Genomic DNA, 144179 nt, shown 5'->3' with positions numbered 1-144179 from the left:
AAAGGGGGTTACATATTAGTAATTCCTAGACCTGTAGCCATTCAGCCATAGAGAAGCACTGCTCACTACAGAAGTTGAGACTGGGGCTCAAGTTTTAGCAGTAAGTAAGCCACTAAAAAATAAAGGAGTCGGGCCAGGTGGTACATACCTATAATTCTGATACTTGGGTGGCTGAGACAAGAGAACCACATGTTCACGATTAGCCTCAGCAAGACCCTGTTTCACAAATAATACAATTTTTACAAGTACACATGGTGGTGCATATTTGTAATTCCAGTAAATGGGTGGCTGAGACAGGATGATTGCAGGTTTATGGCCAGCCTCAGAGACTTAGCAAGGCCCCTCACAAGTTAGTGAGACCCTTTTTTAAAATAAAAAATAAAATAGGGATGTAAGTATAGCTCAAAGGTAGACGGCCTGCAGTACATAAAAAAAATTCTTTTTTTTTTTAATTTAAAGGGTTAAGAGGTGGGAGATGTAGCTCGGAGGTGGAACACCCCTGGGTTGAATCCTTAGTACCTAAATAAATAAATAAATAAATAAATAAATAATAAAAGGAATAGGGGTTGGGAGGGTAACTCAGTGGTCAGAGTGCTTATCTAGGATATATAAGTCTCTGGATTCAATCCCTAGTATCCCAATAATAACAACAACAACAATAATAATAGTTGTATAAATCTGTAGACATACTTAAAAACCATTGATGATCTGGGCTTGGTGTCGCACACTTGTAATCCCAGTACTTGGGAGGCTGAGACAGAGGTTCGCAGATTCACGGGCAGCCTCAGCTACTTGGTGAGGCTGCTCACAACTTAGTGAGACCCTGTTTCAAAATAAAGGACAAAAATAGGGCTGGGGGTATAGATTAGAGGTAGAATACCCCTGGGTTCAGTCCCCAGTACTGTTAAAAAAAATGATGAATTTATTTTCTTTTTTTATTTTCGTGTTTAGTGATGTGATTGAACCCAATGCCGGTCTACTTCTGAGCTACATACCAGCCCTATTTTATTTTTTATTTTGAGACAGTGTTCACTGAGTTACTGCTCCCTAGCCTTGAGCCTGTGCTCCCCACTGTCTCAGCCTCTCAAGTTCTAGGATTACAAATATAGGTAGGTGTGTATTTTGGTAGTATGGATTGAACCCAGGGGCATTCTATCTCTGAGCTATCCCCAACCATATTTATTTTATTATTTTGAAACAGTGTCTCACTTAGTTGCTGAGGGCCTCCCTAAGTTTCTGAGGCTGGCTGTAACCCTGTGGATTCTCCTGTCTTAGCTTCTCATCTACAAGGGGTATAGGTATGCACCAAAATGCCTCTCTTTTAATTACTTTAAATGGGTGAAATGCCTGGTATATAAGTTATATATCAGTAGAGTTGCTTAAAATAATTAGTAACATACTGAATATAGAGACAGTCCCAGCAGCTTGAGGGACTGAGACGAGGAGTACATGCTTGAAGCCAGCCTAGGCAATTTAGTGAAACTGTGTCTTAAAAATAAGTATAGCTCAGTGCTACGTAGAGCACCCCTGGGTTCAGTCCCAGTGCTACAAGGGGGGAAAAAAATTAAGAATAAAGGAGAGGCAAAAATGTCTTAGGACAGAAAAATGAAGAGTCAAAATGGCCAAAAGGTGTTCAATGCCAATAATAATAAAAGAAGTGCAAACGAAAACAACAAGACTGACAGTAGCAAATGTTGAGAAGAATGTGGATCAGCTTTTTGTGGGAGTATAATATTTTTTTCCTTTGTTTTTTCTTCTTTTGTGGGTCTGGGGATGGAACCCAGGGGCATTTGACCTCCGAGCTACACTCCCTGCACTATTTTTTATTCTTTATTTTGAAACCAGGTCTCAATGAGTTGCAGAGGGCCTCACTAAGTAGCTAATGCAGTCCATGAACCACAATCCTCCAGTCTCAGCCTCCCAAGAGCTGAGATTACAAGCGTGTGCCCCCACACCCAGCTGGGAGCATAATATTTCATGTGAAGTGTAAACTTGTATAAGCATTTGGGAAAAACGTTTGACAGTTTTGAATAACAGTAAAAAAATAAACCAGCCACACTGCCCAGTAATTCTACTTCTAGGTTTTTATCCAGAAGAAATTAAAACATGTCCATAAAAAACTTGTTCATGAATGTTTATAATAATTTTATTTGTAATTGACCCAAACTGGAAATAACCCAAATGTAATCAAAGGTGAATGGATATACTGATTGTGTTATGTTTATACAATGGAATGCTACTCAGCAATAAAAAGAAAGTAATTTAAATACAGTAGCAGGAGTACATCTCTAAAACGTGAGCAGAGAAACTAGACACAAAAGATTAGCTATGATTCCAGTTATACTCTAAAATTAAAGATACTTTTCTAGTCCTAGGAAACAGATTACTGATTTCTTGGGGATGAGGGTGGTGAAACTTGGGAGAAATGAGGTATAAGGAAATTCTTTTTTTTTTTTTTTTTTTTTTTGCGGGTCTGGGGATGGAACCCCAGGGGCATTCCACCTCCGAGCCCTATTTTTTATTCTTTATTTTGAAACAAGGTCTTACAAAGTTGTGAAGGGCCTCACTAAGTAGCTGAGGCTGTCCACAAACCGTGATCCTCCAGTCTCAGCCTCCTGAATGCTGGGATTATAAGCGTGCACCACCATGCCTGGCTGAGGAAATTCTTAACAGGATGAAGATGTTGTGTGTGTACATATAATGGTAGTTATAGGGATGAGTAATTATATGAAATTTCACCAAAAAGTTTATTTCAAATAGGTATATCTTATAGTAAATGAAGCATACTTCAAAGTTGATTTGACAAAATATAGTCATTAATAAAAATAAAAAATAATAGTAACCAATGAATTATAATGTAGCAGTAAAAATTTTTTGATATGGTTTATGTATTTGTTTATTTAGTGGTACTGGGGATTGAGCCCAGGGGTCTTCTAACCTCTGAGCTACACCCCCAGCCCTATTTTATTTTTATTTTGAAACAGAGTCTTGCTAGGTTAATGAGAATCTTGCTACTTGCTAAAGGGATCCTCCTGTCTCAGCCTCCCAGGCACTGGGATTACAGGCGCACACCAGTATACCCAGCCTTGATATGACTTTAGATTCCACACTGCAATGAATCTTTAAGAAACTACTGTGCACACACACAAAAAACTATTTATTAAATTTTAGTATAGTGCTATAAAAGGATATTTACTGTATATGAAATGTCTAGAATATGCAAACCCATAGAGATAGAAAGTTTAATAGTGTTTGCCAGGGACTGGGAAGAAAGGGGAATGAAGAATGTGTGATGTAGATTTAGGGTTTCTTTTGGGGATAATGAAATATTCTAAGATTTAATAGTGGTGATAATTGCACAACTAAATATACTGAAAATTGTTGAATAGGTACATTTTATAAGGGTAAATCTTATGGCACATGAGTTATATCTTAATAAAAAAGTTACAGAAAAAGAATACCTACATTTATTTGAGTAGACTATTAAAATAATATTTTTCCCTTTCCCTATTACATCTAAATAAAGTTAGATTTTCCTCACGTACTTAAACCAAAATGATGTACTACAACAGACTAAAGGCAAAAAGTATAGGAAAATCCTGCTGTCTTATATTAAACTACATGCTAGAGATTTGCAAAAATATAAAGAAACGCCATTTTGCAATTAAATGTTTCTTTTTTGGTGTTTTAGAAAAATGTTACTTTTCATTAAGAAATATTATGTATTTAAGTAAACCCCACGTAGTGGGTTTATTGTTATTTTTGTGCTTTTGTTTGTGCATTAAAGTCTCACTTCATAATATAACATGAGCTGGGCATGGTGGTGCACACTTGTCATCCCAGCACTTGGGAGGCTGGGACAGGAGCATCGCACAGGCTCAAAGCCAGCCTCAGCTACTTAGGCTCGCAGCAACTTAGTGAGACCCTGTTCCCAAATAAAGTATAAAATAGGTCTGGGAGTATAGCCCAGAGGTAGAGAAGCCCCTGGGTTCCACCCCAGCCCCCCCCCACTATATATATATATATATATATATATATATATATATATATATATATATATATATATTGTTGACAGTGACATACATGCACAGTGCTCTTAGTGCCCCCCCTTCCCTTTTTCTTTCCTCCCAAAACAGAATACTCAGATTGACGTTGGTATATAGTCACATGTATACACATTGTCTATGGAAGTATTTCTATTAGTGAATCTAAGTCTTCCTCTACTCCTACCCTTATAGCTCCTCCCTTGTTCCCCTGAGGCTTCTGCTTATTATCTGGAGTCTCTCTTGTATCCCAGTTACTCCCTATCCTGAACACATTAAAGAAACATATGACCCTTCACTCTCTGTGATTGACTAGTCTCACTTAACATAATGTTCTCCAGGTCCTTCCATTTTCTTGCAAATGATGTAATTTTTTCTTTTTTGCCGAGTAGAATTTTATTGTGTATACTTGCTATTTTTATTTTTATTTTTATTTTTATTTTGTGGGTCTGGGGATGGAACCCAGGGACATTCAGCCTCTGCGCTATACCTCCTGCCCTATTTTTTGTTCTTTATTTTGAAACAGCATCTCACTGGGTTGCGGGGGGCCTCACTAAGTAGCTGAGGCTGTCAACGAACCGTGATCCTCCTGTCTCAGCCTCCCAATTGCTGGGATTACAAGCGTGCACCACCACATCCAGCTATTGTTATTTTTAAATAAAGTAAATGTTTAAAAATTCTTGCTTTTAACTTCTAATATGATGAATATTGATGGATATATGCAAAAGCTTTTTGGAATCTCAGTAATTTTTAAGAGCCCTAAGATAAAATGTTGAAAAATCATTGACCTAAAGAAATGTAAATGTAACTTGTACGTTATTGCAAAGAAAGTTATTATCTTTCATTTTAATGTCATTAATATTTGTTATTATGTAAGCCATGTTTAATTTTGTGACCCTAAAATAACTTAAAAGTTCAAATTTATCTGTTATTATTCAACCTAAATTAATGTATTTCTCTCCTCCCTTCCCAACAGGATATAGAAAATATATTTAGTCGTATAGTAGATATACATGAACTTAGTGTAAAGTTACTGGGCCATATAGAAGACACTGTAGAAATGACAGATGAAGGCAGTCCCCATCCCTTAGTAGGAAGCTGCTTTGAAGATTTAGCAGAGGTAAGTCCTTTAATCATATGCCAGAAGAAGTTTGTATATAAGCCACATTTACATAAAACTGACAGTTTTCATTCTTACGCCCAGCTACAGTCCTAGACACTAACTGCTGACCACTCTGTTATTGCCCCTCCCTCATAGGGTCATTGTCAGCATTTATTTCTGTTATCCCAATATGCATAGAAAAAGTGGTCTGTCTCTATAGAAAAGCAGATCCTACAGGGGAGAAGGGTGCTGTGGCTGACACCCACTGGCCCACTGTAAATTCTTTCAAAGTAAGACCAAGAAAAGTTAATGAATCAATGAACAACCTGAATCTGGGCTCAGACCACCTGTGTTCCACTCTAAACTCTGCTATTTATTAATGTGTGACCATTGGCAAGTTATTTTATTTCTCTAAACCTCTGCATACATGTAAAGTAAAGATGCTAATCATTGGACTCAAGATTCTTGTGAACATCGAGTAAGATAGCCTACCTAAAATACTTAGCTAATCGCCTTCACACAGTAAGCTACCCAGTATGTGGCAACTGCATTGTTGTTCTGAGGAGGAAGGACAAAGAGACTGGGGAAATCAGGTCCAGGACCTAGATGATTCAGAGATCATGAAGTAGAAAAGCTGGTATTCGTCTCCTTGAATATTTCATATGCTAAAATATATGAGTTATTTCTAATAACATAGCATTTTTAGTTATTCTGAGGCTTTTGGCTCTTGCTCTGTTCTCACTCTAAAATCTACTCTTTTACTACAGAGTAGATTTGTGAGTGTGTGAAAAGGTTTTAAAAGAGCTCTAATAACTTAATGGCTAGATTACAGAAGTCAAACTAGAAAGAATACAGTCACTGCTTCTAATTAGCATTTAATTAGAGGTGCTACCCAATGCAAAAAGAAAAGGAATATTGTAATCCCAGCATTCGGGAGGCTGAGACAGGAGGATCACGGTTCACAGACAGCCTCAGCTACTACTTAGGCCCTTTGCAACTCAGTGAGACCCTGTTTCAAAAGAAAGAATCAAAAATAGGGCTGGAGGTATAGCTCAGAGATAGAATGCCTCTGGGTCCCATCCCCAGTAATGCAAAAAAAAAAAAAAAAAAAGAAAAAAGAAAAGAAAGAAGGAAGGAAGGAAGGAAGGAAGGAAGGAAGGAAGGAAAAGGAATAGACACAAGACAAAGTTCTCCTATTTATAGTCAATATAATTGTCTGTATAGCAATCTAAGAGAATGTATATATCATTAGAACTAGTAAGCTAGTTCAATGTACTGGCTAGAAAAATCAGCATATAAAAATTGGTAGCATTACTGTGCTGAGTTACAACTCATTGGATACATAAAAGTAAATGGCTCCATTCACTAAATGACTATAGGATACCCAGTAATCAACTTAACTAAAACTAAAGATATGCCAGACTTTTGTTAAGAAAATTATAAGATACTTAGGATCTTAAGGAATATTTGAATAAGTAGAAATACCATACTTATGGGATAGATGGGAAGATTCAGTATTTTAATAATGCTAATTGTTCCCCAAATAATCTATAATTCTGGTATACAGCAAGCTGTTCGTGTGTGGGGGGGGTGCTGGGGGTAGAACCCAGGGGCTTTCTACCTCTGGGCTATACTCCCAGACCTATATTATACTTTATTTGGAAACAGGGTCTCACTAAGTTGCTGAGAGCCTCAGTAGCTGAGGCTGGCTTTGAACCTGTGCGATACTCCTGACTCAGCCTCCCAAGTGTGGGGATTACAAGCGTGCACCACCACGCTCGGCTTACAGCAAGCTGTTCTTAAAATTCACATGTAAAAGGCCCAGCATGTTATATGCCTATAATCCCAGTACTTGGGAGGCTGAGACAGAAGGATTGAGGTTGGAGGCCAGCCTCAGCAACTTAGACCCTGTTTCAAAAGAAAAAAGAAAAAGGGTTGGGAGTGTAGATTGGAGGTAGAATGCCCCTGGGTTCAATGGGATACTGAGGAGTACCACACACACACCCCAAAAAAAAATTCATATGCAAGAATGAAAAACAAAAATATTGGAAGAAGAGCAAGTCAAGGAAACTAGTTCGATCACATATTTAAGATTTAGTATGAAGCCACAGTAAATAAAAGTGTAGTCTTGGTACCAGTGTAGGGAATTAGACAATGGAACAGGATATAGAGCCCTAGGGGGAAATACATGCATACTCTTGATATGTAACAGAGATAACATCAGTTAGTAGAGAAAGAACAAGCTAATTAATTAATCACTGATGCTAGGTCAAAATTGGCTATTCATATTGGAGAAAAAAATTTTATATCTTACATCATTCTTTTTGTGTGTGTGTGGGTCTGGGGATGGAACCCATGGGCATTTGACCTCTGAGCTATACCCCCTGCCCAATTTTTTATTCTTTATTTTAAAACAGGGTCTCACTGAGTTGCGGAGGGCCTCACTAAGTAGCTAAGGCTGTCTGAGAACCGCGATCCTCCAGTCTCAGCCTCCCGAATGCTGGGATTACAAGTGTGCGCCACCACGCCCGGCTTGTCTTACATCATTGTTAAATGTTCTTTTTGTGTGTGTGGTACCAGCAATGAAGAAACCCCAAAAGCTTTCTACCTCTGGGGTACACACCCAGACCTATTTTATATTTTATTTGGAAACAGGGCCTCACTAAGTTGCTGAGAGCCTCACTAAATAGCTGAGGCCGGCTTCGAACTTGCGTGATCCTCCTGTCTCAGTTTCCCAAGTACTGGGATTACAAGTATGTGTCATCATGCCCAGCTCAAAGGTTCTTAATAGATTAAAAATTAAAAATCTCAAATTCATGGATTAGAAGAATTAGCCTTGTTAAAATGTCCACATTACCCAAAGCGCTATACAGTTTCAGTGTAATTCTTATCAAAATACTAATGACATTCTTGACAAAAGTAGAATAAACTATCCCCAAATTGTACAGAAGCACACACACAAAAAACAAATCAGAGCAATCCTGAGCAAAATGAACAAAGCAGGAGGAATTGTACTACCTGAATTCAAAAATATTCATTTCAGGAGGCTGGGGGAGATAGCTAAGAGGTAGAGCTCTTGCCTCGCATGCAGGAGGCCCTGGGTTCAAGCACCACCACCACCACCACACACACACACACACACACACACACACACACACACACACACACACACTCTCTCTCTCTCTCTCTCTCTCTCTCTCTCCCTCTCCCTCCCTCCCTCCTTCCCTACCTCCCTCCCTCCCTCCTGCAAAGGTATAGCAACCCAAACAGCATGTTGTTAGCATAAAAATAGACACATATACTAGTAGAGAAGAATAGAGAACCTAGAAGTAAACCCATATATTCACAGTCAACTTATCTTCAGCAGAGGGGAAAATTAGGTAGCCATATGCTGAAGAATGAAGCTAGACTCTTTTTTATATTTTACCATATATAAAAATCAACTAAAATGGATTAAAATTTAAATGTGTGATGTGAGACCATAGTGCACCAATAAAAGTATATAAAAAGTTGTTGACTTCAGTTAGGGCTTCTGTCTATGACAAAGGCAACTATTTGGTAACAGAATGAACTAGACATTTAAGAAGACATGGCAGAGATGCAAGCATCTGCTAGCTATAAAACAGTTGGCTTTTGTTATTGTATAAGACATTAAATGGAGCCCATTGTGGTGATACATGCTTGTAATCTCAGTGCTTGGGAGGCTGAGAGGAGAATTGAAGGTTCACAGCCAGCCTCAGCTACTTAGCGAGGCACTCTGCAATTTAGTGAGACCCTGTTTCAAAATAATGAATAAAAAAATAGGGCTAGGGGTATACTTCACATGTAGAATGTCCCCAGGTTCAATCCCCAGTTCCGCACACACACAAAAAAAGGATCTTAAATTGTTTATTCTGATGTTAGAATTTGTTTCTTAATGAATCTATTTGTATGAAATGATTTTCATCTTGCCAGAAATTGATTAAATGCCTAGATTTCTGGACCACATACTTTGAGTGCCTCTATAACACCAGACAAAGAAATCTAACACATTTTAATTGGTTGTATTCACAGCCACACCCTACTGGCCTACCAGTTACCACCCAGCTAAATCCGTTACATTGAATTTATCTACCTCTGGGATCAGGACACTCAGGATTCAATTATATCAGCTCCAAACATTAAGTGAGCTCCTTTTGAGCTAGAAGGTGGATACAGTTAGGTTAGGCTATTCTGTTAGTTATATGTGTTGATAATTAAATTTAATTTTTTCTGTGAATTCTTTTAAGTTTTAACCAATTAACAAATGAAATGATCTATTAACTCATACATGTATTCTTAGAAGTACACTCCTTTCCACAGATTTATCTTTAAGAATAAAACCATGTGCCAGCAGGCGTGGTAGTGCATGCCTGTAATCCCAGGACTTGGGAGCCTGAGAAAGGAGGATTACAGGTTGGAGGCCAGCTTCAGCAGTTAAGGTCTCAGTAACTTAGTAAGACCCTATTTCAAAGTAAAAAATAAAATAGGGCTGGGGTTATAGCTCAGAGGTAGATTCAATTACTAGGTACCACTGAAAGAAAATAAAATCAGATGATGAGAATTTGGATTCCCAATGGATTGTCCATTTTCTCTCTCTCAAGATTGGCTATTTTAGAATAGAACTAACTTCAATTCTGTTAAATGCCAGCTACTATAAGCATTTATATGTGATATCATTTAATTCTTAAGCCTGGGAAGTAGGCATCATCCACATTTTTTAGAGAAAGTATAATTAAGTAGTTTGTTGACGATCACACAGCTAATAAGTAGTGAAGTCAAAATTAGAACTAGGCCTCTAGGACTTCAAAGCCTATGCTTTTAAACCACTACACTATATAAAACCTACCTTTTGTTTATGATTATAATAATTCTATAATATTAGATTTATTTATTACAATGGGGCTTGGGAGAAAAGTAAACATGTCTATTATACAATAATTCCAGCAGTTGAAGGAGCCCCCAAATTCAAGCATCTAATAAAATTTTTATTCCTGTTTCTATCCATTTTTTACTCTTTTCTGTCACTATTATTGAAACTTTACTGCCCATTTCTGTTAGATATACAGTCAGCTGTCAGTTCTGGCATTATATTTTATAGAAGTTTTTAGTTGAGAAGACAGTTGGGAGTACAAACTAGGAAATGAACTAGGGCCCTGCTTTGAGAATCCAGGATGACTTGGATTTATATGCCATATTGCATTTCACAATGACAAGAACTCAAGTTTTCTGACTTCTGATCTGGTGTTAATGCTATTCAGGCTTTCCTTAAAAAGCAGCTGAAAAACAACACTAGGGGTAATGACCATTTGTCTTGTCATTCCCTCCTCCTGCCTACTGTACTCTTCCATGTGTCCTCTTCTTCTCTCTTGAATTGCCCTTTATGGAAATGGTCTCTTACTGGATTCTAGAGCACCATTTTCCTAATCGTTTTCTACCTGGAATAGGGTGTGGGATGGAAGAAAATAAAAAGCCCCTGTGGCTCCTGCTAATATCAGTATATTTACTCTCATTTGAATCATTGATACTTTTTAGACCTAGCTATTAGAACTTAGTTTATTGATCATTGGTGATATTAATAATGATGGTAAAAATTTTCGACAGTTTGAATTAAAATGTTTTGGTTTTGTGGCGATGGAGATTGAACCCAGAGGCATTCTAACTCTAACCTAAACCCCAGCCCGATTTTTTAAATTTCTTATTTGGAAACAGGGCCTCACTAGGTTATGGAGGGCCTCACTGAGTTGTGGAGGCTGGCTTCAAACCTGCAATCCTCCTGTCTCAGCCTCCCAAGTACTAAGATTACAAGCATGCGCCACCATGCCCAGCTGAATTAAATTTTTTTAAAACTGCAACAATGATTTTTAGATGGCAGAAATTGTTACCTCTGGTTTACAGAATACGAAAGTGAAAGTCTGCCACCAAGAAAAAACTATGAGAACATAAATATTTGGCATCAGTATTTGGCATCACAATTTTCCTCTCTCAGTCTCTGAAGTACTGGGATTATAGGCGTGTGTCACTACTCCTGGCTACTAGAAACCTTTCATGATAGGTGTCATAACATAGAAGATCCTATTTACTCATCAGAACAAAATTGATTTATTCTCTTACTTGAGAATGTTAGATTTGTTCTATTATGATTAATAGTCATAATATTTGTTTAGAGGCTTTAAAGAAATTATGTAATTGTGCTGGTATAGATATGCTCATAATTTTATCTTTTCTGCTTATAGTGGTAGGCTATTTATGCTTTACCTTGGAGAAAGATTATTTACGTTTTGCTTTCTTTATTTTCTAAGGAACTGGCATTTGATCCATATGAATCGTATGCTCGAGATATTTTACGACCTGGTTTTCATGATCGTTTCCTTAGTCAGTTATCAAAGCCTGGGGCAGCACTTTATTTGCAGGTACAGTAATTTTTAAGTCAAGATGTACATTGTCTGAAAAGTAAACTAAAAAAATTAAATCACTTTCTTTTCTAGTCAATAGGCGAAGGTTTCAAAGAAGCTGTTCAGTATGTTTTACCCAGGCTGCTTCTTGCTCCTGTTTACCACTGCCTACATTACTTTGAACTTTTGAAGGTAAGAAAACTCTTATTTGGGTATTATAAAATATTCAAATGTGATGAAAAGAAAATCTTTTTTGTGTGTAAGTGCTGGGAATATAACCCAGGGCCTACACATGCTCAGCAAATGTTCTGCCACTAAGCTGTATTTCTAGTCCTGTGACAAAAAATTTTTCCACTTCATTTGTAAATTATTATGTAAGAACCAATGAACATAGTATGTATTTATTTTCTTCTAGTTATAAAGCAAATATAAGTAAATCTGCAAAACAATAGCATATGTTCTCCAGTTTTAGTAGTGAATTTTAAAGCAATTACCAGCTTTTTTTTTTTTTTGGTGGGTCTAGGGATGGAACACAGGGGCATTTGACCTCTGAGCTATACCCCTGCCCTATTTTTTATTCTTTATTTTGAAACAGGGTCTCACTAAGTTACAGAGGTCCTCACTAAGTAGCTGAGGCTGACCACAAACCCAGATCCTCCTGTCTCAGTGAGCCAGGATGACAAATGTGCGCCTGGCTACTAGACATTTTTTTATCTTGTGTCCTTTTTGCTTACATAGCTGTTTTTTAAAAAACAATCTCCACAAACTTTTGCTTCCAAGTTTCCATTTGGGGACCTCAATAAATTCAGGGATTCAGATAAGGAACCTAGTGTAAGGATAAGGCTGAAGTAATGGGGAAGGTTAATATACCTAATTTTCATAGCTTAACTCTGTAACTTGTTTCTGTTAAACTCCTTATCATTACTTTAGAAGTGGTGAATTTGTGTAATTCCAGTTTAAAAAAAAATCCCTATTTGGTCACAGTTGAAACTATTAAGTAGCACTACCAAAAGGAAAACGGTTTATCTCTTTTCTATTATACACTGAAATTAAGGCAAAGGGAAACCTCACTGTATATAACTGTAATTCAGTAGTGTACCTCAAAGATATACTCTGTTTACCTTTAATGAGTTAGCCCCATAAAGACAAAATAAGACCTGCATTAATGATATTATTTCTTTAGATTGGGACATAGGCATATGCTTTCTATACACTGTCTCCTGTGGATAACCTTAACTCCCAGCTACTCAAGAGTCTGAGGCAGGAGGATCAAAAATTCATGTCTTATCCTGGGCAATTTAGCAAGACTCTGCCTCAAAATAAAAAATTTTTAAAAGGAGGATTAGTGGTAGAACACTTGACTAGCATGTGCAAGGCTCTAGGTTTAATTCCTAGTATTGCAAAAAATGAGAAAGACCAATAGAAACCAAGTCAGTCACTCATTAACCCTCTAGTATTAATTTCTGTCTCCGCCACTTGGTATGCTCTAAGAGAGCTTAGTTTTACATTCACAAAGTGATAAGTTTTTCAAAATTTAAGTTGAAACTTAATAGTTTCCATAATTTTCTTTGTTAACTATAAGTGTAGATGAGAAATCCGGGTTCATCCCCAGTACAACAACAAAGAAATGCTGTTTAATATCATGGTTCTGCTCTGCTTGTGTAATGCTTTCTACAATATTGGAAGCAATAGAATTACACTACACGGTATTTCTGGCTTACTATGACTATGTTGAAGGAAAGAATTTAATCCACAGTAAAACCTTTCATGAATCATTTATTTATTTATTTATTTATTTATTTATTTATTTATTTATTTAGTGGGTCTGGGGATGGCACCCAGGGGCATTCCACCTCCAAGCTATACCCCCTGCCCTGTTTTTTATTCTTTTCTATTTTTGAAACAGGGTCTCTAAGTTGTGGAGTGTCATAGCTGAGGCTATCCATGAACCGTGATCCTCTGGTCTCAGCCTCTTGAATGCTGGGATTACAAGCATGCGCCACCATGCCAGCTTTATGAATCATTTAAGAGTTGACTGTTAGCACTTGCCAGTTGGAACTGGTTATTGAGATATTTAAGAAATGCACTTTTAGTCAAAATAATAACTATAAAAAATAATAAAAACATCATTATTTGTCCTTTTTTTTTTTGGTACTGGGGATGGAACCCAGGTGCTTTTCTATCTCCGGGCTATACTCCCAGACCTATTTTATACTTTATTTGGAAACAGGGTCTCATTAAGTTGCTGAGAGCCTCACTAAGTAGCTGAGGCTGGCTTCAAACCTGTGCGATCCTCCTGTCTCACCCTCCCAAGCACGGGGATTACAAGCGTGCGCCACCATGTCTGGCACAGCATTATTTCTTTAACTTTTTTTGTGTGTGTGGTACTGAGGATTGAACCCAGGGTTGTTCTACCTCCAAGCTACACTACCAGACTGATTTTACTTTTTATTTAGAGACCCTGTTGCAGAGGGCCTCACTAAGTTGCTGAGAATGGCCATGAACTTGTGATCCTCCTGCCTCAGCCTCCCAAGTGCTAGGATCAGAGGCGTGGGCCACCATGCTTGGCTTTATTTAGATTTTAAATAAATGTTTAATAAAAAAAATTCTGGTTAAGCCAGGTATGGTGGCACATGTTTGTAATCCTAGTACTTAGGAGGCTGAGGCAGGAGGATTGCATGTTCATGGCCATCCTCAGCTACTTACTGAGGCCCTCTGCAACTTAATGAGACCCTGTTTCAAAGTAAAGAATAAAAAATAGGGCTGGTGGTATAGCTCAGAGGTAGAATGCTCCTGGGTTCCATCCCCAGTACCACACACACACAAAAAAATTCTGTTTCATACCATAATTTTGCTTTGAGGAGTATATTGTGAGTTCTCCAGAGCAGATGATGAAATGGGCTCTCTGTAATGAGTCACTGAATGAATAGAAGGCCTCCCAGTTTAGTAAACTAGATTAACTCTCATCTCTATATTTTCCTTCCATGTTTCCAGGTCTCTGCAGCATAGTAATTTGAACTTCAGGTAGATTTCTCAAGTAGGAATGTTTGAACTTAGAATGCTGAGGGAATTAAAGGGTAATATTTAATCACCAGGCAGAATTACAAGGCACTTAGCAGACACCCTGCTATTTAAAGTCTTTGATAATATAGGATGACATTTTAAGAGGTTAATCAAGAGGAAGCTTTTGGTATATAAGATAATTTTTACAAAGAATTTATAATGATAACTACAAACATAATGAGACATTTCCAGTTTATGTTATATAGAATCCATCTTTGTGATGGTTTCTAAAGCAAAGATATTTTTACCTGAACCTGTACAGAAGGAATGATTTTATCTCTCCATGGTATACCCAAACATTATAAAATATTATCCAAGATGACTTTGAACTTACCAATCACTTAGAAAATTACCCTGTTCTTTTTATGCTGGGTCCATGTAACCAAGGAAAATTAGGTTTCCTTTAGTTTAAAAATCAGGTTGAAATCTATATTGTTGTATAGACCTTAATGCCTTAGTTTTTCCAAGGCTGCCATAGTAAAATAACACATTCTGAGCAGCTTAAAAACAGCAAATATTTATTCTTTGTCAGTTCTGAAGACTCTAAGTCTGAAATCAGGATATGGGAGGGCCCACTTGTAAAGGGTTTAGGGGAGAATCCTATTCCCTCTTTCTAGCTTTTGGTGAATCCTGACAAATTATGACATTCCTTGGCTTATAGATGCTATAAGCCACAGTCTTTGGCTCCATCTTTGTATTTGCATCTAAGCCTCCCCTTTCTGTTGTAAAGATACAAGGTCAGTGGATTTAAGGCTTACCCTAATCCAGCATGGCCTCATTGTGTCCCTTGTGTCTGCAAAGACACTAGTTCTAAATAGTTTTTTCAAAGTCTTCAGTTGTTTGTTTACTATAGTGAAAGGTCTTTGAACTGAGAGTCAAGATTCTTGGGCTCAAGTTTTGTTTGTTTATGTTATCAAATAAATGTTAGTCATTTTATATAATGTCATGTTGAAAAATTAGTTTCTAGAAATAAAAACATATGGATTTGCCAGGCGTGTGGTACATGCTTTTAATCCCAGTACTTAGGAGACTAAGTACTTCATGAGACCATCTGCAATTTAGCAAGACCCTGTTTCAAAAGAATAAAATCAGGCTGGAGGTGTAGCTCAGAAGTAGAATGCCCCTGAGTTTGATCCTCAGTACCACATACACACACACAAAATATGAACTCATATGTTCTCGCTCGCTCTCTCTCTTTTTTTTTTTATGGTGGTACTGGGGTTGGAACCCAAACGCTTTCTACTTCCAGGCTATACTCCCAGACCTATTTTCCTATTTTATATCTATATCTATTTATCTATCTATATTTTTTTGGGGGGGGTGCTGGTACTGGGGTTCCTGGAAGCCCTTCTACCTCCAGGCTACACTCCCAGACCTAATTTATATTTTTATTTGGAAACAGCGCGGCTGGCTTCAAACCTGCGTGATCCTCCTGTCTCCGCCTCCCAAGCGCAGGGATTACAGGTGTGTGCCACCATGCCCGGTAACCTATTTTATATTTTATTTGGAAACAGGATCTTACTAAGTTGCTGAGGCTGGCTTCAAACCTGTGCAATTCTCCTGTCTCAGCCTCCCACGCGCCCGGATTACAAGTGTGTGTCACCACCCTGGCATATATGTTCTCCTTTTTAAACAAAGGGAAACCATACTGTGTTTATTCATGAACTCATAAAATGCATCAATACAACAATTTAGGTTTTTTAATTTTAATTGTAGTTTTTTGGGGTTTTTGGTTTTTGGTTTTGTGTTTTGTTTTGTTTTGTTTTGTTGGTGGGTCTGGGGATGGAACCCAGGGGCATTTTACCTCTGAGCTACACCCCTGCCCTATTTTTTATTCTTAATTTTTGAAACAAGGTCTCGCGAAGTTGGAGAGAGCCTTACTAAGTAGCTGAGGCTGGCTGTGAAACTGCAGTACTCCTGTCTCAGCCTCCCAAGTACTGGGATTACAAGCATGAGATACCATGCCTAGCTCAGCAATTTGTTTTATATCTAAGACAATCATGAGTTTTAGTCTTCTCCTTAAATACCATTAAGAATATCTCTCCTTTGGCAGCTCCTTAAGTTTGATACCATTTACCCTCCACAGCTTCCTGGAAAGCTGTGCATATGCCTATTGTCCGTGCATGCATGCAGTATACCATATTGACAGCTGCACCTCTACTCATTAATTAGGGACCAAAACAGTAGTCACTGGTAAACGTGGCTCCTTTCCTATAAAGAGATAAATTTTATCATTTTTTTTTAGAGCATGAGTTTTCATTGTACTTTAGAATATGCTTTCTTAGATGAGTTTAAATATAATCTTATATATGGCAGTATAATTGTAGAACTTGGTGACTTAAAAATGATTAAATAAGTTGTATTTGTAAAATTAAATTGTTGCGACTTTGCAGTGTTACTATAGGCACCCCTGGAAAGCATGGTACTTGACTTTGCTTTGGTTATAGGAGAAGGCTGCTTTGTTGAGTTTAATTTACATACCAATTGGTGCTGCTTTGTTTCTGTAGCAACAATCAAACACCCCTTTTGATGGCAGTCAGCTTGTTATTTTGCATTCCTGCCCAGTTTAACTGTTAGTAAGAGAAGCAAAGAATGCTCAGTAAGAAAGGTCATTTATTACACTGAAATTTAGGTGTTTACTTAATGCTATGAAGATAAAAATGCTATTTAAAATTTTTTTGATCAGTTAGGTTTAATGGATTTGAAATATACTTTGGGTTTGTGGTTTTTAAAATATTAACAAGATTTTTGAGATACCAGTATAATCTGTATGCAAAATGCACCAGTTAATGATAGATAAATGACTCAGATACTTGAAACATTTTTGTAATAGAAAATGAAATGCATGTAAAATGCATTTTTATAATTATTTTTTATTTGTATTAGAATTTCATATGGTATTAAGTATGTTTGCTTGAGTTACTAATGAAAAAAATACCAAGGACAAAATATTACAGGCCTAGTATTCTGTTATGTATTAATTAATGGCAAATCTTTAAAACTGAATAACTGCCCTGTGTCCTACTGAGTAGAATGTATCTGGACTTTACTTTTGAGTGAAAGTGAGTAAATTCTCAACTCCGTGCAGTGGTCCGGCCTCAGCAATGCTTTCATAGCTTGTCTTTTGTTAATGTATGTAGCTCTCAGTGCTGGGCCATCGGCTGCCTTCTTGTTTTAACTTGAGGATATCAGCTAATGTTACCATCTTGCCTCAAAAATTTGGCTGTGTGAGAGGCAAATAGTTAGAATGAACAGGATGGAAAGTACTTTGGGAGATTACCCAGAATCCAGCCTCTAGCCTACCAGTAATGTCTACTAAATAAAAATGTACTATCTTTCTTTACGTACATATAGCCACTGGCTTTCTTTAACTTAATTGACCATAGGGAAGAACAGTAGTGTAACCTAAAGGTATTTGAGTTTTTAAAAATGAAATTATGCTCTAGTAAAAAGCATGATAGCTGGGTGTGGTGGCGCACGCTTGTAATCCCAGCATTCAGTAGGCTGAGACTGGAGGATCGCAGTTAGCGAACAGCCTCAGCTACTTAGTAAGGCACTCATAACTTAGTGAGACCCTGTTTCAAAATAAAGAATGAAAAAAAAACAGGGCAGGGGGTGTAGCTCGGAGGTTGAATGCCCCTGGGTTTCATCCCTAGACCGGCAAAAAAAAAAAAAAAAGCATGATAAAATTTTAATAATGAATATGAGAAATCTAGATAACAAAAGTTGAGTGTTGCTGAACATGGTAGTACATGCTTGTAATCTCAGTACTTGGGAGGCTAAGACAAGAGGATCTGGGTTCACGGCCAGCCAGCCTTAACTACTTAGGGACTCAGCTACTTAGTGAGGCCCTCCACAACTTAGTGAAACCCTGTTTCAAAATAAAGAATAAAAAAGAAGCCGGGCATGGTGGCGCATGCTTATAATCCCAGTACTTGGAAGGCTGAGACCAGGAGAATCATGCAGGTTTGAAGCCAGCCTTAGCTACTTAGGCTCTCAGCAACTTAGTGAGACCCTGTTAACAAATAAAATATAAAATAGGTCTGGGGGTGTACCCAGAGGTCAAAGGCCCCTGGGTTCCATCACCAGGACCATAAAATTAAAAAAAAAAAAAGAATAAAAAAGAAAATCAGGCTGGGAGTATATAGCAGGAAGGTAGAATGCTCCTGGGTTCAATTCCCAGACCACACACACAAAAAGCTGAGTATTAAGTACATAATATAGTGAAGCAATTATTACTTCTGAAATATTTGAACATTAAAATGTTTTAAGTATGTTATTTTTATTTATCTATCTATTTTTTTATGTGTGATACTGGACATTGAACCCTGGGCAATCTACCGCCAAGCTACAATCCCAGCCCTGTGTTTTATTTTTATTTTGAAACATGATTTGACTAGGTCGATGAGACTCTTACTTTGTGAGATCCTGTTTCAAGCACTTGCCACCACAGCTGAGCTGAAGCTGCCCTTGAACCTGTGATCCTCCTGGCCCAGCCTCCCACATACTGGAATTTCAAGTTTGTGCCACCATAGCCAGCTCAACCTTTATAAAAAAAGTTTGGAACATTAGAAATAGGTTTATTTTTCACAGGTTTTGTGTGTGTGTGTGTGTGTGTGTGTGTGTGTGTCTAATTTTTATTAATTGAAGCAGAAAGGAATATGTTGACCTTTAAGGAATAACTCAAAAATCTTTCAGTGTTAATGAATAAAGTCATGGGTGTGCGTGTGTGTGTTTAATTTTTATCAATTGGAGCAGAAAGAATTGTGTTGACCTTTTAAGGAATAATTCACAATTCTTCAGTGCTAATGAATAATGAAGCTTATTGAAAAGTAAACCTCTTAAGCTGGACGTGGTGGCTCATGCTTGTAATCCCAGTATTTGGGAGGCTGAGACAGGAGAATCGAGGTTTGGTTCGCAAACAGCCTCAGGTCTACTTAGTGAAGCCCATTGCAACTCAGTGAGACCCTTTTTCAAAAATAATAAAACGAATAGTCAGGCGTGATGGCATACTTGGGAGGCTGAGAATGGAGGATCGCGCAGGTTCGAAGCCAGCCTCAGCTACTTAGTGAGGCTCTCAGCAACTTAGTGAGACCCTGTTTTCAAATAAAGTATAAAATAGGTCTGGGAGTATAGCCCGGAGGTAGAAAAGCCCCTGGGTTCCACCCCCAGTACCACACACACACACAAATAATAAGAATAAGAATAAGAATAATTTTTTAAAGGGCTGGGAGTGTAGCTCAGAGGTAGAATGCCCATGGTTCTTTCCCCAGCACTGCAAAAAAGAAAAGTGAACTTCTTTATAATTACTTGTAATTTCTTATTGTTTATTTCTCACATCTTTTCCTTTATGATGGAAAGTGGGTATTCTCAAATAATTACATGAAAGCTCCATTTATATTATTTCTTAACTTCTCCTGTTATGGTAGCAGGTTTAGAAGGCTCTTGAACTATTACTTATTGTCTCTTATACTTCCATTAATTGCTTGCTTTAATTAAAGCTACCTTATTTCATTGATAATTTATAGTATCGATGACTTTCTCTCTGGCATAGACAGATAGTTGCACCAATAAATAAAGTATTTGAGTTTAATAAATGTGTATATTCCCAGATTTACTCAATATTTAACTTGCAAGCTGTGTGTGGTGGCACACACTTGTAATCTCGGCATTTGGGAGACAGACAGGAGGATTGAGGTTTGCGGACAGCCTCAGCTACTTAGTGAGGCCCTTTACAACTCAGTGAGACCCTGTTTCAAAATAAAGAATAAATACTAGTGCTGAGGGTGTAGCTTGGAGGTAGAATGCCCCTGGGTTCAATGCCCAGTACTGGAAAATAATAAGTAAATAAATAAATAAATAATTTTAACATGTGGATACTGACAAAGTTCTTTACAGTGATAACGTTGAGTCTGTAATAGAACTACAAAGAAAATAACTTAAGACTTAAATTTTGTGTTATTATTTGCAAAGTGCTTTCAATTTGAATATTAACTTTCTAAAGTAGGCATGGCAGGCTTTTATAAGCCAAATTTGGGAGAAGATAACTGGATTAATGGTCCAGAAACCTTCCCTGAGGTCACATAGAACTCGAGTGGGCCGATCTGGTGGTGTACATCTGGCGTTACATTTCTGCTTAGACAGGAAGATCGCTTGAAGCCAGGAACCTGAGGCTAACCTAGGCAAGAGAGTGAGGACCCTGTCTCAAGAAAAACACAATTTTGATTCTAGGTTCTGTGTTTGAAGTTCTTCTCCATTATATTACCTTTCTCTATTTATCTTTCTTATCATCGCAGTACTCTATAATGGTAATTAATATAGCAATCAGGAACCTGAGACCAAATTTCACATATTTTAAAGAAGTCTAATCCATGTACCTAGTGCTGTGCTGAGTCCTGCGATATTTACAGAGACAGCCCATGCTCCTTGCTTCTTTTCAGTAATGTGCAGCCTGAGAAACTGCACAGTACTGCTTGTCACAGGATATCACCTATCGTTTAGCACTGATAATTGTTTTTAATAGGAGAAACTTGGCTGCATGTTAATTCAGATAGAAATATACAAAGAAGAAAAACCATGTCAAAAGAATACATTTTATGACACATTTAAAATTATTGTGGTACAAAGTGAATGAATGTCATTTTTATCCTTACATAAAGCGGGCTAATTACTTTGTGCAAAGCTGTTCTACTGGTTCAGATTTTTCTTTTGACTTTGCAGCAGTTGGAAGAAAAGAGTGAAGATCAAGAAGACAAGGAATGTTTGAAACAAGCAATAACAGCATTGCTTAATGTTCAAAGTGGTATGGAAAAAATATGTTCTAAAAGTCTTGCAAAACGAAGACTGAGGTGAATATTCTCACTTTTAAAATGTCCTCCTTTTCACTCTGAATATTGTGGTATAAATTTAGGGATCCCAGTTTCCTCTTCAAGTAAACAATGAAGAAAATAGTTTTAGTGACAAGCTTGGTCTTTCAGAGGAAGTGACATCAAAGCCAAGAGAATTTGTTATTGTTTGAAAAACCTTTCATATTTGTGCATTTTCCTTCATACTCCCAGACAAGACCTCCTGAGAATCAACTGGTAAGCTAAAGGAGAGATAGAGCAAAACGTGTGGGGTAGATTTATGTCAGCATCATCGTTCTGTCAAAGTAAAATTAGCAGCGTCCTTTATTTTAGGGTTATATAACTTGAAGCATTAATTTGGATAACATTGCTTCCACTTTCCTGATGATAATATGTGCTACATGTTTTTAACTTTGGGTCTTGTCCATTTAAACACTTCTCAATAATCTATTTTAATCTCTTAAATTACCTTTTTTTTTTTTTTTTTACTATCTTGGGCTACTTTTTAATATTTGTCATTCTAAAAATTTAGTGGCCAAGATAGAAATAATCATTCTGTAGCTGAATCTATGTGGTTGAATTTTGTCATTAGTCATTGTTCTTTTTAGAGCACTGAAAAAATTTTCTCTTCTGTGTTGCTTTAGTTTCCAAAATTGTGTAACTGTGTGGCACTAATATATTTGGGGAATTAGTAAACACTTTATCAGTGTGACTTTTTAGTGTACTTTTACCCTCTCCTGTATTACATGAACTATAAATTCTCTGTCATCTGTGTACTAATCATGTATTTTCCTTTATCCCAGTGAATCTGCATGTCGGTTTTATAGTCAGCAAATGAAGGGGAAACAACTAGCAATCAAGAAAATGAACGAGATTCAGAAGAATATTGACGGTTGGGAGGGAAAAGACATTGGACAGTGTTGCAATGAGTTTATAATGGAAGGAACTCTTACACGTGTAGGAGCCAAGCATGAGAGACACATATTTCTCTTTGATGGCTTAATGATTTGCTGTAAATCAAATCACGGGCAGCCAAGACTTCCTGGTGCTAGCAATGCAGAATATCGTCTTAAAGAAAAGTTTTTTATGAGAAAGGTACAAATTAATGATAAAGATGACACCAATGAATACAAGCATGCTTTTGAAATAATTCTAAAAGATGAAAATAGTGTTATATTTTCTGCCAAGTCAGCTGAAGAGAAAAACAATTGGATGGCAGCATTGATATCTTTACAGTACCGGAGTACACTGGAAAGAATGCTTGATGTAACAATGCTACAAGAAGAGAAGGAGGAGCAGATGAGGCTGCCCAGTGCTGATGTGTACAGATTTGCAGAGCCTGACTCTGAAGAGAACATTATATTTGAAGAGAACATGCAACCCAAGGCTGGAATTCCAATTATCAAAGCAGGAACAGTTATTAAACTAATAGAGAGGCTTACCTACCACATGTATGCAGGTGAGGAATGTGAAGCCCCTGCTGTTTTCCTTCTTCATACTGACTGTCTTTGCTGTGTGGGTTATTGTGCCTAAAATGTGAAAACTAACAACAAACAATGACCCTCGTATTATTAGAGTTCATTTTCTTCAACTAAAACAACCATTTTATTTCTTGAAGTTTAATTTTTTTCTCCTATTGAAGTTTTATATTTTTTCCACATTTATTTTTCTTCTTTCTATTTATTTTACAGAACTGGGGACTCAGGGGCATTCTACCTCCAAGCTCTACCCTCAGCCCTATTTTTATTTTTTATTTGTCTCGGGAGGTGCTGAGAGTCTTGCTACTTGCTGAGGCTGTTCTCAAACCTGTGATCCTTCTGTCTCAGCCTCCCAACTACTAGGATTACAGGCGTGTATCACCATTCTCAGCTTGTATACATGATTTTAAACCTCATAATCAGAGAAAATTATGATGGTCACTTGGTTAAATTTACCCAGTTAGACAGCAGAAGAAACAAGACTAAAATCAGTAAAAATCATCATTAGGTTCTGAAAGTTCTTATTCCTTTATCTCTTTTTTTTTTGTTCTTTTTTATTACTGAGATTAAAAAATAAATAAAAAATTTAATATGCATTTACCATCAAAATTGTAAGTTAAAAATATACCCAGTATTGCTTTTTCCTAATTTCCATTCCTAAATCTATTAAATTTAACAATCCTGGAAGCCATTTAAGTTTTCAGTATGTTTTCTTTTTTTATTATAACAAATGTTACTTAAGAAACAGTTTTTAAAAACGAACCTATCTAAACCTAGGAAGATTGCTATTGGCACAATCAAATATAATGGTTGAGTAGTAAGGAAATTATATGCTTGACTTTTTAAAGTAATTTTATTTCTTCTAATAAAGTAACATGACCATCTGTCCCTCAACTTTCAACCTCTCTACATAGTACAAAGTTTGGTAATTGCACAATTTTGTAGAGTTGTGGGCAATGGGAAGAGCACTGAGTTTAAACTTTGCAACCTCACTCATTCAGTCCATAGCTATATCTATTAATTTGTCTACTTCAGTAAGGATGACTAGCACTCAACAATGTTAATGTGTTGCATTTGTTAAATATACAATTAAAACTTCTTATATGGCTTAGACACCATCAGGGCACAGTGCAAGAAGTGAAGTTAAGTTGCAGTGGTATTTTAGCAGTGATCTAATTCTGTAAGTATAAAAATCTGTTTCATTATCTCCACATATCTCTGGGATAACTAAGCCAGTGTTTGGCTTCGTTTTGGTTTCAGTTTTTATTTGCCTTCCAACTAGTACTCCTTTTGCTAGCCTTTTCCATAATAAAAAGGTTTTTATAGCTAGCTTTACAAACAATTTGGGCACATCGTAGTAGTAATAAGCAGTAGCTGAGACATATGTTGAATGTAGTAAGAGAAGACTAGTCACAAGTCTGGATTCTAATTTTATTATACTTTTTCACTTAGAAATATCTATAGTCACCGTATTCATTTTACTGACTCAAAAATTTAAAAAGGAGCACAGGAAATTTAAATAAGCTGCCTAATATTTACATGAAAAACGAATAGGTTATTATCATCTTAAGTGTGTATGGGGGGGTGGATTGAACCCAGGGGCATTCCACTATTCTACTTCTGAGCTACACCCCCCAGCTCTGTTTTAGTTTTATTTCGAAACAGGATCTCAGTAGGTCTCACTACTTGCTAAGGCTTTCCTCAAACCTGCAATCCTCCTGCCTCAGCCTCCCAAGTACTGGGATTACAGGAGTGCACCACCATGCTCAGCTAAAGCTATTTCTTCTTCTTCTTTTTTTTTTTTTTTTTTTTTTTTTTTTTTGCAGGTCTGGGGATGGAACCCAGGGGCATGTGACCTCTGAGCTACGCTCCCTGCGCTGTTTTCTATTCTTTATTTTGAAACTGGGTCTCACTTAGTTGCAGAGGGCCTCACCAAGTAGCTGAGGCTATCCGCAAACCGTGATCCTCTGGCCTCAGCCTCTCGATGCTGGGATTACAAGAATTCTGGGATTAAAAGTGTGCACCACCACGCCCAGCTCTAAAGCTATTTTTAAGAGGAGTGATTTTACCTGGCTGGGCTTGGTGGCACATGCTTGTAATCTCAGCCTTTGAGAGGCTAAGACAGGAGGACCACTGTTCAAGGACAGCTTCAGCTAATTAGTGAGGACCTCTGCAACTCAGTGAGACCCTGTTTCAAAATAAAGAATAAAAAATAGCTCAGAGGTAGAATGCCCCTGGATTCCATCCCCAGTACCACAAAGGAAGAAAGGAAGAAAGAAAGAGAAAAAAAGGAAAAGAAGAGTGATTTTCAAAAATTCTTATGATGTACTGATGTACTTTTTTAGTTGATATTCATTCGCCTTCTGTATATTCTTTTTTTTCTCTTTTTGCTACTGCAGATTATACCCAGGGGCATTCAACCACCAAACTACATGTCCAGCTCTTTTTTTTATTTTGAAACGGGCATGTACCACCACACCCAGCCTTCTCTATATTCTTTATGATTCAGAATCTGACTATAAAAATGTTTTAAATTATTCAAAATTTATGGATATATAATACATTTCTTTGCTGCTACTTAAGGTATTTTTAAGGTTATAAAAGTTTGTTTGTTTGTTTGTTTGTTTGTTTGTTTCTTTATTGGTAGTACTAGGGGTGGAATCCAGGGAATTTTCTATTTCCCAGCTATACTCCCAGGCCTATTTTATACTTTATTTGGAAACAGGGTCTCACTAAGTTGCTGAGAGCCTTACTAAGTAGCTGAGGCTGGCTTTGAACCTGTGTGATCCTCCCATCTCAGCCTCCCAAGAGCTGGGATTACAAGCGTGGGCCACCATGCCCGGCTCAAGTTATAAAAATTTAAATTGCTCTTCCTGGTACATTATCCTGTTCTTGTTTTTATTTTTAGTCCTTTGAGTATAAAAATTTTATTTATGTACTTATTTATTTTGTGTGTGTGGTACTGGACCTCTGCGATCCTCCTATCTCAGCCTTCTAAGTGCTGGGATTACAAGCATGCATCACCACACCTGGCTATAAAATTTTATAACATAAGCATGCTAAACTATTCTAAATGCTTGGGGGGGGTTCTTAAAATATTTAGAGTAAAACTGATGTAGTTATTTTTCTACATTTGTAAGGGTAGAAGTTTAAAATTTGTTTCCCGGTAGAGAAATACAAGTAGCAACTGCTAAAACGTTCCTAGTATATACTATTACGAGTTAGTGATTTGGGGGATTGGAAAATATTTTTTAAGTTCCAAAATTTAACCTAATTTTTTATAAAACTTGATTGTTAATTTAAAATTTTTTAAACTGCTATATTTTAGCCAGGCATGGTGGTGCACACTTGTAGTCCCAGCATTTGGGAGGCTGAGACAGGAGGATTGTGGTTCATGGACAGCCTCAGTAAGGCCCTTTGCAACACAATGAGACACTTTCAAAATAAAGAATAAAAAAAATAGGGCTGAGGGTATAGCTCAGAGGTAGAATGCCCTGGCTTCCATCCCCAGTATTGCAAATAAATAAACTTGTATTTCACTTAATTAATTTCTAATTATTAATAAGCAGTTGCAGAACTGCAATTAAATATTTCTTTCTGGGGAACTATACTTTTCTTTTTGAGTAAGCATGCTGTAAACAAACGTGACACAAGGAACAAGCCGATAGCTTTTCTGGTGATCTTCATTCCCTGAAGTACACAATGCCAATCAAAGTCTGGGTAAAGCACTTTTTTTTATTGTATTAGCAGTTACTTCTGATAATTGTTGTCTTTATATCAGTTTTAGCTTTTGAATAGAATATTCTACTTAGTTTTACTTCTAATTATTATAACACTTAAATTTTTAAATTTATAGAACTCTGCCAGAGTAAAATATATTGAAATTTAAAATTTTACTTTTTAAAAAGTTAATTAAAATTTTTTCTAGTAATTTTTTGCATGTAGTGTGTGTAGGGGGTGGTACTGCGATTGAACCCAGCATATTCTACTTCCATGTTACACCCCCAGGCCTTTTTTTTTTTTTTTATAGTACTGAGAATGGAACCCTGGAGCATTCCGCCTCCAAGCTACACCCCTAGCCCTATTTTATATTCTTTATTTTTAAACAGAGTCTCACTAAATTGCAGAAGGCCTCACTAAGTAGCTGAGGCTGCCCACGAACCAAGATCCTCCTGTCTCAGCCTCTCATATACTAGGATCACACACTTGCAGCACCACGCCCAGGTCAGACCTTTTATTTTATTTTGGAACAGAGTCTGCTAGGTTGCTGAGAGTCTCCTAAGTGCTGAGGCTGTCCTCAGATCCTCCTCCCAGCCTCCCAATTACTGGCATTACTGGCGTGCACACCTGGCTCCCAGTAATTTCTCGAGAAACAAAACACCTGTGCTGGATTTAGAAGGGGTGTGTGTGTGTGTGTGTGTGTGTGTGTGTGTGTGTGTGTGTTTTACTGGGGATTGAACCCTGAGGCATTCTACCTCTGAGCTATACCCGCAGCCCTGTTTTTTATGAAACAGGGTCTCACTAATTTGCAGAGGGCCTCACTAAGTAGTTGGAGAGACCCATAAATCGCAGTCCTCCTGTCTTGGCCTCCCAAGTGCTGGGATTATAAGCATGTGCCACTATGGCCCAGCTTTGCCTAACTTTTTTACCATTTTTCTTTTCACTATTCTTTTGAAACTTAATTGAATATGTCATAAATTTGTTACTTGTATAACCAGAATACCACCTTGAGTTTTCTGTAAAGCCTGTTTATGGAACTTATCACTGGCGATACAGAATGTACTTTTAAGAGACCATCTATGAACCTATAAAAATGGAAGCATTTATTGTCAAGACCCCTTTCCAGCTGAAGTGGACTTTGAGTTTTTCCTACAGTGATAGCAGATCCCGTCACCATTTGTCTTAAAAAATGTTGTTGGTCTACTTTTCTCTCAACTTTCTGCAGCCTCCCAGAAGAAAAAAGGGATTTTGGGTTTGGTTAGTGGTTAATAGGTGTTTTATTGGAGAACAAACAGTACAAATTGAGGCTTACACTGAAACAAAGGCTAAAATTAATTTGCACATTTCTATTATATAGAGTTATAAATGACATTGTATAAAATACATGAGAAAATTTAATTACTAATGATATGACATCACAGACATCTTTTAAGTTATTATAAGTTGTCAGACATTGTCATAAAAAACAAGAGAAACTTGTGTAACCTTGCTTAATTCAGACTTAACTGTGGCATCAGCCAACTTGATTCCTTGAGTGTTTTAACAATAATTTACAAAACAAAGATAGATAGATCTCTAGTGTTAGGAGAGATGTCCACGCCCTCACTTTAAAGACAAAAACTCAAGGCCCATGAAGGTTATATAATTTGCTAGAAACTATATAATAAGTTAATTGCAAAAGGAGGTTTAGAAATTTGGTCCCTTGACACAACATTACTTTCCACCATGTAACAATAACTCATATAAAGTGTATTTTTAATTATCATACTGTGGTATAACTTTTTTACTTATAGGCAGTGAATAATAAAAATAAAGAGAATTGCTTGGTTTGAATTGCTAATAATGTAAATGCTTTCTGGGCAAATGCAGGTTTGTCGAGTAAATTTTTTTCCTGATTGAAATAGGTAATAGATAAGTTCCAACTATAGATAAACCGCTATTGTAATGTATGGGTTTTTATGTGTACTTGGATATTGCTTGTCATTTAATTTTTGGACAAAATCTAGTCATTAGTCAATTGGTGTAGCTTGTTCTATAAAAGGAAAGGTCTCTGGAAATTTTTTAATCTGGTGAATTGGAAAGTGGATAGTTTGCATAAAGGACTGCAACCGGATCTTATGCAGAATCTAGTTTGTAGCTTTTCTCTCAGTCCCAGTGTTACCAGACATACATCAGAACTTTGAGATTCACCCCAAATGCTGGGGGAAAGACTATCCAATTGGGTGGGTCATTCTAAGCCTGACTATAGTATGAGGAGTCCATTTCCTTACCGAGAGTAAGCAAACAAAGCAATGTGCATAAAGGAAAGGAGAAAGGAAGTTCACTTCAGAGCCGTTGTAGGGAGTAACATACAAATTAATTATTAAGACCTAAAACAATATGGGTAGAGAAAAGGTTGGTGGTAATATATCTAGTACATTCATCTATTTTATAAAAATTAGATGACTTTCAGGTAAATGAGGTTAATGATTCAGAGCTAACATTCTATGGAAAATAAAAGCTTTTTATATTGAAGTGTGGGAAAAGGGTGTTTCCCTTGTGTAATGAACTTCTTTTATAGAAAATAAAGTATTTACTGTTATTTTATGTATTCATATGTAAAATGCTCAAAAATCTTAAGTAGATTTTTTGTTTGTTTCTTATGTAAGCTCATTTTGAGTGTCTTAACATTTTTGTAATCTTTTTGAACATTTTTTGATCTATAGGGCAGTGGTGGTCTATTTTTAAACTCTCTGATTTTTTTTTGAGTGTTTGTGCGTCAGCATAGCGCCTGTTTCCTTTCTTAAGGAATTCAAGAGTGATTGTTTATAAATCTTGTAGAGGAGCTTATTGTTTCTTCTGGCTTTTAAATGGCTGTATTAAAGGGAGTATCATCACATGAACAGACATCCTGGTTAACAGTGTTTCACTGTGGTGGGTGGGGGAGGGGTGTTCTTCACAGACGTAGTTTTTAATGTAATAAATATTTCATAAATCACACTGACCTTGCCAAAATGTCAAGTGTCAATCAAAGTAGGAACAAAAGAGGAATTGAATTTATTACCTCAAATTGAACATGCTATGTTCTGTAGGAATATTCTAAATTCATAGGATTTTGAAGAATTGTACAGTAAAGTAACAAAAAGTGGTTTATAATGAGAAAGACAGGACAACTGTCTCCCTCAATATAAAACCAGCAGAAAATAATAACTGTAGCTTATGTTTGAAATAACCTGGACCTGTGCCAGGGAGTTCAGGGTTATGTTGGCAGGTATTTGTAATAGGGGCTTATCTTAAGAGGGGAAGCAGAAAAGTTCACGAACATGGTAGAAATCTCAGTGCAGGGTGTGAGAGTCAAGGAGAAGACTAAGGTAAGAGGCATAAAAAAACTGCATAATAAGCTCTTTTGTTGCTCATAGTGAAATCTGTTAGGGAGTCACATTTGAGAAAGAAGTTTGTGGAATTACCGCCATAAGCAAGCAATGTGCAGAAAAAGAAGGGAAATACCAAGATAGGCTATTTTTCAATTTTTCTCTATGGCTATCTGTTCACACTTATATTTAAAGCCAAATGCAGCCAAGCTTTTCCATTTTTGTGTGTTCACCTTCCATCTGTTTCTGAAACATCATTGTAAAATCAACGCAAATTACTGCTGCCCTAGAACCAACCAGCAGGACACCTTAGCTTTTACCAGTGCCTGATAAGTGGAAGTAGATATTTTGTTTACTTAGAGATTTAAATAACCTTGTCTGTATATTCAAATATCAAATTATTTTAGACTTTTACTCATCAATAAGGTCTCTACTGCTTAATGTTGCGGTCACTGAAATGGAGAAATCCATGACTAGAAATAAAAGTAGCTTCTGGAATACATGGGCTTTTCTGCATAAAATTTCAAATATAGATACGTCCTTTCAATATAAGTTTTTCATTCACTAGCAATTTTTCATTATTTTAGGGTAAAAATAGAGTTTATATTAATACAAGGCTAGGAATATAGGTACCTATCCTTGAAGATACTTTTTGAAAGTATTTAAATTTTTGCTAGTTTTCTTGGTTTATTTTTTTGTTTCCAGTGTTGTTTTTTGTTTCTTTCTGGCAAGACTATTCTTACTTCTGATCAAGTAAAAACAGTTTAAACTCGAATCACCTTAGAACCTGCTGCAGCAGTGATGGTTTGGGGAACATTTGTTTCACTGCCAGCTCCGAGAGCTCCTTTTCTGAATACAGTGTACAGCCTCTGCTTCAGAATCACAATTAGACTGCCCAGTTTTCAGGGACTTTTTGGTGTCTTGAACCAAGATTAGCTGTTAGAGCTACATTCTGAATTAATAATTTATGCACATTTTCATAGTGAATATATAATTAACTATCTTTATTTTTAATTTTTATTTTTTGCGGTACTGAGAATGGAACCCAGGGGCATTCTACCTTCGAGCGTTACCCCCAGCCCAATTTTTTTTCTTTATTGTGAGACAGGGTCTCACTGAGTTGCATAGGGCCTCACTAAATAGTAGCTGAGGCTGTCCTCGAACTGCGATCCTACTGTCTTAGCCTCTCAAATGCTGGGATTACAAGCGTGCGCCACGATGCTCAGCTTACTCTGTATCTTTAGATATCACGGCTGGGGAGCTTTGGGGGATCCTTTAGTCCAGTGAGGTTATAAGATATGATAGAAAAGAGCACCAAGTCAGGAGTCACGTAGTCTAGGTTCTGGTTCTATTCTGCCACTATCCTATAGCTAAGTCTGAGTTATTCTCTCACCTGCCCTCCTCAACTACAGAAGTCATATGGAATAAATTAGGTAAAGCTCTTTAGGAATGTTACAAAATAGCCATCAGGAATTACGGTGATCCCGTTTGACTGATGAGACACTGAGGTACATCATGACCTTCTCAGCATTATCAATTACTAAAGTACTTAAGTACTTTATAATGCCTTAAGATGAAGTCTTTTAAAATTGCTGGGCTTAAGAAGATGAAAAGTCTGTTTTATATATAATAGTTTACCTTTAAAAGTAGCTCTGGTTTGCTTACAACATAACTTTAGCTCATGTAAAGCTTGCTTTTATTCTGTTTTCAACTTAAAAGTGCCTTTGATACCCTACAACCTTTCAGGTGACATTTGAGAAGATACAGATCTGGGTGTTGCTTTTAGATCTTTAGACTAAAATAAACTTTTCTTTTTACGGTGTGGGAGCCCCTAAACTTGGAGCACAGCTCAGGGATACGTGGAGATGTGTACTGAGGAAATGGGCTCTCTCCACCAGTGACAGCTCAGGGTCCCTACTGCGGCAGCCTCACCTTACAAATAGAGTGCAGGACAGGAAGAAGTCTTGGAAGGACTGTGATGAAACCGATAAAAATCTCTGTTTTAAAATCTTGTACAGCCTTCTGTTTTAAAATCTTTTCTTCTGGATGAGACATTAGTCTTTAACTGAGGATCTCTGTAACTGAAGACACAATAAAATACCAACAGAAAGGAAATTATTAAAGGATTATATGTATTTAAACTACTTTTATCAGTAACTCACTCTAGCCCTAGAAGGCATAAAGCTAAAGGAAAATAGAGCATTTAAAACCAATGTATTGTTATTCTGTAAGTTTTTTTTTTCTTTTTTCTTTTTTTTTTTTCTTTTTGCAGTACTGGGGATGGAACCCAGGGGCAGTCTACCTTGAGCTACACCCCCAGCCCTATTTTTTATTCTTTATTTTGAAACAGGGTTTCACTAAATTGCAGAGGGCCTCACTAAGTAGCTGGTGCTGTCCATGCACCAAGATCCTCCTGTCTCAGCCTCCCAAGTACTGGGATTACAAGTGTGCGCCACCACACCCGGCCTGTAAATTTTTCCTTAACTTATTCAAGTATTATAATTTTAAGCTCAAGGCTATCTCAGTCTGTTATCAGTCCATTATCTTTTTACCACATAGATCAGTAGATTAGAAATCTGTTTCTGTTTTGTGATAAACCCATAAATTTGCAAAGATAAAAAGTTACGTTATAAACATTTTATTTTAAAGACTAAATTTAGGGTGGCTCTTAATTAAATAGAATCAGCTTAAATAGAAATTTTTCAAGTATATTCTAATTTTGCTAAATCCTATGCTAATAAAAGATAATATACCTTTACATTTTGATCCACAATGTGTAGCCTAACAAAATTAAAGGCATTTGCCTACTCTAGGTGAATTTACCAATAAATGAGAGTTTACTAGTACATGATATAAATAGGAGAATGCTCCCAAAAAGACTCAAGTTAATATACTTTCCCCTCCTTTTTAAAACCCTTATAGTAAGTGTGGACAGTGGTAAAATATAAATTATAGACATAGAACTATTTCCCCCAGTATGGGAAGGTATCTTCCCCCTCTTTATGCAGAAGATGATGACCCAGATCTCCTGTGCTAATGATGGTACCCTTTCTCCACAACTTGGGAGAATACTGTCAAGTAGGAATGATGTTGGCCAGGCCTGGGAATGTGGTCTCCATGGGCCTCCTGTTTTATTTCATGGAGATGTAAATGAAGAGTAGGTTCTTTCATGGAAAAGGTTGGAGAGTCCTGTTCTTAGGACTTAACTCTTATTGTGACTACCTGAAATAAAAGGAATTAAAAGTAGGGAACAAACTGGGCGTGGTAGCACACACTCATAATCCCAGTATTTGGAAGGCTAAGACAGGAGGATCCAGGTTCGCAGTCAGCCTCAGCTACTTAGTGAGGTCCTCCACAACTCATGAGACCCTGTTTCAAAATAAAGAATAAAAAAAAAGGGCTGGGGTTGTAGCTTGAGATAGAATGCCCCCGAATTTAATCCCCAGTACTACCAAAAAAAAAAAAAGAAAAGAAAGAATAAAAATAAGGCTATGGGGTATAGTTCAAAGGTAGAATGCCCCTGGGTTCAATCCCCAGTGCCATTAAAAAAAAAGGGGGGGGGAGGAACAGGACCAAAACAACAATTGACACAATGCTTGTACATATAAGTGTGTGTGTGTGTGTGTGTGTGTGTGTGTGTGTGTGTGTGTGTGTGTTTGTGGTTAGTTACTGGGGATGGAACCTAGGGGCTTTCTACCTCCAGGCTACACTTCCAGACCTATTTGATATTTTATTTGGAAACAGGGTCTCACTAAGTTCCTGAGAGCCTCACTAAGTAGCAGAGGCTGACTGAACTTGTGAGATCCTCCTATCTCAGCCTCCCAAGTACTGGGATTACAAGCTACCACGCCCAGCCATTTAATAATTTTAATAGCTTGGAAGTATTTGTAAGCATTTTCCAGCAGTTTTTTTTTCTTTTCTTTTCTTGCAGTAACGGGGATGGAACCCAGGGGCATTCTACATCTGAGCTACACTCCCAGCACTATTTTTTATTCTTTATTTTGAAACAGGATCTCACTAAGTAGCTGAGGCTAGCCAAGAACCGATGATCCTCCTTTCTCAGCCTCTCAATTACTGGGATTACAAGCATGTGCCACCACGTCAAGCTATTTTCCAACAGTTCTAAGTAAGGCCATTCTAAGTAAGGCTTCTTGGCAATTAAAATAATTTATAAAAATTTAGCATAATATACTACTTTATATGATCCAATTTCTAGTTATATCCTCTAACATGATTTAAAGGCGTCTGGACAACTTGTGGTTATAGCTTCAGACTGCCCCCCCCTCCCAGGGAAACAAGACAACTGGTGATGCTCTGAGATCCTGGCAGCAGGTGGGAGTCTGGTTCAGTGCTCTGCTTTTGCCTTTCTTCCTTATGAATTCCTGTGGTCAACGATGAGTTTAAAATTAGCTGGTCAGAGTATACAAAGGGCAAGATGTAAAATTTGATACCAGTATTTTTACCACTGATTTAAGAAGCACTAAAGCTAGGGGTACATTACAAAGCCCAAGCATTCTGTGTGTTAAAAACATTTGGAGACTTTTTAATTGACTTTGATCTCTTGAAAATGTAAATAGTTTTGATCATTCTGAATTAAAAATTTTAATAAGATATTTTTCTTTTTCTTCTTAGATCCCAATTTTGTTCGGACATTTCTTACAACATACAGATCCTTTTGCAAACCTCAAGAACTACTGAGTCTTATAATAGAAAGGTCTGTCATTTTTATATGTGTAAGCTTCTTATTTTTTTAGAGAGATTGAGCAAAGATCTAACACATTACTCAGAAATATGTTGGATGAGCTTTAAATTTCAGTTCATAAGTACTTTTAAAATAAATGAAGCCATTTACTTTACAGTAACATGTTAACTTTGATTATTAAATGCAGAACTAAACTAAGAGGGTTTTTTTTTTAACATGGCAACATAGTATTTGAAGCTTCAGATTTATAGAGTTACTCAAATTTAAACAAGTATATAGAAATGTATAATTTAAATTCTAGAAATTCAATAGTTGATAATATAGAAATTCTAAACAAAAGTTTTGAAATATACCACATATTGGGTAAAATAGCAGTGAGTAAGCAAATACTATAATCAAACAAAGTGGTTTGTTTTTGGTTTTGGTTTTTTTTTTTTTTTTTGGTGATACTGACACTGGGGATAGAACCCTTCTACCTCTGGGCTACACTCCCAGACCTATTTTTTTATATATTTGTTTGTTTGTTTTTTGTGGTACTGGGGTTCCTGGGAGCCCTTCTACCTCCGGGCTACACTCCCAGACCTATTTTTTGTAATTTTATTTGGAAACAGGGTCTCTTAAGCCAGCACGGCTGGCTTCGAACCCTCCTGTCTCCGCCTCCCACGCGTGGGAATTACAAGCGTTTGCCACCGTGTCCAGCAAGGAAAGTGTTTTTAACTCCAAAGAGCAGCCGACTTTTCAAAGATTGGTTGTGCTTAAAAAATATGTTTCCAATTAGCTTAACCTATATTGGCAAATATTAACTTGCTTTTAAAAATACTATTAACCTTTACATTATAGAAGCCTCACTGGTTTTCACAGATGTATATTTCTTTTGTAATTTTAATAGTATTTTCTTGATTATGCTGACTAGTGAGAAGTTCTGTGGATTTCTATTTGTGTAATTTGATCTGATTAATATTTTCATTAGTTCTTTGTGTTTTATGTTAGGTTTGAAATTCCAGAGCCTGAGCCAACAGAAGCTGATCGCATAGCTATAGAGAATGGAGATCAACCTTTAAGTGCAGAACTAAAAAGGTTTAGAAAAGAGTACATACAGCCTGTACAACTGCGGTAAGTATTAAATAAGTGACTGAAGTAAGCACGCCATTACCAAACTTTTGTTTCAATTTGAAAAATATAAGGGCCTATCACAAGCAAGGAGGAGGTAACAAGGAAAATGCATGAATTAAATAAGAGCAGTTATGCCGGGCGTGGTGGCGCACACTTGTAATCCCAGTGTTGGGGAGGTAAAGAGAAAAAAAAATAGGGCAGGGGGTGTTTAGCTCTGAGGTAGAATGTCCCTCCCAGAACCACAAAAGATAAACAAACCCAAAAGACCAGTTATCAGAAATTATTGTATAAGACTTAACATAGAATTTTGAAAGTTTTCAGCCATTGATAAGAGTATTTAATTTGGCACTCTGTTTTCATTTGTACATTTCTTGTGGTAAACATGTTGGAGTTCCCATGTAATTCAATTCTGTGTTAATGCCACAGAGTATTAAATGTTTGTCGGCACTGGGTAGAGCACCACTTTTATGATTTTGAAAGAGATGCCGATCTTCTGCAACGAATGGAGGAGTTTATTGGAACAGTAAGAGGTATGTGGTGTTTTTTTCTAGGTGCCTAATTTTATATGTAATAAAAGTACTAATATAGTACTGTCCATTGAAGTTTTGTTCAGTATTCTTAAGGGAGTGTGTGTGTGTGTGTGTGTGTGTGTGTGTGTGTGTGTGTGTGTTTCTGGTGATTGAACCCAGAGCTTCATGCATGCTAGGCAAGCTCTTTACCACTGAACTACATCCCTAAAACATGTTAATAATAATGCCAACACAACCATTTGAAAAAGTTAAAATTTTTTTTATCAAACGACCTTTAGACCTCCAAATTGCTCAGTATCACCCTCCTGACTCAAATGTATTTCACTTAGTGAATCAACTTACTGATTATTTAGGACTGGTTAGAGAAAATCTCAGTTAAGCTAGGTTACTTATCTAAAAGTGTGTGTACCTCAGGACATGTAGAAACTGATGAGCCTCTGTAGCACCACTGACGGAGATCCCAGGGGCCACAGTTAGGGGATAGCAGGAATCTGAGCGGCAGCAGAGGGCATTCTACTGAAAGCCCATTTTATCACCACCACAGACCTGATACTACTTTTGAGTTACATCCCCAGCCCTATATTTTATTATTTTATTTTGAAACAGGGTCTCACTGAGCTGCCAAGGGCCTAAGTAGCTGAGGCTGGTTGCAAACTGTGATCCTTCTATCTCATCCTCCGGAGTACCGGGATTACAAGCATGCACTACCATGCCTGGCTACACGGATTCTTTGGACTTCACTTTCTTTATCAGAAACATTAGGAGCTAGATTTGATGATCTCAAGGTTCCCCTTCTAGTTTTAAAACTACTCTGATTGAATGGCTTCAAGGACATCCTTAACTAACTTATTTTAATATGTGTTTGTTTGTTTATTATGGTACTAGGAATTGAATCCAGGAACCTTCTACCTCGAAGCTTTACTTCCACCTTTATGTTTTGTTTTGTTTTTTGCTTTTTTGTTTGTTTGTTTTTTGAAACAGGTTCTCACTAAATTGATGAGGCTGGACTTGGACCTACATTCCTCCTGTCTCGCCTCCCAAGTGCTGGAATTACAGGCGTGCACAATTGTGTCTGGCTTAATTTGTATTAACTTCTATTGTATACTCTAAATGAAAATGAGAAAGGGTTAAATATAGTGCTTTACTGACAGTACAAAACAGGCACATCAAAATCATACTAATATGAGGAACCAGTCTTCTGACATTGTGTGGCTTATAAAATACAATGCTTATTGGGGAGGCTGAAACGGGAAGATTACAGGTTCTCAGCTAGCCTCAGCTACTTAGGCCCTCTATAAGAGACTCTGTTTCAAAATAAAGAATTAAAAATAGGGCTGGGGTATAGCTTGGAGGTAAAATGCCCCTGGGTTTAATTCCCAGTAATACACACAAAAAAATAAAGTTTGATACTAATTAGATTAGTGGATGTATAATCTATCTTTATCAATCTTGTAATCAGTTTGGAATATACCTTTTTGGGGAGAGTATTATAAAGTATTACTTTGAACTAAGGTTCAGAACAATAGAGATAAAAAAAAGAAATCTCTACAACTAAATTACTTTTTTAGCCAGGCATGGTAGCACATTCTTGTAATCCCAACATTTGGGAGGCTGAGACAGGAGGATTGTGGTTCGTGGACAGCCTCAGCTACTTAATGAGGCTCTTTGCAACTCAGTGAGACCCTGTTTCATAATAAAGAATACAAAATAGGGCTGGGGGTGTAGCTCAAATGTAGAATGCTCCTGGGTTCCATCCCTAGTACTGAAAAAATTTTACTTTTTTATTTTACTTAGAAAGAATATATATCAAACTGTGAACCCTATTGCTCACATGGGGAACAATGAGATTAGGATGGGGTTGGGAATGGGGAGCTTATAATTTTTATTTTAGTAACTTGAACTTTTAATAGCAAAGATATATTTAGGTGTCACCTAGGATATTTTATAGTTTAAAATTTTAAATATTAAAAAAGAATTTTAAATATTATTTTAAAATACAATGTATTTCAGGGAAAGCAATGAAAAAATGGGTTGAATCCATCACTAAGATAATCCAAAGGAAAAAAATTGCAAGAGACAATGGACCCGGCCATAATATTACATTTCAGAGTTCACCTCCCACAGTCGAGTGGCATATAAGCAGACCTGGACACATAGAGACTTTCGACCTGCTCACCTTACACCCAATAGAAATTGCTCGACAACTCACTTTACTTGAATCAGATCTATACCGGTATGTAATTTGACATTCAAGCTGAAAATCCATTTCAAAAGATTTAATTTTTAAAGTGCAATACTGTTTCTGCCCTGTAGGGTTGCCACAGAGGTCAGTGAGATAGTACACAACGTTTTTAGTAGTGATAAGGCCTGGTGGGCTGTTCTGATTCTTCACCCTCTTGTCCCCTGATGTACTGTCTAAATGCATGCCATCTCTCTCTGCAGTCACTTCTTTGTGGTGAAGCTAGGTTCAGATCCCTACTTTGCCAGTTATTGGCATGGCATGGTGTTCTTTGGCAACTTTAAACCTTCTTGTATAACTTTTATCCTTCTGCTTCTTAGTTTCCTCAAGAATACAATGAGACTAATGATAGTACCTACTGTCAACTCACAACCAGAGCTGTTGTGAGGTTTGTGGTATATTGTGAATTTATATACGGTGTTTAGCACATTGTGGTAACCTTCAGTCGTGGCCGGTGATAGCCCTTTTCAGTTTATTATTCTACATTTCTATTATTATTCTACATCGATAAAATTACTGTCTCTGATATAACTACTTCCTCTGATATAACTACTCTTAAATTCCATTTAGAATCTCAAACTAAATAATTTTTAATAACTAAATGAGAACAGGCAGTTAAATTTATATAACTCCTTCCACCAAAGATCATCATAGTCCCCAAATTATGTTAGAATCTATTTCATTTATTTTCCAGGACTCTTTCATAGTAACTTATTCCCCCACCCTCTCTTTAGACAAGGAAAGAGTAAAGAAAAAGAAGGAAAGGGAGGGAGGAAGATTTATGAATTTTAGTGATTACTTACTCTCTTTGGATTTATTATTAGATATCATTATTAAAATAACTACTTGGTCACCCTGATTTCTTAAATAATATTTATAATTGCTAGGAAGGATGCTGTGCAAAATCTTAACCATGTCTAAAACAATAACAAAGGTATATTTATAAGATATATTTTAAAATATATTTTTAAAACCTATAGAGAAAAATGCATAATCATGATTTTTTGTTATACATTGTTTTCATAAGCCTTTTTTTAGTGAAAGAGAAAAAGTCATATGGCAGGGATATAGCTTTTATATATTTCATTTACTTAATAAAAGGTATTTATTAAGTAAGGCATTTTGTGTTGATGATTTTAGAGCTGTACAGCCATCAGAATTAGTTGGAAGTGTGTGGACAAAAGAAGACAAAGAAATTAATTCTCCTAATCTTCTGAAAATGATCCGACACACTACTAATCTCACTCTGTGGTTTGAGAAGTAAGTATTCTTGACATGCTTACGTTTTATTGCAGTTAGCTGTGTTATGGATGTCGGTGCAAGTTTAGTTCTTATGTTGCTTGCCTTTTTGTTCCCCTCTTCCTTTCTTTTGCTTTGGGTGACTATTTGAGTGCTTATCTCAGGGTTTACCATATAAAATATATACTCCATAACTTATAATCAGATTCAGATATATAGCAACAATTCCAGTGATAAAGAGAAATGTTGTTCCTATGTAGCTGTCTTCTCTCCTTTTTGTGGTACTGTAATACATGTAACATCTAATTAATGATGCAAATTCAACAATACCTTGTTTTGATTATTCACCGCTTGTCTTCATCCTCTTAACCTACTATAGCTGTGCTCTCACCGCCTCTGCTGTTACTGGCCGTATATTACATGTTATATTATTTCTGTATTACCTAGTACATTTATACACAGTATTTTATACAGTTGCTTTTTAAATCAGATAAGAGAAGAAATGAAGAAAATATGCGTTTATAGTGTCTTTCATAAGTACATATTACCTTTATTGATGCTCTTGGTGTCAATTTGCATTACCATCTGAGATCACTTGCTTTCAGCCTGAGAAGAATTTCCTCTAGTGTGTCTGGTGCAGTGGGTCAGCTAGCAACAAATGCTCTCAGTTTATGTTTGTCTGGGATTTTTTTTTTTTTTTCTGGTGGTACTGGGGATGGAACACTTCTACCACCAGTCTACACTCCCAGATGTATTTTATATTTTATTTGGAAACAGGGTCTCTTAAGCCAGTGCGGCTGGCTTCGAACCTGCACGATCCTCCTGTCTCTGCCTCCCCAACACAGGGATTACAAGCGTGCGTCACCACGCCCGGCTTTTTTTTTTTTTTTTTTTTTTTCTCCCCGTGGCACTGGAAATTGAACCCAGAGGGCATTCTACCTCCAAGCTAAACCTGTGCAGGAGTATTTTTATTTTGCCTTCATTTTAACTGATTTTTTTTTTCTTTTGAGCCCCTTCAGCTTCTTATTTCAGTTATTGTACTTTCCAATTCCAGAATTTCTGTTTGGTTCTTTGTATAATTTCTACCTCTCTAATGATATCCTTTCTGTCTTGGTGCATATTGCCATCACACCATCCTTTACTTTATCATGCTGTCCTTTAGCTCTGTGAACATACTCATAATGGCTGCTTTGAAATCTTTCTGTAAAATCTGACATCCAGTCAATCTCACAGACAGTTTCTGTCCCTGCTTTCATTCCAGTATATGAGTCATACTTTCCTATTTGCATGCTTTGTAATTTTCATTATAAACTTGAAATTTTAGTTAATATATATTAGCAACTCTAAGTACTACTCTCTCCCTTCCAGGACTTGTTATTTATTCAATGACTGGTGAGATTATTTAGTGAAACCTGACCTCCCTCCTTCTCTCTCTCTCTCTCTCTCTCTCTCTCTCTCTCTCTCTCTCACACACACACACACACACACACACACACACACACACACTTAATCTGGAATCTTCCTTCCTCAGGGAGGTTAAATCTGGTTGTGCCCATAGTCACCCTGGGAAGACCAAGACCAGTGGTACTGATCGCGCTTTCATCCACTCCTTCCCTCGCCATAACACCCAGTGGTTAATCCACTGGTCGCCAGGTAATTGCTGTGTTGTCAACAATCCCCTGGTGGCACAAGTTGCCACACATATTAATCCAGTCAAGATGTGGCTTCTCGAATGGCGAGTGGGCCCCAGCCCTTCATACTCAGCTTGAGTGTCCTGGTTCTCCCGCAACTAGCTGACCTACGGCTTAGGCTGTGTCTTCAGTATCTTCATTGTGTTGCCAAATCTTCTCCCGGTTGCTTTTCACCACAACCTACATTGTTCTTGAGAGCATCTTTAGGTTTCAACCTTCCACACACTATTTCAAATTACAAGAGATTAGGACAAATTTGTTTGAAACAGGGCTCGGAGCTAGGGAGAATATCATTTCTTCATGACAGTCCTGCTCTAGGAATTTAGTGCTGAGTTGAGGAGTACAGGTGTGGGGTGCCGAGGGGAAGGATGGTGTTGCCGCAGGTCCTCTTACTTGGCTCTTTTGACATGGAACCAGACCAAGGGTTTCCTCAGTGGCTCAACTCTCTGCACCCCAGGTAGAGGCTCCATTCCAGAAAAGAGAGCTGGGCAAAAGGAAGTCCCACTTCTCAGCTGCAACTCAGCCAGCACTTAGCCTCAGCAATAGGATCTGAAGGCAGGATAAGCAATGCTGAAGTTTGCTCTTCCAGGAAGGAGAGACCCCACTTGGCTTGGTGTTCTTGGCTGCAGCATCTGCAGTGGATGCTCCAGAAGGAAGGGGGCAGTCTTAGCTGAAATACCCTCTCTCACTGGAGTCTTTTATATTTTTCCAAGACATTTCTTCATTTCCTGTGTATCCATGGGGCCACTTCGAGAGACTGTGTTGTGATTGGGGGTTTCTTGGTGGGGGTCTTACATATTTAATAATTTTCACCAGTTTTACTGGAGTAGTTCAGCAGAGCTCCTTGTGCTGCTGTGTTAAAAGCTCAGAATTCAGTGTGATTCTATAACAAGTAGCCAGGGATTAGAGCTGCATGTATTGGTTATAATTTTTTTGAGTGAAGATAAAAGATTTTTTAAGTAGTCTTTTTTAATTTTATTTTATTTATTTATTTATTTTATTGTGGTACTGGGGATGGAACCTACGGGCAGTCTACCTCCGAGCTACACCCCCAGCCCTATTTTTTATTCTTTACTTTGAAATAGGGTCTCACTGAATTGCAAAGGGCCTCATTAAGTAGCTGAGGCTGTCCGCAAACCACAATCCTCCTGTCTCAGCCTCCCAAATGCTGGGATTACAAGCATGCGCCACCACGCCCGGCCCAAATTTTTATTCCTTATTTTGAAACAGGGTCGTTAGGCGTGTTGGCACACGCTTGTAATCCCCGTGCTTGGGAGGCAGAGACAGGGATCGCGCAGGTTCGAAGCCAGCCGTGCTGGCGTAAGAGACCCTGTTTCCAAAAATAAAAAAATAGGTCTGGGAGTGTAACCCGGATATAGAAGGGCTTCCAGGAACCCCAGTACCACCAAAAAAGAAGAAACAGGGTCTCACTGAATTGCAAAGAGCCTCACTAAGTAGCTGAAGCTGTCCGCAAGCCCTGACCCTCCTGTCTCAGGCTCTCAAATACTGGAATTACAAGTGCGCACCACCATGAGTAGTCTTTTATAAAGATGTTTTGAGATTTCCACAGATCATATTGGGACTATCAGAATCAGCAAGCCAGTGACATAGAGATAAAGATATAAAAGCAATTTCCATAAAGAAATAAGCATTCAAAGTCATTTTAAAAGTTCTGGTTTCCTTCTTTTACACTATTAAACATAATTTGCTTCTAAAAAAAAAAAACTTTAAATTTGCCCCCTGTCACTTCTTGATTTCTTCATTATTGAGTTAAATAACTCTAGTGCACAGAAGCCATTTCCCACCATAATAATTAAAATGTCAGATCTGAAAAGAGGTAGAGGCCACTTTATTCTGTCCTGTTTTTAATAGGGTATTTATATTTGTTTATTTATTTATTGTACTGGGGGTGGAACTCAGGGGCTTTTCTACCTCCAGGCTATCCCCTTAAACCTATTTTATACTTTATTTGAAAACAGGGTCTAAGTTGCTGAGAGCCTCACTAAGTACCTGAGGCTGGCTTTGAACCTGTGCAATCCTCCTGTCTCAGCCTCCCAAGCACTGGGATTACAAGCGTGCATCACCACGCCTGGCTTTAATAGGGTATTTAGATGAAGGCCATTTCCTGACTTTTCAATTTGAGAGATTCTTACTAGCTAGGGATATGTATTAGAATTGAAATAAAAAGCTATGTAAGAGCTAAGCAGTGTGGCACAGGCTTATAATCCCAGTACTTGGGAGGCTGAGACAAGAGGATTGCAGGTTCAAGACTAGTGCATGGTACTTTAGTGAGACCTTGTTTCAAAATTTAAAAAGGGCTGGGGATGTAGCTCAGTGGTAAAGCACCTCTTGAGTTCAATCCCCAACACTACCAAAACAAAAATAGAGGCAATCTTAGTTTATACACCTAGTTAACAATAACTGAAAAAGTTAAATAAAAGATAAAAATTATAAATTATACTTGTTATACATCTTTAATTATTTAGAATACACTTGAAATGGTTTGGCTAATGTTTTAAATATGCCATCCTCCTGTCTGCGAACTGCCTCAGCTACTTAGTGAGGCCCTCTGAAACTCAGTGAGACCCAGTTTCAAAATAAAGACTGAAAAATAGGGCAGGGGGTGTAGCTTGGAGGTCGAATGCCCCTGGGTTCCATCCCCAGACCCACAAAAAAAAGAAAAAGAAAAACTTCAAAATATTTTTTAATTCTTATTTTGTTTTTGATTGACAGATGTATTGTAGAAACTGAAAATTTAGAAGAAAGAGTAGCTGTAGTAAGTCGAATAATTGAGATTCTCCAAGTCTTTCAAGAGCTGAACAATTTCAATGGTGTCCTAGAGGTTGTTAGTGCTATGAACTCATCACCTGTTTACAGACTAGACCACACATTTGAGGTAGGTGTACATTTTTTAATGAACTTTTATTGCCTATTATAAAAGCCAGAATATTAACACTTGTGATCTTTAACTTAAATGTCTCACCTGTCTTTTCAATAGCAGGTTCAAAGATAGGAGTATCTTAAATGTATAATGAATTGGCAACTTAAAATGCATTCACAGGTCCCAGCTTGTTAGAAGAAAAAAAAATTATACTGAACTTATTTATAATATACTATATAAATGTTTACATAATTTTGTGAGGAATGGTCAACAAAATACACTTTAAGTTTGTACTAGAGTATATAAAATAGTTTTTTGAAATAGTATTATGTTCTTAAAGTCAAACTGATACTTTTGTGTCTGGGCCTTATTGTTAGCCTAACATTTTTGGTAAGACCTGTGATAACTTTTGTAAACCGCAGCCTTCTAAATTTTTTTTTTCTCTTGTAGCAAATACCAAGTCGCCAAAAGAAAATTTTAGAAGAAGCTCATGAATTGAGTGAAGATCACTATAAGAAATATTTGGCAAAACTCAGGTCTATTAATCCACCATGTGTGCCTTTCTTTGGTAAATATTTCTTCCTAAATTTTTGTAACTTATTTTATTAAATGTCTGAGAATATTTATTTAACAAATATTTAGCATCTGAATCCCCTTGGAATTTCTTCTATTGGGACTTTTAAAGATCAAGCTGAAACTGGATGTGGTGGCACAAGATTGTAATCCCAGTACTTGAGAGGCGGAGACAGGAGAATCACAGGTTTTTGGTCGCCTCAGCAATTTAGTGAGGCCCTCTGTAACTTAGTGAAACCTTATTTAAAAATTAAAGTAAGGCTGGGGACATAGCTCAGATGTAGAGTACCCCTGGATTCAATCCTCAGCATCTCTCCCCCAAAAAATGATCAAGCCAAATACAGGTCCCTGCTCTGAATGCTTATAGAAGCTATGATCTCTGTCATAGCTCTTGTTTAGCCTTTTTGTTTTTCTTTTTCTTTTTGGTGGTACTGGGGTTCCTGGAAACCCTTCTACCTCCGGGCTATGCTCCTGTCTCCGCCTCCTAAGCGCAGGGATTACAAGCGTACACCACCACGCCTGGCCCTATTTAGTCTTTTCAGTATGTGACAAAGTTTCTCCTAGCCTTTTTCTCAACTATTTTTTAATATATCCTTTTAAATTATACTGCATGTAACAGTGTTATATTGTGATATCTTCTCCAAGTAATGTATTATATTTTCCCATATTTTATACTCCTCAGGTTTTATGGCCAACTACTGTGTGTGTGTGTGTGTGTGTGTGTGTGTGTGTGTGTGTGTGTGAGGTGGTACTAGGGATAGAACCCAGGGGTACATTTGACCTCTAAACTCCACTCCCAACCTGATTTTTCATTCTTTATTTTGAAACTGGGTCCCACTAAGTTACAGAGAGCCTCACAAATTGCTGAGGCTGTCCGTGAACCTGCAGTCCTCCCATCTCAGCCTCCCAAGTACTAGGATTACAAGGGTATGCCACCACGCCCAGCTCATTTTCATGCATTTGATTAATATTTTCATCCCTTCTTGTCTGTGTCCTTTTTCATATCTGCTATAAATATTCTTACCAATCTGCCTTTTAGTTTTTACTAAAGAGAAATTATATACCTTAAATATTGACATATTAGTTGACATATATTAGTTCCAAATTTTGTAATCTGGCCATCTTTTTCATTATGATTTCTATTATTTCTTTTCTTTCTTTCCTTTTTTTTTTTTTTGGCAGTACGGGGGATGGAACCCAGGGGCATCCTACCTCCGAGCTACATCCCCAGCCCTATTTTTTATTCTTTATTTTGAAACAGGGTCTCACTGAGCTACAAAGGGCCTCACTAAGTAGTAGCTGAGGCTGTCTTTGAACCGATCTTCCTGTCTCACCCTCCCAAATGCTGGGGTTTACAAGCATGCACCACGATGCGCAGCTGATTTCTGTTATTTCTAATATTAGAAACCTTAGGAAGTTCATCTAATCTACCTCTTCCTTTAAATACATATTGCTTTCTTATACACAGTTGTAGTTATTGTCACTTATCATTGATTCTCAAGGAACACTTAGTGATGTCTAGAGACTTTTTTCTTCTTAATTGGGATGATGGTGCAGGCATCTAGTTAGTAGAGGACAAGAATGTTGCTAATGTCCCACAAAGTACAGGACAGTCCTCCATAAAAAGAAATATCCTCCAAAGTGTCAGTGATGACAAGACAGAGAAAGCTTGCTGTATAGTGTTCTCATATATGATCAGGTTAGTTCATTAGTACTTTCTTTGCCAATTCTGTTTATTTTCCCAGATGAACTTTGTGATGATGGCAGAACAAATGTCCCAAAAATAAAATTGGAACAATTAATTCATTTGGAAAGAATACTTTTCTAAATCTTAATGTCAACAAACAATGATCTAGTTTCTCTTCCTTTGATTTTAATTCTAAGCTATGAATTGGTTATTAACTTCTCAAAAATTAAAAAATGGTTTTAAAGCAGCTATTTTGAACTAATTTTCATTGGGAAAAGTCTAATTTTGCTATGTACTTGGTTAGTTGCATTTTGTCATGTTAAGAATATATATCTTTCTCTGGGCATGGTGGTGCATGCCTGTAGTCCCAGTACTTAGGAGGCTGAGACAGGAGGATCACAGGTTTGAGAACAGCCTCATCAAGTAGTTAGACTCTCATTAACCTAGCAAGACCCTGTTTTAAAATATAAATAAAGCCGAGCATGGTGGGGCATGCTTGTAATCCCAGTACTTGGGAGGCTGAGACAAGAAGATCGCAGGGTTAGAGCCAGCCTAAGCAATTTAGTGAGGCTCTCAGCAACCTAGCAAGACCATGTTTCCAAATAAAAAGGCTTGGGGAATGTAGACCAGTGGTAGAGTATTTGCCTACTATGTATGAGGATATGGATTTGATCCCCAGCACAAGGAGTGAGAAATAAAAACACTAGCATTCTTTCTTTTTTTTTTTGCAGTACTGGGAATGGACGCTGGGAGCATTCTACCTCTGAGCTACAACCCCCAGCCCAGTTTCTTATTCTTTATTTTGAAACAGGGTCTCAGTAAGTTGCCAAGGGCCTTACTAAGTAGCTGAGGCTGTCCACAAATCACGATCCTCCAATCTCAGCCTTCCGAAAGCTGGAATTACAAGCATGTGCCACTATGCCCAGCTACAGTTTTTTTTTTAATTGTTCTTATTTGCCACATATCTTTTTCATATCTATTGATTTGTTTTACTCTTTGCAATACTGGTGATGGAACCCAGGGGCATTCTACCTCTGAGCTACACCTATTTTTTTTTTCTTTATTTTGAAACAGGGTCTCACTGAGTTGCAAAGGGCCTCACTAAGTAGCTGAGGCTGTCCGCGAGCCCTGATCCTCCTGTCTCAGGCTCCCAAATGCTGGGATTACAAGCATGTGTCACCACACCCGGCCATCATTTACTCTTAAATGTGATGACTCTCGCACTAGTTCATACAAGGGATTTGGGAAGGATCTGCATGGGTCTGATGTTCACTTCAGTCTGTTGACCAATATTCTCTACCTACTAAGTACCCAAAACTGTCAGGTGCTTATAAGAGTAAAAATACATAGCCACAGTGCTTACTGAGCTTACAGTCATGGTGCTCATGATATCCTCTGGTGTCTAGGATGCATAGATGAAAAAGAAACCTCTGGGCCCATCATGAGACTCATTCTTTGGCCCCTACTGCCCCACCCATTTGTCTGACACATACTTATCCATACCAACTAAACTCTAAAACACTCTCTCTTAGAACCAGGTATGGTGGTACACACCTGTAATCTCAGTACTTGGGAGGCTGAGACAGGAGGCTCACAGGTTCAAGGACAGCTTCAGCAAGTAGCGAGACTTGCATCAACCTAGTAAGACCCTGTTTTCAAATAAATAAAATAGGGCTGGAAGTGTAGCTCAAAAGTAGAATGCCTCAGGGTTCAATCCTCAGTACCACACACACACAAAAAAAAAAAAGCCTCTCAGATGTTTATAAACTGACAAAACCCTTATTTATCCATATTTATAGTATATTAAGTAGGAAAAGGAAGTTGCAGGCCTAAATTGAGGGTATGGTTCCATTAAGGTGCTTTTAGGTGAGATGTGTGATTTGATGAGTGAATGCACACATGGTGTAGTTTGCTGGACACACAGAAAATCCCCTGCCTGCTTCCTACCCTTCCTGCTCATATTCCTGGTACCTAAGCCTCTGCTCTTTTGAGCTATTTTATCTGAAACTACTCCTGGTCAGTCCTGCTGCTCTAGGAAGACCTTGTCTATCCACAAGCTAACGGCCAGCAGACCCTGAAACTATCCTGGCAGCTGTTAATTAAGGAAAGCCAAATGTTTCGCTGCTTCTGAATCCCATTTTGCCTCTATGGCGATGTGTAGACACTCCTTCCAGATTCTTATCTTTCATTCTAGATACTATTCTCCTGTTCTTTAGGGGAGAGTTGGGACTAATAACACTTTTAATTCCTCTCTCACCTTACCAGAATTATTTTCTTTTTGTGAGTAGTATACCATTTACAGAGAAAACATAGGGTAATTTTTCCTTCCAAAGCTCTGCTGGGCTTCAGATCTGTATCTAGTCTTCTGGTCTATATTGTAGGTAAACTAACATTTTCTCTGAGGAAAAAGCTGTGCCTCAATAGTTTTCTCATCTGTGAGCCAAACCTGAAACATCGCTTTGCTCTTTTTACTCAGTTCTGATCTTGTGTCCTGGTGCTTTTGTTTGTTTATAAATTTGCTTTGTCTCCATTCTTGCTATTTTTCTATTTTAGAAATGAACTGTATGTCAATCACATATATAGTCTAGTCTCCAAATGCTCTCCTATTCTGAAATATGCTGCTTTCATTCACTAAAAACCATTTGTTGATGTTTATGTGCCAAGCCCAGGGCTATGTGCTAAGAATGGACAAATAAGACATAGTCTCAGAGTTTCTGCTTCCTTGAGAGAGCAGAAAAATAATTACAGCACTGTGTTGTAAGTGTAGTACTGTATTGTAGAAATGTATAAATCAAAGTGTAAGCCTGGTGGTACATGCTTGTAATCCCAGTACCTGAGAGGCTGAAACAGGAGGATCGCACAGGTTCACAGCCAGCCTCAGCTACTTAGTGAGGTTCTCAGCAACTTAGTGAGACCCTGTTTCCAATAAAATATAAAAATAGGTCTGGGTGTGTAGCCCAGAGGTAGAAAGCTCCTGGATTCCACTCCTAGTACCACCAAAAAAAAAAAAAAAGATGAAACCTAACGGGCGTGGTGGCACACACTTGTAATCCCAGTACCTGGGAGGTGGAGACTGGAGGATTGCACGTTCACAGCCAGCCTCAGCTACTTAGTGAGGCTCTCTGCAATTAGTGAGACCGACCCTGTTTCAAAATAAAGAATAAAAAATAGGGCTGGGGCTTAGCTTGGAGATAGAATGCCCCTAGTTCCATCCCCAGCACCACAAAAAAAAAAAAGAAGAAGAAATTTTACCCACTTGGTTATTTATGTCATAATGCTCTACTCAAATACAGTGACAGAGTAGAGAATGTCAACAGCCTTCAGAGCAGGGTGTGTGACCTGTTGAAATACAGGAACAACTAGACCTTCTATTCTTTTTTGGGTTGTTTTTGTTTTTGTTTTTGTTTTGTTCTGGGGATGAAACCCAGGGGCATTCTACCTCCAAGCTCCACCCTCAGCCCTATTTTTTATTCTTTATTTTGAAACAGGGTCTCACTGAGTTGCTCAGGGCCTCACTAAGTAGCTGAGGCTGGCTGCGAACCACGATCCTCTGTCTCAACCTCCCAAATTCCTGGATTACAAGCATGTGCCACCACACCCAGTTATTTATATTTTCAAAAAGATACAAAAGAAAAATTAAGCTTTACTAGTATATTATACTCAGGTCTCTATCATTCATATATATGCACACAGTTTCTACATTTTTCATTAAAAATTTTTAATTATATATAATCAAATTATTTTTTAATTTCAAAATTTTATATATAATGCATATATAAGATATATTTGTATAATGTTTGTATTATATATGTTAGTGGTAATACAGTTTGGACACCACTGCTATGATCATTTTTTATTTCAACTAGATATCAATTAGGCATAATTTCCAAACTTTCTTATGAACTGCCTCAAGGTACTACTGATTAGCATTCTTACAACTTCAGTCAAGTAGACTTTTACACCTGTCACACTCCATAAGCTTGTCATGCCCTTGTCCTATCGTGTCACCATCATACCACCACTCAGTTGCCAAAGCAAAGTTCTGACTCTTTGACATCCCCCACCTCTTACCAAACTATTTAATAAGTCCTTGGGGGAGTCGTCCTCTTAAATATGTATCCCGTCCACTCTGTCCCCTTAGAACCATAGGGCAGCACTTGTCACCTCACAAGACTGTTGACAGCCTGCTCACTGCTGTTCCTGCTCTCAGTACTGCTGGTGTCATCCTAGAATGTAAAGATGGCTGTAATCCCCTGTCCACCTCCTGGATAACAGTGAAGCTTTTTAACAAAAGCTACTTCATGACCCACTCCAAGTGCCACTACCCACAAACTCTTCAGGGGTGAGCCATCCATTTGTGACTAATACGGAAAGTTGATTTGGGCAGTCATTGAATATGCATGTTTGCTAGATCCAACCTTGAGCTAAATGGTTGATGTAACTTGCTGAAAGTAAAAGAACCTGTGCCTTCTAGAGAATGCAATAACTTTGTTTTATGAATGTATCAGTGTGTCATGGCAAATGGCCTAGGTGCTGAGACACAGACAAATGCCTACTACACCTAATACCTGGATGGTTTTTAAAATCAAGTAGGTAGCCAGGCATGGTGGCGCACACTTGTAATCCCAGTATTTGAGAGGCTGAGAAAGAAGGATTGCACAGGTTCGAAGCCAGCCTCAGCTACTTAGGCACTCAGCAACTTAGTGAGACCCTGTTTCCAAATAAAAAATAAAATAGATCTGGGAGTGTAGCCTGGAGCTAGAAAGCCCCTGAGTTCCATACCCAGTACGAATAAGTAAGTAAATAAGTCTCTAGTATCATCCCTTCCAAGTTTCACCACAAATCAGTGCACCTGTAACTTTGCTTAGAATGACCTCTCTCTTATTCTACTCATTTAGTTTTTGTTCAGTTTTTGACATTTATTCTAAGCATCTCCTCATCTGCGAAGCTTTTTCTAATCTCATCAGCTCAAGACAGGCTAAGGCACACACACACCTCCTTACAGCATCTTAGGCATTACTGCTAGCACAGTGCCTCCTATTATAGCACTTACCAAACTACCATAGTGGTCCACGTTCAAGCTCTGGACTCCTCCAGCTAGGGACTGTGCCTTGTTCATCTTTGTATGTGTAGCTCTAATGCAGCACTTGACATACAGCCAAAACTCAGATATTCATGTTGAATAAATGAACCCAGATATCTACACTCTTGCTTTTGCTAAAGCAGCATTCAGTACTTTGGGCAGAAAAGGCAGAAGCATAAGAGAATAAGGCAAGATGCAGTCAACACTTGCAATCATAGCTAATTAATGCTTGTTTGGGTCAGGCCCTGTTCTGAACCTGATATAAAAATTCACTCATTTCCTTATAAAGCACCCTCCTACCTTCACTACAGATGAGGTAACTGAGCCATAGGGAGACTGGAGCGATTTGCACAAGACCACACAAGTACAAAGCAGCAGAGCCCGCTCCAGAACATTTGTGCTAGAGAGGAAAGGAACTAAAGCGCCCCTAGAGCCAGATAGCTAGGGGTGCCCCCTCGAGCCTGCTGATGGGGCAGCAGGAGCTCAATTACCATGGTCATTAAATCTGGAAGTACTGAAGACAGAATGGTCATAAACTCTATGCAGCCCTGTGTTGGACAGGCTTTCAAAACCACATACATTCCCAAGAGTACGCCTACTCATACAGGACGACCACTGACTTGCAAATCCTAACACCCTATTATGGGACCTCAAAAGTTGAATAAGGAGAAAATGTGATCTTATGTGTCTAGCATTTTTCCCTTTTGCCAGAAATAGGTATCATTAGTGATAAAGTTCCTTTAACCAAACTGTGAATTAAATCAAGTAGCTATGATATGGAAGATATGGAGAATTGGTTTTTCTTCCTAAAAAATGTGTTAATTTTTTTAAAATTTGTTCTCGCCTTTCCTTGAATATCTATAAGCTTTAGTCTTTCACAGAAGAATTTGATACTTAAAGCCGGGTGTGGTGGCGTACACTTGTAACTCCAGCATTCAGGAGGCTGAGACCAGAGGATTGCGGTTCGCGGACAGCCTCAGCTACTTAGTGAGGCCCTCTGCAACTCAGTGAGACCCTGCTTCAAAATAAAGAATAAAAAAATAGGGCTGGGGGTGGAGCTCAGAGGTCGAATGCCCCTGGTTTTCATCCCCAGACCCTCAAAAAAAAAAAAAAAAAAAGAATTTGATACTTATAAAACCCTCTTTCAAAAAACTTTCTCTTGATATTTTTTAAGCTTGTTATTTTTTAGAGTATAGAAATCAGCCTTGATTCTTTGGTAATGATGACTGAGTATAGTGTCTGTGCCCACAATTGATAAGAAAGAAAAGCCTTGCTTTTTCCTTCCTTGTCCTTAAAATAATTTAATTATATCTTCTAGGAATTTATTTGACTAATATCTTGAAAACAGAAGAAGGCAACCCTGAGGTCCTAAAAAGACATGGAAAAGAGCTCATAAACTTTAGCAAAAGGAGGAAAGTAGCAGAAATAACAGGAGAGATCCAGCAGTACCAAAATCAGCCTTATTGTTTACGAGTAGAATCAGATATCAAAGTAAGTTGAATTATTTGAGGATACATATTTCTAATTAAGTTTATAAAATGCATGATGAAAGCTAGGTTTCTTTTATAGAAGAGAAAAAAATTTTAAATAAGATAAAAAAATTCAAGTTTTATTTATTTGCATTTATCCTAGAGGTTCTTTGAAAACTTGAATCCAATGGGAAATAGCATGGAGAAGGAATTTACAGATTATCTTTTCAACAAATCCCTAGAAATAGAACCACGGAACCCTAAGCCTCTCCCGAGATTTGTAAGTACTCAGACATCTGCATTTCTTTTCCTCTTTACTCTTTCGCAGTTATCTGTATCTGTTGATGTCACGATTACCATATAGATTACATAGATTAGCTTTCTATAGAGATGTTTAGAGATTAAGTGCATGTATGACATTTATTTATTTATTTATTTGTTTATTTATTTATGTATTCATTGCTGTACTGGTGGTTGAACCCAGGGGCAATCTACGTCTGAGCTCACTCTCAGCCTTACTATTTATTCTTTATTTTGAAACAGGGTCTCACTAAGTAGCTGAGACAGGACATGAACCTGTGATCCTCCTGTCTCAGCTTCCGAAGTACTGGGATTACAAGCATGAGCCACCAACCCCAGCTCATGTGTGACATTTAAAAGTAATGAAAAAAATACTTACTAAATATTCCTAGTAACATCCCACTTGGTTCCAAATAAGTGAACCTTAATATTAGTTTGAATAAATTCCTTATGTGATAAATGATAAAATTTAGAAAATGTTTAAATTATTTTGGGTTTTAATAAAAATATTATTCAGGATTTATTCTGTGGACTGGAAATTTAATGAATTTCTACTAATTCACTTTGTGTGTGTGTGTGTGTGTGTGTGTGTGTGTGTGTGTGTGTGTGTGTGTGTGTGTGTTTTGGGTACTGAGGGTGGAACCTGGGGGCTTTCTGCATCCAGGCTATATTCCCAGGGTCTATTTGGAAACAGGGTCTGACTAAGTTGCTGAAAACCTCACTAAGTAGCTGAGGCTGGCTCATTTATATTTATGTAAGACTCCTTTTTGTTTGTACAGGGGATTGAACCCAGGGACATTCTACCTCTGAGCTATATCCCCAGCCCTATTTTATTCTTTATTTTGAAACAGGGTTTCACTAAGTTGCAGAGAGCCTCACAAATTGCTAAGTCTGGCCACAAACCTGCAATTCTCCTGTCTCAGCTTCCCAAGTATTGGAATTACAAGTTTGTACCACTACGCCCAGCTTGAGACTGTTTTAAAGTTATGATTTCTTAGAACTTTTAGCCATAAATTATTAGCCATAGAAATAATAAAGTTTAGCCAGGCGTGGTGGCACATGCTTGTAATATCCGTGCTTCGGAGGCTAAGACAGAAAGATCGCACAGGTTTGTAGCCAGCCTCAGCTACTTAGTAGTGAGGCTCCCAGTAACTTAGTGAGACCCTGTTTCCAAATAAAATATAAAATAGGTCTGGGAGTATAGCCCAGAGGTAGAAAAGCCCCTGGGTTCCACCCCCAGTAGTACCACCAATAATAATAATAATAATAATAATAATAATAATAATAATAATAATAATAATTTTAGCTAAAGACAATGTCAATAGTTCCATTATATTGTATTATTATCAGTGCCCGGCCAGATTTATATACAATATCCTCACCTCACTAATCTGAATATATTCTCTCATTCATACGAAAGTCCAAAAGCAGGAAGTAAATATAAATGGTTTCTAAGTGATCAAGAAAAATTTCTTGTGTCTGTGAACACAGAATTTATCTATAGCCTATGCAGTTGCCTCAGAGGCAAAACTTTCAAGCCATTATTAATACAGCATTTAATAAAATGAATTTAAGACATCAAATTGAAAATATGTATCTAGTCTGCTCCACTCAGGCACACTGATGATTCTCTACAAGGTAAATGTCATAAAATTAACATACAAAGAACACAAGCCAGGAATGGTAGCATACACCTGTAATTCCAGTACTTGTGAGGCTGAGACAGAAAGATCCCAGATTTTAGGCCTCAGCAACTTGGTGAGGCCTTGTTTGAGAATAAAAAAATAAAAAGGGCGCTGGGCATGGTGGTGCACGCTTGTAATCCCCACACTTGGGAGGCGGAGACAGGAGGATCGCGCAGGTTCAAAGCCAGCCGCGCTGGCTTAAGAGACCCTGTTTCCAAATAAAAATATAAAAATGGGTCTGGGAGTGTAGCCTGGATTAGAAGGGCTTCCAGGAACCCCAGTACCACCAAAATAATAATAATAATAATAATAATAATAATAATAATAATAATAATAATAATAATACAAATAAAAAAATAAAAAGGGCTGGGAGTGTAGCTTGGAGATAGAATGCCCCTGGATTTAATTTTCTAGTAAATATATATATATATATATATATATATATATATATATATATATATATATATTTAAAATTAACATACACACAGATGAAAACTCAGGCAACTTCCTGCATTTGTAAATAGCTTAAATGGTCCTAATGGCATCCCTATAGTATAGCATAGTAAGTTATTGTAATTTATCCTGCCTTCCCTGAAAGGATCAAAATTAACTTTTTCACCAGTAGTCTATGTAAAAAGCCAGGAAAATAGACAATATATTTTAGAAAAATTTACACCCCAAAGTATTAAAATAACAAATATTCTGGTATTTATCTAATTGACTGTCTTAGCTCAAAACTCACAGAAACACATTTGCTAACAATTCAAATAACCCAAAGCTTCAGTGAAATGGGATGGTAATGCTTTAATTTGAATTCTTTGATATGAATCATTATATAGTTTCCTTGTTGATGATTTATGGGTTTTCTAGCTTAATTTAGTTGAATTTTATCAGGCACATGTAGAAGAACCTTCCTTTCTAGTATGGTGTTGTAAGTACTGTGTTTCTTTTGATATATCTACAGCCAAAAAAATATAGCTATCCCCTAAAATCTCCTGGTGTTCGTCCATCAAACCCAAGACCAGGTACCATGAGGCATCCCACACCTCTGCAGCAGGAGCCAAGGAAAATTAGTTATAGTAGGATCCCTGAAAGTGAAACGGAAAGTACAGCATCTGCACCAAATTCTCCAAGAACACCGCTAACACCTCCTCCTGCTTCTGGTGCTTCCAGTACCACAGATGTTTGCAGCGTGTTTGATTCTGATCATTCAAGCCCTTTTCATTCAAGTAGGTGCAAAAATTTTAAGTGCTTAAAAGAACTCATTAGTATTATGTGTGCTAGAAGTAAAAAAGAAACTGATTTTTGTATATATGTATGAACTTGTACACAAATGAACTACTACTTCAGAAGATACCAGTACAAAGATAAACAAACCTTATCCAAAACTCCAGCAACTTAAAATGCTTTTAAAATCTGCTGGAATAGCTTACTTAAAAACTTATCATACTTTACTATAAAGGTTGGTGGTAAAATAACAAAACTTCATTTTGAGCATTCCAAATACATCTATCAAGAAGAAACAAAATTCATTTTTAAAATATGCAAGAAATGTCAGTCCTACATATTCAAGGTAACCTCCAGAATTATTATATTTGAATACTGCCCAAGGTATACCATCCCCTCCCCCATCAGATTTTGGTACCTTCTAATTTTCAGTGTATCAAATTCAAACGCCTACCTGCCCCTGCCTCAACCTCTCCATGGCATGCAGGTCTGCTGGCACCCTGAATGTGCTTTTTAGCACACACACAGGCTACATATTATTGCTTGTCCTTCTCTTATTTATAGACCAACACTGCCCAACAAAAATAAGAGAGTGACATGTGTAACTCTAAGTGCCTACTAGCCACATTGGAAAAACCAAATAAGCAGAATTAGTTTTAATGAGATACTGGACTTCATATATAAAAATATCTTCTTTCCAACATCAAATCAATATAAAACTTTGTTATTGAGACATTTTTACCTTTCATTTGTTATTGTTGTAAATTCTTAAAATCCAGCATTTTACACTTATAACACATCTCAATTCAGACGAGCCACAGATGTTCCATGATCACATGTGGCTGCCAAACTGTATAGCTTGAGTCTAGCCCTTTGAAAAAGCTACCTTTTAAATCTGAATCATCACTAATTGTCTTATCTATTTTATAAGCTTTAAAGCTCTTTTAAGAACATAACACCTGGCTGGGCGTGGTGGCGCATGCTTGTAATCCCTGCGCTTGGGAGGCAGAGACAGGAGGATCACACAGGTTCGAAGCCAGCCACGCGCTGGTTTAGGAGACCCTGTTTCCAAATAAAAATGTAAAAATAGGTCTTGGGAGTGTAGCCTGGAGGTAGAAGGGCTTCCAGGAACCCCAGTACCACCAAAAAAAAAAAAAAAATATATATATATATATATATTAGGTCTGGGAGTGTAGCCCAGAGGTAGGAACCCCAGTACCAACAAAAAAAAAAGAAGAACATAACACCTTTTTTCATTGTTTATTATTAAGTCAAAATTTGAGTCTAATTGCCCATAACTCTTTCATGACTATTTCTAAATAGTCTTCCCATTAACTGTCTTAGCCCAAAAATTGACTTAAAAAACAGTCTCGGCTAGCCGGGTGTGGTGGCACACGCTTGTAACCCCTGCGCTTGGGAAGCGGAGACAGGAGGATCGCGCTAGTTCAGAGCCAGCCTCGCTGGCTTATGAGACCCTGTTTCCAAATTAAAAAATAGGTCTGGGAGTGTAGCCCGAGTGTATAAGAGCTTCCAGGAACCCCAGTACCACCAAAAAGGAAAAAGAAAAAACAGTCTCGCCTAAAGCCGGGCATGGTGGTGCACGCTTGTAATCCCAGCATTTGGGAGGCTGAGACAGGAGGATCACAGTTTGTGGACAGCCTCAGCTACTTAGTGAGGCCCTTTGCAGCAGTGAGACCCTGTTTCATAATAAATAATAATAAATAGGGCTGGGGCTGTAGCTCAGAGGTAGAATGCCTCTAGGTTCCATCTTCAGTACCATGGGGAGCAGGGTATCAGCTAGAAACAAACTTTAAATAATTCTTTAGAGAGATGCTATTTTGAGATCCAGTCCCAAATTGTATTTGTTTTCCTATAGCATACATATATCCGTAGCTATTCAGTAAGTTTTTTATTGTCTTTGTATCATCTAAAGTATATTTGTCTTAAGAATACTGCCTCTTGGCTCTATTTAACAACTGAGGATCATGTATCAAATAAATGAATTACTGAAGCCACATGAAAGCCACCAGTTACAAATTCTACTTCTCTTAGTTTAAAGTCACTAAAAATAGAAGTGAAAAAATAGGCAACAAGCATATTAAGTTTCTCTGCCAGTATTAAATCTTTAAATGATTTGTCAAACGGAGAAGCAGCCATTCCAGAATGCGTTGCTTTGGGTCAGTGCTTTGTTATGTGTAACAATGGAACAGCTGGACAAATGGAGAAAACATTGTTCCAGAAGTTAGGCTTTGAAATCTTAGTATGGAGGGTTTTCTTAATTTCTCTTTCCTTATGACAAAGGAAACGCCTATTACTACTCCCTATGTTCTTAGTAGAAACTGAAAATAACTGATTTTGAAATCAAATAATCCAGCATACTATAGAAGCACACACATGCACTCAATCCCTTACTCAGAGTTTATCAGTAGCCTATATATAGTAAAGGTACTCACCAGTTTTTTGATTCCAGTTCTGCTTAACAGATCTGCTACTGCTGTGGGGATCATCAGAGTCTTCAATTTGCTACCCACTGCATTGCCATCAGGCTAAATACCTACTTGTTTCCCTCCACCTGGCAGGAAAAGAGCTGCCTGACTGCATTTGCGTCATGTGAGCACATTCCACTCTGTACAGAGCAGCAGGAAGTCCCATTGCTTACATTTTCAAAGGCAAATTTTGACTAAAATTTTTTACCTAGTACATCAAAAATATTGTTTGATTATAATGGAAACTCTTCTTTTTGCCACTTACAATTTTCCCCCAAATCATCTACTTTTAAGCCAATAATTCTTTCAGCCAGTGTCTTGCATATCTTAATCCTTATACATCTTCTCTATGAATGCTTGAGTTTTACTGAAAGAAGAAAAATAATGAATAGCACAAAGAGCATCATCGTTAAATGTGACAAAAACATAAATGCTATAGAAGTCTACAGAAAGACGACCTCAGAATTGGCAAGAATGGTCATTGAAAGCTGTGGTAAAGACAGGCAGGGAAGGACACTGGGCGACTTCAGTGCTGTCCCGGGGACCCTGACACTCAGCACTCTGCTCTGCACCTTGCACTTGCCAGCTCTACCTTTGAGGTAGAGAGCCTGGTTCTGAAGGTGGCTGGAAGAGAGGAGAAATCACTGGCTTACTGCTTTATTCTGCTGCTATAGCAAAAGGGGAACGATGAAATATCCTTGTTACCTTCCTGTTTGAAGTTTGCCTGGCCTTAAAAGGTAGCCAAAGGTCTGGCCTGGTCTGTGTGCCAGAGATGAGCTCTATCATTAAGGGAAGCTTTGGCAAGAAGAAAGGTAGATTGCAAACATTTCAGGCTAGAATGCAAGGCTCTTCGTAGAAGACTGTTGTAGGTGATAAGTGTGTCATCTCAAATACATTTGTGCTAAGCAGACTTTTGTGATTTCAAGATTTTATCTATCATTTATATCATTCTTTTTCCTTATAGGAAAAGGCTTCTTTGTCAAGAATGACTTCTTTAAAAACTGGGGCATATCTCCAATACTGGTTTCAACTTGACTGTGTAATACAGTGCTCTAGGGAGCTTAAAAAAGTAGATAGGCCTAGCCCATGTTAGACTGGCAGCTGTGCATCAGTACTTTTTTTTTTTTTTTTTTACTTTCTTAGGGATTCTATTGGTCTGTTTTCTGGGATTTTTACTTATGAGTTATTAATACTACTTTTTAAAATAATTGTATTTAACTTTTAAGTCATCATCAATCAATTTATTCAATATGTAACGGGTAAGGATTTCTAGCATATATTTCTTGATTAGAGCATGTAAAAGAAATTCTAGAAATTTATGCCTGGCTCAGTGGAGCACACCTGTAATCCTAGTACTCCGGAGTCTGAGACAGGAGGATCACTGTTCCAGGTCAGATTCAGCAACTTAATAAGACTCTGTCCCAAAATAAAAAATTTCAAGAAGGCCTGGAGTATACCTCAGAGGTGAAAAACCCCTAAGTTCAAACTCTAGAATCACAAAAGAAGAAAAAAATATATAGTATTTTCCAGGCAGCAAGACCAAGCAATTAGTTTAACTAACAGTGGGTGTGGTGGTGCACACTCATAATCACAGTACTTGGGAGGCTGAAACAGGAAGATTGCAGGCTCAAGGGCAGCCTCAGCAACACAGCGAGACTCAGCAACTTAGGGAGGCCCTGTTTGAAAACAGAAAAATGAAAAAAGGGATGAGGTTGTGGCTCAGAGTTAGAATGCCTATGGGTTTAATCCCCAGTAACACACACACACACACACACACACACACACACACACACACACACTCATACATGCACACGCACACACAGTAAGAAAGCAAAAAAGTGCCTCAAGTTTACCAAAAGCATGAATCTAGGCCTGGGCATACAAGATCAAAGACAAGTTTACATCTGTGTACACAAGTGTATATGCATATGTATAGTTATTTCAGAAACACCACAGTCTGTAGCAATCATAGCTTTGTGTTTTTATTTTATTCCTATATTATACTAAATATATTAACATATTATTGAGGTTTATCTCTAGGAGATGTATTTATTTCCTTTTCAAGAAAAGAGAAATAAGTAGGTAAACAACAGAGCTGCATATCCCCTTAGTCAGTTTGTCTGTCTGTCTGTCTCTCTCTCTCTCTCTTTTTTTTTTTTTTTTGGTGTGGGGGGGCACTGGGGATTGAATCCAGAGGCATTCTACCTCCAAGCTATACTCCCAGCCCAATTTTATTTCTTATTTGGAAACAGGGTTTCGCTAGGTTAATGAGTTAATGCTGAGGTTGTCCTTGAACCTGTGGTCCTCCTGTCTCAGCCTCCCAAGGGCTGTGATTACAATTGTGCACTGCTACGCCTAGCTTCCCCTTAGTCTCTATTTTGTCAACTTAGCAAGACCTTGTTTCAAACTAAGTAAAATAGGCTGGGTTCAGCCTCCAGTAGCCAAATATATATTATTTATTTAATTTCGCTTTTTATAAAGTGCTGGGAATTGAACCCAGAGCCTTACACATGCTAGGCAAGTGCCGTGCCACTGAGCTTCATCCCCAGCTCAACCACGAATCTTCTAAAAGATAATCTATTAGAATAAGCTGGACTAATAAATAATCATGTGTTCTGAATAATTATCAGTATATATAAAAAGGATCTATCAGGAAAGATTATTTGAATTTGGTGCTGCTTGGAAAATATATGACCGCTCTTCAAATTAAAAAGTGTCATTGCCAGGTGTGTTAGCACACAGGAAATGCCAGTACTTGAGAGGCTGAGACAAGAGGCTCACAGGTTCCTCACAGGTTCAAGGCCCAGAGCACACAGTAGACTCTGTTCAAAACAAAAAGTAGGGCTGGGAGTATCTATCAGAGGAAGAGAGCCCCTGGATTCAATTCCCAGTACCACCACCAACGACAACAAAAAGGTAGTAATCAAGTTACCTGAATCTAGAATGTAAAATGGTCCTCATCCTGACCAAAACTAACCTTTTCCAGTGTTTCAAATTGAGTTATTGCATATACTGCAAAAATAAAAAATGAAAGGGAAGTATGGATTTTTAGTAATCAATTCCATCTAGTGAATTGATTCCTATAAAGGGATTGTTTCGGTCTCTTGGATATCATCTGTTCCATGTGTTGGTAATATGCGGCAGTGTAACAGAAATAACCACACTGATTTAGCCCAGTGTCGGTTACATAAGCTTTTGTCTCAGTTTTCCTATTTTAATGGTCTTGGGGCTTTGGCTTTTGATATTCTTTTTGTTAAGTAGTAATATTGTTGAAATTAGACCTGCTAAATATATCAGAGACTTTCCTATATGAAGTATATTTAAGTACCAAATGTTTATTGGATTCCTAAAGTGTTTATGAACACAGAAGAAAAAAGCTCTTTAACTCTCAAGTGTGTTTTAATATCCAAAGCTCTAATAATTTTATAATGAGAATATATGCCCCAAGAACGTTTTTCAAAAAAATATAATAGTATTAGTAAAAAGCTCCCTTTTATTTTTCAATTTACAAAAAAATATTATTTCTTCTTTCACAATTTTGAATTTATACAGTAATCTTTAGTAAATGACATTTTGGAAGTCCTGCTAAATTTTTCACTTGAATTGGGTCTATACATTTTTAAAAGTCTTCCAATTATATAGGGTAGTTTAATCTTCTCACAAATGTTTTTCACTTAATTACTATAACATCAAGTAATAAATCTAAAAGATCAAAATTTCTAGCACATTAATTCAATTTAATTTTTCTTCTTAAAAGTAAATAGTAATGAGCTTTTACTAAAAACTGTTACAGCATTCTTTAAAGCTAGAATGACAAGAATAACATTTTCATCATAAATTTTTACAGATGAGTTGAATATATCAATGAAAGAAAAAAAATCTACTTTTTCTTGTTTCCTTTCACAGGCAGCGATACCGTCTTTATCCAGGTTACACTGCCCCATGGCCCAAGTTAGTATATTTGGTTTAAGACTCATAATTCTCGCTTTGGCTTTAAAAATCAAACCGAGCGTCACCTTCCTGCTAAAACTCTCCCCGGGTCTGGCAGCATTGATACCTGCTTGCACCATCTTAGAAGTGAGGCCTTCACTTGTGCTATCCTTTGATCATAAATGGTTTGCTTAAATTATATACTTTACATGCTTTTTGTGAAACTTTTTTTTCTTTTAAAAATACATTAAATGAGTGGCTTCCACATTTAACTATTTCTCTTTTCCAACTATAGAATTCTAAATATATTTTAATGCTCAACTTTGAAAAAAGAAGCAAGAGCATGCATGCGCGTATGGGAATGCTGGCAGCTATCTGCAGCGTCTTGAGTCTAAATACACTAGCCTGGTCACAGCATAGACTAGGCAAATAACTGCTTTTGACTTCAGAAGGACTGTCTTATCATTGTAACTATTTAAATTATAAATATTTATCACAGATAAACAAAATTAATATCCATTTTAGCTGTTTGCTTTCAATTTTAAAGTAAACTAACAATTCACTAAATCCCACTATTTTGATTATTTTAAGCTAATAGATTAACATTTTTGCTCTTTTATACAAATGATTTCAAAATATATACAATAAAATATTTGTAAGGTAAATTAACTAGTTAACTTTAGTCTCTTAAAAAGTAGGTGATAAAATGTTGATCATTTGAATTATATCAGTACACAAAGTACCTTTAAGTTCTATAATTGACAAAAGCTTAATGCTCTGAGGAATAAAAAGAACCTACCAAAAGAACCTACCAAATATGATTTTGAATGATTGTTTAGTATTTTCATTATCTTTTTTATAGTGTTTATAAACTTGCTAACAACTCCCCTAAGTGTTGTCTTTCAGTCATTTATTTATGGTGCCATTACACGCTTGTCACCACAAATGCTTATAAGATAGGTGGGAATTAGAAATTATACTTATCTTTTTTTTGTGCCAACTCACCAACTTATTCCTAAATTGTGTTCACAAGATTTTAGTATGATTTCTGCTTTCATTATCAGGGCTGCCCTAATAATTTTGAATGGCTTCCTCACAATTTAAGTTTTTATACTGGGTATGATGCGCCTAATTTTTCTTACACACTAAGGAGAGCCTGTGCCCGAGCACAGTGAGGAGCGCTTTCCCCCTTCCCCACCCCAGGCACCAGGGTCCTTCCCCTGAATCCTTTAAAAGAGTTTCTCAGGAGAGACATTGAGAATGGTTAAGATCAGAAACTATTCTCAGGGATTATCCAGTAAGATCAGAAATTCTAAGCTAATAAAGTAAGAGGGGAAAAAATGAACCCATCAGAAAGTTTGACAAAAATTGCCACTCCAAAGGTTTTCAAATTACCATTCCAACAGAAATATGAGGATCAGACCCAATTAAAAATTCCAGTATTGTATTAACAGTGGTAACGTTATTTCATCCAAGAAGCAAATAACAATATCTTAGGCCATTTTTTTCTAAAAGTCTGCTAAGAAATTACTGCATGTTTTTATAGCAGTTTGCTTTAACAAATTGAATATTAGTAGGTATCAGTTTATTAAACTGCTTTTGATACTTCTACACATTTAATAAATATAAGCAGTTTCTAGCTAAGCCTTTTCCATATTCATAAGTAGACTAAAATTCCCATAATTAAAAAAAATGTAACATCCTACAGGATCTGCTTCAGTATCATCTATAAGTTTAACTAAGGGCACTGATGAAGTGCCTGTCCCCCCTCCTGTTCCTCCACGAAGACGACCAGAATCGGCCCCGGCGGAATCTTCGCCATCTAAGGTAAAGTAGAAAATCTTATTGGAAATTGGAACTATGAGTTACCTTCTACTCCAGTACTTATTTCTAGTTTTTATTTCTCACTGGGATAGGTTAACATTTCAGATGTTTGGATTTACTAGTTTGATAAAGATTAAATGTTGATTTAGCATGCAGAATGTTTATTTCTTTTCTTCTAAAAGAAGTGGTTCTGTTATGTTTGCAAAACCCTTGTAAACCTAAAGTTTTTAATCTATAAAGTTAGAGTAATTTAACCTCGGGCAGTTCTTTAAAAGTGCATTCTCAGAAACAGAAAAAGTAAGGGAGAAGGAAAGAGGTCTGAAGCTGTGTGTGAGGAACATAAGTAAAACTGGGTCTTATTAGCGTATGCTCAAAGGTACTTATCTGAGCCCTTAAGAGGGTAATGTTGGGCTTCTAAATGGGGTTTTCATGAAAATTCTGGGTTAGAAAAGATCCATAAGGCTCATAATAGACTTTCCCCCTACTTGTTTAAATTTCTCTTTTTATTTATTTTGCTAACTTTTAACTTCATTCATTCTTAAGTTGTTCAAAACACAGAGCACATGAATAAATTAAGATACTGCAGAATTTCATGAAATATTAATATAGTAAATTTAAAGTTAAAAATTAATGGATAATTTATGCTAAGTCAGAAATTATAATACATGGTGTGGTAGGCAAGCAGCAAACAAAAATAATTGGAGAACAAAAGGTAAAAACTCAACATTGGTGAGATTTTTTTTTCTATGAATTAACAGAATCTCTCACTTAAAATATCTGGCCAAATTCCCTGTTCTACATCTAGTATTCTATCAATAGCATGTTTAAAATCCCAGCTTAATTCTTAATATATTCATGGTACTACATAAGTTATTAATAAATGTGTTTTGTTCTTTTTTCATTTGTTAGATTATGTCTAAGCACTTGGACAGTCCCCCAGCCATTCCTCCTAGGCAACCCACATCAAAAGCCTATTCACCTCGATACTCAATATCAGACCGGACCTCTATATCAGACCCTCCCGAAAGCCCTCCCTTATTACCACCACGAGAACCTGTGAGGACACCTGATGTTTTCTCAAGCTCACCACTACATCTCCAGCCTCCCCCTTTGGGCAAAAAAAGTGATCACGGCAATGCCTTCTTTCCAAACAGCCCTTCCCCCTTTACACCCCCCCCTCCTCAAACCCCTTCTCCTCACGGCACAAGAAGGCATCTGCCATCACCACCATTGACGCAAGATGTGGACCTCCATTCCATTGCTGGGCCGCCTATTCCTCCACGACAAAGCACTTCTCAACATATCCCTAAACTCCCTCCAAAAACTTACAAAAGGGAGCACACACACCCATCCATGCACAGAGATGGACCACCACTATTGGAGAATGCCCATTCTTCCTGAGTTCCTTTGCACCGGATTTCCTAGCCCCAGATCCATTGCTGGCAATGGATGCACTGAATGTGCCAGCACTGAGGAGTTAAAATGAGAACTCCAAACACTAATGACTCTCCTTCAAGATGCAGTATGAGACAATGGATTGTAACCTAGGCATAATTATGAAATGATATGCTATTCTAGTTTAGAATATGGAAGACTGATCTAGAGGAATTGGACAACTGATTGCACCTGAAAATCAAGTGAAGGGACTTCCTGGCCATAGGTGAGAGTCCTCGTTCTGTGAAGTGGTCTTGATCATTAAGGGATGGAAACAGTCTAGTGTCCAGCAGGCCCACAAGATGACAGTTTTTGTAATTCAAAAGATTATGCACTTTTAAAAAAAATCTTAAACAGGGATCTTACTGTCCTCCTTTGTTTTCCTTTGCTTTACTCTTCTACTTTAGACTATTTTCTTAAAAATCATTCAAAGGACTGTGAGGAAAGGCTGTGGTACCTGACCTTGTTGAAATCAAGGCCCAGCACTGTACTACAGTCCTGTTTACAGATTATTACAGTGAATCGAATGGGTACCGAGGCTTCACCAAAGAGGTACTTTTTGTTGTCGTTGTTGTTTTAAGAATAATTATACCAATCTTAAGAAAACTCCCCACCTCCTCCCTCCCCCAAACACACACAGAAATTGTGGTGGTGTTGCCTTCAAACAAGAGAAGTTTCGTGTCATCAACCTTATGGAAGAACTTTTTTAAAAATGTAACTGTCAAGTATACTATTTACACTTAGGAGACTGTTAATCTATGCTAGATTGTCATTTCCCCCTTCTCCCACAAAGGTTTACTGGTGACCCATGTCCTGGCTCGTAGCTGTCCCTCTAACCATGCTATGGAAATGCAGGCACTCGGTGTGAAATGGAGCACTTGCTGGGACCACTGACACCATTCATGTTTTACTACTAAGTCGAGTAATCAGCATATGTAGAATTACCTTGCATTGCCTAAATCATGTGTATATAGTGAGTGTTATATAATATACCCGGCAGGTCTGTTTTAATTTAATTGAATAAAGATACAAATACTTTGTTTGGCTGGCATATATTAAATTATTATATGGAGAAAATGGTCGATTCTTATTTCTTTCAGTTGAAAAATGCACACACACAAACACTAAGCATAAAAGCACGTATTGTGGTACGCTTTGGATTCTATTTCTGGATATATGTATTAATCTTAAAGAAAGATCTAAAATTGCAGTCTGGCATGTAGGAAAATATTGGGTTAGAATAAAGTGGATATCTTTTAAGCAGAACTTTGTAGGTTTTTTAATTTCCTAAGCAACATGTATACTGTTTGTTAAGGTTTATATTGCACATTCTACCTTGCTTAATTGAGGTCTTCTTTGTCGGAACTGTTCATAATAGAACATTACCTGCATCATTAATATCATAATATGGATTGTTCATTAGGTCTATGTACTGCTCTTCTGAGTCTAACAAATACTGTGATGAAATGCATGCAACTGTTGAAGATAGAAAAGCTTTGTTAATCTCACAAGAATGTCTGAAATGTGCAACGCCCCATCCTTACTCATCGGTTCGTCAGTATCTGCATGTGTCCTCTGAACAATGAAGCAACATTTCAGCATTTCTGTTCACCACACCATTAGAGACATTTCTAAAAGTGCTGTACCATGGTGAAAACCTAGTACTTTGAAAATTTCCTGTGATATTTATTAGACATTGAATGTCCATCATGAAATCATACAGTATATAGTCTTTTCAGACCGAAAGTATGTTTATTGCATCATCAGCAGTCCATCCTGTCATGTCCCTTCTTATTTATTTGTTAGGAGTTGAATCTTTTTTGTTTAATATTTATTCTTATTATGGTAGCCATTTTTTTCTTGGTAAAATGTCTCCACTTTTAAGTGTGCTTACAAAATTAATTTCAAATTCCCTTTTGGATGCAGAATATCCACAAGACCATCCATTCAACAAATATTTATCTAAAGCCTACTTACTAATGCTGCTACAATTAATTATAATACACATTCCAGAATCTCCCATGCTTTTTCACTGGGCCAGCCTAATTTCTTTAAGATTCCCCATTTCTCTTTTTAATATCCTGTCCCTAATCCAAATGAAAACCCAAGGAAAGTCACATTGGAGCTCATTCACTATGTCTGGCTAGTATGTCAGCCTTTAATAAGGTGGCGACCCTCTTCAACCTTCCTGACCCTGTCAAGAGGAGAAACTCAGATTTGGAGTTCTAATCATATTTCTCTCAAAGTTCTACCCCGTGGTTCTAGGAGACCACTTCACTGTGCAACCATTTTATATGCATTGTGGCCAGAAGATACTTTTATTCTACAATGTAACATTTGGGTAAAAATATTTTCTGCAGTGGTAACTGATTAGAAAACTCCAGTTGGATGCTCCTAGGTGGAGGTGAGAAAACTCTCCTTACCTTCTTATGTGAGACATTAACTAGAAGACAAATGTATCCTTAGTAGTAACTGAAATATATTTAATCAGGGACAAGGAGCAGTGGAAGAAGATAAAAACACATTATTACAGAACTACTCTTCGAATCCAGGACATTACAAGGCAGTCCATACCGCACGACTGTTTGTTAGCCGTGTCCCTGTTTCATTACCTTTGGGTTACAAAATGAAGGGAATACTTCAAGGCTGGATGTACTTAATAGGTTCATAACCAAGATAACAGAAGGGAAGCTTTTCACATTAAGCACTTTTTAGAACAAATAAAAAGTATGTTTCTAAATTTATTGAAAGATTATTTACTCTTCCCAGTTCTCCAAATGTATTTTAAGACTACGAATGGCCAGGAAATATACAAACAAAACTTAATTTTAAAAGTCAGATTCAGTAAAGGTATTTGGATATCAGATTATATGTTTAGTGGGTTACTTTTCTCTTAACTCGGGATGTTTTAAGGCTCCCAAGTTGAGCGACAAGCGTGCTGTACTACCCCAGGCAACACAACGGTCTAGTGAATACGTACTATTTCAGTTGGCGGTTTTATTATGATTCTAAATTCAATTTAATTTCTTCATAAATCAGAATTACCTTTTAGAAACCAAAATTAGTTGGTATTTATCATCATAATCTTGTTGATATTTTCAAGGTTTAGCTTCAATCTTATTCCAATGTTCATTTTTAAAATATGACAGCCTAAATTCAGGGTTTTTAGTGGTGTTGAAAAACATGGGGGAAAGTTGACCCAACTTACTAATGTACATATTGAGGAAATCCTTTTATTCCTTCAGATCCAGAAATAATTTAACGATTTCTTATCCTGCTGCTGTGGGTAGGTTTACTTAATCTTTTGATCTCTTGTGTGACTATTGTACAAGTGTAGATCCTATAGTATTGCACATTAATCTTTACCAGTAAATATGCATCATGGGGTTAATAATGATTTTGCTGGAAAATTAGGCAGTCAAAATATAAGGGAAAGTGATGGCTATTCAATATTTTTTCTCTTTTGAAACATCTCATGACTAACTTTTAAAATCATTGCATAATACATTACATATGAGCCAATGAAATATTCTGAGCTCTAGTTAAGAAGCATGAAGTCTATATGATAAATCTGAAAAAAGCACTTGTAAATTCTTTTGTAAATTTCATGCCTTATTTTTCATTTTTGACACCGTAAAGTGCATTTTCTGTCAACTGTGAGCAAATTTTCCCTTTTGCCTTTAATGAAAATAGTGCATTAAGTAGCCAATTGCTGCAAAATTATAAAGCAAGTTAGCTCTAGGTGGGTCACATTGGACTACCACTCAAGGAATCAAATGCAGAAGAGGTGGGAGTTACACGTGGTGTGACTTAAAGAGACGCACCTGTGCCAGATGCATGCCACTTTCAGTAGCTGCCAAATGTGCCTTTAATTAAGAACATCTCTAATTTTTTTCTTCAGATCAAGTCAGCATTGGGGGCGGGGGGTACTAGGGCAGGGGACTTTGGGGTACAAATATCTGGTGAAACCACCAGAGAATTTGTTTGTCAAAGTGACATGTATAATTTTAGTTGAGACGTGTCTGTGTATATATATGTGTATTTGCCTTTGTTTAGTAGCACGGTTATTTGCTAAAATAATTGTCAAAAAATGCTCTGTCAGTCTTTGATGTAAGAACAAAGTGTGGTCTATACATCTAATACGGCCTTTGTACCTAACCCTGTTCGTAGGTAATCTTTGTACTCTGTGTGCAGCAGTATTCGGTTTGCGTTTAAAGTGAAAATAATGGCTGTTATTTTTCTGGCATTACTAAGATAAATCGAAAAATAATAAAGAAAAATGCCTTACATAGCCCACAAGTGTATTATTTTGCACGTATTTATTTCAGGAGGGCAGTACTTTTTAAAGTCATTAGTCATGGTTGACTTAGCTTATGTTTTCTATACAGAAATAATTGGCATTTTATTGTGATTGGGGCACTTTTTCCTGTAACAAGTTATTATAAAGGGATGAAAGATGTTCCACGTTTCCTTCAGTGTCAGATCCTCTGACTGTAGGGAGTGGGAGGCCCTAAAGATGAAAATTAGTGAAGTGGCCTCGGTTGTACCTGAATGAAAATTCAGGCCTTTGTATTCCTAAGAGGAGTTTCAGGATACCACAGCTCCCTGCCAGGCAGCTCTAGCTGAGACCTGCTGGAAGGAGGCAGCTTGACTTCACAATTCCTTCAAGGTTTGGCATGAAAAAAATCAGGATTTAAGGTTGTAACTAAACTTTACAAATAGGTCATTCAAGGTGAGCTATAAAATGTAGAAACTGATAAGTCCTTAGAGATCCAAGCCATGGTCTGAAAACAGGCAAGGGAAGAATGGACAAGTGGCTTCGCCAGCGCCCCGCGCTGGCAGTGAGAGCCCACCCACTAGGTGCTACTTTCAGGAATACCTAAGATTCACTGGTGGTTTTCTTTTTCCTGGTTAAAAGACATTAAGTTATTGATTTTTATAAATTAATTTGATTGATCACCATAAAATCCAAGCTTTAAGTATATTCTACATAATAGCCGTAGGTAAGTAGTGTTAACACAGATTGGGATAAGCCTTGCTCCTACAGTGTTGCTTTTGCGCTTTCACTAGGGGATCGGCTCTTTTACTTGTTTTATTCATGTTGGGTCATCACAGATGAAGGGGAAGTCTCAGAGCAGAACAGGAGACCAGGCCCACGAGCCTGCCTTTTTGCAGATTTCAAAAAGTCCAATTCCAAAAAAATCAGTTTATGGTCATTCTAATGTTTTAGACCCTTGATACTGGAAGCAAGAAAAACCAGACTGTTTAGAAGCTGCCTTCTCTACCTTACTAACCCAGGAAAGGGAAGAACCAGTGTGATGGAGTAAGCAGATGCTTTGAAAATCATACCTGCTTACATTCTGTTTCCATTACTACATGAGTGTCTTTGGAGAAGGTACCTAATCTATTTCTCATCCACAGGAAGAAGGTGTCAGATTTACCTATGACTTCCATAACGTTTAAAAGAAATATGTATAGCCGGGCGTGGTGGCTCACACTTGTAATCCCAGCGCTCGGGAGGCTCGGGAGGCTGAGACAGGAAGATCGCGGTTCTCAGCCAGCCTCAGCTACTTAGTGAGGCCCTCCACAACTTAGACCCTGTTTCGATAAAGAATAAAAATAGGGTAGGGGGTGTAGCTCAGAGGTCGAATGCCCCTGGGTTCCATCCCAAGACCCCCCCCCCAAAAAAAGAGAAATATGTGTAAAGGACAGTGCTCTTCACATGCTTGACAAATGATAAAACTAAAAAGAGATACATTTGTGAAGTTTGCCTGATGTTAGGCAACTTTTAAGGGTTGGTTGCTTATCCCGAGGCCCCCATGACTTGTTTCGTTTGCTTCCTTTTTTGTTTGTCATCACTCATCACTTCAATTGGCTTTGAGTGACCTTAGGTTATAAGCATTTGATAAAGGTCTATCTGACTATTCAGTCAACACATTTTTATTGTTCCAGGTACAGTTCTGGTGTCAGGAATGCAGCAATGAACAGAAATCCACTCGCTTATGAGATTTATAACCTACTGAAAAGACAGTAAATGACTCGGTATGTTTACATTAGAATGTTGTGACTTCTGTGTACTAAAGAGGGTCAGGTGACTGGGAATGTGGGGGACAGGGAGGTGAAAGTTAAGCGGGATGTTCAGAGCCTGCCACATAGACAACGTGACTATAAAGACTCGGATGAGACATAAAGTGTCTCAGAGAAGAGTTTGCCAAGTCACAGGAACAGCCAGTTCAAATGCCCAAAGGCAGGGGCATACTTGGTTTATCTGAGGAACAGTCTGGCTGCTTGGGTGAGAGGGATGGATGTCGGAAGACTAGAAGGAGGTACATCAGAAGTTTAACTAGGTCCTGATCACATAAAGCCTTGACAGCCCTTATAATATAACTTGAACTTGTGTTTGAGAGAGTCACGAGGCGGTTTGAGCAGAGGAATGATGTGAGCTGCTTTACTTTCTGGCTGATATTTTGGGGATCATTAGAGAGGAAGCTGGAAGGGGAGGCCGGCTCAGCAGAAAGTGGTGTGGACCTGGGAGCTAGCAGAGGAGAGGTCAGAGTCTGGATATTGGGAAAACAGCCAACTTGCTGATAGACTGGATGTGGGGTAAAAGACCAGATTATCAAGAACGCCTAAAAGATTTTGGACCAGAACAACTGGAAGGATAAAGTTACTATTACCTGATGTGGGGAGAACAGTTGAAGAGGAAGCCTTGGAGGCATTAAGTTTGGTAAATAGAAACCAACTGGAGATGTGTGCAGTTTGGAAAGGAGCTCTGGCTAAAGTATAAAATCAGTGGTCACTTTCAAAGTAACCACATTTTAGAGCCAGCATCTCACAAAGGATGTAAGTAGAGACTGGAAAAGAAGACCAAGCAGAGGAGGGCCCTCGGGTGCTCCAGCATCAGAAGAGTAGGGAAGCCGGGCGTGGTGGCGCACGCTTGTAATCCCCGCGCTTTGAAGGTGGAGACAGGAGGATCGCGCAGGTTCGAAGCCAGCCTCACCGGCTTAAGAGACCCTGTTTCCAAAAATAAAAAAAAGTAAAAAATAGGTCTGGGAGTGTAGCCCGGAGGTAGAAGGGCTTCCAGGAGCCCCAGTACCACCAAAAAAAAAAAAAAAGGAAGAGTAGGGAAAGGGAGGCAGCCAGCGTGGGCCATGTGGCTCTGGGGGCAGGGCTGGAACAAGTATAGATACATAAAGGAACATAAATTTGTCACAGTGTCTTTCTGCTTATTAACTTTAAAAAGGTAGATTTCCAGGGGTGCTGAGTAATTTTTTTTTTCTTTAAAGGGGGCTGTAAGCCAAATAGGGTTTGGGAATCTATGAAAAAGACCAAAAGGAACCACCAGTAAAGGAAGATAAAAACTAGGAGTATATTGTGTCCTTAAGGGTTAGTAAAAAAAAAAAAAAATTCTTTGAGAAGGAAGTAATCAAACGCTACGTGACAGGGAGTCAGAGGACTGAGAATGGACCATGTTTAGCAACGTGGTAGTCTCTGGTGGTCGTGACACACGGAGGTGAAGGGTGGGTGAAAGCCTGCACCTAGCAAGCTTAATACAAAATAAAGCAGGAAGCCTTGCATGGTGACACACGTCTGTAATACCAGTACTTGGGAGGCTGAGACGGGATGGCAGGCTCAAGGCTGGTGCGCAGTAATTCAGTGAGACCCTGCTTCGAAATAAGTAAAAAGGACTAGGGCCGTGCTCAGAGGTAGCATGCCCCTGGACTCAATCTCCAATAAATACTCCCCACACACACAAAATGAATATAGGAGGAGAAGAACAAACAGAGAGGCAAAGAAGTAGATCATAGCTAGAACAGCCGAAGAAGAGCATGTCTGTATGCTGAGGGGTTTGCCACAGGTAGAAAGGCAAGTGTGATGACGAGGCCAGGGAACGGGCTCAGCATCAAGTGGAAATCACCGCTCAGACAGCAGCGCAGATGCGATCTACCAACACACAGTCCCACGGTCGACCCGACAGCCTGCAGGGGAACAGGTTTACACACACGAGGAAGAAGCAACACACGGTTTTCCTGCTAAGAATTAGGAGCGCTTAAAGCCGGTGTGGTGGTGCACACTTGGAATCCTAGTACTTGGGAGGCTGAGACAGGAGGATCTGGGTTCACAGACGGCCTCAGCTACTTAGTGAGGCCCTTTGCAACTCAGACCCTGTTTCAAAATAAAGAAAAACAAATATGGCTGGGGGTGTAGCATGGAAGTAGAATGGCTCTGGGTTTAATTCCCAGGACTGCAAAAATAAGTGAATGAATTAAGAGCATTTTATGTTACTATGGCTGAAGGGAATGAGGCAAGATGATAAGAAAATATATTTTATAGATAGTTTAGATGACCTAAACACTGAGCACTAAGCTCTTAGAAAATAAATTTTGAAAACCGAGTTATTTGGTTTGAAGATTAAAAAAAAAAACCTTGACTATTTTGGTTATTTACCAACTTCTTTAAAAAGAAATTTTCAGTGCTGCCTAAATCCATATGTATTTTGCTTTCAAAACTCAATCTAACTTCACACAATGATTTATTTTTTCCTTAAAATATATAGGTATTTTTAATCAGTTTTCTCAAACTTGATTTTTGTTTTGTTTTGTTTTGTTTTCATCCTGGAGTGTGAAGCCAGGGGCATTCTACCTCCAAGCTACACCCCCAGCCCTATTTTATTTTTATTTTGAAACAGGATCTTGTTAGGTTGATGAGAGTCTCACTTTTTGCTGAGGGTGTCTTTGAATCTTTGATCCTCCTGTCTCAGCTCCCCAGGTACTGGGATTACCAGCATGCACCACCATGTCTACCCAGCTCAACCTTGTTTAACTCACGTTCCTTTTTTATTTTATTTTAGATACTGGGGGTTGAACCCGGGGGCATTCTCCCTCCGAGCTACACCCCCAAACCCATTTTTAATTTTTATTTAATTTTTTTGGAACTAGGGATTGCACACAGGGGCATTCTGCCCCCAAACTACACCCCAACCCTATTTATATTCTTTATTTTGAAACAGGGTCTAAGTTGCAGAGGGCCCAGCTAAGTAGCTGAGGCTGGCTTTGAACCTGCGATCCTGTCTCAGCCTCCAAGTAATGGGATTACAAGCATGTGCCACCATGCCTGGCTTCCATGTTCCTTTTTAAAAGACTCTGCCTTGCCCTTCTGTTTCTCTTGTCCCTCTCCACCATGGGAGACTTGCTGGTCCATATGCCATAAATACTAAAAGACTTTGTAGCCAAGAATGATGCATTCACATCTGTGTATGGGGGGTGGGGGGGATTACTGGGGATGGAACCCAGGGGCATTCTACCTCCGCGCTACACCTCAATAAATGGCTGAGGCTGGCCTTGAATCCGGATCCTCCTGTCTCAGCCTCCCAAGTACTAGGATTACAAGTGTGCGCCACCACACCCAGCTTGCACTCACATCTTTAAGTAATCTTTTAGAATATGAGAATCCAAACTGTCCTGAAAGCATTGCTGTTTTAGGCTCAGGAGGAAGGTAATTAATGGTGGTGTTTCAAGAGAAAGTTTAGAGCCAGGTGTGGTGGGCACACTTATAATCCCAGCATTCAGGAGGCTGAGACAGGAGGATCATGGTTCGTGGCCAGTCTTAGCTATTTAGTGAGACCCTTTACAATTCAGTGAGACCCTGTTTCAAAATAAAGAATAAAAAATAGGGCTGGGAGTGTAGCTCAGAAGTAGAATGCCCCTGGGTTCCAATCCCAGTACTGCAAAAAAAAAAAAAAAAAAAAAAAAGACAGAAAGTTTAGTCTGAAAAGTAGATTGTGTGTGTGTGTTTGTGTGCGTGCATACACACGCATAGACACATTCATTATACCCCAGACCCTCCCCTTTTTTATGAAACAGAGTCTCACCAAGTAGCTAAGGCTGGCCTCACTTTCGAAGTATTTTAATTATAGGCATGTGCCATAGTGCCTAGCTTAGACAATTTTATTATATAACATAATGTGAAACATAATGGAAACATTAACTATTTTCAATTGATTCTCTGGGATATGCAATCAATTATAACCAATTTATAAAATGCATTCATCTGGATATATATGTTTTTGTTTTTGTTTTTGTTTTGTTTTTTTTGTTTGTTTTTGCAGTACTAGGGATGGAACTCAGGGGCCTTCTACCTCTGAGCTACATGCCCAGCCTGATTTTTTATTCTTTATTTTGAAACAGGGTCTCACTAAGTTGCAGAAGGCCTCACCTAAGTAGCTGAAGCTATCTGCAAACCAAGATCCTACTGTCTCAGCCTCCCAGAGGCTGGGACTACAAGCGTGCACCACCACACCCGGCTTGGATATATGTTTTTAATACAAATCTTACTGTATATGATAGTAAAAGTCATAGATAATAAATTTAAGAATACAGATTACTCACTTAAGCCCTAGTGGTCTATCTGTATCTCAAAGTAAGTCTAACCAATCTCCTTGTCTTAAAATTTAATCTATGAAAAAAATGCTAAAATGTTCATACTAGGTCCAGTTGCTTAATCTAAGAGGTAGTGGCTCAAAAATTTCAGTGAACCAAAGAAAGTCACCTGAGTGCATTTAAAATGCATATTCCTGGGCCCCGTCCCCAGCTACCCCAAGAAGGTGGAAACAGTGCCCAGGAATCTGTATTTTCACAAATACTCTCACAGAAAAGGTGACATATGAGTAAAAACTTGACAAAAATGAGGGGATGAGACAGACACACAGTGTTATAGAAAATGCCATTCAAAAGGTTTCCCTCATATTCTAGTTTCAAGTCTCAGATTCATTTAAACTATCTTGTTATAATGTAAAATAGCCCACTAGGGAGAACCTTAAAGTATTGGTCCACAAACCTGTGGTTCTCAAAGATTCTGACTCTCAAGTCAGAGAAACAAGATAATCTTTGCTTGGGCGTATATATGTAGATCTTGCAAGGATAGAGAGGAGACCTGTTGTGAGCCCCTACCCAGTGCAAACATCTCCCCATCTTTGGGGGGAGTGTTTCTGTTCACTTATCAACCCAAACACTTCCCAAAGACATCTGTGGTCTCTTGTAAACTGCCCTTTTCCATACGGCTGGAGATCACAATGTAGCCATCGCCAACTCTTTCCCACCCTGACTTCATGACTTGCGCACCATTACATTACTCATCATTATTATTCTGTTAAAGATCCTGTCTCCACTGTGATTTTACAGTACTACCTAGAAAGATTATACAATGAGCCAGGACAACAAAAAATGGCAAACTTTTTTTAATTGGAGAGATGTTTTCTTTTTTGGGAGGGGGTGCCTGACCCAGGGGCATTTGACTTCCAAGCTACACCCCCTGCCCTATTTTGTATTCTTTACTTTGAGACAGGGTCTCACTGAGTTGTAGAGGGCCTCACTAAGTAGCTGAGGCTGGCCGCGAACTGTGATCCTCTAGCCTCAGCCTCCTGAATGCTGGGATTACAAGTGTGCGCCACCACGCCCGGCTTTGGAGAGATGTTTTCTAATGCCAGGTGCTGTGAATGTGGTGCCATAACAGTTCTGAAGACAACTGGACTGTTTCTTTTGTGATTGATATTTTTCTTTAAAACAAAACAAAAATTGAAAGATAAAGTTGGTTGTGGTGGTGCAGGCCTGTCATTCCTGTGCTTGGGAGGCTGAGACAGGAAGATCACAGGTTTGAGACCAGCCTCGGAAACTTAGCAAGACTCTCAGCGACCTAGCAGGACCCCAATTCAAAATAAATAAAAAATAAAATGGGCTGAGTGTGTAGCTCAGAGGTAGACTGCACCCGGGCTTAATCCCCAGCACCAAAAAAAAAAAAAAAATGAACAAAAAAAGTGAAAGATGTAAGGTGAAGTGAGAACCGTGAAGCTCTTTATCAAATCAAGAGTAGAGATTAGGGCCAGGCATGGTGGCGCACACTTGTAATCCCAGCATTCAGTAGGTGGAGACCAGAGGATCACAGTTCGCGGACAGCCTCAGCTACTTAGCGAGGCCCTTGGCAACTCAGTGAGACTGTTTCAAAAATGAAAAGACTAAAAAAAAAAAAAAAAGTAGGGCTGGGGGTACAGCTCGGAGGTACCATGTCCCCGGGTTCCATCCCCAGCTCAAAAAAAAAAAAAAAAAAAAAAGAATAGAAATTATTTTCTGTGTCCCTCTACCTGTTACAACACCACCATTAAGGTTGGCATCAGCCATTTCCTGAGCATGTGCTGGGTATTATTCTAGGAAGAGAGTGAAAAAAGATATAGCATAGACCCTTGAGGGGCTTGCATTCTTTATTGGGAAGGTAAGACCGTACACCAAAAGATAAACTAGTCATGCCCTGAGGTCACAAAAAGATGAGGAGACTTAAACTGGCTCTTAGGATTTAGCAGAGAGGAAGGAGCCAGAGAAAAAGCACTAAGCCAGAGGCGGGCATGGTGCGTGGCTTACAGGGAAACAGCAAAGCCAGTTCAGCTGAGGTAAGTTGGTTCACTCAGGACTGCGAAGTGTGAGGTTACAGCCAAAGAACACAAGGAGCCGTCCCATCGGGAGAGCCCTACACGTCCAGTCAAGAAGCTAGGACTTCACACAGACAAGAAGAGTCAGAGGTTTCACATCTCGCAGTACTTTAGAATAGTCATGTGCTGGAGACAGGTGGGACAAATGGGGGCAGAGGGTGAGCGGAGGCCCTTAGAAACTGCCCCCAAATCTAGACATGAGGAGAAGCAGACCCAGAGAAGCAACAGTAATTATCACTAGTTTCATAAAATATAACTAAGATGAGTTGTGCTGCAAAGAATCAAAAATTTTCAGAGGATGCTATCAAATGAAATTTGTGTGGTATTTTTTAGACTTTCCCAGGAACTGCCTATTCTGATGATACACAGGCTATGCAAAGAGAAAGGACCTCACTGTTTATACTTTAAGAGGTTGTGGCTTCTGTTTCATTTTCGTGTTCAATTGATTGATTTGGCATTGTGCTTTTCAAGCACTCAAAACAACTTCATCTTCATAACACAGAAAAATCTAACTTTGAATTAATTTGTTAATTTCAGGAAAATGAAAATCTTGGCTTAAGGTCCCCCCCCCCCGCCGCCCCCAGTGCTGGGGATCAAACTCCAAAAACTTGGCAGTGATTCTTCGCACGTACCAGACACTGTTGTTCAAAACAGTGATGAAGTCCTAGTTAATCATCAGAGAAAGGAAATGTTGTGGCACTTAGAGGCGAAACTCCTCCTGTTCTATCCAACAGTGCATTTATAGAGGAATGGCAGCTGAAGAAAACAGTTTGAGGACTAATATCTTAAATGAACAGATGCCACACGCACTTCATTTATTTGGGGAAACTACCTGGGAATGGAGACAAAAGAGCTTAAACCTAATATTTCTGTTATAAATCTGCTGTTCAGGACATATCAAGGATGCTGGCCATTTTAGACGTGACCATGTGGAAACAACGTCTTATTTGCCACGGATCAGGGCAGGCTTCTTTGCAATTTGATTCCTCTATGTGAGCCATAAGAGCCTTGTTTATTTACAAGGGCCCAGAGTCAGGGGCTGCATCCCCGAATTTCCCTTCTGACCTGGTATTGGCGGCAACCGCTACCTGGGTACTGTTAAACATTGCTGCGGTTCCCAGCTTCTGTCCAGACTGAAGAAATCAATGCTTGTTTCCTGGTCCATCTGGTCATGAGAGTGTGACACTCAGGATGGCTGATGGATCTAGAATACTGAGAACTTAACGAAGCAAAGTCTCTGGACTGTTCCCTCCTCAGCACAATCCACACAGAGAAAATGTCTCTTTGTGCCCATACCCCCTGCTTCTACAGAAATCACTGTTCCCTTAAAATTTGTAGTCACAAATTTGGAAATCAATGTGCCTTTCAGATTTGAACTTTGTGTATCATGGTTTAAGCTCCATAAATCCCCATAACTCAGATTTACAACACATAAATTACAGTTCTGTAAATCTACTTTGCCTTAAGGGATGCCACAAATTGCCTTGGGGTTTTGAGGAACCTACGCCAAGACCCAACTGGCCCCTCACATAGTGTATGTAAGTCTAAGCACATTGGGACGCACTAACAAGCTAAATGCCCAAGATCACATTCATGTTAAATATGAGCATGCTCAGTATTATACTTGGGGAATGACTTCAAGGTGCAAGCTTTTGTTCTTACAAACATTTATTTTCCTCTGAATTGATTGTGTTTTCCTGTAATGATGTGAAAAGTCTTCATTTCCCTTTTCCCAAGTAGTGAGGTTCAAAAAGTCAGGTCTTAACCATAGACTAATCTTCATCTCTTCAATATCTTGTATGTTGATTTAGTTTCATATGTATTTATATTAGTTTTCCTCAGGGACTTATACATTAAGATATATATATATGTATATGTATATGTGTATATATATATATATTCCTAGACAGATATATACAGACTTTTTATCCTCATCTTACCACTTGACAATACAACTCTAAGTATGTTTTACACAGCTGTTCCTTGGTCAAGTTCATTTGCAAGAGCAAGTCGGTTTCTGAAGAAATCTTGTTTGGTGGGTGAAGGATCCATTGAGGGATTCTCATTAGTTTTTTCCCTGTATTCTGATCCACTGGACCTAAAATCTCAGCACACAGATAAAGTACAGGTTGATTTGGTTTTAATTGTTTTCAAATATTTTATCTATCCATATTGTTTTGCATTTGTCAAACAGTTGCCTCCTAGATCTGGAATAATTTTTACTCCCCTGAATTTTAAGACTCAGGACATGTGTATCTAAGACTTGTAGCAAACATAAAGAGAATTATCTTTCTAATGCTTTCGGGACAATTGTGACAACTGTATATGTCAGTGTAAGATACCGTGTAACAACACTGTCATAAAAGAATAAAAGTTCAGAAAGTTGAAGAAAGTCCTAATTTTGATTCAGTGAGGCCCTTAAATTGAAATGGATAGAATTCATTGTTCTCAGCCAAGGTTATCAGGGCCTTCACTGAGTCTGGGCATCACATTACAAACTCTTGCTTTTGCTGGTTTTCATTTTTAAATGAAAGATTTATTGAAGCCAACCACACATATATGCTACATTTGGCAGAATGCAAAAAAAAAAATCAGTACAGTAATCAGATTGAGGAGATGCTATAATCTCAACCACCACAAAGGAGACCAAGGCCAATAGATAGTCAACAACTCAGATCAGTCCATTTGAGTCCCCAGACGAGGGTACATTCTTCCTTTATCTTGGTTGAGCCAGTTGGGGAATCCATTCCAGCTCTGCACCTTCTCCAGTATGTTCATGTCAGAAGTCCCTGGAGGGAGGAGGCTTTCTGGAAATAACCTCTGATAAGCTACACTGGGGCCCTTTGGCTAGCTTAAATTCTTGAGCTGGAATGGGTGAAACCAGCCCAGTAACCAAGAACCAATATCAAAAGGCCTCATGCAGGATGTACGAAAGTGATGCTAGATGTGAAATTCTTTGTCCAATGCTCCTATTGCAACTGAACAAGTCCTCCACGTGCTGAGGCTGAGTCAGGCTGCTTCCACTATGCACAAAGAAGGCCAACTGGCCTCCAAGTTCTTGCACTCTCATTGGCATGCTATTGTTGGGTCCTTATTGCTGTTATCAGATAAATTAATTCTGACTAGTCTTTACTGACATAATTGGGCAGAATTCTAATGTCCCTTTATATTAAGTCAAGGAAAGAAGTTGGATGAACAAAGCCTAAAATCTTGATCTTGGAAACCTGATGTCTAAGTGTCTTCGGCCTCACAGATGGAGCCATAGCTACCACTGTGCTTCTACTTCTAGTTAGTAAGCAGCACTCTCCACCGCAGCTCCTTGAAGAGAGGAAAAACTGTTCTCTCTCTCCAGTTTTAAAATCTTTCTATCTTAACCCAGTAAATATGGGTGCTTATCAAATAAGGTATCTGGGTGAAGTTCTCTGGTTTTTCAGGGACCTCTGAACTCTCTCTTGAAACAGATTTCACATGCCCCTCCCTAAAACGCCAGGCCTTGTCTTGTCTCTCAGATCTCCTGTCTACATCAAGTTTGGATCATTCCTGATTATTACAGTGGTGTCCAAAATGTTAGGCAGAGATACTTTCTACTATTTCATCCTTCCCCTGTGTCAAATGCAAGACATTTCACAGGGGCAGGAAGTAGGGAGCAGAATTTCAATTAGGCTGCTGTTTTTTCTGAATTGTTCTCCACCCCCAGTTTCTCGAAACTTTCAATCTTCACCTCATGTTTACCCTCTTATCTACATCTGATCTCTCCAAACCCAACATGTCACACTTTGATGTTCCAACATGCAACTGTTTAGTGTTTACCTGGAAATGGGAAAGCTTTGATGTCACCACCAGCCCCAAGGACCACAGAAATCTTCACCAGTTGCGTTCCCATTTCTGAAACAAATGCCAAAATCGCCCTGTCTACTTTTTAAAGTCCACAAACTCAGCTTAGTATTTTTTAACTGCTCTCCTCACAAATTGTACCTTCCCTGTGTCTCTAGTATCTGAATGCCACTGTATTTCTTGATATTAACTAACTACTCATTAACTAAAGGCTAACTTACTAATCCTTTTCAAAATCCAGCATTCTACTGTAGCCATGACTGGAAGCTCCTTTTCGTCTTTATAAAGATTATTTTAACTGACCTCTTTATAATACTTGCCATGCGGTATTAGCCAACTGGACTCTTCCAGAGACCTAGCTATTAGCCTCTGAAGTAATGCATACCTAAATGACTAGTAGATAACCTGCAGAATCCAGGAGAAAGAGACAGTGTATTTGCTTTTATTCCCTTTCTCTATAAAACACAGAAATGGCTTCTGAGCACCTAGAGTCATCTGGGCTGGCTGCAGGGCACATCTGAGCAGACAGGCAGACATTCTCAGGGAGGGAAGGGACAATGGCGCCAGTAGTTCTGACGGGGGCGTCCAAGCAGTTAATGGGAAGAGAAGAACATACGGCCTGCTAACTTTCCTTCCGTTCAGATGACAGAGACAAAGAAAATTACAAGTCAGGTAGATCAACACAAGTATAGATTTCCTACTGATCTGGAGCTGGGAAAAGGAAAGGGTGTGATGCCATGCCGCAGAAACCCATGACTGAAGAAGAGTTGGTTGTCTTATTAGAAAGACTATCCTCCTTGGAAGTTTTTTTTTCCTTTTTCTTTCTCTCTCTCTCTTTTTTTTTTTTTTTTTTCAATACTGGGATGGAACCCAGGGGCATTCTACCTCTGAGCTACACTCCCAACCCTATTTTTTATTCTTCATTTTATAATAGGGTCTCACTGAGTTGCAAAGGGCCTCACTAAGTAGTTGAGGCTGTCTGTGAACCACGATCCTCCTATCTCAGCCTCGCAAATGCTGGGATTACACACGTGCGCCACCATGCCCAGCTTTTTAAAAAATTTATTTATTTATTTTTATTTATTTGTTTGTTTGTGTGTGATACTGGGGATTGAACCCAGAACATTCTACGACTGAGCTACATTCCCTGCCCAATTTTTTTTTTTTTTTGAAACAGGGTCTCACTAGGTTTTTGAGAGTTTCATTACTTGCTGAGGCTGTCCTCAAACCTTCTGTCCTCCTGTCTCAGCCTCCCAAGTACTGGGATTACAACCATGGGCCAACATGCCCGGCTTCCTTGAAAGTTTTAGGAGACATGCATATAAGGACAGCAGGGGGGATTGGAGGGAGCACCTATCCTCTGTCGAAATTAGTCAGCCCTGGTAATCAACAGGCTGTTAAATGAGCATTCACTTAATAAATATTTGTTGAGTGCTTACTATGTCTAGTTTACCCGTACATAGAACTGTAAGTTCCTAGTGGACAGGAACTATTTCTTTTACTTCTTTAGGCTGGACAAAACCTAGTACACAAAACCTAGACCTTAACTTAATAACTGATTTCAAATGACCTAATAGAAATATTTACAACCAGGTTTAAGCAATCTAAAATGTTTACTCCTTCAACTATCCCCTTCACTTTTAAAGCTTTGTAGGAAATGAAATGGGATATGAGAAAGAACCTCAGAGTGGATAAGAATGGGAGAGGGACTTGAGACAGGCTTTAAAGAGGTAGAGAAGAGGTGAGGATAGAAGGACCAGGTGAATTGTTGGCAGTCCTGATTTTTATGGCCTGGTGTGTGTCCACGACCAAGGCTGGGCATTTCCAAAAACAGTTGAGAAGACACCAAAAGAAGAAGATTCACTGACGCTCAGTGATAGGGGCCCCATAGAAGTTCTGGGTGTATAGTGAAGAAATAGATTGGGAATGTAGCTCAGAGATAGATCGCTTGCTTAGCATGCACAAGGTCCTGGTTCAATCCCCAGTACTGCCAACAGCCACAATGAAAATTTAAAATCGGTTTTGATGTGACTGGTGGAGAGAGAGTGATGACAGAGAGAGAAACACTCTGAGAACTTAAGTTACAAAGTGCTAAAAAGGAAGATATGGGTGAGGAAATAGAATTAATCAATTGGATGCCATAGTCTTCATCTTTTACTCCCCCCAAATTTGAGGATAAAAAGAAAAAGCACCATCTCCGTTCCTTCACCCTAAACTGTCTTATATAATCCTCTCCCACAACTACAGCCCAGCCAAGAACACTACATGATTTACGTGTAAATATGCAGCAGTATGTGCCTCCGCCTTCACAGTAATTGAGTTACATCCTTGACAGTCTCCATATAGCTCGATCCCTCTAGAAGGGATTTTGCCCTCCGTCCTGCTCAAAGGCGGGGATAAGTGTTCAGTCCAGCATCGGCCTTCCATTAGGTCTGTTCCTGGCTCCTAAGAATCTTCATTGACAATGTTTAAAGTCACTTAACATTTTCAGACTTTTAAGATACATAGAGTTGGTCAATTCTGGACAGCTTTCAGGGACATGAGACCTGGTATCTACTCAGGAAAAATGTGCCTGAGATAGAAACAACCAGAGGGTCATCCTTTTCCCCAAATATCATGGGCATTTTTTTCAGGATTTTTTAATGATGCCAACTTGACTCTCCCTTTGACTCCTTGTGGGCATGAACATTCGGCCCTCCCAGCCTCAGAGGGAAGAGAACCCTTTCTCAGGTTTTCTGTTGCATCTGGCTCCATGCCTAGCTTCATCCCGAAGCAGCATTCTGGGTGTGTGGGGCCACCAGCCAAACAAGCCCCTATGGAACAAAAAGTGTGTCAGTGTAGACAGGAATGAGCCTCCAGAAGGCTGTAGGGGAGGAAGGCAGTGAGCCCCAGACATGACACGGGCGGCTTTTCCAGCTCTGGCCTATTTGGACCTGTGAGGCCAGGCTTTGGAGCGGTTCCAGTACTCAGGTTTAACCACCTTCTTAAGGTCACTGGACTTGCTGCCAGTCTGACTTCCTCACACATGGGAGAAGAATGGGCTACAAGTCTCTTTCTGGTCCCTTCCTGTACCTGTCCACACGCCTGAATTCAGAGCTCACGTGTCTATGCGATGGCAGGGACTATGTCATTTATGTGTCTGGAATAGTACAGGGCATAGAAGAATGGTATGTTCTCATCCAAGTTAAAAGGTGCTAGGCCTCCTGCAATAGGCTGGGGCCTCCTGCCCTTTCTTTCTATAGTGTCATATTTTAACATGGCCCATAGCAGACTTTCCATGGCCTTGGATGAAAACGCTCAGGAGAATCTACTCAAGCTGCTTCTTTATCCCAGGCCAAGCCCCCTACGCCTGGGTCCTCGGCATCACCTGACGGTGCTGACTGTCCTAGGCCAGACCTATGAGGCCAGGACAGCCTGCCGGAGGAAGTCATCTGTGTGGCTCCACCTTTACTTCCTCTCAGGTAACACTTCTGATTTTAAATATTAAGGGCAGTGCCAGTATTGTTGACAGCAGTGTGACTGATGAAGACTGATCTTCAAGAGGACTAAGGAATCCACTGGCCCTTACCTAAAGAGAATCCCAAAGCTTCAAGAGGACAGAAAGCAAATAACCAACATAAATTTGGAGAGCCCGTGGCAAGTCCTCTGCGTTACGCCAAGATCTACGGAGGGCTATCAAAAGATAAAACCTGCCCTTCTACATGGTTTTTTAAAATTACAGGTCCAAGACCACATTAATTTCTTGTTTCGGATTTTAAAATAATTCCTCAGATTGAGCTACAACAAAGTGAAACCATAGATAAAGCAAATCTGCATGCTAGAAAGGACTCTGGGGAGTTCGTGAGCAGTGTCTCACCCAAAGCAGGAGTCCCTTTCACGGCATCCCTGTCCCGAGATACACAGCCTTTATGTAAGAGAACCCATTCTCAGTGAGGTCCCCAGCTCCAGCTGCAGGCAGGCGTTGCTTTCTAAGGAGTTCTCGCCTGTGGCTGCTAGCCCTGCCCCTGATATGGAGAGGACAGGTCCACAGCCCTCCCATGCAACGGGCAAAGTTGGTTTTTTGTTGTTGTTGTTGTTGTTTGTTGTTTACATTTCTCTGATGGACAGGGATTTGTAAAGGAACCTATGGTAATTCTATTTCTAATAGTTTTTGCACTGGCAGTACCCACTCACCATAAATGGTTGCAGGCAAAATGTGGCTGTTTGTTTCAGAAATATTATGATTTAAAAAAAATGAATAGGCTCAAGCAGTGCCCTTAGGATCTTGGAGTTCTTAATGGATTTAGGAGCCTAAATCCCAAGTTCAGGCTGGAAAGTTGTCAGCTTTCAGGTCCTTGAACCTCTGATAAACTTGACAAAAGTAGACACTAGGCCTAGAAAAATCTAAGTCTATGATCCTAGAGAGAGTACATAGTTCTTAACTCCCCAGCCCCTGAACAGAGTGGCTTGAGCATCCAGCGATAGTCATGCAGGCACTGAGTTGCCTTAACAAATCAAAAGGGGACCATAGGACTCTGGTTAACTGTAGAACTACTCCTCTTCTTCTTGCCCCTTCCAGTAACATCAGGCAAGTACCAACAATCAGAGAGCCTCTAATAGTACCACCCTTCCCATGGGAGGAGAATTAGGTAAATCATTTAAAAAGTCTACACTCTAGGCCTGCTCCCACTTCGCCCATCAAGACCCTTATCTAAATCAGCCAGTAACTTCTACCTCTGAGGAGCCAGTGATTTCTCAGTAATTCTCCAAAAGCAACAACAACATCTCTAACTATTCAAACAATAAAATGTAAAGACTCACTGTTTAAAACTGACTATAAGAACTTCTATCAAGAGAAACTAAATAGCAGGGAGTTCTCCCTACGGGCAAGGGAGATAAGCCTGAGGACCAGTGGAGGTAGAAACAGGAGTGGCTCAGGCAGGCGATGGCTGCCTCGTGAATTCTCAACAGCCCAATGCTCACCTCCCCCTTACATTCAGGATGGGGTTTGGCTCTGCCTCCCAGACTGTAACACAGTGCTAGCCAAAATGCCTGGTGGGTGGTTTCAAACAACAACAAAGACTTGGAATCTCAAAAGGAAATGCCTTGTTTTTGCCTCCTATGGAGTATGGGCACTCCATCAAAGTGATTTTTAACTAAGGCCCTGTCCAAAACCATTAATTCAGGAAAATACTAGCAGAAGTCCCACTGAGGATGTACGAGCACCAGGATAACTACAGGCCTGTAAAGGCAAAAGTGCTGAGCTGCCCTTAGAAAACTTTCCACAGTAGCATGCATGCAGCCTGGGTTCAATCCCCAGTACTCCAAAAAAAGAGGAAAAAATAAATAAAACGAAGAAAACTTTGCTTGGGTGGGGAGCTTTTGACGGATGCAGTACACCCTACTCCAATAGTAGGCCCCACTCCTCCCAGCTCGTTTCCCAGGGAACCAGCCTGGGCAACAGTCTCGTTTCAGGACACGTGAGTCTGGGAACAAGGAGTGAGAGATGAAAGGTAGAAGCAGCAGGAGAGAGCTAAGTTTGCTTCTACTCTGGGAGATTACTACGAGAAGCACCTTCACCCTGCAGGGATCGTGGCAAGTGGCACAGGCACTTGAAACCACTGTGAGAGACCAGGCTACTTGATAACCATTACTATGAAACCTCAAGACTTAGCCCGAAGGGAAATGAGCGACAGTGCTGTCTTGTCTAAGGCTACTCACTTCTTTTTAAAGAGCTTGCGGAAGGAGCTGCGGAAGCCCCCTTTCTGGTCTTGCCTGGGGTTTTGGTCGCTGAAAGAGGTTTGTTCGCTTTCTCTTTCTTCCTTGGGGCAGAATCGAGTGGCATCTTCTAAATGCATCTCCTGAAAACACAAAAGAGGAATGGTGTTTTTACTCTTTTCCAAAAATATCTATCCTGGCTATGGGACAATTTTTGGCTCTGTCACTTTCCTACCCAAAAGACTGTCAGTGGCTGCCCAACCCCAACTAGCAAACCCAGGGTAATGAAGAAATGGGGGGGGGGAGGAAATGTTTTTGCTGAATGTAGCATTTCCTGCATATCAAGGCAAATAGTCTAAGGTAGGATATGATATAACAAAGATAAGAAAATAAAGTAATTTAACTGATGTTTAAAAAGTATAGGAAGTAACGCCGGGCGTGGTGGCGCACACTTGTCATCCCCGCACTCGGGAGGCTGAGACAGGAGGATTGTACAGGTTCAAAGCCAGCCTCGGCTACTTAGTGCGGCTCTCAGCAACTTAGTGAGACTCTGTTTCCAAATATAGTATGAAATAGGTCTGGGAGCATAGCATGGAGGTAGAAAACCCCTGGGTTCCACCCCCAGTACCAACAACAACAAAAAAATAGCTTAGGAAGTAAATGCTTCTTCTGGCACTGATACTGCCTTGCTGGAAAACCAGTACTCACTAGTCCCCTCACACTTTTAGATATGATTTTCTACAATATAAGAAAGTTTCTTAATTGTAATACAAGTTTTAAACTCATGTTCCTAACTCTAGGCATGAATGAAGAGTTTTCTGAAAGGTCAGAACTAATATTAGCTAATATTTCCAAACTGTAAATATGCCTTTGTAATTTTTAAATTTTTTTTTGTAATGGGGATTGAATCCAGGAGTGTTCTACCTTCGAGCTACACCCCCAGCCCTTTTTTAGTTTTTATTTTGGAACAGACTTTCAGTTAAATGCTGAGGCTGGCCTTGAATCTGAGATCCTCCTGTCTCAGCCCCTTGTGTACTGGTCTTATAGGTGTGTACCACCACACCCAGCTTAAATATGCTATGTGTGTGTGTGTGTGTGTGTGTGTGTGTGTGTGTGTGTGTTTGTTACAGGGGATGGAACCCAGGGACATTCTAACTCTAATCTATACCCACAGCCCTATTTTATTTTTTATTTAGAAACGGTCTAAGTTGTAGAAGGCCTCACCAAGTTGCTAAGGCTGGCCATGAACCTGGACTTCTTTTGTCTCAGCCTCCCAAGTACTAGTATTACAAGCCTGCACCACCACACCAGACTTAAATATGCCTTTAAGCAAGTTTTACAACTCAAGAGCCCATGACATTTGAGCTCAGAGCCAATTAAATAAAATTAAGGATATATCTTTTGTGAACTTTTTAAGTGTCTTTTTGAATGTAAGATGTGCCCACTAACAGATGTGTATATATTTATATGCTATGCATATAAGCTAGATATGCATATGTATTTATATTCTGTATGAACAAAATATTTACCTTGAAGTGACTTCAACTTAAAAGCAATTTTGAATAACCTTAATAGTTTTCCAGAAGTCAAAGCAAAACCACACAGATATGGCCCTGAATGTCTCATGCACTGGTCGGGTGACTGCTTGCTGAGAGAAGAAAAGCATAGGAATTTTTTTTCCCCAGGAAGCATATAGGTTTGTTGTTGAGATTGTAATAGCAGATCTAGAAATTCTCTGAGATTCTAGTAAGATTCATAACTAACATGGAGATCAGCACCTTGATGGCTTAGTGCAACGTGTCCCAAACCCAAGAGTGGTTTCGGGACTCTACGATCACCTGAGACCTCTCTTTAAAATGTAGATTCCTAGCTTGACATAGTGGCACATCTTTGTCATCCCAGTACTTGGAAAGCTGAGACAGTAATTTAGCAAGATCCTGTTTCAAAATAAAAAAGAAAATAGGGCTGGGGGTGTGGATCAGAGGTAAAATGCCTCTGGGTTTAATCTCCAGTGTGAGAAAAAGAAAAAGAAAGATAGAAAAGAAGAGCCAAGGAAGGAAGACAAGCATGTAGTTTCTTGCCAGGTACAATGGCATACACCTGTAGTCCCAGCTCCTCAGAAGGCTGATGCGGGAGATTCTCATGAGCCCAGAAGTTTGATACCAGCCTGGGCAAAATAGCAAGTCCCATCTCAGACTTAAAAATATGAATCAGAATTTCTGGAATGAGATCTAAATAATCTTTATGCACACTTAGATATGAAAAACAGTGGTTAAAGGCATGCTTCTGCCTGCTTGCACCTAGGCAAGTCCTAAATTGCAGTTTCTGATTCAGTAGGTCTGACTACAAATTCTGGATTTATAACAAATTCCCAGCTAATTCATTTGCTAGTAGCTCAGGACCACATTTGAGAAGTGGGCTTTGGGGAACTAAAGACAGGCTACATTGCTGGCCAAAATGTCTGCGGCGTGATGTCTCATACAAGGACTTGGGATCTCAGGACTACAGAAGGAAATATCTTGCTTTTCACCTTCTATGAAGCATAGAAACTCCATGGTTTTTAACTAGGACCTACGCTAAATCACTCAGGTAATTGAAATCTATTACTCATTTAAGGAACATCTTTCTGTGGAACCATGATCCTGATATCTTGTGTCTATACGGCATTCCATACTTTACAAAGTGCGTTCACACACTTTATCTTTTTTATTTTTGGTTTTGTTTTGTTGCGGGTCCGGGGATTGAACCCGGGGGGCACTTGACCTCTGAGCTACACCCCCTACCCTAGTTTTTTTTTTTAATTCTTTAATTTGAAACAAGGTCTCACTAAGTTGCGGAGGGTCTCACTAAGTAGCTGAGGCTGTCCACAAACCAAGATCCTCTGGTCTCAGCCTCCCAAATGCTGAGATTACAAGCGTGCGCCACCACGCCCGGGTTCACACTTTATCTTATTTGTCCTGATCTTCACAACAACCCTGTGAGGTAGATAAGGTAAATATTGTCTTGCTTTTATAAGTAAGAAAACTGGAGGCACGGAGAAGCCAAATTAATTGTCTGAAAGCACACAGCTATGCGGCAGCACTGTTAGGACAAGAACCTAGAGCTCCCAGCACTTAGATGTTCTTTACAGGACGCACACTGTCTCCTTTCTGGACTCTCAGGGGACAGTAAGGACTAGGCTTTAGCTGGTTCTCCTGGGAAGGGGTAGGAGATTAAGTACATTTGAAGAGAAAATATAGGAGTTTTGCATATCTCAATAGTCAAGAGCTAACATCTTTAAAAATAGGGTTTTGTAGGGTTGGTGTTTTACAACTAAATTCTCTATCCTACCCCCAGCTCAAACACACTGAAATAAACATGCACAAGCATACACATACAGATGCATGCACACAAATACACATATACACATACATGCACAAGCATGTACACCCAGACACAGCCTCTGCCCACCCACACTCTGCATACACTCTCTAGGATTCCCAATCATCTAAGCCTTTTCTGTTTGGGGAAAGAAAAAATTTGCCCCTAAAAGAAATAAGCAATGGTGGTTTTGTATACTTGAATATACTGCTAAAGTGTAATTGTTTTATTCTGTGGTAGTGGGGATCGAACCCAGGGCCTTGTGCATGCTAGGCAAGTACTCTACCACTGAGCTATGCCCCATGTCCAAAAATCAGCCTCTGGCTGATTTCCATTTGCTGCTTCCTTGATGTCTTCCCAAACTGACTTGACTCATGTCTTACAATGTTAGGGCATTAAACTTGTCCAGCATGTATGGTTAGTAGTTCCTAATATATTATTATTATTTAGTATGTCCAATAAATAGCCACAAATGCATTACTCAGTTTGCTTCTCAGATATATTACTTGTTATTTGTGATTAACAATTTTTTGTCTGGCAATGGTTTCATCCCCATATTTGCACACATCCACTTAGGAAAATCAGACATTTAATGGACATGGGAAATTAGAGCATTCTTTACAGCACTAGTTAGAAGTCCTGCCAGTAAACTTCTGCCTATCCCGAGTCACTTTGAATTGGCACTATCATTTTTCGACTTCTCTTGTTAATGAATTTTATTTTATTGTATTTTTGGTACCGGCAATTGAACCTAGGGGCATTCTACCTCGAAGGTACACTCCCAGCCTTTTTAGTTTTAATTTAGAAACAGGGTCTCACTAAGTTGCTGAGGGTCTTGCTAAATTACTGAGGCTGTTCTCGAACCTGTGTTCTTCCTATTTTAGCTTCCCAAATAGTGGGATTAGAGGTGTCTGCCACTACTGTTGGCTGTTAATGAACTTTTAAACTTACTTGACCCATGCCTACAGTTGATTTGTCCAAGAATTTTGCCTAACAAAATTTTAGAGTTGTACTAGGCATAGTGGTGCACGCTTATAATCCCAATACCTGGGAGACTGAGACAGGAAAATCACAGGTTCGAGGATAGCCTCAGCAAGTAGTGAGATTCATCAACCTATTGAGACCCTGTCTCAAAATAATAATAATAATAATAATAATAATAATAATAATAATAGTCAAGCAGCCTGGCGTGTTGGCGCGCACTTGGGAGGCTGAGATGAGAGGATCACGGTTCCTGGACAGCCTCAGCTACTTAGGCCCTTTGCAACTCAGTGAGACCGTTTCAAAAACAAAAAGACTAAAAAATAGGGTTGGGGGTGTATCTTGGAGGTATAATGCCCCTGGGTTCCATCCCCAGTACTGCGAAGAAAAAAAAAAATTCAGATGTTCAATGTGTCCAGGAGGACTTCTCTGACCACAATCGCCTCAAGAAACTTTAGATACCCCTCCTGTAGGCTCCTACAGTTTATTATAATTTTCTATTTATTCGTCTCCCTACTGAACTAAGCTAGTAATCCTGGAGAATCGGACTACTAAATATTATTATCATTAGAAATAAGATGCTGCTAGTCTGGTACAAAGCAGACACTCTGTTTACTGGAAAATTAATGAAAAGGGACATGATCTTCATCGGTCCCTCTCCACTTGAAAATGAGAATAAGTAGAAAGGAAGCATGGTAGCACGGGTGAGAGTTACCATGTTACTCTCTGCTTAATTTTAAGTCGCCTTTATTGCAGTCACATTGAGAACTTAAGTATTTGCTCAGGAAGCAATGCCTCTTCATGGAAACTATTCCTAAACACCTTTTTTTTTTTTAATGTTCAAGGCATGAGACAAGAGTAGACATCAAAATGCTTAAGATTCACTGAGGCCAAAGAAGGCGTTTTTGAGCCAATGCTTCTTTGACTACGATGGGATATCTTAACCCCACATAATGCAAATTAACGTGACATCCTTTTCTAGTCAAAAGGAAAAAAAGCAAGCCGCGCCCCGGCATGGCGGCACGCTGTAATCCCAGCACTTGAGAGGCTGACAAACAGGAGGATGGCAGGTTTGAAGCCAGCCTCAGCAATTTAGAACCTGTTCCAAAAAAAGGGGGCGATTGGGGGAAGCTGGGCATGTAGCTTGGAGGTAGATGCCCCTGGGTTCAATTCCAGTGCAAAAGAAAAAAAAAAAAAAAACCAGCAGAAATGAATTCGCTTTGCGACAAACTTCGCAAAGCCTGCACTGAGACTGGGCAATGTGTCCGGTTCCAGCTACAAAGGATGGCGGAGTGTTTAACATTCTGGCACACAGGCGTGCGCACGGGCGGCCGGGCCCGGCTTCCGCAGCCTGGCGGGGAGGCCTCGCACGTGCTCGGGCGATGGGCGTCGAGTCCGGGCCTCGCCACTCCCTCCCGGCTCGGGGCCCCGGGCGGCCCTGCAGATGTAGGCGCTGCGGGTTTCGGCTGGGTTTTACTTTACCCTCCTTACTTCCAAATAGGTCTGCTTTTCGCTTTGGGACCGCTGCTGGGGGAAGAAGGCGCGCGGCGCGGCGCGGGGCGGGGCGGCGGCGGCGTGCGCGGGCGCGGCGCGCTCGGCCTTGAGGGGCGCGCGCCCGCCGCTGCTGCTGCGCGTGCTGTAGAGGCGCGGGGCCGCGCCCTCGGCCGGCGGCGCGCGCGGGAACTCCTTGAGCGAGCGGCTCAGCGGCTTGGCCTTGCCGTGCGCCTGCGCCTGCGCCTGCGCGGCCTCCAGCTTGTAGGCGCCGCCGCTGCCGGCCGGCGACGTGGCGCTCTTGGGCAGCGGCGGCAGCGGGTGCTCGGGCCGCTCGGCCTCCATGGCGAAGCTGACGGGCCGCAGGAAGCAGATGTCCAGGCTGGACTCGGACGAGGCGGGCGAGCAGTTCTCGAAGAGCGCCGGCGCCTGGAAGGGCTCCTCGTCGTAGGGCGCGGGCAGCGCGAAGAGCTCGCCGCCGTACTCGAACTCGTCGTAGGCGGCGGGCGCGAAGCCGCGGGCGTCGGGCAGCAGCTCGGCGGGCGCGCGCAGCGAGCGCTCCACGTTGCCCAGCGGCTCGGCCGGCGCGGGCTCGAAGTCCATCTCGGGGATGGCCTGCAGCGGCCCCGCCAGCGCCTTCACGTCCTGCTCTGCGGCGCAGAACTGCAGCCCGTCGGGCCGCTCGAGCTTGCGGCCCTCCACCTCCCACTCGCCGGGCTTCCCGGGCGGCAGGCCCTCCAGCACGCCCGGCTGCGGCGGGCCCTTCTTCACGGGGGGCAGCAGGTGTCTTTAAAGGAGAAACAGAACAAGAAGAGGTGTGCTTGCTGCTGAGAAGTGGGCCTCTCCCCAGCCACAGGGGGCTCCTCTCCTACCCCGATCCCCGCCCAGGCCCACCCAGCTCCACAGACCGCGACCGAGGAGGCCCCGAGAGTCTCTGTCCTCAAAGGGAAGAGTGGAAATGGCGGCAGGTGCCCGAAAATACTCGTCTGAGCTTCTAATGGGCACCGAGGCAGTACAGAGATGGCGGCGGGCCGGGACCGTCTGTCACCACTCCCCTGTGGAAGCTCTGACCTCCCCACCACCTGGCCAAGGCTTCTCCCCTTAGTGCCCTTCTCTCCCTTTCTTGCCCTGTCAAACGGAATAATGGAAACTCAACTTTCGTTCAACTCATGGATCTTCCCGCTTAAAAACCATTCATTATCCCTAGGTGATGAACGTGGCATGTGTTGGTAACTTTTGAATCTGAACGGTGGTGTATGAAGTTCCCTGTACTTGTATAAATTTAAACCATAATTTTAAAAAATAGTGTCTCTAACGAGTTGGGCGTGTTGGCGCATGCTTGTAATCCCAGTACTTGGGAGGCCAAGACAGAATCGCAAGTTCAAAGTCAGCCACGGCAACTTAGGCTCTCAGCAATTTAACAAGACCATTTCCAAATAAAAATAAAATGGGGCTGGGGGTATAGCCCGGAGAAAGACTGCCCCTGAGTTCAATCCCCAGTACAGCAAAAGAAAAAAAAAAATATGGCTGTAAACACGCTATGTAAGTTACCTCAAACTTCTACTCACAAAGCGTTAATATTGTGTCAAAGCTCTGAATATGCCCAATGTCATGGAGGGTTTTGTTTAGAGATCATAGATAATGAACAGTTTACATAGTTTACAAAGTAACATACATACCCATCAGATGGGATTTTTCAGTTTTACTTTAGCTGCCAGACAGATGTTAATGCACTACTGAAAGCTGACCCAAAGTGATTATTGTGCTGGCTTTTGTATTTATATGTTAATTTTAGCTTAGAAATGCAAAAGAAGGCAAATGTAAATGTTGACACTGAATATCTACTCTGGTGGTCTTAAAATGAAAATTTGATCTCATATTTACAGATATAAAAAGTAATAATGAAATGTTGACCTGACTCCAATTCTCTTTTTACCTTCAAAGATTGTTACTAGGTTTTATTTACTCTGCACAGAATGTAATGACAGCCATATTGTTCAGTCTCGGATAATCTCTAGAGATTACATTTTCGGGCTGTATTTGGTGTGCTTGAAAGAAGATAAAAGTTTCATCACTGTCCTAAGAGTTGCAGTAATCCACAAAGCAAATTTCCACTTTTTGCTTCTGTTTCCCACCCTGGGCCTGCTCCTTAACATTAGTGCCTTTTACAGGGATCCAAGCACCTGGTCAACTTCTTGGCTATCACAGATGGGCCCGATGTGGCAAGGAGGAAGGAGGGTTCTGGAGATCATACACCTAATCCAGTGCAGCCTGCTAACCCACACAAAGTGCCTGGGACCCAAGGTCATTGCCATGAACCTTTCCACAGCAACAGGTACTTACGTGACAGCAGAGCCAGAACTGGGAGCAGAAGGGTAAGGTTGCAGCATCTCTTCTGAGTGAATCCCACTGTCACGGACAGCCTCAGGGCCTGCACTGGAGGAAGCATCTTGGCCAGCATTTGCACACTGGGAAGCCAGCCCTTTGTACAGCTTTGCCATGGATGACCTAAAAGGACAGAAGTAATGATCGTCATACTAGACAGTGGGAAACTGTCTTTCTGAACACACAGATTATGCCAAGAAACGCAGATGCAGCTCACAGTGAAGGTTTCTCTCTCCAGGACCTTTTAACACCAGGTTGCTTACGTAATGGGGTACAAGATGGCAACTGGGCCATCTTACTTGAAAATAGCTTAAGGGGTGGGGAGTGGTATGGAGAGACATTTATTAGAGGAGCCCTAGCTTAAGAGGAAGCATCTTCTTTCTGGTCTGAAGCCCAAACAAAAGTGAGTCTGTTTTCCTTCAGACAGGTGAGGATGAGGTTGAAGGAAATCCAGGTCATTAGGAAGCTCTTCTGTGAGTTGCATCTATTCCTTCTAATGCCCAGACGTTCCACAATCAAATGTTCCTGTTTCTTTAATGGTGTGAAATCGATTCAACCCCCCTTCTCCATCACTTGCTTTACTTTTATCCACATTACTTTTCTTTGTGTGTGTGGCACTAGGGATAGAACCCAGAGACATTCTACCTGCAAGCTACATCCCCCTGCCCCCGTCTAATTTTTTATTTTATTTGGAAGTAGGGTCACACTAGGTTGCTGAGAGCTCTAAGTTGCCAAGGCTGGCTTTGAACATGGAAACCTCCTGTCTCAGCCTCCCAAGTACTGAGATTACAAGCATATGCCACCACACCCGGCTTTCCACATTACTTATTAACATATTACTTATTTGGTTACTCTCCTGCTCTAAAAAGTAAGCTCCAAGCCAGGTATGGTGGCACGTGCCCTGAGAGACTGAGACAGGAAGATCACAGGTTCAAGGCCAGCCTCAGCGATTTAGCAGAGGCCCTCTGCAACCTAGTTGAGAACCTGTTTCAAAATAAAAATAATAAAATAGGGCTGGTGATGTAGCTTGGTTTCTGGTTGCTTTATTCATTGCAATATATTCAGTGCATAGAACAGAACTTAACACACAACAGATGCTCAATAAATGTTTGTTAGATTAATAAAAACTATATTCTGGTCTTTAAGCTACAATTTTGAGCCTCGTACATTTAGGGATACAACTTTTTTTTTTTTTTTTTTTTTTTCCCGCGGTACTGGAGATTGAACTCAAGGGACCTATACCTCCGAGCTACACCCCCAGCTCTTATTTTTTATTCTTTATTTTGAAACAGGGTCTCACTAAGTTGCAGAGGGCCTCACTCACTAAGTAGTGGAGACTGTGAGCCTGTGATCCTCCTGTCTCAGCCTCCCAAGTACAGGGATTACAAGTGTGTGCCACCATGCCCAGCAGGATACAACTATTTTGAGGCTTCCCACCAGTGTATTTCATCAACTTAACACAGTGTAGTTACTTGTGACAGACACCCACACTGGCTGGCCTGTATCCCTGTTCTCAGGACCCTTTGATAGACCTGCTAGACTACAACAGAAACTTACTTCTTGAGCTTTTTTCGTTTCTGAATAAGCAAATCTTCATTGCACTGAAACAGCAGGGTGTAGTGTGAGATGAATACTCGGAGACGCTGAACACACACCAGTAGTAGGTAATAGTCAGGGTGTTCCTGCTCAGTGAACTTCAGGACGTTCTGGATGGAGGAAAAAAGAAGACAGCATTGCATAATTAGAATGAAAAGTTGTTTTGTCTCTTCTGCATCTTACCTGGATCTATTGTAAGTTTGATAGTCTTTTAATCAAAACAACAATATGGATGGTCCATCTAATAAACTTAAAGATCACAACTGCTGCTCTCTGTCCATCACACCAAGAGAAAATAAATTTCTATATGAGTTGAGTATAAACATAATTCCAACTAAAATGTTAGAAGGGACTACTAATTAGATATTTGAAGTAATAGAAGCATTGTAACAATTACTATAACAAATGCTTTAATTTTTTTTCTTTTTTGCAGTACCAGGGATGGAACCCAGGGACATTCTACCTCCAAGCTATACCCCACCCCCCAGCCTATATTTTTAGTATTTTTATTTTCCTGAAACAGAGTCTCACTGACTTGCAAAGGGCCTCACTAAGTAGCTGAGACTGTCCAGGAACCACGATCCTCCAACTCCACCTTTTGAATGCTGGGATTACAAACGTGGGTCACCACGGCCATGCCTCTTTCTTTCTTTCTTTCTTTCCTTCCTTCCTTCCTTATTTATTTATTTATTTTGTGGGTCTAGGGATGGAACCCAGAGGAATTTGACCTACGAGCTACACCCCCTGCCCAATTTTTTATTCTTTATTTTGAAACGGTCTCACTGAGTTGCAGAGTGCCTCACTGAGTAGCTGAGGCTGTCCGTGAACCACAATCCTCCAGTCTCAGCCTCCTAAATGCTGGGATTACAAGCATGCCATGCCTTAATTTAAAGAGTCAAACTAGTGAAGAGAACTTAAGGCGTCAAGGCAGCGGGTGGGGTGGGGCAGGTGGTGATTATGATCAGACTGGCCTGGTAGTGCCTCTTGTTACATTGCCTGCTGCTATCAGAAGTTCATGAACTGAAGTTTTGCCTACAATGTTAGAACATTGAAATAGTACTTTTCAGAGGTGGGGCCTAGTGAGATGTGATTGAGTGATGACCATCCTCTTTTTTTTTTATGATACTGAGATTGAATCCAGAGGTATTTTACCACTGAGCCTTTTTATGTTTTGTTTTGAAATAAGGTGTTCCTAACTTACTACATGCTGGCTTCCAACTTGCAATCCTCCTGTCTCAGTCTCCCAAGTACTGAGATTATAGGTATGCACCACTGTACCTGGTAATAACCACCCTCTTGACATGATTAATGCTGGTCCTATGGAGGTGGTTAGTTTCCATGAGGGTGAGTGTTATTAAAAAAAAAAAAAGGCAAGCCCGGTGGGCCATGGTGGCCTATACCTATAATCCCAGTACTCAGAAGCTTAGAATGGGAGGATTGTAGGTTTGAGGCCAGCCTCAGCAACTTTGCAAGATCAAAATAAAATAGGGTTGGGGTATAACTCAGAAGTAGAATTCCCCTGGGTTTGATCCCAAGTACCAAATTAAACAAACAAACAAACAAACAAAAAACAATAAGCCTCGACCTCTCTTTTCTCTTGCTTCCTCTCTGGTACCATATGACCTGTCATTCTACATGTACCCACCATGTGATGCTGTCTGTCATAAGGCACTCAGTTTAAGCCAAAGCCAGCATCATACTCCTGGGCCTCCAAAACCATGAGCCAAAATAAATCTATTTCTTTATAAAGTACCTGGCCTCAGGTACTTTGTTATAGTAACACAAAATTGACTAATATACCAACTTGTGCCATAGTGGAATATACATGTTACTTGGCTTTGAGAAAGCTAACATTCACTGAATACTTCCTATTGCCAGGCACTGGGCTTTTGTATATATAATTTCATTTCATTTTACCACAATCCAGTTGGGTATGTACAATTATTACCTTTATTTAACAAATAAAGAAATTGAGAATACAGAGAAACTAAGTGATTTTACTAGTTTACACATCTAGTAAGTAACAGAGGAAGGATTTGAGCCTAACCTAGATAGCAGAACCAAGACTTTTTACCAAACTTTACTGCTTGCAAAGTTGGGCTTCAGTACTAGTTTTTCACCTGCTATGTGCAAAATTTTGCATGTTTCTTAACTTCTTTGGGCCTCCACATCCTCATCTAAAAAAGTTGACAATAATAGTTAACTATTTCATGGGATTTTTGAAAGGATCAATATAATAATTATTATGAGAAAATGCTTTTAGGACCTAAAGTCATAAACAATTGAAAGTCTTCTTAGTGTTGATAGTGGACTTCTACCTGAGATTAATCACAATCATTTCTAAGTTGCCTTCACTGAATTACTTAAGATCAGTCATCAATGAAACCAGATCAGGTGGTTTGTGGAGCTAGTAAGAGGTTGGTGAGAGCTGGGTATGGTGGCGCACCATTATAATCCCAGTACTTGGGAAGCTCAGACAGAGGATCACAGATTCATAGCCAGCCTCAGCAACTTAGTGAGGACTTCTACAGCTTAGTGAGACTCTATTTCAAAATAAAATAGGGCTGGGATATAGCTCAAAGGTAGAATGCCCATGGGTTCAGTCTCCATTAACACACACACACACACACACACACACACACAGGATAGAGGTTGGTTAGATTCCTAACTCTACTTCTTCCAAGATTTTAGAAGCCTTGTGGGAAAATTGTATGAAGAAGTAAGTTTATCTACTTCTTCATGCCTCTTCAATGACACAAAGTAAAAGCATTCTATAGTAGAACCTTGGACCCAAGCCAGATAAAAACAATTAGGCCAAGAATGGCCAGGGACTCTTCAGTGTCCCTCCAGCTCTGACAGCAGAACCCCAGGCATGTTGGCGCACACCTGTAATCCCAGTACTCGGGAGGCTGAGACAGGAGGATCACAGGTTTGAAGCCAGTGTCAGCAACTTAGCAAGACTCTCAACATAGCAAGATCTTGTTTCAAAAATATAAAAAGATAGAACACCCCTGGGTCAATTCCCAGTACCCCCCATACACAAAATAATAACAATAATAATCAGAATAGCGATTAAATGGGCAGGTTAGATAGAGATTTAGATGCTAAGAAGAGACACTTAGATGTCCATAGAGCCAAAGTGGAAAGGACTGAATAAAGTTCTTGGAACCTGGCAGGAATGATCATAGAAAGATGCTGGACCAGACAGAGATGGAGGTTTCTGGTAAATATAGAACTTCCAAGGCAACCATCTTGAGTCAAAATTTTTGGAGATAGAGTTTTAGAGTATAATGAGGTATATGGAGTGATCATGACAACCTAAGCCATGTAACACTTCTTAGAAAAATTAATGATTCCTTGAGCGCCTGCCATGTTTCTAAGTTGGAAGCCAAAAGTAACGGTGCAGTATAAGAATCTGTTTGGCAGCTGGCCCAGGCATGCCTACCTGCAGATGGATCAGATATTCAGGGATGCGCTGGACGATATGGAAAAACAGTGTGTAGATGTCAGACTTAATCTCTTCATCACCCTGAAATGGAGGAAAGGTGGAGTCACTCTTCAGTGTCCCTCCAGCTCTGGCAGCAGAACCCCAGGGTCGGCCCCACCAGGGGGTGGAGAAGGGTATTGGGTGGAAAATGCCCACAGCATGTTTCTCCAAGAGACTGACCGGAAGCACCAGTCTTTCCTTAGAGAGGCGCGTGCTCAGGGACCTCCCAAGGAGTCAGCTCTCCTCCAGCCAGGCACACATTACGCATCCACCCAAAATTTCAAACTCTGCTCTCGCTCCCCACTCCCATCTTGGCACGGTGCAAGGTAGAAGTGGGCTCAATATACTTTACTTGATGAATTCAATAAGGTTCTCCAACAAGTAATCATTACAGTAGATGGTGAATAGCTCCTCAGGGTAGATTAGAGCCTCACAAGACTCGGGAGAGGACTAAGGTTACTAATTGGTCATTTGTCCTGGAAGTAGAAAACACGCTGGACTTTCTCTGTGAGCCTTCCCTTTCCTTCCCCGCCTTTCTCTTCCCAGACGTTTGCTGAATGCCCACCTGTGACAGACTGACATTATACTGGGCTGTGAGTAGAGTTGGGGGCTGAAATAGAAAATTAGTAAGTCACAGCCTCTCTCTCTCTCTCTCTCTCTCTTTCTCTCTCTCTCTCTTTCTCAATTATTATTATTTTGGTGGTACTGGGGTTCCCGGAAACCCTTCTATCTCCAGGCTACACTCCCAGATCTATTTTATATTTTTTATTTGGAAACAGGGTCTCTTAAGCCAGCACGCTGGCTTTGAACCTGCGCGATCCTCCTGTCTCCGCCTCCCAAGTGCGGGGATTATAAGCGTGCGCCACCACGCCCGGAGTCTCATTATTGTTTTAATTCAGGAAATGCAGCGGAATATACAAGAAGCCTATAAGCACTGGAATCCAAATATATTAAGCTGCTACATAGAATTCTTATTCCAAAACAATGCAAATGTGCATGAAACCTTTCCTCGTGCTGTGGAGCAGAAGACTGGGAGCTTTTCCTAACTATAGTAGATGTGAAGAGATGCAAAGGTGGGAAGAAGGTTTTCACATATAACCAGAGAACAGACACCAAGAGTCCCTCCGTTCTTGCGAGACTTAATTAACTCTCAGCTTTGGAGCTTCATGGGTTTTTGTTTGTTTTACAGTACTGGGGATGGAACCCAGGGGAATTCTACCTCTAAGCTACACCCCCAGCCCTATTTTGTTTTTTGAGGTACTGGAGATGGAACCCAGGGGCATTCTACCTCTGAGCTACACCCCCAGCCCCATTTTTTATTCTTCATTTTGAAACAAGGTCTCACTGAGTTGCAAAGCACCTAAGTATAGCTGAGGCTGTTCGTGAACCTGGATCCTCCTGTCTCAGCCTCCCCAATCCTGGGATAACAAGATTTTAGCCACCACGCCTGGCTCCCCTGCCCTATGTTTTATCCTTTATTTTGAAACAGGATCTCACTAAGTTGTGGAGGGCCTCACTAAGTAGCTGAGGCTGGTCTCAAACCTTTAATCCGCCCGTCTCAGCCTCCCAAATACTGGCATTACAAGCATGGGCCACCACGCCTGGTTCAATTTAAGATATTTATATCTTCTGAGCCTGACAAAACGGAGAGGGGGCGGGGGGAGGGAGAGCGCGAGCGCAAGCACATAAAATCCTGCAGCCTGAAGAGCTCTGCTTAGAAGATCTATTTGCTTTGTCTATAGTCCCACTTGTGTGGGAAGGAGGGCCACATAAGCAGGTCGAGGAGCAACGCAGCACTGCTCCTCGAGTGGACTGCTCTATCTGGGTGGGGGGGGGGTTGGCCCTAGCCAGGCCATTCCTCAGCCTAGACACCGAGCTCAGAGCGCACGGGCTGTGCTGACTGGGCGGATGGGCACCAGCACAGGCGGCCTGTGTCACAAAGGGCGGCAGGTGCACAGAGCTGACTTACCTCCTTCAGTACAACCACATGAACCAAGGAGATGCATTCGGGCAAATCCCTCAGGTAGGCAACATAATAATCCAAGAAGTTATTCTTAAAAACAAACAGAAAAACACATGGTAAGAGCCTGGAAACAGGAATGACACTGTTTTTATAGTCATGGATTTCAAAAACAAGCACTTGAGCCGGGCGTGGTGGAGCACGCTTGTAATCCCAGCATTCGGGAGGCTGAGACCGGAGGATAGCGGTTCGCGGACAGCCTCAGCTACTTAGTGAGGGCCTCGCAATTTAGTGAGACCCTGTTTCAAAATAAAGAAAAAAATAGGGCAGGGGGGGGGTGTAGCTTGGAGGTTGAATACCCCTGGGGTCCATCCCCAGACCCACAAAAAAATAAAAAATAAAAAAATAAAAAAGAAGCACTTGGCAGAAATTGTCTTGATCATGTAATGTGTTCTTTTATATCTTTTGGAGGCTTTTATTTATCTTTCTAAAAATTATTTTTGGATGAGTGTGGTGGCACATGCCTATAATCCTAGTACTTGGGGGGGCTGAGACTGGAGGATTACAGGTTTGAGGCCAGCCTCAGCAATTTAGCAAGGACTTGTTTCAAAATAAAAAAGAAAACGGGCCAGGGGTGTTGCTCAGAGGTAGAATGCCTGTGGGTTCAATCCCCAGTACCACACACACACAAATATATGCACATACCCAATCTCTTTTATCTCCAATATAAGCATCACTATAGCTTAGGAACCCAAATTCTAGTCTTAATTTAATGGTATTGAAATAATAAACTAAGAGGTAGGTGAAAGTTAAAAAGAAGTATGTGGGGAAAAAAGTGAAGGTTTAGCGGGCGTGGTGGCGCACGCTGGTAATCCCAGCACCTGGGAGGCTGAGACCAGAGGATCGTGGCTCGCGGGCAGCCTCTGCTACTTAGGCCCTCTGCAACTCAGTGAGACCGTTTCAAAATAAAGAATAAAAAAATAGGGCTGGGAGTGTAGCTCGGAGGTAGACTGCCCCCCTGGGTTCTATCCTCAGTACCACACACAAAAAAACACTAAAAAATAAAAAAAAATTTATTAAAGTTGAAAGCCTATTATTAAATTGCTAAATGAGAAAAATGTTCATTTTTTTGTAATTCTTTTTTGTTTTAATGAACAACACCCAGATGAGAAGCTTTGCCCAGCCTGCCTCATACTATCTAGACCAACGGTTCTCAGTGTTTTCAATGAATTACACATTCACCCTGCAACTTCCCCTCAGGAAAACACGCCATGGTTTCCAAAGCTCTATTTGCATAGATATCATTTGGGCTCTAGAAAGCAGCATACTTAGTACAAATGAGTAGAAATAATATTAGGGAACAGCATCACATCTACCTCCTTCTGTACAGTAAATAATTTGTAAAATTTATATTGTTAGCCACAACAGAGGATTATTTATATAGAGGCTGACTCCGGGCAGAAACTGGCTTGCAGACAAACTGTAATTGGCCCTGACAATTTTTTTTTTTTTTTTTGGTGGTACTGGGGCTCCTGGAAGCCCTTGTACCTCAGGCTACACTCCCAGACCTATTTTTTTATTTTTGGAAACAGGGTCTCTTAAGCCAGCGCAGCTGGCTTCGAACCTGCGCGATCCTCCTGTCTCCGACCCCAAGCGCGGGGATTACAAGCGTGCGCCACCGCGCCCAGCCTCCTGACAATGTTTTAAAACAAGAAAAATGTACACAAAATTCTGGATTCCTCACTTCTCTTCAAATATGAGATTCAGCCAGGTGTAGTGGCACACAGCTATAATTCCAGTACTTGTGAGGCTGAGGCAGGAGGATGGCAGATTTGCAGACAGCCTTAGCAACTTAGGAAGGCTTTCCATAACTTAGTGAGACTCTGCTTCAAAATAAAATTGAGCCAGGCGTGGTGGCGCACGCTTGTAATGCCAGCATTTGGGAGGCTGAGACAGGAGGACCGCGGTTCGCAGCCAGCCTCAGCTACTTAGTGAGGCCCTTTGCAACTCGGTGAGACCCTGTTTCAAAATAAAGAATAAAAAATAGGGCTGAAGATGTAGCTTGGAGGTCGAATGCCCCCAGGTTCCATTCCCCAGACCCGCAAAAAAGCAAAATAAATAAAATAAAATAAAATTGAGATCCAGGCATAGTGGCACATGACTGTAATTCTAGTACTTGGGAGGCTGAGACAGGAGGATAGCAGATTTGAGGACAGCCTCAGCTAGTGAGATTCTCATCAACCTTGTAAGATCTTGTTTCAAAATAAAAATAAAATAGGACTGGGATTTGATTCAAAGGTAGAACACTTCTGGGTAGCAAGCAGGGTGATTTCAGCAAAGCCTTCAAATCTCTCTGAACCTTATTCAATAACTGCTGAATGGGGAGGGTAGACTAACTATCAGTGGTCCTTCTAGCTCTATATATATTCACTGATTCCAGATTCTCCATCAAGAGAAGCAAACAGAGCTGGGCATGGTGGCACACATCTGTAATCCCAGTATTTGGGAGGCTGAAATAGGAGGATTGGAGATTCAAGGCCAGCCTCAGAAACTTGGAGAGCCCCTGTTTCAAAAAAAAAAAAAAATTTTTTTTTAAATAAGGCCAGGGATGTAGCTCAGAGGTAAAATGCCCCTGGGCTCAATCCCCAATAACACACACACACACACACACACACACACACACACGCACACACGCACACACGCACACACACACACACACGAGTGAAGCAAATCCAGATCCAGAAAATTAAAGATCCAGAAAATTAAAGTGTATAGAGGAGAGAAAAAAATCTTACCTCATCATTTGTTAACTTAAGGAATAAGTCTCCGAGGACTCCTTGGCGTGGCCATTTCAGGACCCTTTCCTGCAGTGCGTGCAGCAAATCCAGGTGCTGCTGGACAAGGTACCGCAAAGAGCCAGGGAAGAGGCTTGAAAGAAAACAGAGGAAAATCACAAAATCCAGGTGTGGAGAAGGAAGAACGCCCCACAAGAACAAATGCAGCAGGTTCAGTGTTCAGTTGATCAAATACTACGAGTCACAGGTATGCATTTAGAATTTTAAAAACATGTTTTTGTTGTAAATCTCACAGTAGCTATCGTCAGACCATAAAAAGACCCCTGAGCCAGGCATGATGGCGCACTCCTGTAATCCCAGTACTTAGAGGCTGAGGCAGGAGGATCATATGCTCGAGGCCAGCCTCAGCAAGATGGTAAGAGTTCCTGTTTCAAAATAAAAATGATAAAAAAAAAGGATTGGAGTATAGCTTGAAGGTCGAATGCCCCTAGATTCAATCCCTAGTAACACACACACACACACACACACACACACACACACACACACACACAAAGATACCTTTAGCTGGACGTGGTGGCGCATGCTTATAATCCCAGCGCTTGGGAGGCTGAGACAGGAGGATCACACAGGCTCGAAGCCAGCCTCAGCTATCTGAGGCTCTCAGCAACTTAGTGAGACCCTGTTTCCAAATAAAATATAAAATAGGTCTGATAGTATAATCTGGAGGTAGAAAAGCCCCTGGGTTCCACCCCCAGTACCACAAAAAATAAATAAACATAAAAATAAAAACATACCTTTACTGATGGCCCCTGTATAAATACGTATTGAATAATCATGAAAACCACATCACTCAACCTTTTCAAAGCTAATCTGATACACTCTTATTGACATTATACTCAGTGGAAATTAAAAGGAAAATCTTTTTTGGAGTTTTAAAGTTGTTTCAATTTAGCTGGGCATTGTGGCGCATGCCTGTAATCTCAGTCCTTGGGAGGCTGAGACAGGAGGGTCACAGGCTCGAAGTCAGCAACTCAGCAAGCCCTCAGCAACCTAACAAGATCTGTTTCCAAATAAGAAATAAAATAAAATCGGGCTGGGGGTGTAGTTTGGAGGCAGAATCCCTAGTAAAACACACACACACACACACACACACACACACACACACACACACACACAGAGTTGTTCCTATTTGATGTTCAAATAATTGATTCTAATCCGTCTGTTAAAGACAATACAGAACATGGAACCTGGCTCTTCTTAGCTACTGGGTAGGAGACTGCTACCTAGAGAAACAGGAAAACTTGGTTAAAGCTGCAACTAAAAGCTCAGGGGGAAGCCGGGCGTGGTGGCGCACGATTGTAACCCCAGTACTTGGGAGGCTGAGACAGGAGGATCGCAGGTTAGAAACCAGCCTCGGCAACTTAGGCCTCATTTCAAAATAAAAGTAAAATAAGTCTGAGGGTGTGGCTTGGAGGTAGAAGGCCCCTGGGTCCATCCTTAGTACCCAGTACCACACGCACGCGTGCACACACACACACACACACACACACACACACACACACGCTCAGTGAGCTGGGGACAATGAGAGCGTTCATTTCCCCCCTCTTTTCAGTTTCCAGGAGGCTCACTGGACAAGGACAGTCTTGTCCACAAAGTCTCCAGACCAGAGCCGGCCTCCCCTCCTGGAGTTTCATGGAGCCCAGAGGCATTCTACCTCTGAGTTACACTCCCAGCCTTCTTTACTTTTATTTTTTATTTTTTTGTTTAGAAACAGGGTCTCACTAGGTTTCTGAGAGTCTCACTACATTTCCGAGGTTGGCCTTGAACCTGCAATCCTCTTTCCTCAGCCTCTCAAGGACTAAGGTTATACAAATGTGTGTCATCACGCCCAGGTCTCCTCTGCTGCCCTTTTTTTTTTTTTTTTTGGTACTGGGGATGGAACCCAGGGGCATTCTACCTCTGAGCTACACACCCAGCCCTATTTTTTATTCTTTATTTTGAAGCAGGGTCTCACTGAGTTGCAAAGGGCCTAAGTAGCTGAGGCTGTCCACGAACTGCGGTTCTCCTGTTTCAGCCTCCAAATGCTGAGATTACAAGTGTGCGCCACCACGCCCTTCTTTTTTCTTTTCTTTTCTTTTTTTTCCTTTTTTTTTTTTTTTGTGTGTGTGTGTATACTGGGGATTGAACCCAGAGACGTTCTACCTTCAAATTACACCTTAACCCAATTTTATTTCTTATTTGGAAATAGGGTCTCGCTAGGTTAATTAAAGTCTCACTACCTGCCGAGGCTGTCTTCAAATCTGTGATCCTCCTGTCTCAGCCTCCCAATACTAGGTTACAGACATGCTCCACCATGCCTGGCTCTCGCCTGCCTCTTCATGGGCCTCATTTTTTGAGAAGGACTGGAGGAAGGGAGAAGCCAGAGAAGGGTGGAGTGGAGAGAGAATCACTGCAGGAAGAAGAAGGGCGCCTGGATGGAGGCAGGTAGGGTGATGGGGCGTGTAGGAAGGGGGAAGAAAGAGGAGACAGCAGAATTTTGCTGGATTGCAGCAGGAGCTGAGCTCTAATTTGGTGACTCCAGGAAATCAAAAGCAGTTTTTCTTGTGTTTTTCAGAAAGAAGAAAGTGGTGTCCTACTTGTCACTAAGCTGAACTTATTTCAATACTTCCTCAGGTTCTAATGGGAGTAAATTAGTGAACAATTGTGGTGCTTGGCCAAAAAGCAGACCCATATTGGAAAAACAGAGAGGATACCAGCCTGAGAAGAGGTTTTTCACCCCATTTCCAAGTATAGAAAAGACTTCCCAGTGGCTGTATCCCAGAGATACAACCCAGAGCGGGGCAGCAAGCTCCCGTAAGAAAGATAAAAGGAAACCTTCCACTCCCACCTTCCAGTCGGTTCCCTCCACCTCCTGTCCCGCGAGTCTTGCAGATCCTAAACGCCAGGGGAGAGGCCTCTGGATCCGGCTCTACAGATGGTAGTGAGCTTGGAAGAGCTAAGTAATTCCTTTCTGGATGCTGGGCGTGGTGGCCCAGGCTTGTAATCCCAGTGCTTGGGAGGCGGAGACAGGGGGATTGCACAGGTTCGAAGCCAGCCTCAGCTACTTAGCGAGGCCCTTCGCAACTCAGTGTGACCCTGTTTCAAAAATAAAAAAGACAAGTTGGGCGTGGTGGCGCACGCTTGTAATCCCAGCGCTTGGGAGGCTGAGACAGGTGGATCGCACGGGTTCGAAGCCAGCCTCAGCTACTTAGTGAGACCCTGTTTCCAAATAAAGTATAAAATAGGTCTGGGAGTATAGCCCGGAGGTAGAAAGCCTCTGGGTTCCACCCCCAGTACCGCACACACACACACACACACACACACACACACATACACACACACACACACTCCCGTCGGGACCAGATTGGAAGTTGAAGGGGTGACCAGGGGACACACAGAATGGGAAAAGACTATAAACCTGATGGAAGAAAGCACACGTTTTACTGAAAAATAAAACGCTTATCAGCAAAACATCTAGGTGCAAAATGTTCCTCCCAGGCAGAGGCTGTAGTGCCTTCCGGCAGTGCTCATGGTATGACTCGGATGACGTTAAGGGACCATAGTGAGGTCTGACTTTACTGGCCACATAAATTGTATAATATGTGATCACCTCTTCTCTTCTCTACCCCCTTTTCTTTATTCTAGACGCAAAATCCTCCCACTGTTGTAACTGGGATTTCCGGGCGGGATCATAGAAGGCAAGCAATGAACGCAGTGGGTTCTTTACCAGAGATCGAAACGAGGCTTTAAAACTGCCTTTGCGGGCCGGGCGTGGTGGCGCACGCTTGTCATCCCCGCGCTTGGGAGGCAGAGACAGGAGGATCGCGCAGGTTCGAAGCCAGCCGCGCGCGCTGGCTTAGGAGATCCTGTTTCCAAATAAAAATGCAAAAATAGGTCTGGGAGTGTAGCCTGGAGGTAGAAGGGCTTCCAGGAACCCCAGTACCACCAAAAAAAATAAAAAATAAAAAATAAATAAAAAATAAAACTGCCTTTGCGTTTTAACAAGGATGCTATTTGGAATCCAAGAGGAGTGTGGAGAGAGAGGAGATGGACAGTAGAGAAGGAAAAAGGTGAGAAAGACAGATATATTTGATCTTTGTTGCTTCTTTGTCAGACCTGACTCCCAGAAGCAACTTTGTTATGAAGACAGAAGTATTAAGTGCTTGATGCCGGGCGTGGTGGCGCACACTTGTAATCCCCGCGCTCAGGAGGCGGAGACAGGAGGATGGCGCAGGTTCGCAGCCAGGCCTCGCTGGTTTAGGAGACCCTGTTTCAAAAAAAAATTATATATATATATATATATATATATATATATATATATATATATATATATATTAGGTCTGGGAGTGTAGCCCGGAGGTAGAAGGGTTTCCAGGAACCCCAGTACCACCAAAAAAAAAAAAAAAAGTATTAAGTGCTTAGCTATTTTATACTTTGTATTTGGAAACAGGGTCTCTTAAGCTAGCGCGGCTGGCTTCGAACCCTCCCGATCCTCCCGCCTCCCAAGCGCAAATCCAGTTTCTTTTATGTGGTACTAGGGATTGAACCCTGGCCATTCTACCTCTGAGCTACACTGCCAGCCTTATTTTTTATTCTTTATTTTGAAAGAGAGTTCCACTAAGTTGCAGAGGGTCTCACTAAGTAGCTGAGGCTGGTGGCAAACCTGAGATCCTCCTGTCTCAGCCTCCCAAGTACTGGAATTGCAAGCGTGCACAGCCACACTCAGCTTCAGTTTTACTTTCAAATTAATAAATTCACTCTTGCCAGCCCAGGATTAGGCCAAAATAACCCCTGGGCTTCAGGATCCCAACCATACTGAATGGGCACGGCTGATCAGACACTTGCCCCCTAGTGGTGAACTGTAGCGCAGAGCTCCTTGGTTTCTCGGTGGATGTGGCTAAATGGCAGAGAGGACCACTTGATCTTAAGGTTATGGTTCTTTCTAGGTGATCCAGAGCCTCACACACACACACACAAAGCCCAACCTCAGGCTCTATGATCTTTCAACAAATGAACAACAATCCACAAGTTCTGTCTGGGCTCAGCCGGCAGCGGTGCCTGGGGCTTCCGGCTACTGGCCAGGGACGGGGCTGCCTTGAAACAGGCCAGAAAGCTCTCCAGTAATTCCTTCTCTTTCTAGAGAAAGCTAGAAGTTTTATTTATAATTTTGAGAGGATGTGGCAATGTCAGGCTTGAGTGTCAAGTAGGTCTATTTAGAGCACGTGGAGGTTTCAGAAAAGCTTAGGAAAAAAAGAAGAAATATAGTGATTGAAGGACAATCAGGAAAATCTACTTGTAGGGTAGAAAAGTGGCAATACTGTCAAGCCCAGAACCAGAAAAATTTAGTTTTAGTACTAAGAGTAAGTCTTGGGCTGGGTGTGGTGGCACCTGTCATTCTAGTACTTGGGAGGCTGAGACAGGAAGATCGAAGGTTCAAGGCCAGCCTCAGCAACTTAGGAAGACCGAGTTTCCAAATTAAACAGCTGGGGCTATTGCTCGGAGGTAGAATGCCCCTGGGTTCACTCCCCAGTACCACAAAATAAAGAAAGAAAGAAAACCAAATAAAAAGAAAGAAAGGAAGAAATGTGAGTCGCGACAGCAAGTGAAAGGAATTTGACCATTCAGACAGCTGGAGAGAAATTAGCATCTCTACGTGATAAGTCCGCTGAGATCTGGAGCGAGGACTTTGGGGTTGTTCAAGAGCAAAGGGTAATTCCGAAATTGGAAGAGACAGATTCGTGCTGCCTGCTCTCTGGGAAACGTTAGATACTGCTACTAGTCAGGGTGGCATCCTTGACACCACAAGGTCCCGAAAGAGGCCGTGTGACCTGAGAGGATTCTGGCACCAATGGCTGTGTGACTGTAAACTCCTCTGTGTCTTAGTCTCTTCATTTGTAAGATAGAAACCACCGAGTTCCGGTGAAGGTTCATGTTTCGGTGATTTTGTTGTTTGGGGTGCTGGGCAGTGACCCCACGGCCTCAGAAATGCTGAGTAAGCACTCTGCTACTGAGCGACTCTCCAGCCCCGGCTCTGGTAAAAAAAACTTTTTTTTTCTTTTTCTTTCTTTCTTTCTTTTTTTTTTTTTTTTTGCGGTACTGGAGATGGAACCCAGGGGGCATTCTACCTCCGATCCACACCCCCAGCCCTATTTTTTTTTTATTCTTTATTTTGAAACAGGGTCTCACTGAGTTGCAAAGGGTCTCACTAAGTAGCTGAGGCTGTCTGTGAACTGTGATCTTCTTGTCTCCGGCTCCCAAATGCTGGGATTACAAGTGTGTGCCACCATGCCCGGCTTGGTAAAAACTAATTTAATGCAGTTATAAATCTAGAGGAAGTAATTCTCTCTCTCTCTCTCTTTTTTTTCCTCCTCTGTTGCCCCAGCTCTCTAAATTTATAGAAACTAGGGAGAGATGGTACTGGTTTAGATGTGCAATCAAAGCCACACCAAAAGATAAACTCACCTTTAGATTTTTTTTTTTTTTTTTTTTTTGGTACTGGGGATTTAACCCAAGGACATTCTAGTGCCCCCAGCCTTTTTAATTTTATTTTATTAAATTTTGAAGCAGGGTCTTGTTAAGTTCCCGAGGATCTTCCTAAGTTGCCGGGGCGGGTCAGAAGCCTGTGATCCTCCTGTCTCAGCCTCCCGAGTGCTGAGATTACAGGTGAGCATCTTCATGCCAGGCTTCTCCTTTAGATTTGAATGACGTAAACTAAGATATGTGGTAACAGAAAAAACAAATAAGAAAACAGTAACAAAAATAACCAAAGGAAGAAAATAGAGGCTAGATGCCTCCCAGAGCTGGAAGGAGCAGGCAGGAGGGTGAGACGAGCCATACTGGTGCCGAGGCGGGAATCATAGGCCAGGTGGGTAGGAAGGAACAGCAAGAACCTGGGTGGCCGCTGGGGCAGGCTCAGCTCAGCTCAGAGCCTCTGGAGGTCATGGCTGAAGTCACATTGCCCTTTCTGTTCTTAGTTGTTTTATATTTTGTTTACAGATTTACAGCAAAATAATTCTAGAAAATAGGACTTGTGAGCTTGTCGGAGAGAATTTAGGTAGGGGGACCATTGTGATTTGGGGACAGGGTATATTGCTTGCGGGTATGAAATCATCTAAAATTGGGGGGATGGTTGGGAGCAAGAAAACATAATTAAGAGGCTTCCCTAATTATATTCGGAAGGAGAGAAAAATCTAAAGACAACAAAGAGCCCGGCGTGGTGGCGCACACTTGTAATCTCAGCATTCAGGAGGCTGAGACAGGAGGATCGTAGGTTCACGGTCAGCCTCAACCACTTAGTGAGGCCCTTTACAACTCAGTGAGACCCTGTTTCAAAATAAAGAATAAAATCTGGACATGGTGGCATATGCTTGTAATCCCAGCATTTGGGCGGACAGCCTCAGCAAGTAAGTGAAGCCCTTTGCAATTCAGTGAGTTCCTATTTCAAAATAAAGAATAAAAAATAGGGCTGGAGGTGTCACTCAGTGGTAAAATGTCCCTGGGTTCCATCACCAGTTTTACAAATATAAATAAATAAATAAAATAAAAAATAAAAAAAATAGCAAGCTGGGGGTGTTGCTCTGAGGAATGCCCCTGGGTTCCATCCCCAGGACCACACATACACACACAAAGACAACAAGTATAGATGGAGGAGAGCTGTACTGTTGGGGCTAATATGCTGTTACTCTCCCCCTTGGAAGCATCGCCCCACAGCACAGGTGCACGTGAGCACACACATAGCGCTCCTACACATCACCTGTACCAGGGATCACCCGAACAAGATTTACATCATCCTGGTGCCATTGTCCAATGGCACTTAGTACCTCAGACCTCCACCATCCTGCTCCCTCGAACCTCTAGGAGACCTGTGACCCACAGGGCATGTGGACGGCAAAGAGAGCAGCGCCTCCCGTTATGTTCTCAACAGGCAGAGGGCCCTGGATGCTATGCTCAGCTATGCCCATCGTCTTTCTTTCTTCCTCCCCCCATTCCTTCCTTCCTTTGTTTGTAGTAGGGATCGAACCCAGGGGCATTCTACCTCTGAGCTATACCTCCTTTTTATTTTTTTTGTGTGTGTGGGTCTCGGGATGGAACCCAGGGGCATTCGACCTCTGAGCTACACTCCCTTCCCTATTTTTTAGTCTTTATTTTGAAACAGGGTCTCACTAACTTGTCTCACTAACTTAAGTTGTTGGGGCTGGCCTCAAACCTGTGATCCTCCTGTCTCAGCCTCCCCAGTACTGGGATTATAAGTGTGCCCCATGACACCCAGTTTACACTCATTTTCTTACCAAGGTTTGTGACTTGCCAGGGGTTAGTTGCTAGAGCCATTTATTCTCATTTCAAAGATCATTTCTGGAACTCTCTATAGGTTTCAGAATCTCCAACGTGGAAACAATGAACCACTTACCTTAAATCCTAAGCAATCTGAAAAATAAAGGCAATGAACACGGAAATACCTTCTCTCCTTGGAATTCCTTTTGCCATCTGAACCCTGGAACGTTGCTTTTATCTTCAGGATCAGGGAGATGTTGATGACGTATTTTCTTTCAGATTCAAGGAGTTCTAGAGCCACAGTTTGCCTTTTAGCTTAAAAAAAAAAAAAAAAACAAAGAGGAAATTTGGGGGTAGCCATTCCTCCCCCGATCCTAAGAAATAACACAGAGCAATAAAAAGATATTGAAAGCAGTAAAAAGACAGCAGCGAGTTTCATTTCTGGGAGATGGAAGACAGAATGGAGGCCTGGCCATTCACCGAGCAGAGCCAGGGCGGGCCTGCTCCTGTCTGCAGGTAGGGAACCCACGAGAGGCAGCAGGGAGGCTCAGACAGCCCCGCGCCACAGGAACTGCAAATGAGGGTGATAACTGGAAACACAGAAAGCACGTCTACAGAGGTGCAAGGGAGTATTCAGATCCTCCATCACACCTGAGCTGTGAGCACTGGGAAAAGTGGGACAAGAGAAGCCCCCTCTCTGGGATCTGGGCTAAAGACCCCGACGTAGAGAAGGGCGCGTTGTGAACAGTGAGGTCCCTCAGCCCTTTTCCCCGCAGGGCCCTAAGTGCCCAGACCCCGGCGTAACCACAGAGGGCCTCCTGACACACCTGACAGGCCCCAGGCGTGACAGAAAGTCCTAAAAAGTTAGCTTGCTGCCGGGCGTGGTAGCACATGCTTGTAATCCCAGCATTCGAGAGGCTGAGACAGGAGGATCGCGGTTCGCGGACAGCCTCAGCTACTTAGTGAGGCCCTCTGCAACTCAGTGAGACCCAATTTCAAAATAAAGAATAAAAAAAATAGGGCCGGGGCAAGCCAGGCATGATGGGGCAAACTGGGCGTAGGTAGTGGCGCGCACTTGTAATCCCAGCATTCGGGAGGCTGAGACAAAAGGATCGTAGTTTGCAGACATCCTCAGCTACTTAGTGAGGCCCTCTGCAACTTAGTGAGGCCCTGTTTCAAAATAAAGAACAAGAAATAGGGATAGGGTGTAGCTTTGAGGTAGAATGCCCTGGGTTCCATTCCCAGTAGGGTTAAAAAAAAAAAAAAAAAAGAAAAAAAAAATCGGGCTGGGGGTGTAGCTTGGAGGTAGAATTCCTCTGGGTTTCATCCCCAGTAGCACAAAAGCAAAAAATAAGAAAAAGAAACAAAAAGAAAAAAAGAAACACTAGGCAGCATACAAAGGACTGGGGACCAGAATGGTATTGAACTTCCCAATAGCAACATTAGAAACTAGAAGACAGTGGGAAAATTGCTTCAAAATGGTGAGGAAAAATGGTTTTACTTTAAGCCAAATTAGAATCAAGTATATGGAAACTGCTGGATGATATGTTTTATTGAAATAGAGTCAGCCAAGAAGCCAAAGATACTCAAGAGGAAAACCCCAAGCCACAATCCTTAACAACAACCAAGCCGCAATCTAGCATCGGCAAAAGACGGAAGAAATTCCCAGGGAGACTGGGAAATCCCAGGACGATGGCAGTGGGGCAGACCAGAGTAGGGCAGGATGACAGAGGTCTCTAGGGCCAATGAAAAAGAACAAAATGTAAAGAAGAGCCGGGTGTGCTGGCACACATCTGTAATCCCAGTACTTAGGAGGCTGAGACAGGACGGTGTCAGGCTCAAGCCAGCCTCAGCAACTTAGGGAGGCCCTCAGGAACTTAGCAAGACCCTATTTCAAAACAAAATATAAAGATAAAATAGAGCTAGGGTTGTAGCTCAGAGGCAGAATGCTCCTGGGCTCAATCCCCAGTACCAAAAAAGGGGGGGGGTAAAGAATAGAGTTTCTGTTACATTAAAAAAAATTCAAGGTCTATAGAAATGGAAAATATATAAGATGATAGAAAGACTATAAATATTATGGTCTCTCTCTCTCTCTCTCTCTCTCTCTCTCTCTCTCTCTCTCAGCACTGGAGATGGAACCCAGGGGCATTCTACCTCCAAGCTACACCCCCAGCCCGATTTTAATTTGGAAACAAGGTTGATGAGAGCCTATTTTCTGAGACTGTCCTTGAACCTGTGATCCTCCTGTTACAGCCTCCCAAGTACTGGGATTACAAGCATGTGCCACCATGCCTGGCTCATACTATGCTCTTTGAATGGAAGACTTAATACTATCAAGATATCAATCCTCTGATACTTGGAATAAAAAATACAGATTCTAGAATCCAATTCACCCATGTAAGATCCCTTGACTGTCCCTTAAGCAACTCAGTAGGGAAAGAAAGCATTTTTCAATACCCAGTACTGAAGCAACAATGGGAGGAAAAACGAACCTGGACTCCTTCCTCACACCACCATCAAAATGTATTCCAGAGCGCGGGGCGTGGTGGCGCGCGCTTGTCATCCTGGCGCTTGGGTGGCGGAGACGGGAGGATCGTGCAAGCTTGAAGCCAGCTGTGCTGGCTTAAGAGACCCTGTTTCCAAATAAAAAAGTATAAAATGAACCAGGTGTGGTGACGCACACTTGTAATGCCAGCATTTGGGAGGCTGAGAATGATCGCTGTTTAAGGACAGCCTCAGCTATAGCGAGGCCCTTTGCGACTCAGTGAGACCCTGTTTCAAAATAAAGAATAAAAATGGGGCTGGGGGTGTAGCTTGGAGGTAGAATGCCCCCTGGGTCCCATCCCCAGTGCCACACACACACACACACACACACACACACACACATACACACACACGAGCAAAGGATTTAAACACGTATTTCATAAAGGATTGATGAAGAATCAATAAGCACATGAGAAACAGATGTTCAATATTAATAGTCATTAGGGAAGTAGAAACTAAAACTATATTAGGACACTGGTGAACACTATGAGAATGGCTAAATTAAAAGACTGTCCCCTAAGCAGGGCGTGGTGGTGCTTGCTTGTAATCCCAGCATTCGGGAGGCTGAGACCAAAGGATCACGGTGCACGGACAGCCTCAGCTACTTAGTGAGGCCCTCTGCAACTCAGTGAGACCTGGTTTCAAAATAAAGAATAAAAAATAGGGCAGGGGGTGTAGCTTGGAGGTCAAATGCCCCTGGGTTCCATTCCCAGACTCGCAAAAAAAAAAAAAAAAAAAAAAGAAAGAAAGAAAGAAAGAAAGAAAGAAAGAAAGAAAAAGGAAAAGAAAAAAAAACTATCCCCTAAGTACTGGGAAGGATATGAAGCCACTGGCGCTCTTGGGAGGCTGAGATTGGAGGATTGCAGGTTTGTGGCCAGCCTCCGCATCTTAGTGAGCCCCTCCTCAACCTAGTGAGACTGTGTATCAAGATAAAATAGGGCTAGGGTGTAGCTCAGATGTAGAATGCTCGTGGGTTCAATTCCCAATAAACACACACACACTGCTGATGGGAATATAAAATTATCCGACCACTTGGGAAAACTGCTTGACATCTTCTCTTAAACACAGTCCTATTGTAGAACACAGAGACTCCACTCTTAGGCTCTTAGATTAACATAAGAGAACTAGCCAGGCGTGGTGGCGCATGCTTGCAATCCCTGCACTTGGGAGGCTGAGACAGGAGGATGGCACAAGTTAGAGGCCAGCCTCAGCTACTAAGTGAGGCTCTCAGAAACTTAGTGAGACCCTGTTTCCAAATAAAATAGAAAATAGGTCTGGGAGTATAGCCCGGAGGTAGAAAAGCCCCTGGATTTCACCCCCAGTAACCACACACACACACACACACACACACACACACACACACACACAAAGAGAAACAAGGTCATACATTAAAACAAACAAAAAAATACTTACAGTCAGGCACGGCACATGCCTGTGATCCCAGTACTTGGGAAACTGAGAAAGGAGAATCGCAGGTTTGATGGCAGCCTCAGCGACTTAACAAGGGCCTCCGCAATTTAGTGAGACGCTGTTTCAAAGTAGAAACTAAGAAAGGAAAGGGATGTAGCTCATAGGGAGAATGCCCTTGGGCTGTAATTCGCAGCACTACACACACACACACACACACACACACACACACACACACACACTTCCAGCCTGCAGTCTCCATGGAACTTACCAGCTAAAGAGGTTTCGCATAAAACATTTTCCAAGGAGCTGTGTCTCCCCTGGCCGGCTTCCTTGAGTTTGTCCGGGTGGTCTTTTGTGACGTATTCCTCGCCCCACTCCTTGCCGTCCTTGGGCTGCCTCCACACACCGGAGGAGAGATGGCCCTTGGATGGGATGTCAGCCGAGAGGCAAGACTTAAGGTTCTCATCTGCCTCTGGAGTTGTTGGGGTCACTCCTGGAAAATGACACCTGTGATCAAGCTCTTTCTTTAAAAAAAAAAACAACTTTTTCCTAACTCTTAACTAATATGTCCGTATTTGGGTACAACTAGCCCTCAGGATTAAATATATGAATTGAGCCGGGCGTGGTGGCGCACGCTTGTAATCCCTGCACTTCGGAGGCGGAGACAGGCAGATTGCGCAGGTTCGAAGTCAGCCGTGCTGGCTTAAGAGACCCTGTTTCCGAATAAAAATATAAAAAAATGGGTCTGGGAGTGTAGCCCGGAGGTAGAAGGGCTTTCAGGAACCCCAGTACCACAAAAAAATAATAAATTAAAAAAATAAATATATAAATTGAGAATTAAATGTTTTCACAACCACAAGAGCCACCTCTCTCTGTTGCTGATCTATACATCCTCTACTCTTTGTACATGGACTCCACAAAATAAGATTCTGGAGTGGGGAGTGAGGGATTGAATCCAGGGGTGCCCTACCTGAGATACACCCCTGGCTCTTTTTTTTTTTTTTTTAGGTCTGGGGATGGAACCCAGGGGCATTCTACCGCCGAACTACACCCCCCTGCCCTATTTTTTATTCTTTATTTTGAAACCGGGTCTCACTGAGTTGCAGAGGGCCTCACTAAGTAGCTGAGGCTGTCCGCGAACCGCGATCCTCCAGGTCTCAGCCTCCCGAATGCTGGGATTACAAGCGTGCGCCCCCACGCCCGGCTCACCTCCGGCTCTTTATTCTTCACTTTGAAACAAGGTCTCGCTAAGTTCCTGAGGATCTTGATAGGTTGCTGAGGCTGTCCTCAAGCCTGCGTCCTCCTGTCTCAGCCTCCCAATCATTGGATTACAGGTTTGTGTCAGCACACCTGGCTAAAATAAGATATCCTAAAAAATAAATCTATAGGGCTAGGGGTGTGTCTTAGTGGTAGAGTCCCCGCCTAGTATGTACAAGGCCCTGAGTTCAACCTCCAATACTGCAATAAACAAACACCAAAAAACTTATATTTAAAATATCTCGTTAAGAGTAACATGCATTGACTCCTCATATTTGCTTCCTTTCAGGAGAGTGGACCAGGTGCCTGAGACACCGTTGAGAAGGAAGTACAGAAAGAAGAGGAGGAAGGCTCCAAAGACCACATCTTCTTTGGTTATTTATCCCTTTCACCTTAAGGATGGTAAGTTGAAAGAGGGAAGATGATATAATATGTGAAAATCTGATGTGTTGTCAATTACATAAATAACTTTTAAATTAAACTATAAAGTTTAAGATCCAAGGAAAACTTAGCTCCTGAAACACTCACCTGTGAGATTTTAGCAAATGTGAATCATTAGTAATTGAAAAGAGCCAGAAAAAGCCAAGAATACTAGTTTTGTCTTAAACTTTCCCAGGCCTTCTCTCTCCTGGGTTTCGATAAGTCACCGACCTCCTCCAGCACACCGTCTTGGGATCTTAGCAACAGTCAGACTTTGTCTTGTCTGAGCCTGGATTGGGACTGTGGGGGAAGTAGCAGGGAAGGCAGACAAGGGCAGGAGCGGAACTGTGGGAAGAAACCAAGGGGGCAGAGAGCCACTCACCAGGCCCCATCATGCCCTTCACGTTGCTGTCGCCCGCATGAGCAGATCTGGACTCCTGGGCTGCAGAGAAAGGAAGTTTCCATTGAGCACTCACCAGTAACACGGACTTCGCATCGCTGTGAACCAGGCCGAGGACACACTCACAGACTTTATAGTTTTATGGAAGAAAGAGAAAAAGAAAGAAAGAAAGAAAGAAAGAAAGAAAGAAAGAAAGAAAGAAAGAAAGAAAGAAAGAAAGAAAAGAGAGAAGGAAGGAAGGAAGAAGAAAGGAAGAAAGAAAGGAAGAAACTATAATATAGTATGGTAAGTGCTATTTTTTCAGCTGTATAAATATATATATATACACATATACATATATATATATATATATATATATATATATATATATATATAGTGGTACTTACCTCAAGAGTGATTACTGTAAAATAAATAGGTCAATGTATATAAACTGTAGTACTGGGCATACCAAAAGAGCTAAATTCTGGTTTAACCACGATAGCGGTGGCACGCGATGGCAGTAATACTGAGCAGAGCAGATGATGCTGTTTAGTGGAAGTGAGACTCCACCAGTCGCTTTGCCTTCCAATGGCCTCGCATTTTGCTGTGAAATTCTAAGGCCTCACACTGATCCTACAGCTTGAGAGCATTTGCTCCCCTGCCTGCTGCTGCCTTTTTATTTATTTCTATATTTGTGGTACTGGGGGTGGAACCTAGGGGCTTTTCTAACTCCTGGCTATACTCCCAGACCTATTTTCTATTTTATTTGGAAACAGGGTCTCACCAAGTTGCTGAGAGCCTCACTAAGTAGCTGAGGCTGGCTTCGAACCTGTCTCAGCCTCCCCAGCGCGGGGATTACAAGTGTATGCCACCACGCCCGGCTTTTTTTTTTTTAACCACATCTTGTCACCTCCCTTGTCTACACTGGTCTTGTTACTCAGTGGACACAGCCGTCATGCTCCCACCAGGACTTTGTTTTTGTTTTTGTTTTGTTTTGTTTTGTTTGCGGTACTGAGGGTGAAACCCAGGGGCATTCTACCTCTGAGCTACACCCTCAGCCTTATTATTATTATTATTATTATTATTATTATTATTATTATTATTTGCGGTATTGGGAATGGAACCCAGGGACATTCTACCTCCAAGCTACAAAGAGGGAAACATAAAAATAGATTAAAGCACTGCATTAAAGGAATAAATGCAGTGGAGTAACTTGAAAATAAGTTACTCCTCGGCCCTGTTTTTCATTCTTTCTTTTGAAACAGGGTCTCACTGAGTTGCAAAGGGCCTCACTACTAAGTAGCCGAGGCTGGCCGTGAATCATCATCCTCCTGTCTCAGCCTCCCGAATGCTGGGATTACAAGTGTGCGCCACCACGCCCGGCTTCCCACCGGGACTTTGGCACTGGTCGGCCCCTCCCTTCCCCTCCAGAGCCATACGCTAGCTTCCTTATCTCCTTCAGGTCTTTTTCTGACACCCTACCTAAAATTACTATCCCCCCTTTTTAATTTTCTCCTTAGTTTATCACTAACACTACATGTTTTACTTATCTTGTTCACCGTCTGTTGCCTTCACTACAGGGCTCCGTGGGTTTTTGTTGTTTCGTTCATAACTATATCCCATCATCTGCACAGGGCCTGGACGGGTGGGCGGATGGCTGGATGATGGGCAGAGGAGTAACAGGTGCTATGACAGTCTATTAGAAAAGCACCTGACCTGAACTAAAGGAGGAGAAGGGTTGGATAATAGGAATTATGGTGTCAGGAATATTCTCTAGTAGCCTATAATCTAACGTGTGACCCATGGATCCGCAGAAGTGATCTCATATGGTAGATTATCGGAAGTGCAGAAGCTCAGGTCCTACCCCCGGACCTGCTAAATTCAAATCTCATTTTAGCAGTATTTTATCATTGCCACGTAAGAAAGTGCACATTAAAGCCCTGGTCTAGAAGACTTGGAGGGCAAAGAGAAGTTAGTCTGGAAGGATGAAGGGAGTTAATGAAGAGAGGGTGGAGATACTTAAAGATCCAGAGGCCAGGGGATTGCTAGGGCACTGCAGGGCCTAAAGGAATACCAGGTGGCTTGACCCCAGAGTCAGAAATGAGGGTAACAAAAGATATAGGTGAAGAGAGAAGCAGAGGCTGGTTAATACATGGCCTTGTAAACTTGTGTTAAGGAGTTTGGACTTTATTCTGAGGTCTGTTAGGAACCACAAAGAAAATTTAAGGAGGAGCAGCCAGAAAGCAGGAGGAAAATCACAAGGTGTCAGCTGAAAGAAGAAAACATTTCAAGAATGCAATGGTCAAAAGTATCAAAAACTTCCAGGCGTGGTGGCGCACGCTTGTAATCCCAGCATTCGGGAGGCTGAGACAGGAGGATCGCAGCAAGGCCAGCCTCAGCTACTTGGCGAGGCCCTTTGCAACTCAGTGGGACCTGTTTCTAAATAATGAATAAAAAATAGGGCTGGGGGTGTACACTGGAGGTAGAATGTCCCTGAGTTTCATCCTCAGTACCACATACACACGCATTAAAAAAAAAGTCTCAGAAACTATCAGGGAAGATAAAAAAACAAAACAGTTTTAGTGGAGTGGAGGATGGAAACCAATATTAAAGAGGTTGAATAAATAGGACAAAAACAAGAGGAAATGAAAGAACCATGTCTTGAAAGGGGTAACTTTCAGGCCTGAGGATCTATCTCAGAGAGAGAGAGTACTTGCCTAGTTATCTGCAAGGCCCTGGGTTAAAAAAAAAAAAATCCCACAAAAGGTTATTGGTGGATGGTAGCCAGGCCTGTAATCCCAGCACTTAAGAGGCGGACACAGGAGGATTGCAAGTTGGAAACCAGCCTAAGAAATTTAGCGAGGCCCCAGCAACTCAGTGAGCCCTTGTTTCCAAATAAAATATAAAATAGAGCCGGGAACATAGCACAGGGGGATCGTGCCCTGGGTCCAATCCCCAGCACTATAAAAAAGGAAAGAATAGGTGGAGGGTGAGAAGACTAATTTTTGTGTGTATGTGTGGTACTGGGAATAGAAACCAGGGGCATTCTACCTCCAAGCTGCACCCCCACCCCTATTTTTTATTCTTTATTTTTGAAACAAGGTCTCACTGAGTTGCAAAGGGCCTCACTAAGTAGCTGAGGCTGTCCATGAACCTATGAGCCTCCTGTCTCAGCCTCCCGAATGTTGGGATTATAAGCATGCGCCACCATGCCCAGCTAGAAGACTAATTTTATTAAATATATATTTATAAATATATAAACATTAATATAAATATATAAATATATTTAATATACATTATGTATATTATGTGATCCCTTCCCTTGAGTGGGATTTAGTGATTAGCTTCTAAAGAACAGAGCATGGCAGAAAGGATGGAATGCTACTTCCACGACTAGGTGGAGAACTGACGATGGCTTTGTCTTGAGCAGTCCCTCAGGTTCCTCGCCCTGGGGAATGCCAGCTGCCGTGTTATAAGCAGCAACTTGGAGATGTGCATGTCACAGGAACGGAGCTGCCGACCGCCATGAGATGACAGCCTTGGCCGACACCTTGGCTGCAACCACGAGAGACCTGGAGCCAAACTGTGCGTATTTCTGACTCAGAGAAACTGAGAGAGAACGAAGCTTAGCAAAGCTTAAATTAGATAATAGACAACCACTGCACCGTTTTATCATTAAGTCTACGTAGACCAACACTTTCTGAAAGTTTTGTCTTTAAGCCTGAGTTTTAGCATAAGCTACCACCTACTGTATACAGAATATTTGGTTATAGCGTATTATCCTCCTGCATCAACTTAGTAGAATAAACTCTGACTATGTATAGTGGGAGGGAGAAGTTGCCAATAAACAGTTAACTTGAGGCTATCTGAGCACTCAAATCATCAGCTATTACTAATTCAACAAATCCTATCATTATTCCTTATTCTGAAAGTCATTGCACAGTGTCTAAAGATACATAAATATCTTTTTTTTTTGGGGGGGGGATACTAGGGATTGAACCCAGGGCCATTCTACTTCCAAGCTACACTCCCAGCCCTATTTTTTATTCCTTATTTTATTTATTTATTTATTTATTTATTTATTTATTTATTTGCAGGTCTGGGGATGGAAACCAGAGGCATTTGACCTCCAAGATACATCCCCTACTCTAGTTTTTTATTCTTTATTTTGAAACAGGGCCTCACTGAGTTGCGGAGGGCCTCACTAAGTAGCTGAGGCTGTACAAGAACCACGATCCTCCGGTCTCAGCCTCCAAAATGCTGAGATTACAAGCATTCGCCACCACACCCAGCTCTTATTTTTTATTTTATTTAATTCTTTGGTGGTACTGGGGTTCTTGAAAACCCTTCTACCTCCGGGCTACACTCCCAGACCTATTTTATATTTTTTTATTTGGAAACAGGGTCTCTTAAGCCAGTGGAGGCTGGCTTTGAACCTGCGTGATCCTCCTGTCTCTGCCTCCCAAGTGCGGGGATTACAAGCGTGCGCCACCACGCCCAGATTCTTATTCTTTATTTTGAAACAGGGTCTCACTAAGCTGCAAAGGGCCTCACTAAGTAGCTGAGGCTGGCCACGAACCTGGATCCTCCTGCCTCAGCCTCCCGAATGCTGGGATTACAAGCATGTGCCACCACGCCCGGCTCTGTGTGTGTGTTTTGTTTTGCTTTGCTGTATGGGGGATGGAACCCAGAGGCATTCTACCTCTGAGCTACACCCCCAACCCGATATTTTATTCTTTATTTGGAAACAGGGTCTCACTTAGTTGCAAAGGGCCTAAGTAGCTGAGGCTGTCCTCAAACCGCGATCCTCCTATCTCAGTCTCCCAAATGCTGGGATTAAAAGCGTGTGCCACCATGCCCAGCTTTATTCTTTATTTTGAAACAAGTTCTCACTAAGTTGCAGATGGCCTCATTAAGAGGCTGAGGCTAGCTGGGCGTGGTGGCGCACGCTTGTAATCCCCGCCCTTGGGAGGCTGAGACAGGAGGATCACACAGGTTCGAAGCCAGCCCCAGCTACTTAGTGAGGCTCTCAGCAACTTAGTGAGACCCTGTTTCCAAATAAAATATAAAATGGGTCTGGGAGTATAGCCCGGAGGTAGAAAGCCTCTGGGTTCCACCCCCAGTACTAAAAAAAAAAAAAAAAAAAAAAAAAAAGAGGCTGAGGCTGGACACAAACCTGCAATTCTCCTGTCTCAGCCATAAATATCTTTTGCAAATATGAATTTCGGTATTTTCTCTTGTAAACCTTTTTAGTTGCCACAGATGTGGCATCACTCTGACCTCTACTCTCCAAGCCCATCGTATCCCCCTCCCCACTAAGGATCATCTTTTGAGCTCTTGCTTTCCCCGTCATGGAGTAAAAAAATAGACCCACCTGTGGACCCATTCCTCAAATGGGGCAAGTGAGGTTTTTTTTCAAGGTATACTTACTTATCGAGCTCATAGATAACTAATCACACAGGTAAGAAAAATAATAAAGCAGGTCACCAAGTGAATTTCACTTAAATTGGAATTTTAGATGCAGATTTTCAGGCCACACTTACTGTGTGAAAATATACAAACCAATTTGTTTCATAAGTCATAAGATAGAAAGCCACCAACCCTGAATTCGAGATTATACTTAGTTGAAGCCAGGCGTGGTGGCTTCAACTTGGGAGGCTGAGACAGGAGGATTGCAGGCTCACGGCCAGTCTCAGCCACTTATATGAGGCCCTTTGCAACTCAGTGAGACCCTGTTTCAAAATAAAGAATAAAAAATAGGGCTGAGGGTATAGCTTGGAGCTAGAATGCTCCTGGGTTCCATCACCAGTACTGCAAATAAAAGAAAAAAAGATTCCACACTTGGTTGAGATATCATTGAGCCTATCTTTTGTGGATTTTCTATATAAGACTCAAAATGTTTTTAAAAAGAGGAAACATCATCTAATCAATGTTAATTCCTGCATTCATTTTTCTGTGTACATAGATGTTTTGCTAGATGTTGTTAAGGATAAAAAGACATAACAGATGTTTTTGTCTTGTACAGTTTCCCTGAGTTGAACACAGGTCCATAACCGCATCCCCCGGAAAGCCAGGTCTTTAGTACTGCAGCGTGTCACTGCAACATCGTCCTGGCATCCTCAGGATGGGGTGTGGCTGCTGCCGCCTCCGCCCACAGATAGCAAAAAAACGGGTGCCGAGTTAGATCACCAACAACATGACTTTTTAGAGTGAATTTTACAACATTTTTCTTTTATGGTTGGTGTAGTATTGATTGTGTAATAAATAATTTATTATTATTATTATTATTATTATTATTATTATTATTATTATTATTTGGTGGTACTGGGGGTGGAACCCAGAGGCTTTCTACCTCCGGGCTATACTCCCAGACCTTTTTTATATACTTTATTTGGAAACAGGGTCTCACTAAGTTGCTGAGAGCCTCACTAAGTAGCTGAGGCTGGCTTCGAACCCGTGCGATCCTCCTGTCTCAGCCTCCCAAATGCTGGGATTACAAGCGTGTGCCACCACGCCCGGCGTAATAAATTATTTTTAATCCACTTGAAATTGAGGATAATCCAGATTAGTATTTTCTCAAAAAAGAAAATCTTTAAAGTTGGGCAGACTTAGGACTGTGGATTCTTTTGAATTCCACTAATGAGAAAAAAATTCTAAAGAATTTGTAATTTTCCTCTAATAAGGATGGAGGAGCCCGGCGTGGTGGCATATGCCTGTAATTCCAGTGACGTGGGAGGCTGAGCTAGGCGGATCACAGGTTTGAGGACAGCCTCAGCAATTTAGCAAGACTCTCAGTATGTTTCAAAAAAAAAAAAAAAAAAAAACTAGTGGTTTAGCTCAGAAATAGAATGCCCCCCCCCCGCCCCCGGACCTATCCCCCAGCACCACTACTATTAAAAAAAAAAAAAAAAGAGGAGGACTTAAGCCCATTCCTACTATTACTTATGCCCTAGGGATCCGAGGGAAATGGTTAATTCACTATGATTTATGAATTATACCTTTTTTATAGGCCCGAGAAGGCAAAATATCGTTAAAGCCCTTACTTGGAAGAACAGGTTCAGGGAGGTTGATGGAGCGAAACGGGCTTCCTTGCGCCTGCGCCTGCGCCTGCGCGGGCCCAGCCGGGGTGCCGTGTTCTTCTTTTTGAGTTTTCCTAGAAGAAGAAAACGAAAAGTCCACTTTAGTGCATTCCACTTGACAGAACAGGAGGAAATTCACTTCAGAACAACCCAAGAAAACATCTGAATTCTTAAGTTGAACCTTATGAATTGCTATTTAAAAATAGCCCAGTTAGCCCAGCGTGGGCACGCTTGTAATCCCCGCGCTTGGGAGGCGGAGACAGGAGTATGGCGCATGTTCGAAGCCAGCCTCAGCTACTTAGCGAGGCTCTCAGCAACTTAGTGAGACCCTGTTTCCAAAAAATAGGTCTGGGAGTGTAGCCCAGAAGTAGAAGGGCTTCCAGGAACCCCAGTACCACACACACACACACACACACACACACACACACACACACACACACAGCCTAGTTATGTAGCAATTCATATTGTTGAGCTTAATTCATCACTGAAGTCGGAGAAAACACTTCAAACATCTACAAATCACTTCTAGCGCAACTTTTGTTAAATTACTGGTTTCCTATCATCAGGATCTTTAGAGTTCTCAGTGGTGACTGTTTGCTTAACAAACTAACTCAAAGGTACCAGAAAGTAACTGAAAACCATAACTCATTCTGCAGGGTCACACAAATATTATTCTTATTTCTATTTTAAATTTTATAATATCAAAACATATAACAATAAAGATTATGTGTAGCTGGGGGTGATGCCACATGCCTTTAATCCCAATACTTAGGAGGCTGAGACAGGAAGACTGCAGGTTCGAGGGCAGCCTCAGCCACTTAGCCAGACTTTGTTTCAAAATAAAAATAAAGCTGGGTGTGGTGGCGCACGCTTGTAATCCCAGCATTTGGGAGGCTGAGACAGGGGGATCATAGTTCATGGACAGCCTCAGCTACTACTTAGTGAGGCCCTTTGCAACTAGGTGAGACCTTGTTTCCAAATAATAAAAAATAGGGCTGGGGGTGTAGTTCAGCGGTAGAATGCCCCTGGGTTCCATCCTCAGTACTGCAAAAATAAATAAATAAATAAATAAATAAATAAATAAATAAATAAAAGGTTGAGGTGTGACTTGGAGGCAGAATGCCCCTGGGTTCAATCCCTAGTCCCCCATAAAAGATTATGTGTATTTAGTGGTGAAACTTTATTTGATTCTAAACTTACTTGAGACAGTGTTTAGCTAGCAAAACAATTACTTTTAATAAGAGAATTTAAATAGCAGCATAAGAGAAATTTTAGAAAATGAATTCTTAAAAAAAAGAAAATCTCTAGTGGCCCCATACTCTTAACACAGGATTTAAATATATCTGTATAACTGTCATTTGACATGTTTCTAGTAATAAGTAAAGCATACATGCCATTTTATACCATTTTCATTTCACATCATATTACATCAAACACATTTTGTACGTAATGATTACCATCCTTTTTCTATTGCCAGTTTTTGTGGCTCTGTCCCTCCATGACCCACGGACCGGGGAGCTCGGTGGCCCCAGCTCTCTGCTGCTCGTGGGCGTCTTCAGTGGCTCTGGGCCGGCCCTTGCTCCAGCTTGCCTTTGGTTAATATTTTAAGACACTCACTTGGCTTTAACTTTTCGAGATTCTCTTCGCTTTTCCTGTTGAAGCTGCTCGATTTTCTGCTGCATTTCTTCTTGTTTGGAAGTTATGGCCTGGATCATTGACATGGCATTGCTCAGTTCTTCCTAAAAAAACAAGAAATGGCCGGGTGTGGTGGCGCACGCTTGTAATCCCTGCGCTTGGGAGGCAGAGACAGGAGGATCGCGCAGTTTCGAAGCTAGCCCCGCGCGCTGGCTTAGGAGACCCTGTTTCCAAATAAAAATGCAAAAATAGGTCTGGGAGTGTAGCCCGGAGGTAGAAGGGCTTCCAGGAACCCCAGTACCACCAAAAAAAAAAAAAAAAACAAGAAATGCTATAATGTAAAATTGCAGATGGGCAAAAATACACAAGATAACATAATATCTAGTACTTCCAAAGTTGTCTGTTTATTGAATGAATGAATGAATGAATGAGGGATGAAAATTTGACTTCCACTGTGGCCTCTAATTTTAACACAGAGCTCCAAAAGAGAAAACCATGAAATTAATACTTTTTTCCCATAACTAGTGAGTGGCCCAGAGGAAACGTCTTCTGTTTGGCTGCTACAGGAAAAGGCAAGTCTTTTACTCTGGTTACTGAAGACCAACTTTCTCTTTTCAGCAGGAAAATAAAGAAGGTACGTACCTTGAAATAGTTTAATGAGTTCTTCATCTCGGTAACTTTTTCTTCCATGGAACATTTACAGCCCTTAACCTTGTCTTCCAAAGCATATTCTCCATGCTGAATTCTCGACAGTTCCTGCATCGCTTCTGTGAAACCAGTTTTCAGTTCGGAGGCGAGGGCCTGCAACTACACCACGCATGAGAAATGAACTCGGTTTGCTCTGAATTCTTGAAAATGACACCACTGGCCCCCTGAATTTTTATTTGGCTTGAGAAACCAGGCTCTCGTAAATCTAGATGCTTATTTAAGTTTAGGTAACCTGGGCGCCATTCATCGAGGGTAAAGAGTATCTTCTTTCTTTCTTTTTTTGTGGGTTTTTTTTTTTGTGTGTGTGTGTCTGTTTTGTTTGTTTGTTTGTTTGTTTGTTTTGGTGGTACTGGGGCTCCTGGAAGCCCTTCTACCTCCGGGCTACACTCCCAGACCTATTTTTATACAGTTTTTATTTGGAAACAGGGTCTCTTAAGCCAGCGCGGCTGGCTTCAAACCTGCGCGATCCTCCTGTCTCCGCCTCCCAAGCGTGGAGATTACAAGCGTGCGCCACCACGCCCGGCAAGAGTATCTTCTTTCTAAGGTGCGTTAAATTAAAGCTTGGTAAGTAGCAAGAAGGCAAGCAAATAAGTAAGCTACAAGTGCTCCCGCAAGCGGCCATTTATTACAGAATTGTAATAAATGATTACAATTGATTGAATTACAATGGGATTAACTTGCAAAGCAACAAACATAAGGGAAAGGACACTCCATCTGGTAACTCTGAATTCTTGAAAGAAAAAGTGATCGGTCACATTCCCCTCGGTTATTCTAAGAGGATAAAGAAATTCAGTTCTTTTTTCCCTGAAGAAGTTAAAATAAGAGCAATAAGAAGAACTAAAGTTTAATGCGAATTTCTTTGAAAAGGAAAATGATTTTGTTTCTTTTTTTTATTCTCGGGTATTATCATGGAAAAGGAGGTAATTTCATTTTTAGTGACGACAGGCTTTAATCTCTAAAGTAGACAGAGAAACGTCGAGAAGGGTAGGAACGCAGCGTGTCGATGGTGGTGTGAATCCTCCTCAGCAGTCCAGCCTGATCGTTGACGCCGTACCTCTTGACAAGTGCCACACCATGAAAGATGTGTCAGTTTTGGAGTTTAGTGGGGTTCAAGTCCTACCTCTCCCCTTCATGTTCTAAGATCTTAGACAAGTTGGCTAAATTCTTTGTAGCAGTTTCTGTGTCTATAAAATAATTACAATAATGTTTATTTACAGAGCTGTCTTGAATATTATAAGTAAATGTAGATAAAGTGCCTACCACAGCATCCACTTGTGGATATTCAAAAATTTGGTATTCAAATATTTCTAACCCGGGCGTGGTGGTGCATGCTTGTAATCCCAGCATTTGGGAGGCTGAGACAGGAGGATCGCGGTTCGCAGACAGCCTCAGCTAATTCTTTTTTGTATGTGTGTGGTACTAGGAGTGGAACCCAGGGGCATTCTAACTCTGAGCTACACCTCAGTCCTATTTTTATTCCTTATTTTTATTTATTTATTTTGTGGTACTGGGAATGGAGCCCAGGGGTATTCTACCTCTGAGCTACACCCCAACGTCTTTTTTTTTTTTTTTTTTTTTTTTTTGCAGGTCTGGGGATGGAACCCAGAGGCATTTGACCTCCAAGCTACACCTACTACCCATTTTTTTATTCTTTATTTTGAAACAGAGTCTCACTGAGTTGCAGAGGGCCTCACTGAGTAGCTGAGGCTGTCTGAGAATCGGAATCCTCAGGTCTCAGCCTCCCAAATGCTGGGATCACAAGCATGCGCCACCACGCCCAGCTCTATTCTTTATTTTGAAACAGAGTCTCACTGAGTTGCAAAGGGCATCACTAAGTCATTGAGGCTGTCTGTGAACTGAAATCCTCCTGTCTCAGCCTCCCAAATGCTGGGATTACAAGTGTGAGCTACCTTGCCCGGCTTATTCTTTATTTTGAAACAGGGTCTCACTGAGTTGCAAAGAGCCTAAGTAGCTGAGGCCGGCCGAGAACCCATGTCCTCCTGTTTTAGCCTCCCAAATGCTGGGATTGCCAGCATGTGCCACCACACCGGCAAAAAATGTCTAATTCTTCTCCTCTTTAGGTGGTAAATCAAAAAGTTAAACACATACAGCTGGGCGTGGTGGCGCACGCTTGTAATCCCCGCGCTTGGGAGGCGGAGACAGGAGGATCCCAGGTTCGAAGCCAGCCGCGCTGGCTTAAGAGAACCTGTTTCAAAATATAAAATAGGTCTGGGAGTGTAGCCCGGAGGTGGAAGGGCTTCCAGGAACCCCAGTACCACACACACAAAAAAAGTTAAACACATACAGAAATATGAAGAAAATCGAGCATTTCCAAAGGTCTAATTTTATTTATTGAACAATAAAAAAGGCATTTTCAACAAACAGTAAATTGAGATAATGAGATAACAGTAAGATAACAACACTGCTTTCTGATATTTGTGACTTTCGACTCCGCTAAGTAGAGGAGTCTAGCTCAAATCTCCCTTCAGAAAGTACTACCTAGTAGGTTTATTCTGTAATTGAAAATGTCTACCAGCCGGGCATGGTGGCGCACGCTTATAATCCCAGCATTCGGGAGGCTGAGACAGGAGGATCGCAGTTCTCGTCAGCCTCAGCTATTTAGTGAGGCCCTTTGCAACTCAGTGAGACCCTGTTTCAAAAATAAAAAAGATAAAAAACAGGTCGGGGGAGGGGGTGTCGCTCAGAGGTCAAATGCCCCTGGGTTCCATCCCCAGGCCCTCAAAGAAAAAGAAAAGAAAAGAAAAGAAATGTCTACAAAGTAAGGAATAAAAACTGAAGTCCAGATACCTTAGCAATGTTTCTTCATATGTGTATTTTTTTTTTTTTTTTTTTTTTTGCGGGTCTGGGGATGGACTCTAGGGTCATTCAACCTCCAAGCTACACCCCCTGCCTTATTTTTTATTCTTTATATTTTGAAACAGGGCCTCACTAAGTAGCTGAAGCTGTCCGTGAACCGTGATCTCTCTGGTCTCAGCCTCCTGAATGCTGGGATTACAAGCGTGCGCCACCACACCCGGCTTAATTCACTCATTTTGATGGATTAAATAATCAGATCAACTACTTTTCTGATCTGGTGATGTTCATTACATGGCTTCATCTTCTATGAGCAAAATAAAATTGAAGTCTATATAATGTCAAATAAAAAAAACATGCATGCATGTTTCAAAACTGAATGAAGGAGACCAGACATTCATTCAGGGCCCTGGCGTTCACATAGGTTTCCCTCTTGAAAAGAAAGAGAACTGGGTGATTTCGTTCAAAGCACCCCCTCTTGTTCCCCCTGGGGAACATGAGGCTGTAACTATCTTATGTATTTCTATCTTTTTAATAAACTTCTTTAAATCTTAAAAGAAAGAAAGAAAGAAAGAAAGAAAGAAAGAAAGAAAGAAAGAAAGAAAGAAAGAAAGAGAACTACTAGCCGACAGAAACAGGTTTCATTTTGACTGCTTTCACAGTGGATGTATGGGTTTCCCCAGAAGCTAAAAGGAACAAAGGAGTCCTAGGGGAAAAGAGTTTTCCAAGTCTGTAGAAACTCAGCTCTCAGAAAATTGAAAACTATTGAAAGTTTCCCTATCAGCTAGGGAATTCTGAAACTGTTGTGAGCTGTCAGCGTATATACTGTACCTACCTACCTACCTACCTACTTACCTCTCTTCCCTCTTTCCTTTTTCCTTTTCTTTCTTTCTTCTTCTTTTTTTTTTCTCACTAGGGAATTGAGCCCAGACACATTCTATCTCTAAGCTACACCCTTAGCCTTATTTATTTTTATTTTGAAACAGGGTCTCACTAAGTTATGGAGGGCCTCACTAAGCAATCCTCCTGTCTCAGCCTCCCAGGTACTGGGATTGCAGACATGTGCCACAGTACCCAGCTCCTATATATTTCTTTAAGTGAAGTAACACCACCAGTTTCTGAACAGCTTTACAACTAAGGATAAACCAATAAGGAAAAGCCATGTGTGCAGAGACACACAAGTGAGACAACATGTCACTTTAAAGATGCTTAGAGCTCTTCCTAGCTTTAATTGTTACAGACTGGTTTTCCATACTAACCTAACCACTGCCTTGTAAATAAATATATACTCAGAACCAGGTATGGTGGTGTCTATTGGAGGCTGAGACAGGAGGATCAGAGGTTCAAGAACAGCCTCAGCAATTTAGCAAGACCCTCAGAAACTTAGTGAGATCCTGTTCAAACTAAAAAATAAAAAGGTCGATCCAGGCGTATTGGCGCACGCTTGTAATCCCAGTGCTTGGGAGGCAGAGACAGGAGGATCTCACAGGTTTGAAACCAGCCTCAGCTACTTAGTGAGGCTTTCAACAACTTAAGTTTTCAAATAAAATATAAAATAGATCTGGGAGTATAGCCCAGAGGTAGAAAAGCCCCTGGGTTCCACGCCCAGTACCACAAAAAATATATATTAAAAATAAAAAATAAAAAGGTCTGGGAGTATAGCTCAGAGGTGGAATGCCCCTGGGTTCAACCCCCCGTACCAAAACAAAACAAAACTCAGAAGACCTGACCTTAGCTTCTTTCTCTGTTCTGTTTTCGTCTATCTCACCTGGCAGCCTGTGCCTACCCTAAGGATTAGAATCGGTGTCTACCTTGTTCTCCAACGAGTTGAACACGCTGCCCATCTCGTTGACCTTTTCATGAAGCTGCTCTGGTTATGACCCTTCCATCCCACTGCTGGAGGTTGGCTCCCACGTGAGGCAGGTTCAGGGAAGACTTGAACTTCAAAGCCTAGGGTACCAGAGGGCAGCTTAGGCTCAAAACAAGGAGGGAAAGGAGGCCGAATTCTTCCTATTCTTTGCTCTTAGTTTCTGCTTCTCAGTTTTCTTTCTTTTCTTGCTTCTTAACTCTTCTTAAGGTGATTTTTAGCCAATGTCTTCCAATTTTTTTCCCAGAAAAGATCATCCAGTCCTCAAACTATAATTTTTCATTAATTCTGACCTTTTTCTTACATGGACATGCCATTCCTTCCTGCCACATTACCAAGGTTAGGAGGCTACCAAGAGGCAAACTGAAGGGACGGTGCTGTGCCTGGAGAACTCCAAAGTCAGAAGTGTCAGGGTTTGAGGACCCTCCCCAAGGCAGGTCAGATTCCTACAACACTTGACTCTGTAAGAGCCCAAGCCCAGGAGGTGTTTTGGAGTAGCCTCGGCTGGCAGGGATGCAGGGCAATTGCTTTGGTTTTCACCTTTTTTGTTGTTGTTTTGTTTTGTTTTGTGGTACTGGGGATTGAATCCAGGGGCATTCTACCTCCGAGATACAACCCCAGTTCTATTTTACTTTTTACTTTGAAACAGGCTCTCACTAAGTTGCAGAGGGCCTCACTAAGTAGCTGAGGCTGGAGGCGAACCTGTGATCATCCCGTCTCAGCCTCCCAGGTACAGGGATTACAAGTGTGTGCCACCACGCCCGGCTTGATTTCCACCTTTATCAGGGAGAAACCAATTCCTTGAAGAAGAAATCTGGTTTTTCTGCCAACTTTCATCTTCCTATTTTAGGCCTCCTTATTCATCCCCAGAAATGCAATAATTTAAAGCACAGAGTGGGCCAGGGGTGGAGATGCTGCGCCTGTGCTCCCAGTACTTGGGAGGATGAGACAGGAGGGTGACAGGTTCAAGGCCAGCCTCAGCAAATTAGACCCTCAGTAATTTGGCAAGACTTTGTTTCAAAATTAAAATAAATAAATAAATAAAAGGGCTGGAGGTGTAGCTCAGAATTCGAATGCCCCTGGGTTCAATTCCTAATACCAGTGGAGGTGGGGGGGCACAAAATGGACAGCAGGTAATTTCAATGCTAGGAGTAAATTTCCTAACATACTCCTCCGCACTCCTTGCAGAAGTTACACTAAAAGTCATTCCTACAGTACCTACAGAAGCCAAGGGGAAGCCTGCTATGCAGGGAATTTATCTTATTTACTTATTGTTACAATTTATCCGCCAGGCGTGGTGGCGCATGCTTGTAATCCCCGTGCTTTGGAGGCTGAGACAGGAGGATCACGCAAGTTCGAAGCCAGCCACGTGCGTTGGTTTAGGAGACCCTGTTTCCAAATAAAAATATAAAAAAAATAGGTCTGGGAGTGTAGCCCAGAGGTAGAAGGGCTTCCAGGAACCCCAGTACCGCCAAAAAAAAACAAAAAAAATTATTTTATGTTTATCTTATTGATCCCCAGATACACTACAGACCTAGAAAAGTTAGCTTTTCTTCTCCTGTTTTTGATAAACATTCCTCAATGACAAAAAGAACCGAGGCTCAGGCAGAATTTAAAGATCCTAGAGTAACTTCAAAGGCAGTTTTAACGATGAAGTCTGTTTCTGTAAGACTGGTTCCCAGCGTTTTCCAATTAGAGATCCTTTTGGCACATAACTTATTTTCTTATATTATTTTCAATGCAGAGAAAACTAAGGCCAGGCATGTTGGTGCACGCTTATAATCCCAGTACTTGGGAGGCTGAGACAGGAGGATCAAAGGTTCACAGCCAGCCTCAGCAACTTCTGAGGCCCTCCACAACTTAGTGAGGCCCTGTTTCAAAATAACGAATAAAAAGGGTCGGGGTGTAGCTCGGAGGTAGAATGCTTCTGGGTTCCATCCCCAGTACCACACACACACACAAAAAAAATTATGTTTGAGCTGAACATGGTGATGCACATCTGTTATTCCATTACTTGGGAGGCGGAGACGGGAGGATCGCAGGTTCCAGGCCAGCCTCAGCAACCTAATGAGACTCTAAGCAACTTAGTGAGACCCTGTTTCAGAATAAAATAGGGCTGGAAGTGTAGCTCAGAGGTAGAATTACAAACCAGAAAAGAAAAAAGGTTTATGTTTGTAATTTTAGCATTACAAATTATAATGATACAGAATATTGTTGACCAGAGGGTTTGGAAAGTTATAATACTATGTTCATATATTCCTGAAAGTGTTCTAGATGGTCGGTGATGTCCTAAATTAGTGACTCTAGAAAAACATGTCTTGGATAATAAGATATCTGAAACAAGTAATAGAAATGGAGGAAGCTGCTGTGTTTACAATTCTAAGGCTACAAGTGAACCCAAAACACAGTGGAGTTCAAAACACTAGGGTGAAGGCTGGGCTAGCACTGACTCGTCCAGCTGACACTTCTGTTGCCTTCGTCCTGTGAGCTACTTCTCACGTTTATGGAATTTTCATTTGAAAAATCCATATGCAATGCCGGGCGTGGTGGCGCACGCTTGTAATCCCAGCATTCGGGAGGCTGAGACCGGAGGATTGCGGTTCGCGGACAGCCTCAGCTACTTAGTGAGGCCCTCTGCAACTCAGTGAGACCCGGTTTCAAAACAAAGAATAAAAAATTGGGCAGGGGGTGTAGCTCGGAGGTCAAATGCCCCTGGGTTCCATCCCCAGACCCACAAAAAAAAAAAAATCCATATGCAAAAATGAAGCAATCACGGAGGAAACACCTCCGCTGTGTGTCTCTGACAAGGCCTCATTCAATGACTGTGAGTACGGGGGGGGAATAGTGTTCAGTATTTTTATTATTTGCTAAAGTAGGTAGTAAAAATAATACTCTTTATTCTAATCATTAATTTCTGAGCTTCAACTTTTTCTATCCTCTTAGCTATCTATAATTTTATTTTGAAAAATCATTTGTTTCATTTACCTATTTTCCACTTGGGTCCTGGAAGTCATTTTATTGATTTTTTTCTAAGCTATTTATATATCATTAAACCTTTGAAATATTTTTTGGAAGTATTTCCCACTTTTGTTATTTGTCTTTGAATTTAAGATTTTTTTTCTTGTTGCTGTTTAAAGAAAACAAGTACAGGCCGAGCATGGTGGTGCACGCTTATAATCCCCGCACTTGGGAGGCTGAGACAGGAGGATCGCACAGGTTTAAAGCCAGCCTCAGCTACTTAGTGAGCCTCTGTTTCTAAATAAAGTATAAAACAGGTCTGGGAGTATAGCCTGGAGGTAGAAAAGCCCCTGCGTTTCACCTCCAGGACCACACACACAAAAATAAAATAAAATAAAAACCCAGTACATTATAATGTGAATAAACTCCCAAACCTTTCTGTTGTGATTTCTTTTAAAGTTTTTTTTCTTCTACTTAGCCTTTTAACATTTTGGAATTTGTTTTGATTAGGATATAAAGTAAGGATCTCTTCTTTTTTCTTGAAGAACCAGTTTTCCCGATGCTGTTTGGCACCAGACTGAATATACATCAGACCTTTGGGCTCAAAGCAGTAGACGCATCTGGCAGATAGTCCTCCATTCCGTCATTCAACTAGCATTTACTGGACATGTCTTCTATCCCAGGCACCGTACTTTATGCTGAGAACATAACAAAGAGCTCAAGAGACTAAACCCCTGCCCCTCGAGCTTCCGTTCTAGATGAGCAGACAGACGATTTTTAAACAGCAGGTGATTATCAACGAAAACGTCACGTAGGGATGGGGTCTATCAAGAAAATAAAACATGGAGACTGAGAATTGCTGAAATTTCTCATTTTGCCTCAGATGCTTCCCATTCTAAATAGATTATATCCTCTTATATAGTTTACTCCTTTCCACCTCCCTCTTTCCTCTTCCTCTTCTTCTTTACTTCTCCTTGTGGTTAAAGGTTGCTTGCAGTGAACAGACTTAGAAGTGTTTTCCTAAGATAAGGCGGGTTATGAGCGCGCCACAGAGGTCGCACAGACCGACTTCTCACTGCTGGCGTGTTCCACTGTGAACAGATGTACTTGGATTTGTGATACAATAAGATAATGAGGCCACCCCCACTGCAGCTATAATTACCCAACATCCAGGGAGTGACCTACATAGATCTATGAGGGACTTTAAATCGTACCTGGGTTTAAAGAGGTACTCACACTCTTTTGAATGCCACACACATGGGTCCGAAGAGAATGGAGGGGAGGTGTGCAGGGAAAGCATCTGAGGTCTTGGACCAGTGAGGCCTCAGATCAGCCGGGGTAAAGCCCACTCCAGCCCTTGTCCAAGCTGGTCTCCCTGCCTGAACCCGCCTTCTTCGTATCCACTTGCCAAAGAAAAGTGCCTAGCTGGGCGTGGTGGCGCACGCTTATAATCCCCGCGCTTGGGAGGCGGAGACAGGAGGATAACGCCGGTTCGAAGCCAGCCACGCGAGATGGCTTAGGAGACCCTGTTTCCAAATAAAAATAATATAGCCGGGCGTGGTGGCGCACGCTTGTAATCCCCGCGCTTGGGAGGCTGAGACAGGAGGATCACACAGGTTCTAAGCCAGCCTCAGCTACTTAGTGAGGCTCTCAGCAACTTAGTGACACCCTGTTTCCAAATAAAATAGAAAATAGGTTTGGGAGTGTAGCCCAAAGGTAAAAAGCCTCTGGGTTCCATCCCCAGTACCACAAAAAAAAATAAAAACAAATAAAAATAATATAAAATAGGTCTGGGAGTGTAGCCCGGAGGTAGAAGGGCTTCCAGGAACCCCAGTACCACCAAAAAAAAAAAAAAAAAAGACAAGTGCCTAGTTCAGATGTTTCAGTCCTCGCCAATTTATCATTTCCCCACAGAATTTTATCAGAGCCTTCATTGGAATCTTTTCAACAGCCTATCTTATATGAGCTATTTATCAGATGTCTAGATTGTGGACACTAAAAAACCAATGAGAATATTTATGTTTAATCTCCCACTCGCCTAAACAGTAGACTTTCTACATAGCAGCTATCAACAAATTTGAATTAAACCGAGACAGTTGTTTCCTCTACCGTCTCTGATTGCTGATCTAAGTCTAGGAGCAATATGGTTAAAAAATGTGTGCATAAGGCAGGGCGTGGTGGCGCACACTTGTAATCCCCGCGCTTGGGAGGCGAAGACAAGAGGATCGCGCAGGTTTGAAGCCAGACTCTCTGGCTTAAGACATCCTGTTTCCAAATAAAATATAAAATAGGTCTGGGAGTGTAGCCCAGACGCAGAAGGGTTCCATCCTCAGTACCACCAAAAAGTGTGCATAATCCTGTGTTGGTTTGTCCTAACTAGCCCCACAGCATTTGAACTCTTGTATGATATTTCAGGGAACTAGTTGTCGTTTTCATTTTACTGTCACTTAAACTTGGCTAATTTAAATACCATTTTCCCTAAGCTATCTGCTCCTCTGAACTCTTAGCCTTTGTCAGAAGCCCACTCTTTTTCCTAGTTAAAGGGATGTAAAACCTTAGAGCCAACATAGAAAGGACCTTTTCTCTCAACTCCCGCGAAGTTCTGCAACTCTTTCTTCTTTCTCCTGCGTTCCAGACAAGACTGCCTTAATCTGGAGCGAGCATAGATTCCTTAGCCTAAGCTGCTTTTTTTAAATTTTATTACAAATTATGTCAGAGTAAGCTTTCATGGTCCCCCTCCCAATTTTGGTAGTTGGGGATAGAAGCCAGGAGAGTTCTACCTCCAAGCTACACCCCCAGCCCTATTTTACTTTTTATTTTGTAACAGTGTCTTGATAAACTGCTGAGGCTGTCTTTGAACCTGTGATCCTCCTGTCTCAGCCTCCCAAGGACTAGGATTACAGGCATGTGCCACCATGCCTGCCTTCCATGTTTTTAAAGACAGAAATTTACTTTACATTTAGAGTTGAAAGATAGAAGCCAAGGAAATTGTAACTAGAGAACCAAAGCAGCCTGGTGTGACTTGTTGCAAAGGTGTTTTGCAGAACTTTTACCTTCCTTATGAACCAAATTATTTCCGTTGTTTAAAATGAGCTTCAGCCGGGCGTGGTGGCGCACGCTTGTAATCCCCGCGCTTGGGAGACGGAGACAGAAGGATCGCACGGGTTCGAAGCCAGCCTCAGCTACTTAGTGAGGCTCTCAGCAACTTAGTGAGACCAAATAAAATATAAAAAAGGTCTGGGAGTATAGCCCGGAGGTAGAAAGGCTCTGGATTCCACCCCCAGTACCACCAAAAAAAAAAAAAAAGAAAAGAAAGAATAAAAATAGGGCAGGGGATGTAGCTCGGAGATCAAATGCCTCTGGGTTCTAACCCCGAGACCCGCCAAAAAAGAATAAATAAATAAAATAAAATGAGCTTCAATTTTTTTCTATCATCGCATTTAAACACTCGAAATAACCCCCTTCGACTCTCAATTCTCTCTGCTAAAATCGAAACCAAGAAAAAAATAGATCTTGAGCTCTCCTCCTCTCTGATGGAAATGCTATTTCATGGTGACACGGCCCAAGTGACAGTGAATCCAGCAAGAAATGAGAGCTGAGGGGGGACAGTAGTGCTGAGTTCTGACCTGAACAGCTTGCCCTTCACTAGTCAGTCCTCTCACGGGTACCATGTGAGAGGCCCCGGTCCTGCCTCGCTTGCAGTTTTCTTAGGAAAGCAAATGTAATGCTGCATGTCAAAGCACCTGTGACTGCTAAAAACCTCTTTGCTTAAAGGATAGCCACTGCCAGACATGGTGACCACATCTGTAATCCCAGGACTTGGAAGACCGAGATGGGAGGATGGATCTTTAAAGCCAGCCTAGGCAACTGAGTGAGGCGCTCAGCAACTTAGGGAGACCATGCTTCCAAATAAAAAATAAAATGGGCAGGAGTATAACACAGAGGTAGAATGTCCCCGGGTTCAATCCTCAGCACAACAAAATAAGAAATTAAAACAAAATAAAACAAAACCCACTATTTCACACGAGTGCATTAACAACAAGGTCTTTTTCTTTACCTGGTAAATCTGCGTGGAAGGACTATTCACCGGCATATGTTCATTCTCTCCTGTAGGAAGAAAGAGCTTTGTTTAATCAACGTAAGTCATGTTGTCCCTACGCCTCATCAGATACGGCTGAGAATAAGAGACTGTATAGGAACTGTGCCTGCATGGCCAGAAACAGTGATTCAAAATCAAAAGATTAGCTGGCGTAGGTGGTTTTTATAGTCACACCCCGATGGCCAAACCGCATCTACCTGACCTAACACTGCAGCAGAAGCCATGTTCAACCGTGCAGGGAGGTTTCTCAACCAAAATGAATAATCAGTGGTCACCACACAGCCAGAGTGGAGCGCCCGCGCAGCCCCCCTCGTCCTGGGGGCCGACATCTACCTGCGGGGTCAGTTCTGTAGCCGGGAAGGCGCTCTTGCTCTTCACCAGGCACCTGTGCTGTTTTCGGGAGGCCTGCACAAAATGTGCCTCACGTCTCCTACCTCTGATCCTAGCCAAACTTCTGAACTCTGCCCTCCCGCCATTGCCGAGGTCAGCTAAGGGAACCTTGCTGGCCTCCTAGGCAAGAAGGCTGACAGGAGGGGACCGGCCGTGAGACGGTTCTGGGAAGAACATAGGTGAAAAGAAAACAGTATGGTCAACACCGGAGTCTGGGAAACACGGCGCAAATGCAAAGGAAGGGGTAGATTGCAAAAATAATTTACAACCTAGGGGGAAAAAACAACCAGTACCTTTTCAAACGGTACTAGTGGACCATGATTAAACCCCTGGGCAAACATTTGATTGTATGGATGTGTGTACTCTCTTCCCTCAGACATGCAAGTGTGGGGGAGCCCTCCCCAGAGGAAGCAGCCTCTGCATGTCAAGCTCATATACAGTAGGTAACCTCAATATTCGTAGGGGTTATTCTATAAAATCTTGATAGGTTAAGCTGGGCATAATGGCACCCATAGGTAATCCCAGTACTTGGGAGGCTAAGACAGGAGGATTGCAGGTTTGCAGCCAGCCTCAGCTACTTAGTGAGGACCTCTGCAACTAAGGGAGACTCTGTTTCAAAATAAAAAATAAAAAATAGGGTTGAGAGCTGGGCGTGGTGGCGCACGCTTGTAATCCCCGCACTTGGGAGGCAGAGACAAGAGGATCACGCAGGTTCGTAGTCAGCCACGCACACTGGCTTAGGAGACCCTGTTTCCAAATAAAAATGTAAAAATAGGTCTGAAGAGTGAAGCCCGGAGGTAGAAGGGCTTCCAGGAACCCCAGTACCACCAAAAAAAAAAATAAATTTATATATATATAGGGTTGAGGTTGTAGCTCAGAGGTAGAATGCCCCTGGGTTCAATTCCCAGTACCGAAAAAAAAAAAAAAAAAAAAAAAGACTTGGAAACATATACCAGGACCCGAGAGTGAGCTTTGACACTGGTAGCTCTAGCCTGACTTCTCTATGACTGTTTCTTCCGCTGTAAACCGGGGATGAGAAATGGAATCTACTTCTTTATAGCCGTTCCTCTATGGTAGAGACGAAGAGTACACGTGCTCCTAACTAGCCTAGAAGCTGTCATAGAGCAGTTGGTCGAATCTGTACCTCAGCCTTCCTTAGCATGCTGTTCTGAGGCAGTCTCAAAGGTACTGCTGAGAAAAATAAGGTACCAATTTAAGCCAAATTTTATAAATATGCCATTTCGTATTTTCCAGCAAGTCTACGTTCTTCATGGCCATTATTACATGATGGTAAACAAATGATACTTTGAGACGGCGACAAGAAAAGGAAGAACCTAGCCAGGCGTGGCGGCGCACGCTGTAATCCCAGTACTTGGGCGGCTGAGGCAGAAGGATCACGGGTTTGCAGCCAGCCTCAGCTACTTAGTGAGGCCCTCCACAACTAAACGGAACCCTGGTTCGAAATAAAGAATAAAAGTAGGGTTGGGGGTACAGCTCAGAGGTAGAATGTCCCTGGGTTCGATCCCCAGTACCACAGGAAAGAAAGAAAAAAGAAAAGAAAAGGCAGAACTAAAAGCTACATTTTTTGAGACCTAAGCTCTGGAGCAAGACCCCAGGGAAATCTGACCTTGCTTGGTTTTGTTTTTTTCCATGGTGCCTGCTGCTCCTCTCCCCCGGCTTGCTGGTCAACATTGCATCGCCATTGTCCTGGGTCAGGTCACCTCCCCTTCCCTGCACCTGTTCACAGAACGAAGAAGGAAGAGCAGGTGGATGGAGCTGGTGAGGAAACCGGACTGGCCTTAAGGGGTCACTTGAAAAAATGGACACAGCTTGAGGCTTGCTCAATTTCAGAATAAAAAATATTAAACTGAATACATATTTGGTTCAAAACTAAAAGGTAGCCGGGTGTGGTGGCGCATGCTTGTAATTTCAGTACTTGGGAGGCTGAGACAGGAAGATCACAGGTTTGCGGCGAGCCTTGGCAATTCAATGAGGCTTTCTGAAAATCAGTAACACCCTGTTTCCAAATAAAATAGGGCTGAGGGTGTAGCTCAAAAGTAGAATTCCTTTGGGTTTTATCCCTACTGCGTACACACACACACACACACACACACACACACACACACACACACGCACGC

General features: G+C 40.8%; 2 protein-coding genes across 4 annotated transcripts in view; one reads left to right on the top strand and one right to left on the bottom strand.

The window, feature by feature from the left end:
• The window catches only part of SOS1 (SOS Ras/Rac guanine nucleotide exchange factor 1), a gene marked incomplete at both ends in the record, with an annotated part of 118765 nt that extends 52691 nt beyond the window's left edge, over positions 1-66074 (top strand). Inside the window, 18 exons of one of the 2 annotated variants that reach the window (XM_080711182.1) lie at positions 5020-5163; positions 11466-11576; positions 11652-11750; positions 21342-21469; positions 22270-22925; positions 34647-34728; positions 35707-35829; positions 36256-36359; positions 38370-38592; positions 39739-39858; positions 44262-44424; positions 44860-44977; positions 53071-53243; positions 53385-53501; positions 56171-56439; positions 62830-62870; positions 64558-64676; positions 65583-66074. In XM_080711182.1, coding sequence (XP_080567308.1) covers positions 5020-5163; positions 11466-11576; positions 11652-11750; positions 21342-21469; positions 22270-22925; positions 34647-34728; positions 35707-35829; positions 36256-36359; positions 38370-38592; positions 39739-39858; positions 44262-44424; positions 44860-44977; positions 53071-53243; positions 53385-53501; positions 56171-56439; positions 62830-62870; positions 64558-64676; positions 65583-66074 — 3282 coding nt within the window. The remainder of the gene's footprint in view (positions 1-5019; positions 5164-11465; positions 11577-11651; positions 11751-21341; positions 21470-22269; positions 22926-34646; positions 34729-35706; positions 35830-36255; positions 36360-38369; positions 38593-39738; positions 39859-44261; positions 44425-44859; positions 44978-53070; positions 53244-53384; positions 53502-56170; positions 56440-62829; positions 62871-64557; positions 64677-65582) is intronic. The other variant, XM_080711183.1, reaches the window with a different exon arrangement.
• Positions 66075-80553: 14479 nt separating this feature from the next.
• Positions 80554-143693, bottom strand: ARHGEF33 (Rho guanine nucleotide exchange factor 33; the record flags this gene model as incomplete). Of its 2 annotated transcripts, none has more annotated exons than XM_080711865.1 (16): positions 80554-80683; positions 88120-88259; positions 93940-94735; positions 96292-96456; positions 97891-98039; positions 101375-101458; positions 103386-103469; positions 106172-106304; positions 114667-114796; positions 118704-118928; positions 120495-120554; positions 127490-127644; positions 129188-129309; positions 129848-130012; positions 141610-141659; positions 143669-143693. In XM_080711865.1, the coding sequence occupies 16 exons, from the start codon at positions 143691-143693 to the stop codon at positions 80554-80556; spliced, it is 2613 nt and encodes an 870-aa protein (XP_080567991.1). The 2 variants fall into 2 exon arrangements, with proteins under 2 accessions (XP_080567991.1, XP_080567992.1); XM_080711866.1 differs by lacking the exon at positions 80554-80683 and adding an exon at positions 82419-82470.
• Between the last annotated feature and the right edge of the window lie 486 nt (positions 143694-144179).

The sequence above is a fragment of the Muscardinus avellanarius genome (assembly GCF_963383645.1).
Source record: "Muscardinus avellanarius genome assembly, chromosome: 15".
In the NCBI taxonomy this organism is placed as follows: domain Eukaryota; kingdom Metazoa; phylum Chordata; class Mammalia; order Rodentia; family Gliridae; genus Muscardinus; species Muscardinus avellanarius.
This window is presented reverse-complemented; position numbering and strand designations above follow the sequence as displayed.